Raw genomic sequence first — 126,835 nt, forward strand, 5'->3', positions numbered from 1 at the left:
AATAAAAAAAAAATTGTGGAAACAAATGAATTGCAAAGAAATTAAAGAGAAATAGAAATAAATGGAATTTGTGAAAAATACCATGCGTGTAAATAAACTGTGGAATTAAAAAAAACTTTTGAACTGAAATAAATATATAAAAATTGATCAAAAGTGTGAATAAATACATTGTGAAAGAAATCAGGGGGAAATAAACATATTGTGGAAAAAAAACTCAAACAAACAAACAAACAAACAAATAAATAATGGATTTGTTATTTTCCTTCATTCCCCAACAGTACATTAATTCATTCCTGTATTTAAAAGACGAATCATTTTATTGCTCTATATATTTTTTTTTCAGATGGTGATGATAATGGTATTGATGATAAGAAGAAGAAATAGAGAAGGTGCTGAGATTCACGGTGTAATTGTGAGTCCACACTGCCATCTTGTGGAGATTTGGTGACACGCATTCTCACATCTTTCCCTCTGTTCATTTAAACTGTAAATCTGTGTGTTTTTTTTATCGTCTTCTAGAGTTTGTGGTGTAATTTAGAGAAATGTTAAATAAGTCTTTAGGTCTATCTTTCTTTATCCATTCTCACTTCTTTATCCTATTAGTGTTATGTGGCATTTTATGCTTGTTTACATTTGTTTTTTTTTTATTATTCTGTATATACACATGCATACTGTATATACAACACATCTATCTATCTATCTATCTATCTATCTATCTATCTTCCTGTCTGTCTGTCTTTCTGTCTGTCTGTCTGTCTGTCTTTTTATTTATTTATTTGTCTGTCTGTCTTTTTGTTTATTTATTTATTTATCTGTCTGTCTCTATCTATCGATCTATCTATCTGTCTTTTTTATTTATTTATTTATTTATTTGTCTGTTCATCTTTATATTTATTTATCTGTCTTTCTGTCTGTTTGTCTGTCAGCTGTGCACTAATTGCTGACGATTTGAAGCAAAATTAAATCCCGCCTCCTTCCTTCTCATTGGTCAAATCTATCTGCTTCGCTCTACCATTGGCTGGTAATTTGAGACACTTGGCCGTGATTAGACAGAAACGAACCTTGATCTAAAACACATCACGACGTTTATACACAACACTTTGTTCCAAATTGATCACAGAACCCTGCATTTCAATTCTATCTGTATCTTAAGGATGTATGTTGTGTATCCAGTTAGTTTTCACTAACCAACTAATCAGTCGGCAGTCAAGAGGTGGGATTTGTTCGCTAAAAAACAAGACCAGATGTTGCCAGATCCGTAATAATTAAGTAGGAAGTTTTTCACGACAGAGGAAGGTTATAATATTCTGTTTCTTTGTAACGTGAAACGCTTTGTTTGAGTTCCCATTATACACTATATGTATGTGTGTATCTAAATAAATATCATATATAAATGATAAATATCTAATCAGCCTCATGTTTTTGAATATATATATGTCTGTGTATCTTATTTATTTATTTAATTATTTATATAGATGGATAGATTTAAATCAAATTAAATAAAACAAAATCCTTGATATATCTTTATATATAGATATATATCTTGTTAAAACCTTCAAAAGTTATTTCGTGACATTCTTTGCTCGATTCTTTCTTTTTTTTTTTTACTTGTTTGTATTTTTGTTTATAAGGTTGACTGGGCGTTTTAAACAGACCTGGCAACCGTCACTGACGCTGCTAACAGGAAGTTCACGGCTACATTGTTTACCTAAACTTCTGTCCTTTTATCTCGGAAGGATGTTTGCTGTCCTTCAGTGCCGTAAAGCTCAAAATTCGCCGTCATGGTGTTAATCTTTGTTTGCGGCACAATTACGGAGTCAGAACCAATCCGTCTGAGTAGATATTGAGTTTAAAGCTAGGTGTTTTTGAGAGCTAGCATGAGCGCTAAGAACCCACGAGCCGTGTTTGTTTACAATGAATCAGCTGATTAGGGTTCATTGTTCCTCACGTGAGATTTCACAACGAGCTGCTCGTGCACGGTGTTTAGAATCTTTATCACAGCTGTTTAGCTGAATGTGAGGAAGAAGAAGAGGAGGAAGAAGATGCCGTGCACTTGTGGAAACTGGAGGAGGTGGATCAGACCTCTGGTGGTGCTTCTCTACATCCTGCTCCTGCTGGTGGTTCTTCCTCTGTGCATATGGGAGCTGCAGAAATCAGAGGTCTGATTCATTATTAAAGCACAACAACACCCTTAAACACACACCTGTTTATCCTGAAGTGTCTGACATGTGTTCAGTGATTATGGTGTTCATTTGTTGGTTGGTGTTGTGTTTTTATTGTCACTTGTCGTCGCATGTCTTCAGGGGAAAGAATCAGAATCAGAATTAGGTTTGTTGGCCAGGTGTGTTGATGTTGACTCACACAAGGAAGTTGGTTCTAGCTGTTTGTGACTCTCAAAAATACAGATATAAATAACATTATACTATACAAGACAATACAGACTGTACAAGACGATACAGATTATACAATACAGACTGTACAAGATGATACAGACTATACAATACAGACTGTACAAGACAATACAGACTATTCAAGACTATACAAGACGATACAGACTATACAAGACAATGCAGACTGTAAAATACAATGCAGACTGTACAAGACAATACAGACTATACAAGACGATACAAGACGATACAGACTATACAAGACTGTACAAGACAATGCAGACTGTACAAGACAATACAGACTGTACAAGACAATACAGACTATACAAGACTGTACAAGACAATGCAGACTGTAAAATACAATGCAGACTGTACAAGACAATACAGACTGTACAAGACAATACAGACTATACAAGACTGTACAAGACAATGCAGACTGTACAAGACAATGCAGACTGTACAAGACAATACAGACTATACAAGACGATACAGACTGTACAAGACTGTACAAGACAATGCAGACTGTACAAGACAATACAGACTATACAAGACGATACAGATTATGCAAGACTGTACAAGACAATGCAGACTGCACAAGACAATGCAGACGATACAGACTGTACAAGACGATACAGACTGTACAAGACGATACAGACTGTACAAGACGATACAGACAATACAAGACTATACAAGACAATTCAGACTGTACAAGATGATACTGACTATACAAGACTATACAAGATAATACAGACTTTACAAGACGATATAGTCTATACAAGACAATACAAGATCATACAGACTATACAAGACAAGACAATAAAGACTATACAGACTGTACAAGACGATACAAGACAATTCAGACTATACAAGACAAAATACACTATACTATACAAGACAAGATAATACAGACTGTACAAGACAATACAAGATTATACAGACAATACAAGACAATACAGACAATATGATACAATATAGAGAGTACGAGTATTAAATATGAATACAGAATACTGATTGATCAGTTATGTACATAAAGTGTGAGAAGTGCATGGTGGTGCAAATAACACTATTGTGCAATATTATGCTTTTTGTACAATATACAGCAGCAGTAGTGTGTAACATATACGGATGATGTGATGACTGACAGTTCTGATAATGCAGTACAGAATGTAGTGCAGCCCAATGTTGACTGCTGCACTACAGCAGTCAACTACTCAAATAGACCACAGATGGCATCACAGACTAATATTTCTGATATTGCTAGAATTGTCACCATCGTTAACCTGCCAACGTGTGTTACATGGAGAATTTTTGAACGTATCTAGAAAAACATAATCTATTTCAAATTGTGTAAAGAAAGAAGAAATTGTCTTAAGTCACGGAACAGCAGTGATGATTATTGTTGGGAACAGTGGTGATTATTGACGGGTTGGCAGGAAGAATAGTGATTAGTCATTGTTGAGAACTATGGCGATTGTGGATCGGTTAATGGGAACAGTGATTAGCTTTGTGTTGGTGGGAACAACAGTGATCAGTAATTGTTGGGAACAATGGTTGGTTAGACAGTGTGATCAGTAGTAAGTAGTGATTGGACAGTGGGAACAATGGTGATTAGACAGTGTGATCAGTAGTAAGTAGTGATTGGACAGAGGGAACAATAGTGGTTAGACAGTGTGATCAGTAGTAAGTAGTGATTGGACAGTGGGAACAATGGTGATTAGACAGTGTGATCAGTGGTAAGTAGTGATTGGACAGTGGGAACAATGGTGATTAGACAGTGTGATCAGTGGTAAGTAGTGATTGGACAGAGGGAACAATGGTGGTTAGACAGTGTGATCAGTGGTAAGTAGTGATTGGACAGTAGGAACAATGGTGGTTAGACAGTGTGATCAGTGGTAAGTAGTGATTGGACAGTGGGAATAATGGTGATTAGTGATTGGACACTGGTAACAATGGTGTTTTGTTTTTTGGACCAGTGTTCAGTGATTGGTCTGTGGTGATTAGTGACTGGTGTTTTATTTCTCACTCGCCACTTCACGAGAACTCCGGCATAGAAACAGTGGACACATTTTCACTAATGCAGGACTCGACGTCCCAAAACGAAGTGCAAGTCTATACAAGTCCGGGTCTCATTCTTGACTAGTTAGTAATCTATGAGGTAATGAACACGGTGATGTTGATGATGGTGTTAGCATGAAATGTGAAGCTTCGGAGGCTGATCTGTGAGCGGAGCGTACAGACGACGAGGTGAAAAAGCGGGCAGACTAAAGGATCAAAGCACTGCCGCAGCCCAATGTATGATTAAACAGCTCCCTAATACCACTGCGCTTCTATCGTCGGGTTGAACAAAGTTGTGGATTAAACACAGCTGAAACTCACATACTGATAATAAACCGATAAATATTGGTTATTCTTGATGCTCTCTGATGGTCTGTTCTGATCTTTCTGATTTTTTTTCCAACTCACAGGTTGGCACCCACAACAAAGCCTGGTTCATTGCAGGCATCTTTGTCTTCATGACAATCCCCATATCACTTTGGGGGATACTTCAGCATCTCGTGCACTACACCCAGCCCGAGCTACAGAAACCTATAATCAGGTAAACATCGCATCAGGTGTTGGGGACGAGCCGTTTACCGTTTTTGGTTTAAACGAATTGGGTTAATTGTTTTGGTGGCAAATATATATGTGACCAATATTAAATATTTTCCATATCATTCATTCATTCATTCATTTTCTACCGCTTATCCGAACTACCTCGGGTCACGGGGAGCCTGTGCCTATCTCAGGCGTCATCGGGCATCAAGGCAGGATACACCCTGGACGGAGTGCCAACCCATCGCAGGGCACACACACACACACACACACACTCTCATTCACTCACACAATCACACACTACGGACAATTTTCCAGAGATGCCAATCAACCTACCATGCATGTCTTTGGACCGGGGGAGGAAACCGGAGTACCCGGAGGAAACCCCCGAGGCACGGGGAGAACATGCAAACTCCACACACACAAGGTGGAGGCGGGAATCGAACCCCCAACCCTGGAAGTGTGAGGCGAACGTGCTAACCACTAAGCCACCGTGCCCCCTTTTCCATATCATCCACCTGATAAAGTGGCAAGTAGATGAACGTTAACACAGTTCGTGTTCGTACTGTACATCTGACATGATACAAGTGTGGATTTTCAAATCCCTGAATAAACTCAATCCCCAAGCTCACACCTAAGCTGAGAATCAAACCCGCAGCACTGGTGTTTTGTATCAGGTGTTTTTCACTGTACTATATAAAACTCCTGGATGTTTAACATCAGATTAATGACATTCACAGTTTGTTGAAAATAAAGCTCGCTTAAGCAGCTTTAATTCAATCCCTGTGTCCGTCCTGAATGCCGTTGTCTTAAAGATATCTCGCTCAGTACCGATTAGCGAACGTGATTTAACGGGATCAGGAATGAGTCACTGAGTCAAATCAGCAAATTAGACTCGGTGTCAGCCAAACGAGCCACCAACCCTTGAAACGACGAAACACCGTTAAATGTTAAATATTTATTTTAGTTCATGCTCATGTTTCAATCATCTGTTACACCTTCATGTCTCTTCTGTCTGTTTCTTTCCAGGATATTATGGATGGTTCCGATATATAGCTTGGATAGTGTGAGTGTTATTTTGTTATCCTCTACGAATCCTCGTGTTCGCTTACCGTGCCGTGTTTGAGATGTTTTTTTTTTTGGGGTTTGTTTGCATGTTTTTTCCATTGGCTCTGTGATCCAGGGGTAAACTGTAAACAATAAACCAATGTAAAAACAATCACCGTAACTCTGCTTCACTCCATGTAGAATAACAGCCCCAACATGTGTTATGGTGTTAAAATGTCCAAATGTCTCTTTCTGGCTCTAGTGGATCGCCCTGAAGTACCCGAGCATCGCCATCTACGTGGACACGTGCAGAGAGTGCTATGAAGCCTACGTCATTTACAACTTCATGATCTTCCTAATGAACTACCTGGAGAAGCAGTATCCCAGCCTGGTGCAGATGCTGGAGGTGCAGGACCAGCAGAAACACCTGCCGCCACTGTGCTGCTGCCCGCCCTGGCCCATGGGAGAGTGAGGGCATCTTTATATAGCTTCTGTAGATCATTAAACAATTACATTTATGCCGTTTGGCAGACGCTCTTAATTAGAACAACTTACTTTTTTTATCTCCTTTTATACAACTGAGTGATGGAGGGTTAAGGGCCTTGCTCAGGGGCCCAGCAGTGGCAGCTTGGTGGACCCGGGACTCAAACTCGCAACCTTCCGATCAGCCTTAACCGCTAAGCTATCACATCCCTCATAAACAAAATAACAATCATTTACATTGATCATCCTGATCAAAAGTTTACACCCCCTGGCTCCTAACCTGTATCATGTTGCCTTCATGAGCATCAGTGAACCTTTTGAACCTTAATAGTCGTGTCCTAGTCCCTCAATCATACTCGGTGTGAATCGATGCACCTCATCATCGTAGAGCCAATCGGAATGGAGTCATGTATACAGAAAATTCTAGAAAAGAAGTGCAGGAGCTAGAGGACTTTTTTTGAAAGAACACTGGGCTCTCAGGATAAACTCATAAACATGATATTATTCAAAACATCAAAACAAAGGCTTCTTCTTCTTCATTGAGTGATTTAATCAACTGAAAGAAGAAGATCAGTTATCCTCAGTATTATTACAGTACTTGCTTGTAAGATGGCACCCAGTACTGTATAGAAATAAAACCTTGGATTATTTTCATATCCTTAATAAGTGCTACTCTTGTGAACAGTCATCCGTGTACTTGACCTTCATAACTTATGACCATGTTGCATCTCATCTCTGAACGTTTGCTGGGGGATGTGGTAGCTTAGTGGTTATGGTGTTGGACTACTGATCAGAAGGCTGTGAGTTCAAATCCCAGGCCCTCCAAGCTCCTGCCCCTGAGCCCCTGAGCAAGGCCCCTAATGCTCAGTAATTGGCTCTGGATAAGGGCGTCTGCCAAAATGCTACAAATGAATGAGACTTTTCTTCATGCAACAACCACCATTTATTAGTTTTCTGTAAAAAAAACACACCCTGAATTGTTTTTAATGAGTTGTATGATATCCAGTCTAGGTGGTCATGATGAAGTAGAGGTTGATGTGTGCAGTGTGTGATTGGTGTAACTGTGTGTACAGGGTGATGTTGCTGAGATGTAAGCTGGGTGTTCTGCAGTACACTGTAGTGAGACCCGTCACCACAGTCGTCGCATTGTGAGTGTCCCATTTACCCACTGAATTCTGTCTCTCTCTCACTCTCTCTCTCTGTCTCTCTCTCTGTCTCTCTCTCTGTCTCTCACTCTCTCTCTCTCTGTCTCTCTTTCTCTCTCTCTCTGTTTCTCTCACTCTCTCTCGGTCTCTCTCTCAGTGTCTCTCTCGGTCTCTCTGTCTCCCTCTCTCTCTCTCTCTCTCCCTCTCTCTCTTTCTCTCTCACTCTCTCTCTCTTTCTCTCTCACTCTCTGTCTCGCTCTCTCTCGCTCTCTGTCTCCCTCTCTCTCTCTTTCTCTCTCACTCTCTGTCTTGCTCTCTCGCACTCTCACTCTCTGTCTCTCTCTCGCTCTCTCTCTCTGTCTCTCTCTGTCTTTCTCACTCTCTGTCTCTCTCACTCTCTGTCTCTCTCTCTCTCTCTCGCTCTCTCTGTCTCTCTCACTCTCTCTCTCTCTCGCTCTCTCCCTCTCTTTTCCTTTATATCTCAGTATTACAAATACAAGTGTTCTCATATATAAAAGTAGAGCTCATTTTAGAGCCGTGTCATCATTTCTCCTCTTCAGAAATTCGAGGCTAAAGTTACAGGAACCTCATGATGGACTGTTAGCATGCTTTTTTTCTTTTGTCTTCAGGATCTGTCAGCTTTGTGGGGTTTACGATGAAGGCAACTTCAGCTCCAAAAATGCCTGGACCTATTTAGTGATCATGAACAATCTCTCCCAGCTCGTACGTACCGCTTTATTCATCATCCATCATCCTCTGGGTTTGTCCTCAGTGCAAAGACGCACGAGAATTTAAACTCACAATAAATACATGATTAAGTAAAATATTTTTTAGGTTTATTATCATTATCATCTACAGTTTAGATCAAAATTAGAGAACAACCTACAATTCAAGGTCACTTCTTAGTCCTATTCAAAATGATCTAAACCGGAGTAAAAGAGCAGTTTTTTAAGCATATTTCATGAGTTACATTCATGAGAACACTTTCATATTCCCTCCAGTTACTGGTGTTAATCTGTCACCTGGTGCTAATTTCTTTAATTACCTGACAAACCCTATTTAACTGGCAGCCTAACTTTCCCGTCTTCACTGAATTTTGCAAGATGGTGAGTTGTTTTAAAGTGACTGAAACCCTCCGGCAGCAGGTTGTACAGATGAAGGCCAAAGGGATAGACCCTTTCAGCCATAACAAGAGAAGTTCGTAGTTCCAAATCTATGATTTCTAGAATATTGCATCTTTACAACGTCACAAACTCATTCAAGTCACACAAGAGTCTGTTATAAAGCAAGGCTTGAGGTCTCCATGGCATCTAGGCTGGTTCTTTAAAGCTCCTAAGCAGATAATAAAGTCATTTCTGCTGTTTGAGTAACTCTGTATATTACAGCCTTCACTGTTTTTCCTCAGTTTGCCATGTACTGCTTGGTGCTGTTCTACAAGACGTTAAGAGAAGAACTCAGCCCCATCAAACCAGTGGGCAAATTCCTGTGCGTCAAACTTGTCGTGTTCGTGTCCTTCTGGTAAGAAAAAATGTATTATATCATACATCAAAAATGTGTAGCTTGGAGTGGCAGCTTGGTGGCCCTGGGATTCAAACTCATGACCTTCTGATCAGTAGTCCAACACCTTAACCACTAAGCTACCACATCGCTGCGTTATATAAAACGTTCATGGCTCTGTATATGTGACGATGACAGGGTTCAGGGATGTACAGTGAGAGACGTCAGATTATAAAGAGGGGTTAGTATGAGCAGTGTGAAATGTGCAACAAGATGACGCAGGACTGAGATTACTGTCACCTAGGAAAGTATTTCAAGTGTTATTTCAAGCTCTATAATATACCAGTGAATGAATTTGAGTGCTCGAGAATTTATTTGAAATGTAAATGAAGTTCGAAGGTTTCGTCTTTCACTTCCAGCTTCCTGAACATGTTCACCGTGTAGGCATTGACCTCTCCACTCAATGATTTCTCCACTCTACAAGATGATTATTCTAATTGCAAAGATTCATACAAACATTAACTTTCAGTCATGTGACCTAAATCATTCATTCCTTCATTCATTTTCTACCGCTTATCTGAACTACCTCGGGTCACGGGGAGCCTGTGCCTATCTCAGGCGTCATCGGGCATCAAGGCAGGATACACCCTGGACGGAGTGCCAACCCATCGCAGGGCACACACACACACTCTCATTCACTCACGCAATCACACACTACGGATAATTTTTCCAGAGATGCCAATCAACCTACCATGCATGTCTTTGGACCGGGGGAGGAAACCGGGGAGAACATGCAAACTCCAAACACACAAGGCGGAGGCGGGAATCGAACCCCCAACCCTGGAGGTGTGAGGCGAACGTGCTAACCACTAAGCCACCGTGCCACCCGACCTAAATCATGTGCTGCTAAATAACGATGATGATTATAACGGCGTCAGACACAAATGTGTCGATCTCTCTCCCTGAATTGTTGTTCAAGGAATGTATTGGAAATTAAATATATTTGGCAATGAAACAGTACTGATTTTCCTAAGAAAAGTTCCCAGTTAAAAAACTATATATTTAGTTAAATAACATATTAAAACTGACCAGCATTAATACAGACCAGATCAGATGAGAGTGACACCTGAGATTGTAATTGAGATGGTCAGGATCGTCACAACACTCTCTCTCTCTCTCTCTCTCACACACACACACACACGCACACACACACACACACACACACAGTTTTTCCGATTAGTTTACGGATTAGTTAAAGGACACGACCCTGCTATATCTCTAATGCATCTAGATCTAGATCACAGGTGATCAGTGCAGCCTGTGTGATTGCCTCAAATTGTCTTTGTGTAACTGTGTGTATTAACACACTAATAACTCTTTCTCACACACACACACACAGGCAGGCGGTGCTCATTGCATTGCTCGTGAAGGTTGGAGTGATTTCAGATTCTCACACCTGGGACTGGGACAGCGTGGAGGCTGTGGCCACCGGACTGCAGGTACTATACCACTTACAAATGTTCACTCTCAACTGTTCATCTGTCTCTTTATTCCATCTGCTTAAATAAACCTGCTTGTGCTCTGGTTTGGTTCCAGGACTTTGTCATCTGCGTGGAGATGTTTCTGGCAGCCATTGCTCATCACTTTAGCTTCACCTACAAGCCGTACATTCAGGAAGCAGAGGAAGGCTCGTGCTTCGACTCTTTCCTGGCCATGTGGGACATGTCAGACATCAGGGCCGACTTCTCTGAGCAAGTGCGCAACGTCGGTGAGTCGCTGATGAGCTTCAGGAAGTGTAGGAAAGAAAGAAAGAAAGAGAGACAACGGAAGAACAAATTAAAGACAGAGGGTGGGAGGGAAGGAAGGAAGGAAGGAAGGAAAGATAATGGAAGAACAAAACAAACTGACAGAAAGATGAGGGAGGAAGGAAAGAAAGGAAGAGAGACGAAAGATGAACAAAATAAACTGACAGACAGATGAGGGAGGAAGGAAAGAAAGGAAGAGAGACGAAAGATGAACAAAATAAACTGACAGACAGATGAGGGAGGAAGGAAAGAAAGGAAGAGAGACGAAAGAAGAACAAAATAAACTGACAGACAGATGAGGGAGGAAGGAAAGAAAGGAAGAGAGATGAAAGAAGAACAAAATAAACTGACAGACAGATGAGGGAGGGAGGGAAGTAAGGAGAGAGAGAGAGAGACAAATAGACAGGGAAGGAGAAAGAAAGAAAAAAGAGGGTGGGAGGGAAGGAAAGAATGATGGAGGGAGGGAAGGGACAGACAATGAAAAGACAATTAAAAAAACAAGATGCAGGCAAAAAAGGGAGGGAGGAAAGAAAAAACAAACTTTCCTGCAGCCAAAATAGAGAGAGTGAATAAAACAAAATAAATGACAGGTTATTTTAAAGGTGGGGTCTCCAGTTTTTGAAAGCCAATGTTGACATTTGAAATCACCAAAACAAACACGCCCCTAACCCAAATGGGTCCCACCCCTGTATTGATAGCTCCGCCCACACATACATACGTAACCCAGGCAACTAATGGAAAGAAATGTGTCTTTATCATAGCTGAAGGGAAGAACAATACGATTGTAGATAAACAAACAAGCAAAAATGACACACAAGCATAATCATGTAAAGGACAAAGACATATATTAGTTCTGTGTAACAAAACAAAACCAACGTTACTCACCTATCGAGAAGGAAAAAAGCGCCTCGGCGTCTTAAGTAAAGTTGGTCACATTCACAGATTGGAGTTTCCCGAGTCAATAACTCCTGAGCTAAACGCTGTTACTACACAAAACACGGTTGTAGCTGCCTCTCTACATTACTACGATAGAAAAGAGGTGTTATTTGTGTAGTAACAGCGTTTAGCTCAGGAGTTATTGACTCGGGAAACTCCAATCTGTGAATATGTGACCAACTTCCTGCTCCTTCAGTTCTCTCCAGCGCTGGAAAGCTGATCCTATATTAACACGTCCTACTTCTTACCTTATCGTAAGCCTTTCTTCGCTTTCTTTCTTTGTTTTTATCCTCCATGTCAATGTTAAAACCGCTTTCTGCTAATGTCACACATGCGCACTGAACACTCTCTCCGCACATATCGACAAGACACGCCCCTTTCTTCTCATTGGCTACAGGTTTGTTTTGATTGTGTTGTTTTGTATTCGGCCCGACCCTACCTTTAACAGAGAATTCTGTTCTATTTATTTATTTATATTGTCTGCTTGTTCTCCCGCAGGACGGACGGTTATGGGCCGTCCCAGGAAGAACTACTTCAGCGGTGACGCGGAGCATGATGAACACAGAGGGCTGTTGTCCTCCAGCTCTCAGGACGCCGCTGTCACAGAGGCTTCCTCCACTCCTCCGTCTCCATCAGGACTCTATCAGGGTCTGGGACACACTCGTCCCCCTCACTCACGCTCAGCCCCTGCTGAACTCTGCTCCACACCCTGGGTGGGAGACGTAGACGACGTAGACGACATCACACCCACCGTGCTGTCCGGGGATCCCCAAACCCAGGCGCACACACACTACGCTACGATCACTTAACACACTGTTCATGTTCATCCCAGTTAATCATTCACTGGGAACAGCAGGTTTAAAGGGCACACAGGCGGGAGGGGTTCGTCTGTCTGTTTCACCACCAGGTTTTAATTCATTTTAATAAGAATCCAATACATTTTTTTTTTTGAAGAAGCACATCATTAAAAAACTTTTTTTTTTTTATAAATTGCAAAACATTTGATTGACAGCTGGCCCTTCTGCGGAAACGCATGCGTAACATGTTCCACAGTCACACTGTGTCCTTGTGTCGTTATTGTTAAAATCGCAGTTAATCAGTTAACTGAAATGTCCACACACACAAACACACACACAGAGTGCCAAAGTGCTCAAAACCTGTGGAAAAAGCTGAAGTGTGCTAATGACATTTATGACGAAGGGCACAATATACCCCAAATGCATGAAGCTTTTTTCCTCACTCAGCCTCTAAGCAAAAAATAGTTGCCTCATTTCCTGTCATGCTCTATTTTTAAATTCTAATTCCTTAGAAGGATATACTGTTTCTATTCTTTTATGTTTTTGGTTAATTTATTTAATGTTTCATTTTAAATCACCCCTGAACCGTTTGTACAGGTCCAAAGTGAAAAGGAATTTAATGTTTTTTTTTTGTTTGTTTTTTGTGTCTTTGCTACAAGGCTAATGTTGCTAACAACTAAGCAGAGGTGCCAATATTTACAGTTTAGATGTAGCATTTACAGATTATGTCTCTGTATTAGAGCAGTACATTCAAGGTTAAAGGACGTATAGAGGTCTTTCTCTGCTCGCTAGAATTGGCACCTCTGTGAGAGAAAGGAGCGTATAGCCTCCAGATTAGCACTCGAATCAAACTATGACGAGATTTGGTAGGAAAATGATTAAAAGGATGTTACTGGATCTAAAGATTTTCAGTTTTATCTTGAAAATTAATCACTTCCTGTCTCAGGACATTGTTTGCTATGACGTTAAGCACCAACCTCAGGTTATGGGGTGTGGCCTACAGTTAAAGGCGGAGTTAAAGCGTCAGATTATTTGGAGGCTAAGAACACATGCAGATTTGATTCATCATTTTAATTATATATATATATATATATATATATATATATATAAAAACACTAAACTGTTCATGTCCAAAAGTTATAACTGAATCAAGAATAGCTTCTGAGGCAGGAGGGGGATTATGTGGAGTCATTGTTGGTGACATTAGCTTTGTGGCTCTGGTACAAATAAAAGATCGAAATATTTTGGATGGAGTCTTGGCTGATGGGTGACTTTTTTGGGGGGGGAAATTGAAGAATGGTGATTGAAATGATAACACAAGCTTTAAGAGAGAGAGGAAATTAAGTGGACTGATTTTATACTTGTTTGTTCACCAAGTAACAAATAGGAGAGATTATTTAATCTCTCTTATATATATATACACATATATATAATGTACATTAATGTAAAATCTAATAAAAAAAATAAAAAATCCGGCTTTTCTTTCAAATGTTATTCATGTGACATATCACTTATAGACCATTAAACATAACAGGACTATGGACGAACTGGTCAGTGTGCTGGTTGTTTAATGATCCCACTGGTATTGAGGGTTACAAAACATTCCTAAGTGCAAAAACCCGTCCACACTAAAATTAAAGGGGCGGTCCTTTGAGCATATCGCACGCTCGCTGTGGATCAGACTTGACAGCGTATCTGCAATACCACGCATCGTATGATATGCCCTTGATAAAAAAAATGAACCTGATTAAACAGGACTAAAAGCATTAGTAGATTTAAGCTCTCAGACAGACACTTGCTGTAACCAATCAGCAACAAGCATATGTTTAATAAGGACCGCCCCTTTCCGTTTAGAGATCATGACCGCGGTCACCGGTTTCCCGGCTACGTTTTTAGTTTGTGTTTCATTGCTTTTGCACTTACAGGCCACCGTACCGTTAACATTCATATCAAAGCACGTGATTAATACAGTCTCAGTGTAAAAAAAAAAAAGCCTTTAAAGAAGCAGTCTGTATTTTTATTTTTTTAAAAAAATGATTTAAAGATTGTAATAGTTATATAATTGTAATGTTCCTGGCATGCAGAGAATGTGGCATGCTTCTTCATTTCTCTTCTTTTTCAGGTTTTCCTCAACCTGAATTTAGCCCTGACCCTTTCAGATGGGCAGAAAGGGAAAGTCAGTGTTTATGCATTGCATTCCACATCATGTACATGATTAAGGGCTGTAAAAAGACACAGCGCTCCTTTAAGAGATTCCTTTACAGATTTCATCCTTTACAGAAGTCAATGCCTCTCGAAGGATTACTCCGTTAAGCCTTTTCCCATCCTTTCCCTTAATGTTCTCCAGTCTCCTCCTCTTTCAGCTCTCTGATGGCTGTTATGGAGATGCTGCTCTTGTGAAACTGGACACTCAGCCTGACCCAGTCACCCGTTTTCACCACCAGAGGGCGCTGGAGGATCACGGCTACCTGCTTCCAGTGTGAATCCGACCTGAACGTGCTCACACACGTGTCAGAGTCAAGGTAGACGTGGTACCACAAGGGGATGGCCGTCACCCTGCCTGAGGCGTTCACTCTAACCTGCAGCAGTAACAGGAAGTCCTTATTTGGCAAAGGCACACACACTCACACATCATATCAATATCTAACGTTTGTAAACACTGGCACATCCTGAAGAGAAATCACATTCCTCTCGGTCTACGATGGCAAAAAACGTAAAGAATTTTAAAAGAAAACCCTTTTACCCGGACGTCTCTGCTGGTGTAGTTGTTGACACTGTTCATGAGGTCGAGGACGAACAACTCGGACGGGTCGCTGAGGTGTCTGCACTCCAGTGTGGACAGATCTAAAAACACATGAACAGGCACCTGGGGAGAAAAATAAATAAATAAATCAAACTAACGTTGAATTACTGCTAGTGTGAAGCCTGTGTTTGAAGGTTTGAGGGTGTGGAGGGAAGCTTACAGTGAACTGGTTGATAAAAGGAGCAATGTTGAAGCCCAACGTGGGTTCTGTTCCCTGCACAGCGCTCTCCTGGAGCAGCGTGTCCGATTCCACCAGCATGCCGTGGATCACGATGCGTTCGGGGAAAATGCGGCCACCTTCCTCCAGGAGACACCTTTTATATTATATATATATATATATATGAAAAAAAAACAACCACTGAGTATGAGATATAAACCAAGTCTGTGACAAACCATTATTTCCCCCAACATAAACATGGAGACCAGTTTCAGAGGACTAAAGGTTTCATCAAGCCAAATATGACTGAATTCAATTCATATTCATCTTTATCTAGACAAGATCAATATTCGACTTCTTTATCTGTAGTATTATCTCCAAACATAAGCATGTTATTCTATTCAATACTTTTCCAATGCAAGGCACTAGTTATTAAAAGTGACCTAGCCTGAGGGTTAAATGTCTTCAGAGTTCCCAACACAAACTGTGGCCTGAGTGTTTTTCTGAGTGTTACCTTGCCTGAGCATCACTGTGCTGATGTTTTACAGGAGACATTGACTATCTGTCTATGAGAGTTGCCTACCAAGACCAGGGATTTCTGCATTTTACCCAGACCTGAGTTTCCTGGCAGCAACTTGGCTTTTCTGGGTTTTACCAAGTTAAAACATTAGTTTTCTGGGTTTTCCCCAGCAATGACCGGCGAATTCTGGATTTTACCTTGCTACTGCATGGCTTTTCTGAGTTTTACCCCACCAAGCCATGGCTTTTCTGAGTTTTACCCCACCAAGCCATGGCTTTTCTGAGTTTTACCCCACCAAGCCATGGCTTTTCTGAGTTTTACCCCACCAAGCCATGGCTTTTCTGAGTTTTACCCCACCAATGCCATGCCTTTTCTGTGTTTTACCCACCAAGCCATGGCTTTTCTGAGTTTTACCCCACCAAGCCATGGCTTTTCTGAGTTTTACCCCACCAAGCCATGGCTTTTCTGAGTTTTACCCCACCAAGCCATGGCTTTTCTGAGTTTTACCCCACCAAGCCATGGCTTTTCTGAGTTTTACCCCACCAAGCCATGGCTTTTTCTGAGTTTTACCCCACAAGCCATGGCTTTTCTGTTTTCTGAGTTTTACCCCACCAAGCCATGGCTTTTCTGAGTTTTACCCCACCAAGCCATGGCTTTTCTGAGTTTTACCCCACCAAGCCATGGCTTTTCTGAGTTTTACCCCACCAAGCCATGGCTTTTCTGAGTTTTACCCCACCAAGCCATGGCTTTTCTGAGTTTTACCCCACCAAGCCATGGCTTTTCTGAGTTTTACCCCACCAAGCCATGGCTTTTCTGAGTTTTACCCCACCAAGCCATGGCTTTTCTGAGTTTTACCCCACCAAGCCATGGCTTTTCTGAGTTTTACCCCACCAAGCCATGGCTTTTCTGAGTTTTACCCCACCAAGCCATGGCTTTTCTGAGTTTTACCCCACCAAGCCATGGCTTTTCTGAGTTTTACCCCACCAAGCCATGGCTTTTCTGAGTTTTACCCCACCAAGCCATGGCTTTTCTGAGTTTTACCCCACCAAGCCATGGCTTTTCTGAGTTTTACCCCACCAAGCCATGGCTTTTCTGAGTTTTACCCCACCAAGCCATGGCTTTTCTGAGTTTTACCCCACCAAGCCATGGCTTTTCTGAGTTTTACCCCACCAAGCCATGGCTTTTCTGAGTTTTACCCCACCAAGCCATGGCTTTTCTGAGTTTTACCCCACCAAGCCATGGCTTTTCTGAGTTTTACCCCACCAAGCCATGGCTTTTCTTAGTTTTACCCCACCAAGCCATGGCTTTTCTGAGTTTTACCCCACCAAGCCATGGCTTTTCTGAGTTCTGAGGTTTTTACCTAGCTAAGGTGGCCTTCTCCATGAGGTTTTGTCTGAGCAGGCCACAGATCTCTATGCAGTCCAACACGATGGCGCTCCACAGCTTTTCTGAGTCAGGCTTCTGTAGCACAGCCGAGTCGTCCATCACATGGCCGAGCCAGAACTCCAGAGCGTCCTTGTGCACTCCGTTTTCCCGGGCCAGGAGCTGGAGGAGAGCTCGGTGCTGTTGCTTTTCCACCGAGCTGTAGGCTCGCACCGGACCTAATCGTGCTGCTATCAGCGAGAGCACGGAGAAACCTTCCGACACATCCAGCACGTATAACGGACCTGACGAGGACCAAGATTCCTGTTTGACCTCTGACCTACGTGACTCGAAGAAGGACAAGAGCTTGGCCATTGCTTTCCGGAAGCACTCGTGATAATTGGTGTTGTTGAGAAGAGCGATTTCAGAACACTCCAAGGTAAAGGACGGCGTCGGAACGTCCTGGTGCGTCTGGAGGCCGGCCAGAGCGCTGCAGAGCTCCAGTTCAGGATTTAAAGAAGGAGCTTCAGCAGAGGCAGCTTTATCCATCGTTTGGTTGCTGCTCATTACTCCAGTGCAGGATAACCTCAAATAAGCATCTCTGCAGGAAGCTTCCACCAACAGTTCATCACCTCGCTTCACACCATAGTCTGGAGACAAGAACATAAGAGTTTTATATTATACCACAGCTCTGTTCTCTGACCCGATTGGTCAGAAGGTGTTGAGCGAATGTAGCTGCAAGGCAAATCGCAGGTCTATATTAATTTAGCCGTTTCTATCGCAACGTCACTTCGACAATCACGTTCTTGTATGTTTTTAAAGCACAGATTAGATTTCTAATCAAAACAGATTTGTAATACAAAGTTAGCTTTGCATCGCTGCCATGCACAACTCAAAGCAGTCTTACGAGATAAAACTGGGTAGATGGCCTGCTCCCAGCACGTGTCTTCGTCCGGGCCAGTTGAGATGCTGTTCTCTTGGTCCAGGTGTAGCTCAAACCACAAGGCCAGAGCGTCGACGTCTCCATCCTGGATCACGTGGGCACGCAGCTGAGCAGCATCCCTCAGACTCAGACCCTCCAGCTCCTGCAGCACACGCGATCGTGCACATGATTACAGTTCATGTGAAGGTGAGAAAGTGTTCACTGAAAAGATGAAGGAATCATTCTCGGAGCCTCTGAGGGTGTTTTAATAGCATCGCATTGGTGTGATCCATAAGCCTGGGTCGTCACGTGTTTACCATTTACAGCATTTCGCAGACGCCCTTATATCCAGAGCGACTTACGTTATCTCATTTTTATACAGCTGAGCAATTGAGGGTTAAGGGCCTTGCTCAGGGGCCCAACAGTGGCAGCTTGGTGGACCTGGGATCGAACTCACAACCTTCCAATTGGTAGCCCGACACCTTAACCACTAGGCTAGCACATGCCCAATATGTGTTTCTTAGTTTATTTTTAGAGTACCATAAGCAGTGTTTCACAAACCCCGGACCTGGAGTTTAGTCTTGTCTAAAACTTTGCTTGTGTAAGACAAGAAGAAACATACGGTCTTGTATGGAAGGATTGAACTCAGGCTTGAGGATTATTGATCAGGATTGGAAAAAAAAAAAACAAGGAAGTAAGTACTCAAGTGAGCAAGAACGTACTCTAGTAAACAGGAAAGTAAGCATGACTGTACCCGAGTAAGTATGGAAGTAAGTGAGCGTGTTGTGTCATGTGGAAGCCAGAAGCCTTTGTCACAGATATGTTGGTGAATATAAACATGTGCCAGTCATTACAATATAGTTCACCTAAACTTCATGAAACTTAAACCTGCAATAGCTACATTTTCGAGCAGGTAACCGAGTTGTTTGACGTTTTACGCTCTGGGATTTCTTCCCTCAGCACACTAGCTGGATGTCTGTGGTGTATCTGGGTACCTGTGGGTTGTTGAAGTCTATGTGCATCACTCTACAGGGCTCTGTGAGGGCGGTGAAGCCTCCCGGCAGACGGCTCAGTCTCTCTGTAGTGTACGGCTCGGACGACTCGTCTGCGTCCCCCGAACATCTCACAGGACTTCGGATTTGTCCTGCTGTGGCCAGGTCCAGTCCTCCTACCGTACTCACGCACAGCCTGCACCAACACGCACCATAAGCCCAACAACTCAAACATTAATGTCTATTCATACATACATGACCCTTGACCTCTCACATCTTTGAGTTTTACCCCACCAAGCCATGGTCTTTCTGAGTTTTACCCCACCAAGCCATGGCCTTTCTGAGTTTTACCCCACCAAGCCATGGCTTTTCTGAGTTTTACCTCACCAAGCCATGGCCTTTCTGAGTTTTACCCCACCAAGCCATGGCCTTTCTGAGTTTTACCCCACCAAGCCATGGCTTTTCTGAGTTTTACCTCACCAAGCCATGGCTTTTCTGAGTTTTACCCCACCAAGCCATTGCTTTTCAGAGTTTTACCCCACCAAGCCATGGATTTTCTGAGTTTTACCCCACCAAGCCATGGCTTTTCTGAGTTTTACCCAACCAAGCCATGGCTTTTCTGAGTTTTACCCCACCAAGCCCCTAAACATCTCACAGGACTTCGGATTTGTCCTGCTATGGCCAGGTCCAGTCCTCCTACCGTACTCACACACAGCCTGCACCAACACACACAATAAGCCCAACAACTCAAATATTAATGTCTATTCATACATACATGACCCTTGACCTCTCACCTGTGGTGTCTGCGGATCTCATGACACTCCACGGCCATGCAGTACACGGTGGCGCCGGCGGGTATGACTCGACCCGTTTGGGATGGACTGGACAGTGGAACATCTTCGGCGGTCTTTCGGGAAGTTAGACATTTCAACACTTCTGTTATATCTCACTGATATTAATGACATGATGAATCAATATTTCACTATAAGCAAAAGTGGAACGTATTGTGATGTACAGAAATGACTTCATGGCCCTTTAACGATTACATGATGAGCACATAACGTATTAAAGGTGGATCAGCTTACAGGTGGTGGTAGGAGCAGGTGCTTCCAGGCGTGTATCAAACTCTCCATGATTCCCTCCCCGAGCAGTCCAGCGTCCACCGTTTCTGTCACAACCAAAGACACCCTGATGACAATAAAATTCACAGAATTACACACAACGACTTTTACACACAATTCTCATACTCAAAATTTCAAAATTTTCTTGGCCAACAAAACGAAATGCATTTCAGTTCATCATACATTTTGTGACAATATGTTTTAACCTTAACTGTTATAATAATATACAAATATTTAAGTAGGAAAAATACTAAAATATATAAATACATATATAAATATGACAGTTAAGGTAAAAAAAAAAAATCACAAAATTATATATGATAACAACACACATATTGTTCATATATTATATACATATTAATATTAATAGTATTATTATTATTATTATCAGTATATATATGTATGTATATATTTATTTATTATATATATTATATGTATTTATTTATTTTTTCATTCCTCTAATTTTTTTTTTTTTTTAACATTTTCTGTCCCACCATAAAAATACTGGTTTAAATTTTTTTTTTAATGTCTGTTTTTTTACATTCCTGTAAATTTTTTAAATTTTATCATCTTTTTACTGCCCCGCCATAGCAATAAAACTTTTTTCTTTTTTAACTGTACTAATCATTAAACAATAAATTAGTTAGTTAGTTAGTTAGTTAGTTAGTGTATAGCTCACCTTTTGGGAATGTCTCTCGGGATCTCCATGTCCAGCGATTTCTTGTGTAGGATCTTGATGCTCTCGGCCATGCTGTTGGCCGACACCACCTCGCACGCCAGCTCGTACATGGTCTTAGAAAGCTCGCAGGCGTACACGTCCCTCGCGCCCGCTTTCTTCGCGCACATCCTGAAAATTCACAAAGCGCACGTCTTTTTCCTTGGTTTTCATGCCGGCTGAGAAGCTTCCTCCCAAACCTCCTTAGTTACTGTAGAAACAACACTGTATGGCTTGTAAGTTCTGGCAGAAAGGTCATCATTAGAAGTAAAATGGTTGAACTGTAACCATGACGACAGCAGTTTAACAGTGTAACGTAGTCGTCATTACATGTTTCGTGCTCGCTAGTGATCATCGTTGCGGATACCTAGTCAGAGGAGCTTTTAAAAATGGTTGCCATAGTAACAAACCAAGAGAGGTCATTGTGTGGGTTAAAAGTAAAAAGCTGTGTAGAATTTAAGATATTTAAAGAACCGTATATCATACATTGGCATGAGCGTTACGTTCTTATACGGTTCCCTTATATCTCTGTCGCCGTCGTGTTCAGGTTGATCTGTCCATCTTATCCTATCCGTCTAAATACCGGAAAGAGACACAAAAATGAAGGTGGAACGTAACGGCCATCATAAAACACGGTGATTGAACGTGTCGATGTCCGTGTGACCTATGACACAACGACAGGAAGTGCTGTGAATCCAGCTGAGTACAGCTCATACCCGAGGATGCCCGTGCCTGTTCCTATGTCCAGAACGGTTCCGCAGCCGTCCTGCACCGCCCTCTGTATAGCCAGCTGGTACTTGCGGTTGCGGCCGCTGTCGTTAAGCATCAGGAAGTGCCAGCGCTCCACCAGCCAGTTAGCAACCCTGTAGAAGTTCTCCTTGGCTTCGGGGAAATCCGGCTTCAGTTTCAGGGCTTTGTAGAAATGTGCTGCAGCCTCGTCCCTGAAACCCATCCTGAGTGAGATACGCAAAAGGGACGTTAATGTTCGTTTCTGCCGCTGCACAAAGGAACTACAACTAACCAGAGACCAGGGTACCTGAAAAGATGCTCGCCCATGCTGTTGACGATCACCTCGTCTTTAGGAAACAACTCCAGCGCTTGTTCGTAGCAGTCGAAGAGCTCCTGAACACGACCCACTCCATCCAGCTCATCAGCCCACTTCTGAAGCGTGAACCTGAATGAATCCTGTTGGGGCCAAGAGGTAAAGGAGGTAAAGTAAATGGATATAAATGCTGAAGAAAAGAGATTGGATAATATATTCATTATAACGTTTCCCCAAATGGTGTCTCTCTTATTTCCTTTTATGGAAATCATAACTATCAAAAATATTCATTACTCAGCTGCTTATATTTCTAAACACGGCACACGCGCGTCATTAAATGGTCCAATTACTGTCTGGGTTTGTGTGGGGAAACAATTCCTCAGTAGGTGTAATGGTTATGATAAACTGCCACCTAGGTGTAATTAAGCTTGTGTGTCTGGCTTGTGGTGAACTGGCATCTGATAAAGTGTGTTCCTAAATCCCGCACACACTATTCCTGGCATAACCCCGGATTCTGAGCAGCTGCATCACTGTCTGGTTTGGGAACTGCACCATCTCGGATCGCAAAAGACCCTGCAGCGGACAGTGAGGACAACAGCATTGTGGATGACCCCGCACACCCCTCACACACACTCTTGACCCCGCACACCCCTCACACACACTCTTGACCCCGCACACCCCTCACACACACTCTTGACCCCGCACACCCCTCACACACACTCTTGACCCCGCACACCCCTCACACACACTCTTGACCCCGCACACCCCACACACACACTCTTCACCCCGCACACTCCTCTCACACACACTTCATCCCGCACATCCCCCACACACACTCTTGACCCCACACACCCACTGAAAAAAGTTCAGAAGCATTCGGGCCTCACTACCAGACTGTGTAAGTTTCTTTCCACGAGCCATCAGACTCCTTAATAACTGAACTGTACTTGTCTACAACACACACATCAACTGTATGGACTGCACAGACCTACACCATATACACACACTTCCATCTACCTGTTTACATGCTGTTTTTGCACACACTTTTTGCACACACATGCTGCTTACATTTCAGTCGTTTGCTGTTTTGCACAATCCTTTACATTATCTCAGGGACCTGCTGCTGTAACACTGTGTTCATTCCAGTATTTCTGCACACGTAATATTGTTGAACACACAGTATGTACACTGGTAGCCGCTGTTTCTGTTTATTGTCTTTTGTGTAATGTCTTGTATTTTTTGTTTGCACTGTCTTTTGTCCTGCACTGTCTTTTTGTCTCTTGTCCTGCACTGTCTTCGGTCCTGCACTGTCTTGTCTGTCTTATTTGTCTTTTGTTCTGCACTGTACTGTCTGTCTTGTCCTGCACTGTCTTTGGTCTTGTGTCCTGCACTGTCTTGTGTGTCTTGTGTCCTGCACTGTCTTGTGTGTCTTGTGTCCTGCACTGTCTTGTGTCCTGCACTGTCTTGTGTGTCTTGTGTCCTGCACTGTCTTGTGTCCTGCACTGTCTTGTGTGTCTTGTGTCCTGCACTGTCTTGTGTCCTGCACTGTCTTGTGTGTCTTGTGTCCTGCACTGTCTTGTGTCCTGCACTGTCTTGTGTGTCTTGTGTCCTGCACTGTCTTGTGTCCTGCACTGTCTTGTGTGTCTTGTGTCCTGCACTGTCTTGTGTCCTGCACTGTCTTGTGTGTCTTGTGTCCTGCACTGTCTTGTGTGTCTTGTGTCCTGCACTGTCTTGTGTGTCTTGTGTCCTGCACTGTCTTGTGTGTCTTGTGTCCTGCACTGTCTTGTGTGTCTTGTGTCCTGCACTGTCTTGTGTGTCTTGTGTCCTGCACTGTCTTGTGTGTCTTGTGTCCTGCACTGTCTTGTGTGTCTTGTGTCCTGCACTGTCTTGTGTGTCTTGTGTCCTGCACTGTCTTGTGTCCTGCACTGTCTTGTGTCCTGCACTGTCTTGTGTGTCTTGTGTCCTGCACTGTCTTGTGTCCTGCACTGTCTTGTGTCCTGCACTGTCTTGTGTGTCTTGTGTCCTGCACTGTCTTGTGTGTCTTGTGTCCTGCACTGTCTTGTGTGTCTTGTGTCCTGCACTGTCTTGTGTGTCTTGTGTCCTGCACTGTCTTGTGTCCTGCACTGTCTTGTGTCCTGCACTGTCTTGTGTGTCTTGTGTCCTGCACTGTCTTGTGTGTCTTGTGTCCTGCACTGTCTTGTGTGTCTTGTGTCCTGCACTGTCTTGTGTGTCTTGTGTCCTGCACTGTCTTGTGTCCTGCACTGTCTTGTGTCCTGCACTGTCTTGTGTGTCTTGTGTCCTGCACTGTCTTGTGTCCTGCACTGTCTTGTGTGTCTTGTGTCCTGCACTGTCTTGTGTCCTGCACTGTCTTGTGTCCTGCACTGTCTTGTGTCCTGCACTGTCTTGTGTGTCTTGTGTCCTGCACTGTCTTGTGTCCTGCACTGTCTTGTGTCCTGCACTGTCTTGTGTGTCTTGTGTCCTGCACTGTCTTGTGTCCTGCACTGTCTTGTGTGTCTTGTGTCCTGCACTGTCTTGTGTCCTGCACTGTCTTGTGTGTCTTGTGTCCTGCACTGTCTTGTGTCCTGCACTGTCTTGTGTGTCTTGTGTCCTGCACTGTCTTGTGTCCTGCACTGTCTTGTGTGTCTTGTGTCCTGCACTGTCTTGTGTCCTGCACTGTCTTGTGTCCTGCACTGTCTTGTGTGTCTTGTGTCCTGCACTGTCTTGTGTCCTGCACTGTCTTGTGTCCTGCACTGTCTTGTGTGTCTTGTGTCCTGCACTGTCTTGTGTGTCTTGTGTCCTGCACTGTCTTGTGTGTCTTGTGTCCTGCACTGTCTTGTGTGTCTTGTGTCCTGCACTGTCTTGTGTCCTGCACTGTCTTGTGTCCTGCACTGTCTTGTGTGTCTTGTGTCCTGCACTGTCTTGTGTCCTGCACTGTCTTGTGTGTCTTGTGTCCTGCACTGTCTTGTGTCCTGCACTGTCTTGTGTCCTGCACTGTCTTGTGTGTCTTGTGTCCTGCACTGTCTTGTGTCCTGCACTGTCTTGTGTGTCTTGTGTCCTGCACTGTCTTGTGTCCTGCACTGTCTTGTGTCCTGCACTGTCTTGTGTGTCTTGCGTCCTGCACTGTCTTGTGTGTCTTGTGTCCTGCACTGTCTTGTGTGTCTTGTTCCGCACAGAAGCACTTTATGTATGTAGGACTAACTTACTATGTCCTTATAGCTCTGTCTTTGTGCTATGTAACACTATGATCCTGGAGAAACGTCTCTTTTCACTGTGTACTGTAACAGTTATATATGGTTGAAATGACAATAAAAGCTTCTTGACTTGACTTGGATTCTTCTGGATAAATGAATCCAGACTCTGGTAAACCTGCTGGTGTGAATGTGTAGGAGTTTGACTTCTGGGAAAAGCTCAGATGATGTTTTGGTTTTCAGAGAACTGATCTTACTCTTGCCGGATCTTTCAGAGCTGGAGCGAGGTTTAGCGCCAGGAGGAAGTGGACGAAGGCGGTGCCGTAATCGTGCTGGAGGAGACACTGCTGTGCGCTTTGGAGAGAGTTGGACACCAGCTCGTTTCTAGCCGGATCTTCTCTCGGTGCTCTGCGTCTCCTGCTGCTCCTCTTCGCCTTCACTGCCGCACTGCTACTGTTCGGCATCTCGGAGATGGATCACGACCGAGTGTCACTCTGAAACTCTTCCGGTCAAAAATTACACATGAACACAAACAAAGAAAAAAAAAAAGCTTTCTTTTCTTTCTAACGGTTAGTTAATTAACCTGCACGCTATTAGCATCATCGATAAACCGAACTTTCGAAAGCTGTCTTTAAATGTTCCCTAAACTACAAAAAACACGTCATTTATAAAGAACATTTTCGATGCTAATTTTAAAATACAGTTTCACATTTTCCTTTGCGTCGCGTAAATATTCACGGCTAGAAACGAACTCCACCGATTCATTAGTTCCGCTTGAGGCTAAGCTTTAGCCAAACGCGTTTAAAATGCCGCCATCTTGAATAGGTCAACTTTGTGTTGTATTGTGAGTGCTAAATACGATTTGCTGTTTAACTATCGCTAAAAAATATTTATCGCTACAGCGGATGTAAGAATCTTCAACAGCACTTTAGCAAAGAATAATAAATCACTTCCATGCATGCATTTCAATATAACACACAACGTGTTTGTTTTTTATACATATATTTTTTCGAAAATTCATGTAAGAAATATATATATTATCCTTGTTGATAAAAAATAAAAAAAAATTCTGACCAAAACCCCTTGAACACACACTTCCACACTACCTTGTGGTTCTTAATGTCATTAAATATGTCCTTAAGGGAAGTAACTTGATAAAAGAGCGTTCTGCTTGTGTTAAGTCCAGGACAAGCTAAAAAAATATGTTTGACAGATTACAAAACAAATGAGTGTGTGTGTGTGCCCTGCGATGGGTTGGCACTCCGTCCAGGGTGTATCCTGCCTTGATGCCCGATGACGCCTGAGATAGGCACAGGCTCCCCGTGACCCGAGGTAGTTCGGATAAGCGGTAGAAAATGAATGAGTGAGTGAGAGAGATTACAAAACATACATAAAGTTGGGTCTTTTCACCTTTAAGCAAAAAAAGCATGGGTCCATTTTTAATGTCCTTATTAAGAGCTTCGGGATCTACAAACATTGGCCACGTTCACACTGCAAGTCTTAATGCTCAATTCGGATATTTTGCTCAGATCTGATTTTTTTGTTTGGCTGTTCACATTACCTTTTAAAATGTGGCCTATATCAGATACCAGTGAACTGTTTGCTGTTTCAAACTGACCCGCATGCGCAAACGAACAATAACAATGACCTCACGCACGCCGTTACGCTAAAGTTGGCGAGGTTATGGAGGAAGTAAGCATTTTCGCTTTTTTTTTGTGTGCGTACTCGCCGGCGCATAATTGTGACGAATGTCGATGTAGATTGACGTAAAAGTCGCATCAAATCCGCCTCGGTTGTTCACACCGCGGCCACATTGGAAAAAATCAGATTTGGGTCTGATTCAGGATCACATATGGAAGTGGTCTGAATCTGATTTGAAAAAATCAGATCTGTGCTAGATTTGAGTGTTCACACTACTCCTGAAAAAGTCTGACCTGGTCACTTGACCCCAAAAAAATCAGATTTGGGCCACTTTTACCTGCAGTGTGAACGGGGCTATTGTCTGTTTTCCTAACGGTCACAAACTAACAGGTAACTAGCATGGATTTGCTGCGGTCGTTAACCAAGGACTAAAACAAACTAACATAACAAGAAATATAATTTCCTAACGTTCAGTATCATAAAACACATTCTCCCTTGTGAAATGTAATCCCTTGCTGTCTGGTTTTTAGATTTCTTTCGTTTGAACAACCAAATGCAGCACAGACGTCCGGCATCGTCCATGCATTTGAGGATAAAGGAGCACTGTACAAAGATGGCGGCGGTTTTGACGCAGTTTTAGGACCCCAATGCGACATCTAGTGTATATCTACGCCTCCTAACGTGTACAGTCGGCGCTACGTCATTGCGTTACGTCAGCTCGTACGCACGCCTCCTCTCCTCCTACAAAGGGGAAAGAAAAAACAAAAAAAAAGGAAAGGTCGCGCGTGCAGTGGGAGGATCTTCTCGAGCTGCTCATTCTGTCATTGCGAATGTCTGGACGACGTGGACCTTCAACTCTACACTAACTTTATTTTCTTCTTCTACAAAGTGTTTCATTTTATGCAAACTATAAAGCGAACCAGTTCTAATCCGTATAGACGCGGGTTAGGTTTGTTTGTTTGTTTGTTTGTTTGTTTTCCCCTAGACAAACACTTTATTTAACTTTATTATTTATAGAAAAAGAGTTCATGTAGAAAAAGCTGTTGGACTTTTTTTTGGGGGGGGAAAAAAACTGAAAAAAATAAAGCTGATGTAGAGTTAAACATCCGGATCTTTTTGGGTTATTTGTTTTGTAGCTGGGCGTCTTGTTAATAGACGCCTAAGAGTGAATTCCATCAGAGTTATTTATTAAGAAGGGAATAGAAATCCAATAGAAATGGGTTTGCACCCGTTGGAGTTCAGTGAGTGTTACCTGGACAGCCCGACTTTCAGGGAAAAAATCAAAGCTCATGAAGCAGAGCTGGATAAAACCAACAGGTTTATTAAAGAGCTTTATAAAGACGGGAAAAATCTCATCAACGCCACTAAACGTAAGTTTGCACTCTTTTTTTATTCCCCTTATACTTCCTTTATGAGCCGAATTTATTATATTGCATCTAGAATTCGTGAAACAAACCATATAAACGCTTTGTTACGAGCAAAACGGATCCTGTTTAAGCCAAATGTCTTCAATGTCCATGTTTGTTTAAAGATTTCATCCAAAAACAATACTTTTTTTTTTTATTATTATTATTTGTTTATTTTTTGTTTATTATTATTGGTGAGCTCACCTACATGGATAATCTGGGAAGGGTTGCCATGTCTGTGAAAAAAGGTTTTGGGTTAACTCTTTTTATTTTTCTTGTGATTTCCAGTTAAACAAACAAAAACAAGGTTATTCTTCTTGTTTGTTTGTTTGTTTTTCTTGTTTTTTCTTTTTTTTTTAGGATGATTTTTTAATTTAATCAGGATTTAAGCCGTAAGAGAATTATAAACCATCGTACACCTCCAAGGTTCTGGGAACGATCCTGAGCTCTGGTCACTTCATGGACTTTACTTGCTTTAGATTTCTCCTTCGGGATCAATCAATAGTGATGTTCTAGTTTTTTTTTTTTTTTCTGCCTCTCTTTCATCATGGACTCTATACTGATCTTGAACAGATTTGTTCCCAGTCAGTTTGAGAGACTGGTACGTCTGAATGGCTGTCTCATGGCTGTTTTGTAAAGATTGAGCCAAACAGTGAGCAAAATACAATTCAGAGATTTGTCCTAAAATGTAAGACTTTTATTTTGAAAGCATTTTCCCTTTTTTGTCCCTCCATCTCCTAATAATGATGTTGTTCACTCCATAATCCCTCTTCTCCATTTCCAAATGTAGCTGTCGTTGCCATAACCTGTAACCTATAATTACAGAAATTAATTGAGATTATTTGTTTTAAAACAATAATACAGACTTTCTTCAAACAGTTGCATAAAATCCAAAAACATGGCAACCCCGGTAATGCCTGGCTTCTGTACACTTGCACCTAAAATCTGCTTCTGTCTCATTCTTAACACTTTGCCCTAGAGCATCACCCAGAAGAGAGCAGGTGGCCTCATGATGAGGCCTCATGATGTCTCAGAGGTTTTTCCCTTGACACCCTTGACACTATCACCTCTGGCTTACTCATTAGTCATCGCTCTTAGTTTTCTGCATGCAAGCACTATAAAAGTTTTACCACATTATACCTTTTTATATTCCTTCTTAGCTGGTTATAGATCATATGTAGTGTACAGGTCACACACCGTCTGTATGACGGAAAAAAACGTGAGATGGTTCCCGGGGACCAGTCGGACTTTGTCGTCCATACGCGATTCTTACTGCTTACAAACGGCATGATTTAAACAACTGCCACAGTCATCTACTGTCTCTGATCAAGTTGCAGCTACGGCTAAGCCTTTTGTCTCAGTATTCAACGATTCATTTTCTGTTTGTTTTGTTTTTGTATGAATGAGAATAGCATGTCATTGGATGCTAAATAGACAAAAACAAATAAGCAACCGATTAAATTCACGAAAATCTTAAACTCAGGACACACTTTTAGACCAAGCACATGAATAAAAAGGATCTATTTTGAAGTCCACAAGTTCTCAAACAGACACGTCCATAAGAAAGCCAAGCAGCTGAGTGAGATACTTAGCGTAGGTCACTTCATGTTCAGACCCGGACAAATCCCAATCGCAATAATCCTCTCTAATCGAAGTGTACTAACTTTAAACAGACCAGTCAAAAATCTCTCACTAACGTGCAGGGATCATATGTGGAATATTTAAAAGAAATACAAACCCGATTCCAAAAAAAGTTGGGACATTACAAAGTGTGAGTAAAAAAGAATGCAATAATTTACAAAACATTTTGAAATCTCATGCCAAATATTGGCTCAATTTGGATTTCATGAGACCTACACATTCCAAAAAAGTTGGGACAGGTAGAAGTAAGAGGCCGGAAAAGTCGAATGTACATATAAGGAACAGCCGGAGGACCAATTTGCAACTTATTAGGTCAATTGGCAACATGATTGGGTATGAAAAGAGCCTCTCAGGGTGGCAGTGTCTCAGAAGTCAAGATGGGCAGATCACCAATTCCCCCAAAGCTGCAGCGAAAAATAGTGGAGCAACTTCAGGAAGGAGTTTCTCAGAGAAAAATTGCAAAGAGACGGCACTGCATCACATGCAGGAATGCTACTGTAATGGAAATCACAACATGGGCTCAGGAATACTTCCAGAAAACATTGTCGGTGAACACAATCCACCGTGCCATTCGCCGTTGCCGGCTAAAACTCTATAGGTCAAAAAAGAAGCCATATCTAAACATGATCCAGAAGCGCAGGCATTTTCTCTGGGCCAAGGATCATTTAAAATGGACTGTGGCAAAGTGGAAAACTATTCTGTGGTCACTCACTCACTCACTCTCACTCATCTACCGCTTATCCGAACTACCTCGGGTCACGGGGAGTCTGTGCTCTGTATCTCAGGCGTCATAGGGCATCAAGGCAGGATACACCCTGGACGGAGTGCCAACCCATCGCAGGGCACACACACACACTCTCATTCACTCACGCAATAAAACACTACGGACAATTTTCCAGAGATGCCAATCAACCTACCATGCATGTCTTTGGACCGGGGGAGGAAACCGGAGTACCCGGAGGAAACCCCCGAGGCACGGGGAGAACATGCAAACTCCACACACACAAGGCGGAGGCGGGAATCAAACCCTCAACCCTGGAGGTGTGAGGCGAACGTGCTAACCTGTTCTGTGGTCAGACGGTTCTTTTTGGAAAACTGGGACGCCATGTCATCCGGACTAAACAGGACAAGGACAACCCAAGTTGTTATCAGTGCTCAGTTCAGAAGCCTGCATCTCTGGTATGGGGTTGCATGAGTGCATGTGGCATGGGCAGCTTACACATCTGGAAAGGCACCATCAATGCTGAAAGGTATATCCAAGTTCTAGAACAACAAACGCTCCCATACAGATGTCGTCTCTTTCAGGGAAGACCTTGTATTTTCCAACATGACAATGCCAGACCACATACTGCATCAATTACATCATGGCTGCATAGAAAAAGGATCCGGGTACTGAAACAGCCAGCCTGCAGTCCAGATCTTTCACCCATAGAAAACATTTGGCGCATCATAAAGAGGAAGATGCGACAAAGAAGTCCTAAGACAGTTTAGCAACTAGAAGCCTGTATTAGACAAGAATGTGACATTTCTATTCCTAAACTTGAGCAACTTGTCTCCTCAGTCCCCAGACGTTTGCAGACTGTTATAAAAAGACGACGGGATTCCACACAGTGGTAAACATGGCCTTGTCCCAACTTTTTTGAGATGTGTTGATGCCATGAAATTTAAAATCAACTTATACATTTTCTCAGTTTAAACATTTGATATGTCATCTATGTTTTATTCTGAATAAAATATTGAAATTTGAAACTTCCACATCATTGCATTCTGTTTTTATTCACAATGTGTACAGTGTCCCGACCTTTTTGGAATCGGGTTTGTAAATACATACAGTTATTCCACCTTGTTGTTCCTCCGAGGTTGGGTCCCAGATGACTTCTTGTTTAGTACGCTAGGGAGCGTACAAGCCGTTAATGTACTGTAGTGTGGACCGAATCACCAGAATCCCAAACCCCAGTCAGTACCTTCCCTTCTCAGCTCAGTCTGATAAGAGTTTTGGGCTTGTGTTGATTTCTGCGATCGTTGTTTCTGTCGTGATTCTTGGCCCTGGGGAGAAAATGTTTCTTATCCAGAGGACGATATGAGATCCGCAGGGTTGAGCGATATGACCAATAAAAAAAATCAATCTCATCATCTTTATCTGAGATCCGAGAACATTTTTATATCTTAAATGCAAACTGATTAAATATTATATTGAAACCTATGTATATATATATATATATATATATATATATATATATATATATATATATATATATATATATATATATATATATAAAATATGTGAAATAAACAAAACTCAATTTATACAGTATGTGTGTGTGTGTGTGTGTGTGTATATATATATATATATATATATATATATATATATATATATATATATATATATATATATATATATATATATTGTTTGTTTATTTCACATTTTTTTTTCTTCTAACAAATAAATCTAAAATATATATATTTTTTATTTTTTATATACCTTAAAAATACTTATTATTTACCGATTTATTTTTTATAATATAACCCCACATTTGTTGCTTGTTTGTAAGCAAGCCGACGTTTTATTATTAGTATTTTTTTACCTTTTCAGTGTTAACATATTTATGTATTGTAGCTATTAAAACAAAGCGAAACAAAACATCCAAAATGTTTAAAAAAAAATAAATAAATAGTTTCACTCGTGGATTAAATTAAAACGTTCCTGAAAGATTGAAGGTTATGGTAGTATATTTTTATAGCATTGTTTATTAGTTAAAAATAAAAATGCAAAAATATTATTACAAATTCTTACTGTATGCAGATTAGATGTTAAAATATTTCAGAAGTTTTTCCAGTTTGAAATCATTCATATTTACACAGATTAAACTTAACATGATTAAAAAAAAAAAATCTACAGTGACACTTTTTTATTTTATTGTTATTTTTTTGATATGATATATTTGTCATATTGCTCTATCCTTTGAGGTTTCAGCTGAAAATCACGTAGATTTGATCACACTTTGTGTTGTGTTGTGCTGCCTGACCTGTAATGCAACACAAACCGGACCATTTTTTCAAGCTTGAAACCGAATCCTAGATTCCTCTTGATGTACCTGATAAGATATCCACGGTTATGAGCTGAATAAGTTTCTCTCTGCTTTTTTTTTTTTCCTTCTTGACGCCGTGGCATCACTCCAGTTTTTCTTGTCAACACACGTCAGTTATTAGGTCGCACAAGGTGTGTTGACTCGACAGTGTTGTATTACCAATGTTAATGGATTAAAGTGTAAGCTCTGAAATAGGTGAAGGTTCCTGACTAGATGACCTTCTACTTTATACTGTAAGCACCTTCAGTGTAATTCAGGAATTCTTTAGTGGAAAACTGCAGCAAAGCAGCTCGGCCTTTTTTGGGGTCGTGTTAGAACCTTGTGGGGTGTTTGGAGGAGTGTGTGTGTGTGTGTGTGTGTGTGTGTGTGTGTGTGTGTGTGTGTGTGTGTGTGAAACTGTGTTTTGGTGGTTTAGACCTGCTGAGAATTTCTCTTGCATATTTAAGTCTAATACTGTACAAAGGGCTTTACTGTGTTTTAGAGGAATATTTGAATGAAAAAGAGCAGAGTGTCTCGTCTTGGTAATAAGATATGTTTAAAGTACGATTTAGTTTCATCATCAAAGTCGGCTTCTTCTTTCTTCTTCTTCTTCTTCTTCTTCTTCTTCTTCTTCTTTTTCTTCTTCTTCTTTGTCTCCTTCTCTTTCTTCTTCTGCTGCTGCTACTTCTTCCTCTTCTTTGTCGTCGTCCTCTTCTTCTGCCTCTTCTTCTCTTTCATCGTCTTCTTTTTCTTCTCCTTCATCTTCTTCTTTTTCTTCTTCTCCTTCATCTTCTTCTTTTTCTTCTTCTCCTTCATCTTCTTCTTTTTCTTCTTCTTCTTCTTCTGCCTCTTCTTCTCCTTCTTCTTCTTCTGCCTCTTCTTCTTCTTCTTCTGCCTCTTCTCCATCTTCTGCCTCTTCTTCTCCTTCATCTTCTTCTTCTTCTTCTGCTTCTTCTTCTTCTTCTTGAAGATAATTCATTAGATAACGATATTTTCAGTAGAAGTTGCATGTTGTGTGTGTTTTATTGATCATATCGTGGTCTCTTTCACTCAGCCAGTGTCTTAACTGTAAAGCAGGTGATCACAGATGAAACAGTTGCACATTGTCATGCTTCCTGATTCCTGCAGCGATGTAGTGCATGTGTGTTTTAACCGCGAAGCTTCCTGAGTTACGAGGCAAACGTTCAAAACGTACTGAAAAAGAGACTCTATTAAAGTCACATCAGACGTTCCGCTAAGCAGCGGATCCATTTTAGTGTTGTTTAGCATGATGGCTAAGTTTCTCCAGTTAGACTCCAACACACTGTGTACTGTATATATAGAACATGAAATAAAGTTAAAGATTTGCTTATTATTAATCATGTGAGCGCTACAATGATAACAAGCTACTTATATTTGTACACAACGTTAGCTGAGAGTTTGTCCACCTAATTTTTTTTTAATTCAACGTTCCGGTGTATTGAAAGGACCCTGACTACTGAACCAGGGATCTGATTGAGACGGACCCAAAGTTCATCCTTCATCTTGCGGTTCTTCTATCACATATTAATCAGTGTTTTCAATCTAAGTCTAAATTTCACAACAAGGTTTTGAATGATGGATTAATATCTAATCAGCTGATGTCAGGTTTGTTGTTCGAGCATGAAAAACGTTCAAGACGCGTGTTATGTTGAAATATCTTCATAACGTGCATTGACATTGAATAGAAGTCTTTATTTTGTCACATATATGTACATTACAGTACAATTAAATTTCTTCTTCACATATCCAAGCTTTGGAGGTGGAGGTCAGAGCGCAGGGTCAGCTATGATACAGCACCACGGGAGCAGTGAGGGTTAAGGGCCTTGCTTAAGGGCCCAACAGAGGTAGCTTGGCAGTGCTGGGGCTTGAACCCTGATCTTCAATCAACAGCCTAGAGCCTTAAGCACATGAGCCACAACTGCCCTGAACTGATTCCCTGTTATTAACCTTAGTATTAGGTATGATTTAGTAGTCACAAGATAATGTTGTGATGTTGCCCAAGAGCCCTCGTGTTCATAAAACTTCTCCAAATCGCTCTCTCCTTTAATGAAAAAACATGGCTCTGATTTAATGGATGAACAAGCAGCTTAGAGCAGCGGTGGACTTTATACTGTCCTCCTGTAGATCTTCACATTTCCACAGGTTCTTCCATTTAATTAAACTTGAAGCTTGGGGATTTGAGAGATATTGCCCTTGCCACCCACAGCAGTACTGCGAGGGCTCTTATATAGTAGCTGTGTTTTGACTGTTTTTCTTCCATATGGGATTGAATCCAAAACCGAGCCTGAAGTATACCTAGTGAAATTAAATCTACCTCAAACAGCAGTGTGGAGGAAAAACGAAAGGAAAAGAAAAATACCTGATGTTCACAAAGATTGGGAAAGTTTGGAAGTGCAACATATGCTTTGTTTTGGGTAATACATGAATCAGAGTCTGTAGCTGGAGACAAAGTGGCAGCGTCAAACAAGACAACCTAGAAACAGGAAAGAGGAAAGACATGGTACATGATAAGACTCAGAAACATGGCTTAAAGGTGGGGTCTCCGCTGTTTGAAAGCCAATGTTGACATTTGAAATCACCAAAACAAACACGCCCCTAACCCAAATGGGTCCCACCCCTGTTTTGATAGCTCCGCCCCACACATACACCAGACAAGTATAACCCAAGTATAACCCAGACAAGTATTATAGCGGAACCTGTTGGGGCAGCTGACCGAGGGTATATTTTTATCAATAAATGAACTCAGTGAGGAATACTACGGTAATACAAATGTGTTTTTGTAGTACTGTGTGTTGTACCGTGAAAGGTTTATTTCCGTTTCACGCGGAAGACGTTCAGTTCTCTCCAGCGCTGGAAAGCTGATCCTATATTAACACGTCCTACTTCTTGCCTTATCGTAAGCCTTTCTTCGCTTTCTTTCTTTGTTTTTATCCTCCATGTCAATGTTAAAACCGCTTTCTGCTAATGTCACACATGCACACTGAACACTCTCTCTGCCCATATTGACAAGACATGCCCATTTCTGCTCATTGGCTACACTTTAGTTTTGTTTTTGTTTTGTTTGGTGGCCCAATGCAGTTTTCTGAAGCATTTCTCAAACAACAGAGACCCCACCTTTAAGTCTAAAGGATCAATAAAGGCAAGGGGAAGAATTGGTGAAGATACTCTGACAAGAGGGAATACAGATAAATCAACTAGGAATTAAGAGTGAAACACGATACAGGTGAACACTGTAGGGTTACACAAGCTAACACCTACTGACATTGCAGCAGACCGCACAACCGTACACCAACTGATGGGGTGGGATTTGTGACACAGGTTGTGCTATGTGAATCCTCTAGTATTATTCTAGTATTATTAAAGAACCAAATCAAACAGTTTGTGTTGAGTTTGTATATCTGGCGTCTGTAATTTTGTCACCTTATTTAGTGCTGCACTCATTTCCTAATACTTGCATCGTGCTTGTGTGTCATTCTGAAAACATTGTCCATCACGTGTGCTTATTATTCATCACGTCTCGTAAAATTCTAACTCTGTGGTCCGACATGACATTTACATTTACAGCATTTGGCAGACTCCCTTTTCCAGAGCGACTTTCATTATCTCATTTTTTTATACAGCTGAGCAATTGAGGGTTAAGGGCCTTGCTCAGGGGCCCAACAGTGGCAGCTTGGTGGACCTGGAATCGAACTCACTACCTTCCGATTGATAGCCCAACACCTTAAACACTAGGCTGCAGAAATGAATAGCAAGTGATGATCTGCAAAGTAGTTTTTTGAAGATAAATATTTTACGAAGTGTTCGTGCTCGACACTGTGACTAGGTGGATTATATTCTAGAGACCAGCAGGAACAGGAGGATGGCTCCAATGACAGGGCGTGTTGTCCTGGACGTCATTCTATTCTGTCGCCGATCTAGTTGCACTGTTTGTCTCCCCTCGTTCCCAGCCCCAGTTTGCTGACCATGCAGCTCAGTTAGAAAGCAGTCTGAGGCGTTTAGCTGTAGTTCAACCAGCTCTGTACTGCTTACCTTCTTTCAGGCTGCATCACATCTCTGCTGCTGCCTGCATATTTGCTCAGGATCTGCTGAGTTTTGATAAAAGGACAGATAAGGACTGCTGAGCTCTACAACTCCCTGTATTCTAACTGCAGCAAATTTCACTTTAAGAAGTCAAGCACAAATTTCAGCGGCCTCCGTGTTGTTTACAAGTGAAATTCTTAAGTAAATGTAATGCGAACAGTTTAACAAATGTTTGGTTTAGATGCATCAACAGTTCCCTGATGTTCTCCATCGCTAAAGATGTTTTATCAGGGAATTGTTTTCCAAACCTTTATTAGGATGTCACAGTTTCATGTTTAGTCACAGTGCATGTTAGGACTGTTACGCCTCAACAGTAACATTTTCTAAATATTTATTAACGTTTCCTTTTTATATATATATATATATATATATATATATATATATATATATATATATATATATATATATATATATATATATATATATATATAATGGTGAGGTGAGCATCAGGAAAAGATTCAAATAATAAACTAATAAAAAAAATGTTTAAAATAATGTTATATATATAAAAATATACACATCTCTCTCTCTCTCTCTCTCTCTCTCTCTCTCTCTCTCTCTCTCTGTCTCTCATTATATTATGACATTATATTATGTTTTTTATATATGTAGATAGATAGATAGATAGATAGATAGATAGATGATAGATAGATAGATAGAGAGAGAAGATTTGTATATATTTTTATATATAACATTATTTTAAACATTAGTTTTTTTTTTATTTTTTTTTATTTGAATCTTTTCCTGATGCTCTCCTCACCATTTACAATTTTTAAAATATGTATTTATTTATATATTTACTTATTATTTTTAGAATATTTATAGTACTTATTTTATAGTATTTATAATTATATTTTCAGTTATTTACTTTCTTTCTTTGTGTGTGTGTGTGTGTGTGTGTGTGTGTGTGTGTTATTTATTTATTTATTTTACTTGTTCAACTCCCTAAACATGTCGATTGGATTTCTCAACTTCCTCCATCAGGACACACACTCAATCATATGCTCTGGAATGTTCAACTTTTCACTAGGAAAAAAAAGAAAAACAAAGAAAACCCCGACACAAAAGGCAGGAAGGTCTCCTCATGCCCAAGAGTTCATCAAGTGATGAATCTCCATAAACGCAGTCAGATCATCATGGCTGTTCACAGCGTCCACAGTCAGAAAAGTAGCACATTTTTCTATTTAGTGTATTTTCAAGTGTTTTATTTAGATCAGTTAACATATACACGCTCACTTGTTTAATCTGTAACGTTGACTAGATGTTAGCGGGATAGCTTGCTGCTAATAAAAGTCCATTAAGCACACAAAGGTTGAAAATTATGTAATTCTGGCTTCCTAATTTTTTGGAACCTCTGCGAACTCCACAGACTTTATTTTACACAAAGGCTGACAAATCTGACATTGCTGACCAGAACCTTACCACCATACTGTAAAAACTTTGTACCAGCACACGTCACATTCCTCTGAGTAATGGGAATCTCTCCCGAAAACTCAACTTTATCCAAATGTTTGAGCAAACACGGTTAGTAGACTTACGTTTGTCTCTGTTATAAGCAAATGCACAGAGACGCCACACCCGTCCATCAGCTGTCTACCACAGGTGGTGTGTGTGTGTGAGGGCAATGTTTGCCGTGTGACCTCATGCAATGAAACGCTGATGTTTACAACATTTGGTCAGTGCAATACTGATAACCCAGGAAGCTGCAAGATGCAAGTGAGCTGTAATGAAGTCTAAAGTCATTTAGTTTGTCTAGCTGACAAGTTCCAGATCTGTTTTCTGGTCTGTGATAAACAGATTTGTTCATGTTTTCCTATAAAAAAATATTAGATAGTAGTTATAGCTCCAGGGTGTAAGATGTCAAACCTTTGAGCAAAAGTTTTTGTGCATCTCACCTTCATTACCCATTCGTAGTTCGTACATAAACCAGACTGTTACCACAAATTTGTATGCTATAACAGTTCCGTTTTCATTTCACTGGAACTAAACATGCTCCAGCATGACAATGCCCTTGTGCACAAAGCACAAGCTCCATGAAGACATGCTTGGAGTGGAGGATCTCTGGGCACCAAACCCTGACCTCCACTTTTACTTTACCGCAATATGATCAATTATCAGCACACATGATAGTAGGTAGCTACATGCTAAGGCTAAGGCTTTTTTGTGTTAATGATAAAATAATGTTATGTACTTTTTCGATTACAACCTCCGTTTATACAGATGACATGGAGCTGCACGTACATGTTGGATTCGCCGCGTTTGGATCAATGGGTTTTCTTTATTCTTATTGTTTTCAACATTGTAAATTAATACTGAAGACATTGACCGTTTGACAGAACAAATATGGAATTATGTCAATGCAAACGTAGCCATGTTTTGCTTTGATGACGGCTTTGCGTACTTCTGCTATTCTCTCAGTCAGCCTCATGAGTTTGGGACTAATTTCCAACAATCTTTAAGGAGTTCCCAGAGGTTTTGAGGACCTGTTGGCACCTTTTCATTTGCTCTGTGGTCCAACTCATCCCAAACCATCGCAATTGGATTAGTTTCAGTGCAGGTGATTGTGGAGGAAAGGTTAGCTGATGCAGAGCTCCATCACTCTTCTTTTTTTGACAAATAGCTGTTACATAACCTAGAGGTGTGTTTAGGGTTATTGACCTGATGGGAAAACAAATGATAGCCTTATTAAGTACAAACCAGTTGAGATGGCATATTGTTAGAAAAGGCTTTGGTTACCCTGCTGGTTAAGTTTGCCCTCACTAACAGTGTCTCCAGCGTTCACATTCAGGAACCATCCGTTCACCCTCTCCAAAAATCTCAAATTTGGACTCATCAGACCAAAGGACACTTTTGCACCAATTTAATGTCCATTCCTTGTGTTTCTTGGCCCAAGCAAGTCTCTTATGTGTGTTGCTCTACCGAAGTAATGGTTTCATTTCCACAATTCTGCCAGACTCAAGCAGTCTCCTTTGAACAGCGGATGTTGAAATATGTCTGCCATTTGAAGAAAAGCCTGTATTTGGGCTGTAATCTGAGGTGCTGAGGTAAAGGTAACTTGATCTTCCCCTTTCCTGGGACGGTCCTCATGAGAAATGGTTTCATCACAGCGTTTGATGGTTTTGGCGCCTGCACTCGGGGATACGTTCAAGAGTCTTTTTAGATGATTTCTTTAAGTAATGATGGACTCTCTTTTCTATTCACTTAAGTCTTTTTTGCCATAATATGGGTTTGTACAGTCGTTGTAGTAGCACTAATGGGGCTTTTGACTCTGACTCTGCACAAGACAACTGATGGGCTAAATAAAGCACATGTCCTGGGGATGTGATAGCCTAGTGGTTAAGGTGTTGGGCTACCGATCGGAAGGTTGTGAGTTAGATTCCTACATCCATCAAGCTGCCACTGCTGGGCCCCTGAGCAAGGCCCTTAACCCTTAATTGCTCAGTTGTATAAAAAACAACTGGTCTGGATAAGGGTGTCTGCTAAATGCTGTAAATGTAAATGTCCTTGGTTGTTTGACATTTCACTCTGCTATGATTGGATAAATACAGCTTGCGATTGCTTTAAATAACGACTTGTCTCGCTCTTTCATATCAGTGACAATAAAGGTTCAGGTGTGTTGTTTTTTTACCCGAGGAGTTTTAACGTTGTCGTGTAGTAGATCAGCTGATCGTTGATATTCAACTTCCGCTATGTTGTCAGTGTATTTCCCCACCGTCATGACACACCCTTCAGTCAGCGTTTTGGATTGCATTCATGTTTGGTTGTCTGTTGCTAAGCAACTAGCCCTAACAGTCTAACAGCGAATCATTTCACACTGTACACGTTTGTCACTGTGATGTGGAGTTTACTCTGTAAACAGTGCCGTGCCGATCCTGCAGAGTTTCAGAACCCCGGGGGGAAAAAGCCGAGTTTTATTACCCAGTTTCTGAATTCATGTGTGAAAAGTTTATCTACCCGTTTATCTATTAGAGCAGGGTTTAGAACGACGATAATCCGGGATTTAGCGCAGTATGAAAAGCTCTGTTTTGTCACAGTTGGTACAGTTGGTGGAAGTTTGAACAGTAGCCAATGTGAGCTGGTCATAGTAGGGATTGAACTCTGGCTTCCTGTATTTGGAGCTCCGGGAGGATGTGTGTGGTCACAGAGTCCTTGATTCTGAAGGAAATGGGACAAGGCGGACATGGAGGAGTGCAACACACACGCATACACACACACGCTGCCACAGGGTGAGACCAGAGGCCAGGCAGAAAGGATGCGCTCTGGTTACTTTCCGTTTCCCTTTTCAGTGTAATGCATACTCCTTGTCACACAACCTTTTGTTCATTCACGTATCCTCTGCTCTTTCTCTCTCAGGTCATGAACTTCTCTCATGTTCATCACTCAAGAAATATTACATCATTCTCTCAGGTCTTGTTTATATCCAAAACTAAGAGACACAGGATCATGTAAAAGCGCGGACATGCGTTCGTTCCTCTGCCGTCTCTTCCGACGTCTTAGCAACCCGCAGGCTTCTTTTTGCAGTTTGTAATTTCAGAGAAAGCAAAAGATACGAAGTCTGCCAGCAGACGAGTCGATCTTTCATTAGAATCGCATTAAGTCTTGAACTGAGGTCATACAGGAGGGAGGAAAAGCAGATGTTTGATTAACCGTAATATGAGCTGAGAACGAAAAAAGGTTTCATCCATAAGGAGCAAGATTATATTAAAAAATATGCAGATGAAAAGTCACAATATTGTCCAGATTCGTTTGTACTTTCATGTATACAAATGATGTATTCAGTTCTAAGTTTTTTATTACTACTATTATTATTATTATTATTATTATTATTTTAAACCTTCATGTTTGGGGGTCAAATTGTTGTTTTTTTTTCTTTTTTTTTTTCTCTATCTCCTTTTATTTATTTATTTATTTATTTTTATATATGGGTTATAGCAAGAATCTGTAGTAAATTATTTTCACTCTCGTAAAGCATCTAAACTTTTTACACCACTAAAAGATGGGATTTGTTTTACTCTAAACAACAAACCAAATAGGTCCAAAGAGCACCAAAGAATCGAAAAATATTCCACCCTTCCTTCTCCACCATGGTGCACAGGGCAGTTGTTGTTTGCATTGTAAATGGAGAAATTTTATTACCCGTCTGTGCTCACATATTCCAGCTCTGTGTGCAACCTAATATTTTAGCAGCTCAGCTCACTTGTTACAGAAACCCTGAATTACATTTTGTTTAAAATAAATGAGCGGGGGGCACGGTGGCTTAGTGGTTAGCACGTTCGCCTCACACCTCCAGGGTTGGGGGTTCGATTCCCGCCTCCACCTTGTGTGTGTGGAGTTTGCATGTTCTCCCCGTGCCTCGGGGGTTTCCTCCGGGTACTCCGTTTCCTCCCCCGGTCCAAAGACATGCATGGTAGGTTGATTGGCATCTCTTGAAAAATTTCCGTAGTGTGTGATTGTGTGAGTGAATGAGTGTGTGTGTGTGTGCCCTGCGATGGGTTGTATACACCGTCCAGGGTGTATCCTGCCTTGATGCCTGATGACGCCTGAGATAGGCACAGGCTCCCCGTGACCCGAGGTAGATCGGATAAGCGGTAGAAAATGAGTGAGAGAGTGAGTGAAAATAAATGAGCCGGACTGATGGATTATGTGACTCTAAAGCTGACGTAGTGAGATGTCAAGTTAAAATAACGAGATATTTATATGAATAAATATCTTTATTTTATTTATCTGCATAACGTCCTGAAATGATCTTCTATATAATCTGTATTTGTTTAAATTCACTCAAAATATTTGTATTAAATATGTTTCTTTAAATCAAATATTGTAAATTTCTTAAACAAAAATAACTAAATAAATAATAATGACAAACCGCACAACCTTACACAATCGGTTTGTAAGTTTGAATTATATATTAAAGTTCTAAAAAGTTATTGCTATTAACTGTAGGATGGATAGATAGATAGATGGATAGATAGAGTCATAGATAGATTGAGTGACAGATTGAGTGACAGATTGAGTTATAGATAGATAGATAGATTGATAGATAGATAGATAGATAGATAGATAGATAGATAGATAGATAGATAGATAGATTGATTGATTTATTTCCTCGAGGATCAATATATAGAAACAAAAATTTCAAGTTGCTTTGTAAATTTGGAAAAAAAAAGCCGCAGCACAATCGAGCATCTTCACTGCAATCACAAAAATCTTCCCTGAAATCCAGTTAAGAATTAAAGGATGTTTCAGTCTACAGTCAAGCAGCTAATGCTACACACACAGTAGTTAGTAATAATATTAATAATAAAAAACGTTATTTATTTATTTATTTAATTTAGTATTTATTTACTTTAGCCTTTAAGAATTGATCTTTAGACAGCATTTATTTCCGAATCGTTTAGTTTAGGATTTTGTAAAATACTTCTGTTACTAATAAACGTCCCAAAACAAACACCTTTGTTCTGTCTTGTTACGCAGCAGCACTACAAACGTCCGTCTTGATATAGCATTCATTTTTCTCCTGACGATTTTTGGCCCCTTTTGGCCCCTTTACTCCACTCCGTTAAACACTTGCCCCCAAGCTGCGTACTGATTGTTCAGGAAATAACAAGAGCTTGAAGGTGCTTTTGGAGTTACTTTTGGACCTGATCGTTTGTGAGGAAAAACAAACCGAAGTGCAGCATTTTTCTATGAAATCATCTCATTTATATCCCAGTGAACTCGTACTCATGGACTAAACTTACTAGAATTCTGTGTTCTTTGCCGTGAAAAAGTTTTTGCCCCTCCGATGTCGCGGCTGTTGGTTCTGAACGGTGCACAACCAGTAATAATTGAGGGGTCGGGTTTTGGGAGGTTTTACATCTTCACACAAAAGGTGCTGCAAAAGCCGTCTTCTTTAAAAAGAAATAAATGGATTGTTTATTTTAAAACCTGTATTTTGTGCTTGTTTTTTTTTATTATATTTAGTTTTGCGAGACCGGACAAATATTGAAAATTAGAAGAAATCAAGAATACTTAAAAGAACATTTTATTTATTTATTTATTTGTTTGTTTGTTTATTTATTTAATTTTATTTTTGTGTGTGATCCCAACTCCCTCCCTCCCTTTATATGAAGGTTGTTATACAGCATCTACACTGAGATTTTTGGAGTTAAAAAAAAAAATTCACTCATCCAGGATTCGTCAACTCATGACTCAAAAATATCGCACATATTCTTTCATGATCTTGCACCATTATGATTATTTTTTTTTTTTGGTAATTAATCACAACTCTGATTGACGTGGAAAGACCATCATTGCCTATTAATTTTGCTGCGGTGTGAAACGAGGCCACAGGAGAGGAAAAAAGGGAAAAATGCGAGTGGACTGGAAAAGTAACGTCACTCAAACAGGAAGGATCTGCGAGGGGAAAAGGGATGGATGCCGAATCCTGCTCACGCTCCGGCGTGACCCTCGACGGCTTTAAACGAGACCACGAAGGCGGCGTCTGATTAAAGAGCTACAATAATAATAGCTAAAATAACCTCAGTAACCGTCTTCACACACGTGCCAGAGTACACACTGAGGAGCAGGGTGATGAATGTGTTGAGAGTTTTCATAGAAAACAAAAGGCAGCAAACTAAAAGGAAGTGGAATCAAAGAAGCCTTTATTACCAGAATTAAAAATAAACGTTAGAGAAAAATGTTTTTAAAGGCAGAGAGCCTGAAGTCACTTTCAGCCCATTACTCAGAGGTATGTTTAACACGTTTATCACATGATCAGATCGTTTATCTGGCTGTTTATTCCCTCACTTTCTTCATTTCTCCTCTCATATTTTCTTACTTCTCTTCTCGCTCTCATCTCATCTCGTCTCCTCCTTTTCACTCCAGTCTTCTTCTTTTCTATGTTATTTCTCACCTCAGTGTTGTTCTGCTGACCACACTGAAGCTCCACACACGTGTTGAGTTGAGGTCTGATGAATCACTTGACTCATGAGTCGATTCAATTCGATTCAAGATGTTAGGTTCATGATGTCGATTTGATTCAATTATCAAAATATGTTGGACAACAATTAAATGACTGCTAAGAGAGCCAGGTTTTATTTCTGTATAATAAACAATATAAGCGAAGAAACGCACAATTTTATCTGTATAACATTAAATGACTTAAAAACGTGGTAAACTTGTGTCCTTTTGTGTCCAGTCCCATGTTTTGTCCCATCATGCTTCATCTTGTTTTCACATCTCACATCTCAGGATACGTGTCCCGTCTTCTCATGTCACGTTTTGTTTCATTGTCTTACATCTTGTCCTGGTGTTCCATCATGTCTTGTCTCATCATGTCCCCTTTTGTCCCATCATCGTCATCATCATCATTAGTAACGTTATATCTTTTCATTTCATCACCTGTTTCCGGTCATGTTCTTGTCAGGTTCCATCAGCTGTCTTATCATGTCTCAAGCCATCTGTCTCGTCATGTCCTCTTCCTTCTCTCTCGTTCCCAATTCAGTGGATTTCTCTTTCAGATAAATTTTGAATAGTTTTCACTTAATATTTTCTTCCTGGCATTCCAAATAAATATAATAAACTTAAATATATACTGTACAAATATATACTGTGTGTATATACTAAAGTTTATTTAAATCCCTGCTTGCAAAACATTCTGCATGAACCCTGACTGAAAGTAATGGCACCCTTCACGTCCATGTGAGATGGGGAAGGGGGCTGGGCTTCCGGACACAAACTAAAACGCATACTTAGCCTTCCAGGTTTGCTTGTTGATTGGCTCAGCTGTCATGTTTATTGGGCGGTTGAAAAACATTCCTTTTTTTTTTTTTTTTTTTTTTTTTTTGAGAGAGAATTTTTAATTATAATGTGCAGTGCATGGAAGACCATATTTACTACATGCAGTTCAGTTCAGTTCACTTTATTTATAAAGCACATTTAAAACAGCCACAGGACTGACCAAAGTGCTGTACAATAACAGGTGTTAATAAATAATAATAATAAAAATAAAAATACATAGAAAAATAAGAAAAAAAATGATATTAAGACAGGAGAAATAATAAAAAGCGAAATAGAATTGAACAATGCAAAAATACACACTGAAGCACTAAAACAAGCAATAATAGAACAATTAGAAACAGTAAGAAGAGAATGAAAAGGAAAACTATAGAAATGCCGAGGAAAAGAGATACGTTTTTAAAAGGGACTTAAAGAGGGACAGAGAGGGTGCTAATCTTAATTCTATTGGCAAATCATTCCAAAGCTGTGGCCCAATTACTGAGAAAGCTCGATCCCCTCTACGCTTGAGTCTAGAAACGGGAACAGAGAGGAGGTTCTGGTTGCCTGATCTTACCCTTCTGGAAGGGGAGTACGGATGTAATAACTCAGATAGATAAATAGGAGCTTGATTATGCAGGGCCTTAAAAACAAATAAAAGTATTTTAAAACGAATTCTGTAATCAATAGGCAACCAGTGAAGAGTCCTCAGAAGAGGGGTAATGTGTTCGCTTTTGCGCTTTTTTAGGAGAAATCTGGCAGCAGCATTTTGAACCAATTGTAAACAGTTAATTTGTTTTTTGGCAACACCACAGTATAGAGAGTTACAGTAGTCTAAACGAGATGTGATTAGAGCATGTACTGCCATCTCTATGGTTTTATCAGTTAAAAAGTGCCTGATTTTTGTTAAAATGCGTAGCTGATAAAAACTCGATCCAATGACAGCGGAAACTTGTTTATCAAATTTTAAGGACTCGTCTAAGAGAACACCCATTGTTTGATCACCCATTGAACACCCATACATTGTTTACTTTGCTTAATTATATCACTTTTTTTTTTTTACCTGCATTGTGATTTTGAGTATATTTAGAAATCTCTCGCACCGTGTTACTTAACCTGTTTGTTTTTGGTGCCAAGTTTCCCTCGATGATCATTTTCATTTTCACTTTAAATCACATAACACGACCCCTTAAATCTCAGGTGCTTTCCATGTGGCTCTCAGCCAGCGATCCCTGAATTATACTGGGGATAAACAGGATAGTGTAGTGTTTTGACTCACAATGGGAAGGGTTTTTGGCACTCTGCAGGGAAATCTCGAACACTTTCCCTCGTTTCTTCCTCGGATGCCTTTAAAAGGATTGGAAGCTCAGTGCTGGGAAATGTCTTCGGAGCGGATATTTAATCGGACTCAGCAGAGATCTTTGAAGTCAAATACACAACTTAATCTGGTTTGGTTCTCAGGTGCAGTGGATGGGTTTGTTCAATGTGACGTACCATTTGAGGATAAGATTAAACAAAAGATAAAAAAAAAAAAAAAAGCTCTGTTTCTGTTCATATTGCATTTGTACATAAGCTGGACCGAGCTGATTTAGGGAGTCTGTCGTATACAATGTAAAACACTAAAAATGGAATTTGTTTTAGGACTGAATCGGTTTAGTCTTGGACGCATGTGTCGTCTGGGAGAGAGAAAGAAAGAGAGAGAAGGAAAGAAGGATAGAAATGGAAAATGCTGTGATTGATTAGTCTGCATATTTGTGTTTTTCCTTTTTTCCTCTGGGTGTGGATCTTGGTTTATTCCAGCACAGATAGTCATGAAATGTTTTGGGAAGAAAATAAAATTTTGAAGGAAGGTGCACAGAAATGAAATAAATAAACAAATAAATAGAAAAAAAAAAACACGGATTTATTTGGGTAGTTTTTATTTAGATCACTGACGTGTATTCTGTACATTGGCGAACGCATGTCACCTGTAAATTTCACACCAAAACTGATCTGCATTTTATCTTACATACATGCAACAGCAACAACAACAAAAATAAATAAATAAAATTATATATGTGTATATATATGAAGTCAATTATAAATAATGCTATAGTGTTGCTTGAGGTTAAAATACCACTTTAGTGTGTTGCTCCTAATGGTGGGGGTGTGGCTTATAACCTTAATTTGCATATGGGTCTAACGATCCTTAACCTGATTTCATTGAGTGGTTGTTTCTTGTGTTGGTTTTAAGGCTATGTATAGCTACTGTGTTACCAAAGTATTTCACAAAAAGGTTTTTTTTTTCTGTAAAAGTTTTCATAAACTATATGTTTCTTAGTTAGTTAGGAAATCGGTTAAATATTAATGCCACATTCTGTTATTTCTTACAACCTGGAACTCGAGTGCCTAAAGGTTTTCTTCTTGGTGTATGATTTGCAAAATCATGGTTGGATATTAATTGAAAACAAGAAAGGGTGCATTTTACAGTGTTTAGATTTACACAATTAACTTCAGACCACTTGTGAGAATTAGTGGCAATATAGCAACATTTAAACCAAGTAGAATTGACCTGAAGACATAAAGTTAACTTTGCTTAAAATGAAACACAAATGAAAATGGTATAAAAACGAAAAAGGAAAAAAAAAGTTTGTTTATTTGAATTCAGTTAAATAATTCATACAAGTCCAAAACTATAGCCGGCTTTAATAAACTACATAAAAGCTCTAAACCAGCGATGTCCAATCTTATCCGGAAAGAGCCGGATAAGAATTTCTATTTGTAAATTGTGTTTATTCCGATTAAAAACTCATCAGGATTTGGAACTTATTTGCAACTGATTTGGTCAAAATTTGGAGGTAAACTACAGGATAAACGATTTGACTTTACAATGGGGAAAAAAAACAATTGCGATTATTTCCGTTTCCATTTATTTACTGTCCTTATTTAATGACATTAATGACATCCAGTGTCACCCAAATGAAGATGAGGTTCACTACTGAGCCTGGTTCCTCTCAAGGTTTCTTCCTCATATCCTCTCATGGAGTTTTTCCACACCACCGTCACCTCAGTCTTGATCGTTAAAGATTGATGTTAGAGATAACTTATTAACTTCGTTTAAATCTTTACAGCTTTTATTCTGTTTTATTTAATTCTGTTTTTGAGACATTCATTGCTGTGATCGTCTCTGTAAAATGTTGCTAGCTTGCACACCAATAAGGAACCCAATTAAACTCCAGATTTTTATTTGTATCGGACCCTAAACATCTGTTCCTTCTTCTAACAAGTTCGTAGACTTGTTATACACACTCTTGTAGGACATGAATGTTTTCCAGAACTTCCATCATATCCATCTTGACAAATGAGGCCCAGTATCTCTTCATTCTGAAAAACATATTCATATACGGTTCCATCACTCCTTTAGTACCAGGATTTGTAATCTGTCATGCCGTGCTGCTGAGGCCCATCAGATACAGCTCGAGCCTCTTAGCCGAACCCTCCATATGGCTGCAATCAAAGTACGTCATCGTAAATGACCTCACTGGCTTTTATCCACACGCTCTGTGTATCATACTCTGAACATGACCCAAGAAGGCCATGAATCATAAAAAGGCATTTTGGGGTGTTTTAGGAAAGACTCAAGTAACAGTGCGATGAAAATAGCTGGCTGCTGTTAGATCTGCTGTCTGTTCTGTTTCTGGAACATAAATATAAATAAAAAAAAAACATAAAAACAAAACTACAGATGAAGTGATATTTGGAGTAAATTTAATTTTCAATGCTACAGTTCACATTGACCTCAGCAAGCTTCATGTATACACAAAATAGCTAGTCACGTCCAGTATGTAGAGAACGTATGTAGAGTACATGCTAACTTTCCACCTAGCTAGTTTATCTAATATTATCAATAAAGGAAACTGTAGTTGCTTTATGTTTTGGCAGGCTTGGCATGGCCACTGTTAAATAAATCACTGAGAATTTTAAATTGCTGGTGAAGTCGATACCCTACTGAAGTCGGTAACCATAAATATCCTGTTTTGATATGCTTACAGATTCAGTTTGAGGTTCACAGAGAGAGGGTCACATGTTACCTCATGCCGTGTCTAGTAGCAAAAGAATGAGTGGGTTGAGGTAAGAGGATGGTATGGGGGTATTTCAAACTTGCACATTCATGGATACGGTTAAAACTGTAGAGATTTTCCCCAGGAAAGAAAGAAACGTAGGTTACGATTTTTTTAAAATTAGGTAGGAATGCTTGTAAGGAGTTGTAGGGATTGTATAAAATTTATATTGGAATTTAAATAGGAATTGTAAAAAACATAATTAGGGATGGTATGAAATGTATTTAGTGATTATAGGGGGACTGTATGAATTCTAGCACTATACTGTACAGTAGGTAGGAATGTTAGGCCCTGTAGGGCGAAGTTGTTAGCAGAGATTGTACAAATTGTAGGTACTAATGGTAGGTCTGGGTTTCAAGAAATGTAGGAATTATAGAAATTATTGGTAGGTTTTATGCATAATTACAGGTAGAAATGGTAGGGATTGCTGTTAGGAACAATGTGTTCTATAGGTAAGGATTGTATGAAATGTAGGAATTGTATGTAGGTATTTTACAAAATGTAGATAGGAATTGAAATTATGATAGGTAGGAATTGTAGGTAGGGATGGTTGGCAGGGATTTTACAAATTCTCAGTTGAAATGGTATGAATTGTATGTCGGTATTATACAGTATGTACTGGATGTAAGAATTGTAGTTAGGAATGGTAGAGATTATAGGTAGGAATGGTAGGAATTGTAGGTCGGTATTATACATAATGTAGGATGTAAGTAGGAATTGTAGTTAAGAATGGTAAGGATTGTAGATAGATGTTGTTACAGGGATTGTACAAATTGTAGATAAGAGGTAGGTAGTGATTTCATAAAACTCAAGAGATTTCATGAATTATAGAAATTATAGGTAGATGATCGAAATGTTGTTAGGAATTGTAGTTTGGAATGGTGCAGATTGCAGGTAGGAATGGTACAGATTGCAGGTAGGAATGGTACAGATTGCAGGTAGGAATGGTAGGTAAGAATTGTAGTCGAAAATGTTAGGGAAAAAAGCTAGGGATTGTATCAAATGTTGGAATGATAGGAATTGTAGTTAGGATTGGTAGTAATTGTAGGTACGGACTGATGACTAAGATTTTACAGATTGTAGGTAGGAATGGCAGGAATTCTAGGACTACGCAGGACTCGATTAAGTTTATAATTCTGAAAATAATTTACGATTTTAACAGTAAACAGAATGTTAACAAAAAATCAGCAGCTTCTAATCAGTCAAAATAAAGATAAAACAAAATTCCACACTTTCAGTGATCTTTCAGGGAAGTTTACTGTGACCTAATTTTTCACAATATCGCTATTACAATATATATCAGCCGGCCCTGTGGGGTAGCATCCTCGCAGCAGCTTGCCCTTCTTCATGAAGGCTGCGTCATCCAGGTCCTGCTTATCTCAAGTTAAAGTGTGTGTTGTTTTACAGGTGTCCTTTGAACCTGTATTGGAACGCATTTGCTCGACAGTGCCCTTGTGTCATAACTTAAATTACACGTCTGTTTACACCAAACTGGGCTCCAGTGGCTTTATTTTCCACTCTGGTTTCCTCAGTGCAGTGGCGTGGTTCACATTCACAGAGATTATATTTAGATGGAGGATATAGAGGGAAGGTTCTGATTAGTCCTGGAGGGCCAGAACATAACAGATATTTTCCTGTGTTTTTGAAAAGATGCAACTCATCAAAGCTAGGCGTAATTTGACTTGACGTAATTGTGCTTCGGCTTTGCAGGAGACAAATTTGGAACTCCTGGTTCATGCCAAAATAATGTGCGTAGGGAATAATTTTTCATATTTTACGCTTTGAGAAAACACTCTGCTTAATTGCCCCCTTTTAAATAAAAGTGAGCAGCATTACAATGATCATGCTGTCCTGAAATGATCCCCTAAGCCTAATATTAGCCAAGTCCAAATGGATGTTTTTGAGCATGGTTAAGTAGTCCTAAGTAGTGCTGAAATTACAGAGCACAGGGAGGCATGTCTCTGTAAGGCAATCAGACACTAGGGCTTTGTGTCCTGCCAAGCACAAGTCACCTTAAACAAAGGTGTCTCTTGTGTTTTTATGTTTACTCCATGTCCTCGATACCAGGTACAGGGGGTAAAGGAACAGCTCAAAATTCCAACATGGACAACACCTTCACTCTTCTAGGGTTCTTTGAATATTGAAGGCTTTTATGGCAGCCTAAGTCAATGGATAACAGATGTATGGACATGAAGGAAAGAAGGTGAGGATTAATTGTATCAGTGAAGTGTTTCAATATGATTCATATCAGATTAAGAATAATCATATTTTTAGATTTATATCGGACTAAGACCTGAGTTGCGCCAGCTGAAGGTAAGATAAGTCCTAAGTCAGGATGTAAAGTTATTCTTAAGATACGTCGTGATTGGTAGAGCATTAAAGTGACATTCTGTCATCTGCTGCCAATCAGTAACATGAAACGATATATACAGGCAATACTACATTTACGATCGAGACCCAGGATAGTGGAATAACACACAGTGGTTTAATAGGACAATAATCCACACCAGGGTTGTGACACGTGGCATGATACAAAGCGACGTGGCTCTTTTCCAATAGTCTAAAATGTCCTTTTATACCACAGCTTTTTGTCGATCGCAACATTTTAAAATTTATCAGCGAGCATTTTGTTGCACTTTTATTGTTGCACTTTTTAACCATTTAATGTTGTGGAACTTCCACGTAATTAGTCCCTGCTCTCACTTCCATTACAGCAGATATAAACAGCCGCTGTTGCACCGGCATCTCATTTTTTTTCCTTTTTCTTAAAGGTAATAAGACAGAAGAGAAAAAAAGCTCAACTCTCTGTTCCTAAGAGCTCACACTGGAGACTCCTTCCATAAATGTTGCTTCCATGTCTTCTAACACAGCAGTTCCCAAAGTGGGGGCGGGGGGTCTCGAGATGATTTCCAGAAACTTTATTTATTTTTTTATTTTTATTTATTTATTTTTTATATGTTAAAAAAGCTTGTAATGATGCGAGTATAAATTTAGGATAATGAAAATAAACTGGAAATAAAACGTTGTTTGCTCCGATTAATTACGACAGTTAAGGTCACCATTCAATGTAACCGCGGCAAATCATCTGGCGTCAGATATGGAAGATGCGCTGATAGAACTTTCAACCGATCGAACCCTGAGGACGCCATTTGACGGCAAGACGCTGGATGAGTTCTGGGTTTCTGTCGCACTGGAATATCCACAGTTGTCGAAAGCCGCGTTGGATGTACTCATGCAATTTGGCTCGACGTATTTATGCGAAAAGACATTCTCCGCGCTGACTTACATTAAGAATAAACACAGGTCACGGCTTAACGTGGAAGATGATCTGCGGGTGGCGATCTCCAAAACTGAACCTAGAGTGGACCTGCTTTGCTCCGCGCACAGCGCCCATCTATCACATTAGGCGTTTTTTTTTAATACATTTACAATTACAATACAATTATACATGAAGTTATACAGCGTGTACAGCCTTGGCGCACGTGTCACACGTGTTGCAGGCAGCTTGTTCGTATTCTGTCTGTAACCATTTCACTGTTATGGGATGTATTTGTTTTTGTCCATGATTTGTTAATAAAATAGCCTGGCTTAGAGATTGTGTTCCTTTTTGTTTTAGCTCTGTCAGTCTGTAACCAAATCGCAAATCCTCACAAGCTGTTGGAGGAAAACACAGAGAGAGAGAGAGGGGGGTGGTGGTGTCGTCAGCACTCTAATATTGGGGTCGAGGTCTGAAAAGTTTGGGAACCCCTGTTCTAACAGAAAACTACACCGTATGATCAGATTAGTAGCTTAGAGTTTTATCATTGGTCTTACAGTTGCTTCTGTTTATGTTTAGTTATTTATACATTTTCTATGAAGTTTCTATGTGCAGTGATTATACATCTTGACTACCTACATAAATAAATTCTAACAGACTCGCAGAGGAGTTTTATTTATAGCAACTGATGCCCTTACTACAGTATGGGTGGGTGGTTCTTCAGTTATAACTTAAAACTGAAGTGAATATGATTTAGTAGTTCATAAACCAGGCTACGATTAAACTTCTGTTGTTTTTATTTAAACTATTAATGTTTTCTCATGAGGTCAAATAAGATAGGATTCAAAATAAACACACTAGGCCACACCCTGAGTGACGGCCACAGTGCCGAGATAAGACTTATCTGAATTTAGCTGCTTTATAAGGACTATAAGATCGTATTACCCCTCAGTGGCGAGGGATTTTGTGGCTATACGTGTCTAGCATTCCAGCTAACTATGAGGACAAGCCACCATTTTTAAATACAGGCCTTTATGTTTAAACCAAAATAAAAAACCTGCCATCGTGTGCCAGGGTTCCTGTTTTGACAACATTGCCTCAACCCATTATTTAACATCTCTCTTATTTAACGTTATGCAGATGTTTCTGGATATACGTTCGTGTTTACTACTTCAGTCTTTATAGGTCAGCTTGTTTTTCCGCATTTATTTCCCAAAGATAGGATGCCACTGAGAAGCATTGCATTCAGCTTGCATGTTTTCAGTGGCAACATTAAGAGTAGAGAATTTTCACTCTAATCTCTATTTCAAACTTTAAACTCTGATACGATTGTACTGTGTCACATTATCACACAGTGTTGCATTTAGTTATTAAAAGAATTTAACTTCTATTTTGTAGTTTTAACATAAGAACCTTTGCTGGTTGAAATTTTGGTTCATCTCTAAATTGTGTAAGTTACAGCGTTATAAAACAAAATTAAGAGGTCAAACTCTTGATACGACCATCAGATTTTTTTAAAATTCTTATTTATTTTATTAGAGAGTTTCTTTAGCGTTTCACATTTAATAGTGAGGCCATATTGCATGTAATACAAAGTTGACCTATTTTTTTATTTTTTATTTTTTTGTACTAACTAGGCTATAATGTTATTTCTGTATATAGTATAGTAACTAACTAGCACTCTATAATAAATGCATAGCAGTTGTTATTATTCCAATATGATTTTTATTTTACCATATAGTGTAGTATCTACATTGTAAAACGGTTTGTTCAATATAAAAAGTATTGCACTGTATATTAATAACTGATTATTTATGTTTTATAAGTATACAAAGATGTTATAGTATATATTATATAATGAGTTCTGGTAACTATTGTAACTATAGCACTATACCATTATCTGTAGTAGTGTAATGATCTATAGTACCTATTTGGCTCTGTGTTTGGTTTGTTTTTGGAGTGTAATTACTGTAGTATGTGTGTAACTTTATGTATTAAGTAAGTACAGTCATATTTTATGATTTTATTAGGCAACATAATGTCTGGTTATTTCTAGGTTTATTTGAGTAACTGTATTGACGTAGTAATATACGGTAGCTATATGGTCATTTCTACTATAGTAACTGTAGTGCATATGTAACTGTAATACTGTAGTGCTATATATATTAGCTATATGGATATTTGTAAGTAATGTTGACTGTATTACTGTAGTACATTTGTAGCTGTTGTCCTTCGACTGCTCTGGGTCGCTTCAGGGTCGCTACAGCTTTCTGATTTAGATCTTGGCACAGGTTTTTACGCCTTCCTGACTCAACCCTTCCATTTGGTAAGGGCTTGGGACTTGCACTGTGATTTAACCCCTCAGTGGCAAGCTTAGTTCATCAACAGTAATTGAACGCGTGCCGTGATGGTTAGAACGCGGAATAATTCCACCTGAACAGTAGTAATGTTGTACTATATGATTATTTCTGGGTTGCTATTAGCATAATAATTGTAGTGCACGAGTAGCTGTATTAGTAAAGTCATATATTGTAGATATATGGTTATTTCTGGGTAGCCATGTTTATTTCTTGATTATGTTGAGTACAGTAACTATAGTAGTTGAGTAAATATAGTTGTGCACTACTTTATTGTAGCTATCTGGTTATTATAGTATAACTGTAGTGTAGTCATGGAGGTAATTGTTACTTCTAGTGTAGTAACTGTTGTGCACGAGTAACTGGAGTATTGTAGAAATACATGTTAGTTATACTGTACTACATTAGGGTAGTGCTCTAATCTTAGCGAATTCTGTAGTATTGTGTACCTACTAAAAGTTATGATACTAGCAATAATATTCACTGTTGTAATTAGTAATTACTACCATATTAAAGAGCTTCTAGTAACCAGATGATGTTTTTTACTTTACTGATACAATGCAAACTGCTTAAATTTCACCGTGCAAACTGGTACTTTAACAAGGCATTACTCACCTCAGATAGTTATTTCTGTATATGCAACAATTTCTTAGCCTCCCCATAGTAAATACCACACATTCTGAGTATCTTAATTCCCCGAGTGAGTCATGTGTCAGCTTTTCAGCCACACCTCCTTCTCTGAAGCGTTCCGGATGAACAAGAATGCATGACTTCTTACTCAATGCCGTAAATCGTTTACAGGCCTCGGCTGAAGTGTTTATTTCTCTGCATGATGTGCAGCGCTGTCACTGAAATGCTTGTGCAAAGGAAATCTTTATTTCTTTTCTTTGAGTTCCTCTTCGTACCTCTGTCGGTTAAGCATGAGCATAACCCAAGCCGTAGGTTGTGAAACCCAGCAAACAACCGCACACCAACACCTTGCTGCATGTTGCAGCATGCGCCTAGAGTTTGCAGCTGTGATCTAGCTTAGCGTACGTAAACGGAGACGTTACCTCACGCATGACACAGAAAAAATACACCCCTTCCTCTGCATCTATTTTGAGACCAGTAATGAGGGCCGGAGCACTGTAAACAAAGCATCAGCACTGTTCGTAAGGTTACACGCTGCCCAGGATCTGCTCCAGGGCTGCCAGATACACACAGGTTTATCTGGATTGAGTCTTGAGAGTGCTTTTCTTTTTGAAGGTCACAGCTTTGGAATTATAAGTCTTTTTTCACAGCAAAGTGCAAAGAATAAAAAACGGTAGGCGTCAGGGAAAGATCGCTGAATATGTTGTAAAGGGTGGGAGTTTTTTTTTTTTTAAAGGAATAGTTCAGTGAAAAATGTCATTCCTCAGCCAAGAGCTGCGTAGATGTTTTCCCTATGCTTGTTCTTGCATGTTCTTCCACTACATTCGTTGGCTAGCCTGGAAAGACAACTCTAAACTGTCTTTCCACTATGCTAGAAAAATGAACTTATGATCTCCGGTTGACTGTGTGAATGCTTTTCTATTACCGTCTTCACCGAGATGCTTCGTGAATAAGGCAGAATAGGCTGAATGAGCTGTCACAGGGTCCTCTTCAACACTCACGTTACCCAACGCCAATTTTCTGCACCCTAATCATCAGCATACTAAACTAAATTTGCACTGCTTTTCTGAAGTCTAATATTTAATCCTCACTATTCCTGAATTAAAATCCCCCTAGCTTGGATTCTTTCAAAACTGAAAATAAAAAGTCGGCCTAATCGATGGTTGGTACTGTTTAGATCAGTTTCCTTTCCAGAGCTGTATTGTGACACTGAAATCTCTGCACAGATGAATACCACTCATGACTCTCAACTGAAAATACCCTGTTTGTTTCTCTCATGCACCTCCTCATGGGATGTCCTCGATGAAGGGATTTCCCCTCGGGACTGTAAGAACGGATCGTGTTTCTACAGTGTTAACAGCGCCCTAGCAGATCATACACACACTTTACACAGAGGGGGAAAAAAGCTTAAATTCTTTCCTAAAGGCTTTATTTAACACCACAATTCTATCCAGCTGGGATTTCCCCCAGCTTACCAATATGCTGCAATTCCTAAATATTTGGAAAGCTAAAGCAGTAATCAGTGATCTGGTCTTTCCACATCATATTTAAAGTAGCCAGGGATTAAAACAATCCAGTTTAGTGTTGCTGTAGTGAACTATATTGTTTCAACACAGTGATTAAAGTGCTAATGCTTTAGTTTTCATGAATAAATGAGCTAATAGACCACACCTATTTCTCTGGGACTGACAAACTCAGAGGCCACACCTCCTTCACTGTGACAGACAGACTGAGACCACACCTCCTTCACTGTGACAGACAGACTCAGAGACCACACCTCCTTCACTGTGACTGACAGACTCAGAGACCACACCTCCTTCACTGTGACAGACAGACTCAGAGACCACACCTCCTTCACTGTGACAGACAGACTCAGAGACCACACCTCCTTCACTGTGACTGACAGACTCAGAGACCACACCTCCTTCACTGTGTGAATGCTAGCTCTGAGTCATTGTTTAATATTTGTCTAACATATTTGTTTAAATGCATCCCTAACACATACACACACACACACACGTATACACACACACACACACGTATACACACACACACACACCCTCATACCAATGCAAATCTTACATTTGTATGATTAGACACAAGACCTTTTTTTTTATGCTAGCTCTGAGTCATTGTTTATTATAAACGCAGCTGTTCCAGAATTATTCCCATTTGAAATGTCCCTCCTGATTCCCCCACTGAGGCGTTCCTAATCCGTCTCCGGGTTTTTCTCCTCACCAGTATAGAGACGTGTGTTTATCTACACATAGTTTCGTTTCTATAAGTTCTATGCAGGACTTTCTGCAAGCCTCAGAGATACAGTAGGTTTCCTTTCGGTCCTTCCTCAGGTGATTTGCCTGAATCATGTCTTGGTGCTTTGTTGGTTCCTGAAGTTCTTCTCTATCTTCTTGATTCCTACAGAGCTCTCTCAGGCCCAGCGTAAGTTTGCTCAGTGTCTGAAGGATTTCCAGTTCGAGTACATCGGCGACGCAAAGACTGACGATGAAAAGTGCATCGGTGAGAGCTGTTTAACTTTCTTCCCCCTTGCCAGTGTTCAGGGATCAGGATTCTGTACTGAAGTATAAGTTCATGGCTTCATGCACAATCACTTTTATTTGCTGTTAATTTGTATTTATTTGCTTTTAAATTAAAGTGTTTTGAAAAACCACAAGGTAAAGATCAGGCAGATGGACAGCCAACACCCAGAAGTCACACACTTACATTGTTGCTCAGCGTGACTAATTATTATGTTGGCTTGACAGACAACACTCATCATCATCATCATCATCATCATCATCATTTTTATTTCTTCATCTCCAGGGAATTTCACATAGAGCCATGAAATCCAGCAGATCCCATATAGGAGTAGGAGATCATATACTTTTCAGAAAAAAAAATATTGTTTTGCACCCCATAGTAAGATACTGAATAAGTTTCATTGATCCTTATAGTTTTCTTTTTTTTTTTCTTTCTTTCTTCCTTCACAGAAAGGGTCTTTTAGTATTTCTTTTGTTTTATACCTTTATGTCTCTTAATATTTTTTATCTATCTTTCATCTATTTTTTATTTGTTCTTTCTCTTCTATTTATCTTTTTTGTTTACTTTGCAGTTTACTTTCTTTTTTCTCTTTCTTCGCCCATTTTTCTTTCTTTCTTTCTTTCTTTCTTTCTTTCTTTCTTTCTTTCTTTCTTTCTTTCTTTCTTTCTTCGCCCATTTTTCTTTCTTTCTTTCTTTCTTTCTTTCTTTCTTTCTGTCTGTCTGTCTGTCTGTCTGTCTGTCTCTTTCTTTTTTCTTTCTTTCTTTCTAACTCCCTCCCCCTCTTTCTTTATTTCTTTCTATCTTTTTTCTTTCTGTCTGTCTGTCTCTTTCTTTCTTTCTTTCTTTCTTTCTTTCTTTCTTTCTTTCTTTCTTTCTTTCTTTCTAACTCCCTCCCCTCTTTCTTTCTTTTTTTCTTTCTTTCTTCGCCCATTTTTCTTTCTTTCTTTCTTTCTTTCTTTCTTTCTTTCTTTCTTTCTTTCTGTCTGTCTGTCTGTCTGACTGTCTCTTTCTTTTTTCTTTCTTTCTTTCTAACTCCCTCCCCCTCTTTCTTTCTTTCTTTCTTTCTTTCTTTCTTTCTTTCTTTCTTTCTTTCTTTCTTTCTTTCTTTCTTTCTTTCTTTCTTTTTTCTTTCTGTCTGTCTCTTTCTTTCATTCTTTCTTTCTTTCTTTCTTTCTTTCTTTCTTTCTTTCTTTCTTTCTTTCTTTCTTTCTTTCTTTCTAACTCCCTCCCCTCTTTCTTTCTTTCTTTCTTTCTTTCTTTCTTTCTTTCTTTCTTTCTTTCTTTCTTTCTTTCTTTCTTTCTTTCTTTCTTTCTTTCTTTCTTTCTTTCAATAATTGAAATAATAAAAACATGTGTTTCTGTTTGTGTGTGTGTGTGTGTGTGTGTGTGTGTGTGTGTTGCAGATGAGTCTTTACAGGAGTTTTCCGCCTTTCTCAGAAACTTGGAGGATCAGAGGGAGCTGATGGTAGGTGTTTCAGTCACTGGGTATTTTCACAGAATCTAACAATCCACAGGCTTGTTGTTATTAAAGTTTCTTTTTAATCCAGTTATAAATCTGTATTTAAAAACTAATCTTGAGGGAGGAGCTCGGGCTCGATTTGCGAAAAGAAATGTAAAAACTTTAACACTGAAATGAATGTATAAGCATTAGGGAACGCTTTATACTGGACAGCATTGCCCTCGATACGGACAATGGAAGCAAATGCGGGAGTCACAGGGTGTATTGGAGCATAGTGGCACCGGAAAGCAGATGTAGTCAAAGTAGATCCAAGCGAAGGTGGCGACGAAATCTGGGCATACATCAAAAGTAGATATCCATCAGGAACGACATGGCAACTTTGAAAGACCTAAAGGATTTTATAGCAAACAGTAGAAACCATATTCATCAAACCACAGAATCAAAGATATTCCACATATTCTGAAGAAAGCCAGAAGGTTTTGTGTTCAGATGACACCAAAGTAGGACATCACAAAAACAACACCATCCAATCCCAGCTGTGAAGCGTGGTGGTGGGAGCATAATGTTCTCGGGATGTTTCTCATCTGCAGTACTGGGGAACCTGAGGGAAAGACAGATATAGGTCAGGTAGAAGATCATGATGGCTAGGAGAAAGATAGATAGATGTTCTGACATGGTCTAATCATAGCGGTTGCTTTTCAACTGTGAAAATTGACTAAGCTCTCATGGCTTGAACAGTGGAGGAACTGGGGATCACGTTTGCCATCCTTGTAAAGTATAGCGACTGCCAGTGGTGTCTCTACTAATTATTGCTCAAGTCTCATTTAAATCTATGAAGTTTACAGAACCTGACAGAACATAGTGTAAAAACACCATAGAGTAGCCGAAATAATTTGGGGAGCGACTCATTCAGGATATATTTCGGTTCTTATTATTTCTGGGACAGACCGCAGATCTACCAGGACCCTGACCAGGAGAAAGTGCTTAGTGAAGATCTGTGAAGCTGGGGATGTTTATACAGTAAATTTTATAGTGAGGCTCCTCTTCAGGCTTCAGAACATTTACTTGGCTGCTTTGTTACTCTATAGGCCTGCCACACACACACACACACACACACACACACACACACACACACATTCACACACTTGCATGTTAGTGGGCACTCCGAGTTTTCCACAGGAAGTGGGATGTTTTGCTGTTGGTTATTTGCTGCAAGCTGGAGTGATTCTCTACTGAATGCAGGCTTGCAGAAAGAGTGAGTCAGTGTTAGCGTTAGCAACAAATCCCATCTCCTCTGTGCTGATCCCTGTGTTTATCTTTGTTTGTTTTTCATTTTGCAAAAATGCTGTTTTAATGTTTTTTTTAATGCTTTATTATGCTTTGTAATGCTGAGTATTGTTTTGGGGCAGATACATACATATAAGAATGATAATAATAATAATAAGAAGAAGAAGAAGAAGAAGAAGAAGAAGAAGAAGAAGAAGAAGGAAAAAAATAAAAATAAAAATAAAAATAATAATAATAATAACAACAATAAAAATAACAGCAATAATAAAAAATATTATTGTTGTTATAATTATTAAAATTATTATTACCATTCACAAATCTAAAATCAAATTTCTTGCTTTTTTTTTTTTTTTACATCTTTCTCGTGTTTTTTCTTGCTTTTTATTACGAGTATCAGATTGTTTTAGTTATACTGATGCCATCTTGGCAGTCACTTGTGTAGTGGCTCTGGCTTATACAGAAATGCAAAGCTTTATGGCTTTATTTCTTTATAAACCTCATTAAGTCTTTGTGTGTGTTCTGGATTTATATTGTTGTGTTGGATTTGCATTAGATTTGGGATTGGCTGACTTCGTTACAGTATCCTCGTGGCCTCAATGTGTCATTTTGGTGTTCAGTAAACAGAGAAAAGCCAGTGCTGGCCCTGCCCAAACCTAAACTCGCACCAGCTAGCTTGTTGTGAAGACAGATCCGGGCCTCCACCCAATCACAACACGGCAGAGAGGTGATGTCATGCAGCAGAGCTCAGGCAGGGTGCGCCAACTCGGACATGCTGAGGCAGAGAGAGGCAGAAAACGAAATTGGATCAGGGTTGAAAACGATGACTAAAATGTTATACTTAATTATGGCATTACCATAAATCAATTTAGGTCAACATTTGGGAAAAGTTTGGGAAAAGACCTAATAATCATTAATGCTGCTTTGCTTCCTAATTATGGTAATGCTGGTCTTGTGAGCACAGAGTATACACTGTATCTTTACTGTACATGTTTATGTCCTGGATAATGGACTATGTATAATGATTATAAGTATAGTTCTACACTTGCTCGGATAAGAGAGATGTAAGCTGAGATGCAGTTGAGTGATTTGTCATGCGCTGTGTGAAAACCTCTTACAGCTACAAACACATTTTCTAGTATTGAAATCATCTAGATTAATAGCAAGGTATCAATTTGTGATTCGTAGTACCATTGTGCCAACTGCCGGGGTATTAAAACTAAAGACCAGTTTGCCTCTGCCAGGAGGTTTACTCTTGGGTAAAGGTCAGGGTTTCCCGCAGCACTTTGCAGTTCGGGCGGCCCGCCTAAGCTGGGAAACCCTATTGCCTTAACTAGGTCGTCCAAAAAAAAAAACATTTCGCTGCACAAAAGGCCGTCGAGTGCATCTCGGAGAATAGTGCGGACGCGCTTCACACCGCGCGCCACACGGCCGAAATGAGAGAAAGACGCGGTCCGTCACTGTCTGGAGGATAACTAGCCAGTTAATAAAACGTGTGTCCGTGAGAACTGTAAGTAGACTTATGTTTTGGGTTTATTTAAGCCTGTTATTGTATTAGTCTATAGTTCTTGCAAATTTAAAGTAAGTTAGCTGGTGATTTTGTAGTTCTTCACCTGCTAGCTAGGTTGCAATAATTTTTTTAATTTTTTGCAATCCTGTTTTTAATAATTGTTAAACGTAGTACAGAGTCTGTGGTCTATCTCACAAAGAAGCCCCGGGCCCCGCCCCCCATGCCCAAACCTACCGCCTTAACTAACAAATTTTTTGCGGGAAACCCTGGAAGGTGGATTTGAAACCTGTTGGTAGGGAAATTACTTGTTTATATTTTGAACGGTAAAACCAAGTACTCGATATTGTGGGTCAGTGGAGTAAGTAAGTGGTCAGACAACTGCGCTGGTGAATGGGATTGATCAAGAGAAACTGCAGCAAGGGTTCAATCAAAAGTCTGCAGGAGAAAGGGGATTTGTCAATAATGTCTGCAGGAGCAGATAGGATTGGTAAAGAGAGTCTGCAGGCACTGATGGGATTCGTCAAGAGTGTCTTTAGGAGCAGGTCGGAATAATGAAGAGTGTCTGTAGTTGTGGACAGGATTGATCAAGACAATCTACAGGACAGTCGGAGCATGCGGGACTTGCCAAGAGTATCTGTCGGAGGAAGTGAGATTAGTCAAGAGTATATGCATGCGTGGACAGAATCGATCAAGAGAGTCTTAAGGAACAAATGTGAGTGGTCAGAAATGTTCTTCAGGAGTGGGGGGGTGGTCAAGAGTGTCTACAAAAGCATGAGGGATTGGTCAGGATTGTCTGCAAGAAGGGAAAGGATTGGTCGAGTGTCTGCAGGAGCATATGTAACCGGTCAAGGGTTCTGGCAGTAACAGATGGAATTTATTCAGTGCCTGTGGAAGTGGAAAGGATTGGTCAAGAGTGTCCGCAAGAGAGGAATGGATTGGTCGAATGGCTGCAGGAGCAGAAGGAATTGGTTGAGTATCTGCAAGAGCATGCAAGGTTTGTCGAGTATGTCTGCAGGAGGGGACAGAATTGGACAAGAGTGTCGGTCGGAGTAGATAGACTCGATCGAGCGTAACCGGGAGAGTGGACCAGGTCGGTCAAGAGTGTTTGCAAGAGCCAGCAGAATTGGTCAGATGTGTCTGCAGGAGCATGCAGGATTGGATGAGAGTGTCTGTGGGAGAGGACAGTATTGGCCTTGAGTGAGTTGGATTTGTTAGAACTTCTATAGGACCTGGTAGGATGTGGGATTTAAAAAAATCTTGTGGCTAAAATCAGCATTACATTAACAGGCCAGAATGTAATCGTACACAGATACATCTTATATCTTCAGTGTAATCTGACAGCTTTGACATTTCCTATAATTACCTGCTGTATTGTTTGTATCTGCAAGACAGGCTTGATCTATACTTTAACCTACATAGGAATAGAATAGCTTACAGAGACGCCACTCCTTTGACAACTCCCTATCATAACCTTTCATTGGGTTTTAAATAAACTTCTGGAAGTGTGCTAAAAACACTCAATTCCCACAGGATATGAGACGTATGAAAGGACAGTACCTTTTGTTATTGCTTTTAATTGTGCTTAATGGAGTTTACCCATGTCAGTCCCTGTGGACAGAGAGCAGATTAAAAGTACTGATTAAAAATACAGATTTGTTACTATTTATTTAAACGTATTATTTTCTTGTTCGGAGGAACTTCTGTTTCACTTAAATCCACTCACGAGAACACCTTTTAATACAGTCTATAAAACACTGATTCAGTCTACACGATAAACTCGTGTCGACTCCAGAAAGTACGGCATCAAAGATGTAATACATTTTGTCTTCTACAGATGACGAACATTACAGAGACACTGATGAAGCCTCTAGAGAAGTTTCGGAAGGAGCAGCTCGGTTCAGCCAAAGTACTTCTTTTAATTCTCTTTTTTTCCCATTTGACATCAGCAGCATTTCCAACAACACTGTTTCCATCACGGTGTTAAAAATAACCATTTTCTTTTTATTGGTCTGTTTTTAGACAGAGAGGAAGAAATACGAGAAGGAAACTGAGAAGTATTACACGTCATTGGAGAAGCTCTTAAACATGTCGGCGAAGAAGAAGGAACCACAGTTGCAAGAGGTACTTTTCACTAAGAGCCCACATGTCCATATAAAGACTTCTCTGGATCTTCTGACAAGCAGAAGATCCAGTTTTCTTCTAGTCATTTTTTTTTTGACACCCATGTAGCCTGTGTGATGCAAACACTTAAAGGTGGAGTCTCCGATGTTTGAGAAATGCTTCAGAAAACTGAGTCGGGCTGAAAAATAAACAAAAAACAAAACAAACGTGTAGCCAATGAGCAGAAAGGGGCGGGTCTTGTGTGACATTAGCAGAAAGCGGTTTTAACATCGACATGGAGGATAAAAACAAAGAAAGAAAGCGAAGAAAGGCTTACGATAAGGTAAGAAGTAGGACGTGTTAATATAGGATCAGCTTTCCAGCGCTGGAGAGAACTGAAGGAGCAGGAAGTTGGTCACATATTCACAGATTGGAGTTTCCCGAGTCAATAACTCCTGAGCTAAACGCTGTTACTACACAAATAACACCTCTTTTCTATCGTAGTAATGTAGAGACGCAGCTACAACCGTGTTTTGTGTAGTAACAGTGTTTAGCTCAGGAGTTATTGACTCGGGAAACTCCAATCTGTGAATGTGACCAACTTTACTTAAGACACCAAGGCGCTTTTTTCCTTCTCGATAGGTGAGTAACGTTGGTTTTGTTTTGTTACACAGAACTAATATATGCCTTTGTCCTTTACATGATTATGCTTGTGTGTCATTTTTGCTTGTTTGTTTATCTACAATCGTATTGTTCTTCCCTTCAGCTATGATAAAGACACATTCCTTTCCATTAGTTGCCTGGGTTACGTGTGTGTGTGGGCGGAGCTATAAATACGGGGTGGGACCCATTTGGGTTAGGGGCGGGTTTTGTTTTGGTGATTTTATATGTCAACATTGGCTTTCAAACAACGGAGACCCCACCTTTAAAAGCACTTTTTGTAGCAGGGATCATGAGAGACTGGGAGTTTACCAGATGGTCCTTTAGATCTGCTTTGGGGACACTAGGGCTGTAATCTGTGTACCTGTGGGTTGACTGAGATGTAAATGAAAGCTCTTAACTGCAATTGGTTCACGCGTCACGGTTTATGTCCTTGTTAAAAAAAGCGTGACTTGGTGTAATTGTGTTTATATCTGATGTACAATGGTGTTGGTGAGTAATGTGTCACAGACTTTTAGCAAATCGTCCGTACAGAAACAGGCATCAGCATGCAGGTTGAACAAAAGTGCAGTGCAACACCTGTACACTCATTTTTACTGTGTTCACCTCCTACACACTTGTGACCTTCACCAGCTCCATCTTTTTTCTGTCTTGTTTTTGAAGCAATGTATTCAACCTCTTTGTTTCTCTCTCTCTCTTACACACACACACACACACACACACACACACACACACACATTTGTCACTCACTCTGAGTCAACTCAAACTGACTGTTTCTCTGTCTCCCTGTCATGCTCAGTCTTTCATGCTGTCTCTCTCTTTTATCTCTGTCTCTGTTTCTGTAATTCACACCTTCTGCATCTGTCTACTGTCTCTCTTTCTGATTGTCTGTTTCTTTCTTTCTCTTGTGGTTTACACTTTGACTATTTTTTATGTTTCGCACACTCTGACTCTCCCTCACGCACACTCACTCACTCACTCACTCACTCACTCACTCTCTCACGCTTGCTTATTCACTCACTCACTCTCTCACTCTTGCTAACTCACTCTCGCTCACTCACTCACGCTCACTCAGTCACTCACTCTCGCTCACTCACTCACGCTCACTCAGTCACTCTCGCTCGCTCACTCTCTCACGCTCACTCACTCACTTACACTCGCTCACTCGCTCACTCTCACTCACTCTCTCACTCTCGCTTACTCACTCACTCTCGCTCACTCACTCACACTCTCTCGCTTGCTTGCTCACTCGCTCACTCACTGACTCTCTCGAGCTTATTCACTCGCTCACTCACTCACTCACTCACTCAGAAGAAAAGGCCTGATATTAGCATTAATAACGAGTTATCATCTGTGGTTTAAAATAATCTCTCTCTCAGGCAGATGGAGCAGTGGAGACGATGAGGCTGCACTTTCAGGAGGAGTCTTTGGAGTATGTGTGCAAGCTGCAGGAAATCCAGGAGAGGAAGAAGTTTGAGTGTGTCGAGCCTGTGAGCGCACGCCTCTACTCACCTCACCTCAATGCATATAGACATGTTAGCTAATGAAGTTTTACATTCAGAACTATTTACGTTTTAAGAATGACATGCTGTTGCCATGGCGGTTCACATCCAATGAAAGAAGAGTATTAGTGAAGTTATTCTTTATGGCAGCTGTTATTGTACATTATACTGTACCATGATCAGAATAATTCTGCAATCTGATTGGTCAGGAGTCTAAGTTATTTCATAGAGCGAAATTCATGCACATATTCCACTGTGTTATAGTTTCTATAATAACAGCATCCTATAGGCATATTCTATAGGCAGCACACCTGAGAGTGGTTATTCCACACATAACCGGTGTGCTAGCACGCATAACCGATTGGCTAGAAGAAATACAAAATGACTCAGACGCTCGTGCTAACGAGTCGTGTTCTACAATCTGGTAAATCTCAAGGATTCTTCCTCATTAGGAATCAAATTAAACCCATATCTGGATTTGTATAATGCTCCCTTCTGGCTGTTGTTAATTAATACAGTTAAATAATACAATCCAAAAGTTTTAATAATGCTCCAAGTAACTATGTCATCACGTTGGAAAGTATCCAGAACACAGTGTAGAAACGATGGTTAAGACAAATAGAGTTGAGATGGATTATGAGGAAGGACTTGCACAGATTAGAACGGCTTGGTGAGAAATAATGTGCCAATGTATGACATCAGAGCTTCTGGTTTCTCAGATATATATTTATATATCTTCTTCTTCTTGTACCTTTGGCTTTTCCTGTTAATGGTCGCCATAGCGATTCATACAGAAGTATTCATACCCACCGAACTTTTTTCACATTTTGTCACATCAAATTTTTTTTCACATTTACGTCAAAAAACGTATTTTATTTGGATTTTATGTCATAGACCAACAGAACACAAATAAACATCTGAAAAGTGTGCTGTGGCTGAAGAGCCACTCCTGACCTCTCTAAGCAAAATTCTGCTAAGGGGCCCTCCTACATTTCGTGCACGATTGCACGCGCATATGAACCCATGTTCACGCGCGGTTATCGAGCTCCCGTTTATAAACACCGTTGCCCTTGGGCGTTTATTCACGCGAATGTTCACGCAATAAATCGTTGTGTGACAGACAGGCCAAGAGAGGCACTTATTTAAATATATAATTAAAACAGTAAACACTACCAGAAACAATAAGGGTGTGAAACTAGCAGTAATGGAACCCAGAGCCGAACCTGACCTCCCTGGGGCCCTAAGCAAAATTCTGCTAAGGGGCCCTCGTACCTGACCCGTGAGCCATGTAAACCATTTGCCACACATTCACACTTGCACTAGCAGCACTGCACAGCTAATGGAGCTAGTCAGATAGAGACTAGAGACAGAATCACATCAACTTAACTTTACTGTTATTTGCTCTTGCTGACATCAAACCTGAAGAAAACACAAGTTTACCTGATTGCTGTTCTCGCATTTCACTCTCATTTTGTTTCTTTTTTCTCTTTTCATGGCCAGATGGATAGCTCGGCTTCATATTGTCATCTACACAGCAAACATTAACACGCACTGTAAAATGAGGCAGGGGAGGCGGGGCCTTGAGTAATTTGCGGGGCCCTGCGCAACCTGTGTGGTGAGCGTATAGGGCCGATCGGCTCTGTGTGGATTTGTATTCAGCCCACCAGTGTCAGCACTTTGTAGAACCACCTTTCACCACAATTACAGCTTTAAGTCTTTTGGGGTGTGTCTCTACCAGCTGTGCACATCCAGAGAGTGAAATTTTTGCCCATTCTTCTTTGCAGATTGGATGGAGAGCGTCTGTGAACAGCAATTTTTAAGTCTCAGTAAAGCCTTTATTTTATTACAGCACAGTCATTTTTTTTTCACATATCCCAGCTTTGGATGTTGGTATCAGAGCACAGGGTCAGCTATGATACAGCACCATTGGAGCAGTGAGGGTTAAGGGCCTTGCTTAAGGGCCCAACAGTGGCAACAACTGATAAACAACTCAGGGCCTTAACCGCTTCAGCAACCACTGCCCCATAAGTTGGCGTTACTGTGAACACCCTGGAAGTTTTCCCGTAACGCTATGCACTGAGGGCTTTATTCCTTTAAAAGCACCAAACTGTTCTTCATTTATTCATTCATTTTCTACTGCTTATCCGAACTACCTCGGGTCACGGGGAGCCTGTGCCTATCTCAGGCGTCATCGGGCATCAAGGCAGGATACACCCTGGACGGAGTGCCAACCCATCGCAGGGTACACACACACTCTCATTCACTCACGCAATCACACACTACGGACAATTTTCCAGAGATGCCAATCAACCTACCATGCATGTCTTTGGACCGGGGGAGGAAACCGGAGTACCCGGAGGAAACCCCCGAGGCACGGGGAGAACATGCAAACTCCACACACACAAGGCGGAGGCGGGAATCGAACCCCCAACCCTGGAGGTGTGAGGCGAACGTGCTAACCACTAAGCCACCGTGCCCCCCACCAAACTGTTCTTAACAAGGACATGATTAAGGACATTATCTCTAATGATTAAGTTTTTATCTCTTTAATATTGTGGATTAAATGAAGGTCTGTGAACAGGATCACTCACGTTATAGGTGCTATAACCAATCTCACTAACCTCTCTGAATAAGATCTGCAGCTAGTTATTAAACCCCTGACGCTTCTCCACTGACGGTGACGAAACACTGATGTATTACAGACTCCATTCGTAGCGTTAAATAAACGTGTCCTCTTAGAGGTCGTGAAAGAGGTTGTGGATTGTGGAAAGTTCACCATACAAGTTCCCGTGGTTGAGTTGTTGCTATAGAAACCACAACGTATTCTGTTTGACTTTGTAGCTGAGCACAGCTTCTATAGAAAATACAACACTTCCTGACCAATCAGAATCGAGAATTTAAAAAAGAATAAAACAAACAACAAAAAAAAAACAACTTAGCACAGTTTTGTAACTTTTGGATGTAAACATTTTTGATCTTGTGCCAAATAAGAATTAGATGAACTCTCTCTCTCTCTCTCTCTCTCTCTCTCTCTCTCTCGCTCTCTCTCTCTCTCTTCACCACAGATGCTGGCTTTCTTTCAGACCATGTTCACTTTCTACCATCAGGGATACGAGTTGGCCAAAGACTTTGATCATTACAAACGAGCCCTGCAGATCAATATTCAGAATGTAAGCAGCTCCTTACAGTTTATTTGAGTAAATTTTAAGCTGGTAAATATCACCTTAATCTTTGTTGCGTAACCATGGTGACGTTTCCCAGCCACACGGTTGCGGCGTCATGAATGTCACATGGCCGCCAGAGGTCAAAAACGTACTCTGCTTGGTTAATAAATGCACATACGAGGCTTCGTATGTGGTGTGTTGTGCTGTCACGCTTGTTTATGGCAGTGCAGGAAGGAACCCAGTGAAACAGGAAGTGAAACAATTTTAGAGATGCATTGGAGTTTCCAGGAGAAAGCTTGAAGGCTTTGTTTTTACTGGCCTTCCATTGTGTGTGTTCAACATACAGGTGGAAGATTGAGGGTTGTGTGTGTGTGTGTGTGTAAGGGTGGGATTGGAGAGTTGGTGTGTATGTGGAGGGGTGTGTGTGTGTGTGTGTGTGGAGGGGAGTGATTGGAGAGTTGGTGTGTATGTGGAGGGGTGTTTGTGTGGAGGGGTGTGATTGGAGAGTTGGTGTGTATGTGGAGGGGTGTGATTGGAGTGTGTGTGTGTGTGTGTGTGTGTCTCTGGTGTTCCAAAGATTGTTACAGACTTGTGAACACACACACACACACACACACACCTATACATACTGATTGTATGTATATGTTTGTGTGTTTAAATGTCCATGTGGAGGGGTGTGTTTAGAGAATCTGAGAACATGCGTGCACACACACCAATTCTCCAGTGTTCCAATGATTCTTACAGATTTATTGTGTGTGTTTGTTTACCTATATGTGGCTGTTTGTGTCTCTACATACTGTATGTATGTGCATCTGTGTTTACATATGTGTCTTTGCGTGTGTGTGTGCGTGTGTGTGTGTGTGTAGACACGGAGCCGTTTCGAGGGCACTCGTTCTGAAGTGTTTGAACTGATGAAGAAGATAAAGGAGGCTCCACAGGACTACAGACAGACCAGCCGCATCAGCAGCGAGGGCTATCTCTACGTACAAGAGAAACGTACACACACACACACACACACACACACACACACACTCTCAGTGGAAAAAAAATAAGAGGTGCACTGGCATTTCTAGTTCTTTCCATCCTGGAATGAAAACAATACCAGACAGGACCTGTTCCCTGTTCCCAGTTCAACACTGTTCCTTTACTACAAGAACATTTTAAATCCCCCACTTTTATTTTAATGAATTTTTACATTTTTTTATTTTATTTATTTCCCCGAACTTCAGATTATGTTCTTGCTCTGGCTAATCAATTATAATTCATAGATTTATGAGTGGGGGGCACGGTGGCTTAGTGGTTAGCACGTTCGCCTCACACCTCCAGGGTTGGGGGTTCGATTCCCGCCTCCACCTTGTGTGTGTGGAGTTTGCATGTTCTCCCCGTGCCTCGGGGGTTTCCTCCGTGTACTCCGGTTTCCTCCCCCGGTCCAAAGACATGCATGGTAGGTTGATTGGCATCTCTGGAAAATTGTCCGTAGTGTGTGATTGCGTGAGTGAATGAGAGTGTGTGTGTGTGTGTGTGCCCTGTGATGGGTTGGCACTCCAACCCTGTGATGAGATTTATAAGTGTGGAAAATATGAGACAAGCAAGAACATGAATGGAGATAAATGTTTTTCTACAGAATTCTGCAGTTTCTAAATAAAATTAAATTTATAATAAAAAAAAGCTTCTCTGTACGTCTTAATTGTGGCTCTGAACCCGTCCCGTGCTCCTGCTCAGGTCCTCCTCCTTTCGGCTCCAGCTGGGTGAAGAGGTACTGCACCTTCGTCAAGGAACAGAAAATCCTCCACATGATCACGTACGACCCCAAATCCGGCGGCAAGTGTGTGAGTGACGGTCATTTAAAGACTTTTCGGATCACACGCTAACGGTGTCCTGTTTCAGTTAATCTCATGTGTTCATCCTTTCAGGGTGAAAACGAGTCTGTTACACTGAAATCCTGCGTGAGGAAAACTACAGACACACTGGACCGCCGATTCTGTCTGGATATAGAGATTACAGACCGGTAGGCACAAACTCACAGATCCTCACACTATTTCTCCTCCCATGCGGCTCTTCGTTCGGGTTCTCAGCAGATGTGTTTGTGCTTCTGCATCGTTTTTGTGCTTAATAATCGGGTTTATATCATACATTTTCTATATAAATCTAATTATATAATATTAGAACTAATATGTTTGTTTTATAGAGTAGTAGAGTATTTATTTTGTCGTCTGTCTATCTGTCTGTCTATCTATCTGTCTGTCTATCTGTCTGTCTGTCTATCTATCTATCTATCTATCTATCTATCTATCTATCTGACAAATTCTGTCACAATACACTTTTGTGATTTCTTCACTTTATGATTAATAATAACGGTTTTATTTTATATAATTATATAAACATTGAAAATAGATTATTTATTTTTTTGTTTATTTATTTTATTACTTTTCTGAGATATTGATATTTAACGATGCACCAATCCGATATTTTGGATCGGTATCGACGCCGATCCAAGCATTTTGAGTGGATCGGGTATCGGTGGTGCGTGACCGATCCAAATCCGATACCCGTTGTCATGGGCGTCGGAACCATTACATGTGGGTGGGATAGGACACACCCACTTTTTATTTGCTTCTGACGCCCATGCCCGTGGTGGTTGATTACTGAACAGCAAACATCATAGACTATAGCTTGAACTGATAAGAAAAATACACTTATATGTTAAATTACATTAATGAAAATAAATATAATAAATTTTATGGGAAATATGTTGCACAACTGCCTGTGACAGACAGGCAAGTTTAGCAGGCAGCCTTTCCATTGACCTCAGCGCGTTAAACATGTCGCTCATTTGGGTGCAAGGTTTACTGTTTAATACATTTTGCATTGTGTTTCAAGAGTTCTGATTTAAGATTCACTTTAAAATATTGCCTTTATATATGGTTTAGATTGTTATACCACTAACTGTTAAAATTACTGTTCGCTACTGCATTAATACTTTTTTTTAAGGTTTCTTGTGTTTTCATTTTTCATCCAGTAATAAGGGCATTTTTGTATTTCTTTACCAGAAACAAATAAATCTTAATAACTAAGTGAGTTGTACACATTCTTTAGTTTTAAAGGTAGAAAAGATCACAGATATCGGATCGGTATCGGCCGATACCGGCAAACGCCGGTATCGTAATCGGCTCGGAATAGAAAAAGTGGTATCGGTACATCCCTATTGATATTGTGTTTATTCTGTTAATTCTGTTTAAATTGCAACTAGTTTATTGAGATATTGTCGATATTATTATTTTTTTAATGTTTATTTATTTATTTATTTATTTATTTATTTATTTATTTATTTATTTTTAATAACCCGCAGCTGGTGAGTCGTTTACGTTAAGATTTATTTACCGTTAGATTTTTTTTTTCTATTGTAAAATATCCATTTCTTCTTTTACATTTTTCAAACGTTCTTGACGTCAGCAAATGTTTTAATTAACTGAAAGCTTCGAATCATTCGCTCGATGACAGCCGAGTCAAAACATCCCATCATTTTGTGCTTCGAGGGTTGGGATTGTGTGTGTGTGTAGCTCTTGTGTTTGAGGTGTTGTATCTGACATGTTATTTACCCCGTGGGGTTTTTAGCCCCGCCATCGTGCTCACAGTCCAGGCACTTTCTGAAGATGACCATAGATTTTGGATGCAGGCGATGGGAGGCAAAGAGCCGGTGAGCGAACCACAGAATTCTATTCCACTGAGTTCAGTGACTTTAATCAGCTGTCTTAGTTTGTCCATATGCAGGTTCTGTATAATAATATAATCTGGTTCTGTATGAAAACTAAAGCATTCATTAAAAAATAAATAAATAAATAATCTGTTCTGTTTCTCATTACTTACAGGATCACCATCTTGGGAAAATATATTCAAAAGAAAGCGGAAGTAAGTTTCTGTTCATGAGGTTTTTTTCGAGGTTAAATCGCCGGGTGCGAAAGTTTGCATCCCCTCTTGGTCAAAATAAAATAAAAAGTGAAATAATAATAAAAAGAATGCAAAGGTCTTGCATTTTAGCAACAACACAACAATCCAAACCCATGAAGAAAAAAGAAAATTTTGTATTTTCATTATTAATATTTTATATACAATATTTAGTCTTTTTTTTTTGTTTTTTTTATTTACGTTACTTTTAATGCAAAAAAAAAAAAAAGGCTGGAAATCATACACCAGTCTTTCAGATTGCAGGTTTAGTTAGAAGTCTTGTTCATTTGATGCGGCTCGGAGTTCCTTAGCAAGATCAAATTATGTGTATATAATTTATTTATTTATTTTTTATTTCTGATGTTTTATCCTTTAAGATTTTTATTGGAATCCTGTTGAGATTTATCGTGCTGTGGTCAGCAGTGTGCCGACAAGCGAACTGAATGTAAGTTTTCTTTTTGTTATGCAGTCGACGCGCAGCTGGACGACGTGGGTGTGAGTTTTGTGAGGAATTCCATCAACGCTATTGAGGCCAGAGGTAAAGCTGTGAACACATTACTGCTGTAATGTCTGTGGACTTCACTTTTTTATCCTAATGATAGGATTATCACGAAAACCACAGTGAGTCAGTGCTCTACTTCCTCAATACAGGAAAATAACGTGTGTGTGTGTGTGTGTGTGTGTGTGTGTGTCTGTGGCGAGGGGATTGATGTAGGAGGAAATGAACTTCTTTATAGTATTTATATTTTGGAAGAAAAGTTCAAAGCAACATGAGTGTCTCATTTAGCAAGGAAAAGCCTGAAAAAAACATGCAAGAGACTTAATACTAATATTTATTCTTCCACAAATAATAAAGAATTTGCAGGAAAAATGCAGACGTCTTTTACACCCAGTTGGAACACTGGCTTCAGTGTGTTATAGGTAGGGACGCAGTGGCTCGGTGGTTAAGTTGTTGGACAACTGATTTTAAGGTTGCGATTTAAAATCCCTGGGCCACTAATCTGCCACTGCTGGGCCCTTGAGCAAGGCCCTTAACCCTTACCTCAATTGCTTAGTATGAATATATAAAATAAGATAAATACACGTGGCTCTGGATAAAAGCTGTAAAAATTTAAATAGTAAATTAAACCTGTATTTTATATATATATATATATATATATATATATATATATATATATATATATATATATATATATATATATATATTTATATAATACAGGTTTAATTTACTATTTAAATTAAATTATGTGTGTGTGTGTATATATATATATATATATATATATATATATATATATATATATATATATATATATATATATATATATATATATATACGATTATGTAAATATATATATATATTTTTTAATCTACATGTCTTTTAGAGAGATAATATGATCTATTTTTACCAAATAAAACATTATTAGCTCCAGTTGTTGTTTGGAGTTTTAAAAAAAAATGCTAATTTATGTAAATACTACGGAAGCGTATTGCATTCACTTGAGTAAAAAAAAATCTACTCTGTTTTTCTGAATTAACGACTTAATATTTCAGGAAAAAAAAATTTTTGCTCTGTTTTTCTGAATTAACGACTTAATGTGGATTGCGTGGAAGTAAACATGTCCCGCCTTTCAAGTTTAATCCGGTTTTATTTTACTTTGGGTTTGAGACATTGGGAGATACTGCTGTCTTTAATTAATATAAATGGTGTTGTTATTAGTGCATCAACTTTGCGCAGACACCTCAAGACTTTGCGCCTGTTCAGACGAAAAGAACATTCTGATCTGCTTGACGTTGCTGTGTTTCTATATCAGTTGAACCGATATGGTATGCTTCACGGTAGCCGTATCACCATTCGTGAAAACCCGTCGATTGCACCATTCATGCAGATCCCATATGGTTTGAGTTTATCATATGAATCAACATGCCATAAAAAGTTCGGGCCTGGATTATGATACAAACGTCGCCGAAGACGATTCCGGCGCCTCAGTTGCACTCCATGGAGATCCAGTATTTTCAACAATTGCCTGATTGTCTCTTGTGTCACCACATAGCCAGCCTGAATGCATTTCAGATGCATCATCTTATATCCGTGAAGCATACCATATCGGTTCAACTGATTAAACTTGAAAGGCGGGACATGTTTACTTCCATGCAATCCACATTAAGTCGTTAATTCAGAAAAACAGAGCAAAAAAATTTTTTTCCTGAAAAATTATCTCATAATTTTGAGATAATTAAGTCGTTAATTCAGAAAAACAGAGCAAAGTTTTTTTTTCCTGAAAAATTATCTTATAATTTTGAGATATGTAAGTCGTTAATTCAGAAAAACAGAGCAAAAAAATTTTTTTCCTGAAAAATTATCTCATAATTTTGAGATAAGTAAGTCGTTAATTCAGAAAAACAGAGCAAAATTTTTTTTTTCCTGAAAAATTATCTTATAATTTTGAGATAAGTAAGTCGTTAATTCAGAAAAACAGAGCAAAAAAATGTTTTTCCTGAAAAATTAAGTCGTTAATTCAGAAAAACAGAGTAGATTTTTTTTTACTCAAGTGAATGCAATACGCTTCCGTAAAATACCACTTAAAAATATTCATGCTAAAAAAAGGCAGACTCAGTAAATTCAGTACACACAGACTGAAGTAGTTTAAGACTTTTGCACTTTTAATTGTGATGATTTTGACTCACATTTAACGAAAACATTTAGAATACTTAATAAGACCCATAAAAAACCTTTTTAGTGAATTGTTGGCCTTCTGGAAAGTTTGTTCATTTACTGTATATGTACTCAATACTTGGTTGGGGCTCCTTTTGCTTTAATTACTGCCTCAATTCAGCGTGGCATGGAGGTGATCAGTCTGTGGCACTGCTGAGATGGTTTGAAAGCCCAGGTTTCTTTGACAGTGGCCTTCAGCTCATCTGCATTTTTTTGGTCTCTTGTTTCTCACTTTCCTTTTGACAACACACCATAGATTCTCTATGGGGTTCAGGTCTGGTAAGTTTGCGTCAAGCTCACCAACACCATGGTCATTTAATCAACTTTTGGTGCTTTTGGCAGTGTGGGCACGTGCCAAATCCTGCTGGAAAATATAATCAGCATCTTTAAAAAGCTGGTCAGCAGAAGGAAGCATGAAGTGCTCTAAAATTTCTTGGTAAACGAGTGCGTTGGTTTTCAAAAAACACAGTGGACCGACACCAGCAGATGACATTTCACCCCAATTCATCACAGACTGTGGAAAATTAACACTGGACTTCAAGCAACTTGGGCTGTGAGCTTCTTCACCCTTCCTCCATGCTCTAGGACATTGGTTTCCAAATGAAATACAAAACTTTCTCTCATCTGATAAGAGGACTTTGGACCACGGGGCAACAGTCCAGTTCTTCTTCTGCATATCCTAGCTAATACACCTCCGACATTGTCTGTGGTTCAGGAGTGGCTTAACAAGAGGAATACAACAAATGCCTTGACACATCTGTGTGTGGTGGCTCTTAATGCCTTTAACCTAGCCTCAGTCCATTCCTTGTGACGTTCACCCAAATTCTTGAGTCGATTTTGCTTGACAAGCCTCTCAAGGCTGTGGTTTTCTTCCACACTTTTTCCTTCCACTCAGCTTTCTGTTAACATGCTTGGATACATCACTGGTTGTCTTCTGCACAACTGTCAGATCCGTAGTCTTCCCTATGATTGTGTAGCCTAGTGAACCAAACTGAGAGACCACTTTGATGGCTTATGAAACTGATTGGCATGTCAGAATATTCTTATTTTTTTTAAATAATGAATCGGTGGGTTTTTCTTAAATGTGAGCCAAAATCATCACAAATAAAAGTACTAAAGACTTAAACTACTTCAGTCTGTGTGCACTGCATTTATATTTTACACAAGTTTCAATATTTGAGTTGAATTACTGAAATAGTTTAACTTTTTCACGACATTCTAATTTATTGAGATGCACCTGTATAATACACTCGACTGAGTCCGGCATCAGTGTGAGCCTCCACTGTGATCTGCACTTGTGTGTTTGAACACTAGAGGGCAGACCGAGCTCACGGTTTCCTCTGGTAGGGCTGCTCACCCACCTGTCAGAGTGAAACTCTCACTCTGCTGAGCCGCTGCTGGGAAACGGACAGCTCTTAATGTTTCCTCCAGGGAGTGTGTTAGTCAGAGCTGAGTGCTGATCAGTGTGTTGTGATGGATGTGTGCAGGGATCAATGACCAGGGCTTGTACCGAGTGGTTGGGGTCAGCTCCAAGGTGCAGAAACTTCTCAGTCTGATGATCGGTAAGATAACACACTTACACTTGCTTCATTTAACAACATATTCAGTTTAGGAAGCTTGTGTACATTACACAAACATCCAGTGCACAAACATCCAGCACACAAACATCCAGTACATCCAGCACACAAACCCAATACTCAAACATCCAATACTCAAACATCCAGTACATCCAGCGCACAAACACCCAGCGCACAAACATCCAGTACATCCAGCGCACAAACATCCAGCGCACAAACATCCAGCGCACAAACATCCAGCGCACAAACATCCAGCGCACAAACATCCAGCGCACAAACATCCAGCGCACAAACATCCAGCGCACAAACATCCAGCGCACAAACATCCAAGGGCACAAACATCCAAGGGCACAAACATCCAAGGGCACAAACATCCAAGGGCACAAACATCCAAGGGCACAAACATCCAAGGGCACAAACATCCAAGGGCACAAACATCCAAGGGCACAAACATCCAAGGGCACAAACATCCAAGGGCACAAACATCCAAGGGCACAAACATCCAAGGGCACAAACATCCAAGGGCACAAACATCCAAGGGCACAAACATCCAAGGGCACAAACATCCAAGGGCACAAACATCCAAGGGCACAAACATCCAAGGGCACAAACATCCAGCGCACAAACATCCAGCGCACAAACATCCAGTGCATCCACTCAAACATTCAATACTCAAACATTCAATACTCAAACATCTAGTACATCCAGTACTCAAACATCAGTACTCAAACATCCGAGAGGACAGTTTCTCCTAGTGACGCAATTCTAAGAAAATTCTTAGAAATGTGTCTTAAAGAGAAGATCCTAGTAAAGATAAAAATTATTCATAAAGCATCTTAACACTTAAAAGAGCTCTTAAGGTCAAAAAGTGTTAGGAGTAGTGATGAGGACTTTTAAGAGGCTGAAGAGCTTCTTTATCAGAGGAGAAAATGGCTGTAAGGTGAAGAGGGAGAAGAAATATATTGTGTACAATATTTAATAATGATAGTGAGTTAATAAAATGATACAGATTCGATCGTGTAGAGATTATTTTTGTGATGGATTATATTAGAGATAGCATCTCAGACACACCACAGAAATGCCATGTACATATATTTCTAGAGATTTATAGACACTCTAATATTTCTGAAACAGAGCTGCAATGCCATAGCGGCAGAAATGATGTAATTTGTGTCGGAGATGTTTACATTTACATGTACATTTATAACATACAGATGTTAGAACATCTCTAATATGATCGGTCACAAACGTAATCCCTACATGATGTAGTCTCTAAAATATTATCATAGAGAAAAGGGAAGGTTTATAATAGACCAGATTTTAAAAGCGCTCCTATTTATTCTTTTTTTTATTGGACAACCAATCACAGTCTTCAAAAGAACGTGTCACCTAGTAACAGGGTTTAGTCCCGCCTCCTCTCTAAGATAAAAGTTGTTCAGAGATTGGTCCTGAATCACTCTTACGGTAAGATTCCTAGTTTGAAGCTCCATTAGAAGCTCTCTGAGATCATTCTTAGAATCTTTATGAATACGGGCTCTGATCTGTATGGATGTGTCCATATAGTCCTGCTATTACTTACATTGAAGCAGCAATAAACCATCCTTCCATCACCGGGTTCTTCTGTTCTCTTTCTTTCATTTTACATAGTACCAAAAAACCCTAAAAAAAACTTGCTGATCTAAGTAACGAATGGACGCCTTCTACACGAGCAGATTAAGAATTGGAGTGCAGTGTAACTGAAAATACGCAAATACGGAGCGACACGCTGCTTCTCCTTCATCCAGTACGATACGATGCAGTTATTCACTGCACTATTTATACACAAACACCAAATCTCCCTCCTTATTGTTTTAATTTACCTGCAAGAAAAAACGATTTGATGTGGAACAGAACTCTATTTGTGCCACCCAATGAGAAACCTTATTACCATGGCAACCGGAAGCAGGAACGCCTCCTGGCGACTTCATAGCATAAGAGTGTATACTCCTGTACGTTTCACCCCAGACTCTGCTTAAGAACTCTGACTTGGAAAAGTTTTGGGCCTGAAGCCAAAATTTAATCTCCGTCTCATTGGCATTCAGACGACTCTCTCGTCTGGGCCGTGTCTTTCTCCTTCTTTGTCTCTGTGCCTCTGTCCCACTGTCCTGTCCTTGTCGGTGACACTTGGCTCTGTTGCTGCAGGCTAGCAATCAGATTTCCACCTGCACTCTGCTGGTTTCCATTCGTTTTCTTATTTCTCCGCTATCCTGCAGTCACTTTCTCTTTTCAGCTCAGAGCCATCCCTCTTGCTCTGCACATCCCTCTTGCTCTGCACATCCCTGTCTTTGTAGTCTCCACATTCCTTTCAAACTTTTCAGCTTTTTTTTCCTTCAACACCCCTTTAACCTTACTCTCTCCCTCTCTTTCCTTCATTCTCTTTCTTGCTTGCCTCTTCACTTTCTCCTGCAGACGTTGCCCCAGCCAGTGCCCCTGTGCTCTGAATTCTAATCGGTGGCTTGAATCGGCACGCTTCGCAGGTTCCTGCTGTGACCTGAACCCACCCACCCTTGAGTTTAACAGTCATCATCACCATCCTGACCACACCACCAGCTATTTTACTATTCTGTGATTGACTCTGGCATGCGATACGGTGTCAACCCTGTCTTTCATGTCCATATAAAAACTTAGACCCGTCGATCACATCAGGGCAATCGACGGCTGTTTTTCGATTCGGTTTAGTTTAATGGTCACAAGTCTTTTATCCATTCTGAGCACTCGTACTAAACTGTCCAGTGTTTTTCAGAACAATCCTAAAAGTCCTGCTTTTTCAGCATCTTCTGTATATGAGTATGAGATCCATCTTTTCACACTGAGGACAACTAAGTGACTCAATCATGACTTGCCTTCTCGTTCACTGATGCTCGAGAAGGCAACTCCATGCGTTAACCATTAAGTTCTAGGGGGGATGCAAACTTTTGAACAGGATGATCGGCGTATATTGTGAATACTTCGTTATGTGGGAAACTTGTATATATCTTATGTAGCTTCTGAAGGACAGTATTAAATGGGGGAAAAAAAGATCTTTCCACATAATAATGACACACTAAACACACACACACACACACACACACACACACACACACTGTTGCCTTCTTGAGCATCAGTGAACGTTTGCACCTTTTGTCCAGGTCCTTCAGCGTTAAGTGATGGATCTCAACATCATCATATATCAATAGATACTTGAACAGGGGTCAAATATACAGAAGTGTTAAGTGCTCGGGATAAACAAGGGACTCATGAACATCAAACTAAACTAAACATTACAAAACAATTTTAATTGGTTCTTTTGTGCAAATCCAGTTTTTCTTCCACTTTGTGGACTTCATGGAATTGTCCCTTATGTTAAATAGCTTATTCAGTACAAAACAGTGGGGGACACGGTGGCTTAGTGGTTAGCATGTTTGCCTCACACTTCCAGGGTTGGGGTTCAATTCGTGCCTCCACCTTGTGTGTGTGTGGAGTTTGTATGTTCTCCCCGTGCCTCGGGGGTTTCCTCCGGGTACTCCGGTTTCCTCCCCCGGTCCAAAGACATGCATGGTAGGTTGATTGGCATCTCTGGAAAAATTGTCCGTAGTGTGTGATTGCGTGAGTGAATGAGAGTGTGTGTGTGCCCTGTGATGGGTTGGCACTCCGTCCAGGGTGTATCCTACCTTGATGCCCGATGACGCCTGAGATAGTCACAGGCTCCCCGTGACCCGAGGTAGTTCTGATAAGCGGTAGAAGATGAGTGAGTGAGTGAGTGAGTGAGTGAGTGAGTGAGTGAGTGAGTGAGTGAGTATAAAACAGTACTGTAATAAATCAAACCAAATAAAAAAATGCTGACCCAGCTTATTATATTTTAAACTATTAACATGTAATAAAAGCGGTCTCACAGTCACATCCACGGTGTTTAAGGACACGTCTGCGCTCACTGATCACTGTTGTTTTTTTCGGCTGCTTCCTGTTCGGGATCGCCACAGTAGGTCATCTCGTCCACATATTTGATTTGCCGCAGATTTTACGCCCTACCTGATGCGACCCTCCCCTTTTTTTTCCAAGCTTAGACGTTGAGAGTTAGCTTGGGTCAGATCCATGCCCAGTAATCAACCAGGATCTCAATACTGCTGGGATTTAAAATTTTTTTTGGATCCAAGGTAACATCCCTGACTCCTAGCGCAGAGATAAAGATGTCAGTTTAACACGACTGACACTATTCATGACCATCAACCTCAATCACACAGTATGTCACTATTCCATTCAGCGTAGTTCATTCCATACTCTGTTCATCTGTTGTAGCGCCTCAGGACTTTTTTTTTTTTATTATTTAACTCTTTATCCTGACATAAGGAGCAAAACACTCCTAACATTTCATTTGCACGTGTTAGACACTTTCTGTTGTACCGAGAAACCAAAGGCACTTAACCGAACTTGCTCGGAAGTTAGAAACGATATGACACGTCTGTTTCACCCCAGAAAGTGCATTTTCACACGTTTACACCTGAAGCGTTTTCTTTCCTGCACTTTCTTTTTAATTACTGAAGTGAAGTTTATTCGTCTGTGCGCTTCACCTCTATGATACAGTATAGAAACATGTCTGAAGTTATTGAGACTTTTATCTAACGAGAATAAAAGCTTCACCTCAGTGTAACGCTTCATATCTGAGGAGGGGAAAAAATGTAGACTGAAATGTGTTGTATGTATGTATGTATTGTGTTAGTTAATACGTTGTCTTTTTTAAATTTTTTTTATTTATTCATTTTTTTAATTTTCAAGATTCATTTTAAGACTTAGGGGCACGGTGGCTTAGTGGTTAGCACGTTCGCCTCACACCTCCAGGGTTGGGGGTTCGATTCCCGCCACCGCCTTGTGTGTGTGGAGTTTGCATGTTCTCCCCGTGCCTCGGGGGTTTCCTCCGGTTACTCCGGTTTCCTCCCCCAGTCCAAAGACATGCATGGTAGGTTGATTGGCATCTCTGGAAAAATTGTCCGTAGTGTGTGATTGTGTGAGTGAATGAGAGTGTGTGTGTGTCCTGCGATGGGTTGGCACTCCGTCCAGGGTGTATCCTGCCTTGATGCCCGATGACGCCTGAGATAGGCACAGGCTCCCCGTGACCCGAGAAGTTCTGATAAGCGGTAGAAAATGAATGAATGAATGAATTTTAAGACCTGAAGCAAGCACTTTTGCCCCTTTTCCACCAAAAAGAACCGGGTGCTGGTTCAGAGCTAGCACTGGTTCTGGTTCAAAGTTGGTTCCACTGGTGAACCTTCTAAGAACCGGTTTGCCTTTCCATCGGCTAGAGAGCATCACAGAGCCGAGTCTGACGTCACTGTGTACGTGTCACTTTTTCCCAGCAACATTAGCGCAGCAGCAGCAAACACAAACACAACATCAACAACGGCGGATGTTACTTTACTGTTAATGCTCATGACTTTTGAACCTACACGGAGGTTTATCTGTAGGTTTATCATTAACACAGGAAAAAGTTGGCCTTAGCATGTAGCTAACTACTATCATGTGTGCTGATAATTGATCATATTGCAGTAAAGTAAACGTGTATTAAACATTAGTATACTTAAGGTACATTATCAAATGCGCTAACAGTAGCCCCGCCCACAGCACCGCCCACAGCCCCTGACATAAGCGGTTCTTAAGTCTAGACCAGCATCGTTTTGGTGCTACTTAAGAACCACTTTTCCTGGTTCAGAGCCAGTACTTTGGCTGTCGAAAAAGAAAGAACTTGTTCTAAATTAGGCTCCAAACCAGCACTCAAACTGCCTCAGTGGAAAAGGGGCATTAGTGTTCATGTTGCTTGCCAGAGAAAGTGAGTTTTCTAGCTGATTATACCTGCGTTTTTGTTCATCGCTGTCTTTACCGTTTCCGTCTCTCTCTCTTTATCACACTTCCTGATGTTTTAATTTTTTAGTTCTTTTTTGCATTAACACTTACACCTACCTCGTTCTCCGTTTACGTCTTTCAGTTGCTGCTGAGCCTGGTTCGGGTGTTGGTACTGTACTTTTTAACTTTTTTTTTTTTTTTTTTTAATTAATTTCTCAACATGTTTGAGGTGAATGGAGGAGTGAATTTCATAACTTCACCAGACCTCAAGCTTCTGATAGGAAATCACAACAAACCTGAAAATGAAAAAATAAATAAATAAATAGTGAGAGAAATAAAAATCTGTAAAATACATATTTAATTATCCTTTTTTTACGTAGACTTTTCAGAGATTAGTGAAGGTGAGATTTATGAAGCATGAGCGCAGTCTAATTACTGTTAGTATTGTCACTGTTATTTCATGTGGCATTCATGGTTCTCTTTGTTTTATTTTAATCCAGAAGAAAAGAATACTGAAATAGACTTGACCACGTGTGAAGACTGGGATGTCAAGACCATCACTAGCGCTCTGAAACAGTTCCTGAGGTAGGAGGACTGGCACGATTCACCATCTTACTGTCTTTAGATGTTTGCTGGAGTGTTTTTCATATAGATTACATTTCTGTAAACGTGAACACATTGTGCGAATGGCAGTGATGTTAAATATTACGGTGGCTTTTTGTTTTTAAAGCTACATTTATTTCATGATGACACATTTGGATGAAAATGAAACACTTACGTCTTGATGACGTTTATTTTATAATTATTTTATTATGAACATTTTGATTGAGACTTTTATTTCATGTCACATTTACTTCATGATGAAACATTTGTTTTATAAGGAGATGTTTACATCATAATGACACATTCACGTCATATTGGCATTGACATTTATGTCATAATACATTTTCAGAATTCATAGTAAAACATGTTTACTTCACAATGACACATTTATAATATAATGACATGTTTACTTCACAATGACACATTTATAATATAATGACATGTTTACTTCACAATGACACATTTATAATATAATGACATGTTTACTTCACAATGACACATTTATAATATAATGACATGTTTACTTCACAATGACACATTTATAATATAATGACATGTTTACTTCACAATGACATATTTATAATATAATGACATGTTTACTTCACAATGACACATTTATAATATAATGACATGTTTACTTCACAATGACACATTTATAATATAATGACATATTTACTTCACAATGACACATTTATAATATAATGACATGTTTACTTCACAATGACACATTTATAATATAATGACATGTTTACTTCACAATGACATATTTATAATATAATGACATGTTTACTTCACAATGACACATTTATAATATAATGACATGTTTACTTCACAATGACACATTTATAATATAATGACATATTTACTTCACAATGACACATTTATAATATAATGATATGCTTACTTCATAATGACACATTTATAATATAATGACATTTTTATTTCATAATGACGTGTTTACTTCATAATGACAGGTTTATAATATAATTACGTTTACTTCATAATGAAACATTTATAATATAATGATATGCTTACTTCATAATGACACATTTATAATATAATGACGTGTTTCCTTCATAATGACACATTTACAGTATAATATAATGACGTGTTTCCTTCATAATGACACATTTATAATATAATGATATGCTTACTTCATAATGACACATTTATAATATAATGACATTTTTATTTCATAATGACGTGTTTACTTCATAATGACAGGTTTATAATATAATTACGTTTACTTCATAATGAAACATTTATAATATAATGATATGCTTACTTCATAATGACACATTTATAATATAATGACGTGTTTCCTTCATAATGACACATTTACAGTATAATATAATGACGTGTTTCCTTCATAATGACACATTTATAATATAATGATATGCTTACTTCATAATGACACATTTATAATATAATGACATTTTTACTTCATAATGACACATTTATAATATAATGACATTTTTATTTCATAATGACACATTTATAATATAATGACATTTTTATTTCATAATGACACATTTACTACCACAACTCAGTTATGCATACGACTCAGTTTGTACTACGTTTTGGGTGACAGACCTCTATTATTTAGCTATAAAAGGCATAAACACCTACAATTTTCAGTCAGCGGTAGATAATCTGTTGTGTTTTTTTGGATTATGATTATTTTTTTATATTCAATTTAAACAAGAAAATTCAACCATAAGTCTCAATCATTAATCATGTCTCTGAGAAGTTCCAGTTAAGTCTATGGTATGCGACAATAGAAACGTCAGAAACCTTGTTTACGTTTACTCGGTTTAGTTTAGTCAGCTTGTCGTAGAGAGATCTGGACCAGAATCACACGACCAGGCTCAGTCCGCTCAGACTTCTACATGTGACTTCACACAGGAAGTGCTTTGATACTGAGGTCCTTGGGTCATGAGATACAAAACTCTTTCCCTTCAGCTGTTCCTCATGAAATGTTTCCAGTTGGGTGATGTATGTTTTCATTCTGTTTTCTCCTGCTTCATGGAAGAATATCGCGGCGCTGTATTCTGCATATATAATGCTGACATTTTATGTTATAATATGAGACATTGTGCAATACAACAGTTATACACTGTGCTTCATGGGCAAGTGCATCCTGTTAGATATGCAATTACAGCTAGTTCCCGAGTTACGAAGGAGAAGCGTTTCGATGACCCCATCATAACTATCAGAACCATGACCTAGCCTACCCAGGAGTCTTAAAGAATGGTGATCAGTATGGGGTAGTATAATGTAAACTGTTAATAACTTAACAAATTACAGTACATTTGTCTAACGGAATCTAATAGAAACTTTGTTCAGTAAATAATCCTATCTGCTATAAAAACTTTAACAATGTAGGTGAAATTTAGTAAAATAAAATCGCCAAATCTACGTATCATACACGCGTTCAAGCATCGTATCGTATCGTATTCACCAAAATACTCCTCGACGTCTGCATACTTGAACGACGTTAGGTTGTTGATGGCTGAATTAACTTGCGTTAGCCATCGGTAGATAAGGATGGCGATGATAAAGGCGCAAAAAAAAAAAAAAAACACAGGGAAAAAATGTGTTCTCACACTGAGACAACTGACCCTAGGGAGACTGAGGCGAGGCATCTCACAAGGCAGCAAGCCGAGTCGCCACATACCACATACCCTGCTACGATTGCCTGCCGTGCAATGGTTAAATATTTATACAAGTTTTATCAAGAACTACCTTAACTCAGAGAGTATCTGTATTTAATTTAGCTGCACTGTGCAACACAGGGTTAAAGAGAGCATGCAAGTCATGTGATCTCCTTTTTTTTTTTTTTTTTTTTTTTTTTTACACAATGATCTTCAGAGTGCAACAGCCAACGCACATTATACATGATACGGTAGACAACCACATTATAACTGTTTACAAAGAACTCCTCAGTAGCAGTACCAACACCATTTTAGTCGACTTCGGAGGTTTGTTTCTGCTGTGGAGCTCATGATGTTTCAGTCCATCGTTTAGTCGCTCAAGTCCTCAGCTCATACACTTTAATGATTGGGGTCTGTTCAGTCAGACGTTTTCATCACTGAAATTATATTCAGAATATCCCGAGAATTGAATCAGTGTCATGAATTGATACATAATACATCATAATACATAACTCCTCTCATATTGTTCATCTCACTCACACTTTCTTTCCCTTTCTAGAAGACTTCCCGAGCCGTTAATGACGTACGCCCTGTATAAGGAGTTCATTGTCCTTGCGAGTAAGTGTCTTTACCTATTCATTGTGGTTTGGCCTTTTTTGTTACCCGTGAAATCAGGGTTGACGTGTGGTTGAAAGGGTTTAAAAGTAAAATGCTCATATCAAATTTTATCAAAATGTTTGTCTTTAATGTTTTGCTGTTAGAAGATAAAAATCCTAAAATAAAAAAATGGCTAAAAAGTATTTTTTTTACATTCAATTTTATTTATTTATTTATTTATTTATTCATTCATTCATTCATTCATTCATTCATTCTGAATTATTGATTCACAGTCATGCAGAGAGAACATTGTGAACTTTTATTATCCTGGTGCTTTAATCTAGGAGGTTTTTACCCCGTTATACAATATATTCAACATATATATTTAAAAATAAATAATGAAATAAATATTGTCAATATTTGATGATAATCAGTAATAGACAACACTCCTGGAATTTATGATTTAAAAAAAATCTCTTGGATTTTTAAGCCTTTTATCCACCATATTTTCTAATTTACTGTTTAATTTAATCACATTATTTGAATTTTTTTTAAGTTGATTTTTTATTTAATGGAGTTTACTGTGCTACACTTTGCTTGGTATCTTACAATCTAAGTTTTAAAAAGTGCTAGAAATAAAAGTATTGTAAGTAAGTCTTTTCTTCTCTATTTGTTCTTTAAAAAATATATTTTAAAATAAAAAAAATGCTTAAAAACAACAACTTGATATATTATATGACTGGTTAACTTGCTGATGGCAAGGTGCACATATTTGCCCCTTCACATGAAAACCAGGGACAGTTGCTATAGCATAAGTGATAGCAGGTTTGATTTATTTGTTTGTTTGTTTGTTTGTTTCTTTTTAGGAGTAACAACATTAATTGCAAAAGTAAAAAATGGAAAAAAAAAACATGATGTGTTGTTCATTAATTAATTCAAATTCATGGTACACTTCCTGCTATCCTGGTATATAAAAATAACCCACATATAACTGCCATGTGAATCACTTTATTATGTAAGATTTATTCTTATGAATTTGATGGTCTTGACACTAAGTTGTGTGTGATGACAAGCAGGAACACACTAATTACATGGGGAATGAATTGATGATGTGCGTGATACACGATGAAGAATTAAATACATCGCCTTCCGTGTTGTGAACAGAGTGTGCGAGTCCGGAGTCCCGCGTTCAGGCTATCCACTGTTTGGTGCACAGGCTGCCGGAGAGGAACCGAGAGGTGTTGAGTTTAGTCACCAAACATCTTGCAAAGTGAGTGTTTCCGTGTGTGTGTATGTATGTGTGTATGTATGTGTGTATGTGTGTGTGTGTGTGTGTGTTTGTGTGTGTTTGTGTGTGTGTGTGTGTGTGTGCATGTGTGTGTGTGTGTGTGTGCATGTGTGTATGTATGTGTGTGTGTATGTATATGTGTGTGTGTTTCACACTCAGAGTAAAAAGGCCATCCCTCGTCGCCATGCAGTCATTAACCCTAAGGTCTTTTCTTTCATACTTAGTCTTCATTACATTCTGGGTTTTTTTCTACACAGACACACACACACACACACACACACTCTATAGCACAGGGACCTCTGGCTTTCACTAGCCTTACCTCAGTCGCCAAGGCAACAGCACACACACACACACACACACACACACACACACACACACACACACACACACACGCAAAAAGCTCAGAGAAGAGCAAAGTGAAACCACACAAATACACACACACACACGAACACAAACATCACAAATTTATATATTGGGAAATAAAACCATAATAAATAAGCAGTGCTCTAGATTAATACTGTAGCTGCATATTATTCACAGGATTGCCCCACCCACACATTTGGAAAATAGTCTGGTTGTTACGTAGACGCTTCTGACTGACTGATGAAACAAGATATTTCCAAATGTTAGCAAGCTGTTCAAACGATTCCCACCTTTTTAGTGTCCTACATTTTAATATAGTGTAAATAGCAGGAAATTGATGATAAGTACATAAGCTCTATTGCTCCTGGTTACTGTGCAGCCTCATCTTTATTTATATACACATATATATATATATGTATAAAAATGTTATATATATATATATATATATATATATATATATATATATATATATATATATATATATATATATATATATATATATATATACAATTTTTTTTTTTTTTTTTTTTGTTTTAATTTTTTTTTTTTTTAAAGCAGGACTCGGAGCTAGCAGATACGCAACTGGAAATAAAATTCGGTTGATCCGCTCTTAAATTCTTCCCCTTAGTCACAGAAGAAGAAGCGCTGGCTCTGAAACAAGCCGGTTATAGAACCAGAGAGAAAGAGCCGAGATTTCTGCCGTTCTGTCTGAAATTGGATTTGAACAATGATTAATTGGCAGTGTCACTGATTTATTTTATTTATTTATTTTTAAACTATTAAAAGGTTAACTCTTGAACTCAATTCAGAAATGTGTATCAGACATCTGAGCATGAAGGCTTTATAAACAGAAAGTCTTTATAACTTGTCACCCGTTTAACACACCGCCTTTACGTTCGCAGCACAACCAGTAAGGCGACATATAAGAAGGTAGAAAATCTTAAACCCATAGGAGCTTGAGCCTAAATATACCCCAGAGATCCAGGATGCAACAGTTCTTTACTATGAGAGACTAACACAGAATCTGTTAATTGTGCACTTAGAGATTTTTTTTTAAAAGCCTGAGTGCTATAAAGTGTAGGAACAGGATTTATTTATTTATTTATTTATTTATTTATAAATTCAGCTCTACAAAGACCATGAAGTTCAATAGTAATCACATTCCCAATCCTGCTCCATCAGAGCAAGACAAAAGAACAAAAGCAGCGCTAGAACTTAAAAGATTTTTCTCTTCTTAAGTTGACATGGAACTTAAAGAGAGAGATAAATGCCCCAGAGCTGAAACTCTTAGCCTGGTTTTAATACTAAATGCGCATCAGGGAGCCCCACAGAATCTTTATAAGTCAAGATGAGACGATATGAGATAAGTGGTGAGGATCATATGAAACGTTGATATGAAATACCATGAGATAAGGCGATAGGATTGCAAGAGAGGAACATCATAAATGAGATGGGGCGATGAGATAAAATGGGACGTGGTAGCCTAGTGGTTAAGGTGTAGGACTATGTGAGTTTGAATCCCAGGTCCACCAAGCTGCGACTGCTGGGCCCCTGAGAAAGGCCTTTAAACCTCAATTGCTTAGTTATATATAAAAATGAGATAAACTGTAAGTCGATCTGGATAATAGGGTCTGCCAAATGCTGTAAATGTAAATAAAATGAGATGCAATGTGATGATGAGATGAGCTTAGATGAGACGATTGGTGAAATGAGATAAGAGAAGGAAATAAGGTGAGATATGAGGAGCTGGGAGGATTAGATCAAAGGAGAAGATGGCATGAGGAGGGAAAATGAGACAAGATGATCTGAGATAAAAAGAGATAAGAAAAGAAAGGGAGCTGGGGTGAGATTAGATGAGATGAGACAAAATGAATTAAGATGAGATGCAAAATAAGAGATGAGTTAAGATGGGAGTTGAGATGTGGTAGAATAGTGGTTAAGGTGTTGGGCTACCAATCAGAAGGTTGTGAGTTTGATTGCTACGTCCACTAAGCTGCCACTGCTGGGCCCCTGAGCAAGGCCCTGAACCCTCAATTGCTCAGTTGTATAAAAATGAGCTAAAAAAAAGTAAGTTGCTCTGGATAAGGGCGTCTGCTAAATGCTGTAAATGGAATATAAATGTAAACATGAGAGAAGATGAGACAAAATGAGAGATAATGAGGTAAAAAATGATAAAAGATGAGATACAAAATGAGATACAAGATAAGAGATACAAAATGAGATAAGAAAATGAGATGAGATGATGTTAAGATGAAATGAGATGAGATCAAGAGAAGTGATAAAACGAGACGATGAAATAAATTGCGACTCGAATATGAGAGGAGACGAGATTACATTACAATAACATCAGCTGTGATAATTTGATTAGAAAAGATAAAGTAAACTATGTTGATCCTGAAGGACGTTTTTTTGCTCGCTTGTGCAATACAAGCAACAGTGAATGAAAACAATGAACTGATTTGAACTTAGAAATGTAACTCTATAGTAGGTAATAATAACTAGGAATATATTTGTTAGGCCCCAAAGCCTCTCTTTCACCAGATGTAATTTATTTATTAATTTTTTTGTAGGTTGGCGGTTCCATCAGAGCCAGTCGGCCCTATACGCTCACTACGCAAGTTACGTAGGGCCCTGCAAATTACGCAAATGTTAATGTTTACTGTGTAGATGACAATATGAAGCCGAGCTATCCATCTGGCCATGAAAAGAGAAAAAAAAAAAAAAAATGAGAGTGAAATGCGAGAACAGCAATCAGGTAAACTTGTGTTCTCTTCAGGTTTGATGTCAGCAAGAGCAAATAACAGTAAAGTTAAGTTGATGTGATTCTGTCTCTAGTCTCTATCTGACTAGCTCCATTAGCTGTGCAGTGCTGCTAGTGCAAGTGTGAATGTGTGGCAAATGGTTTACATGGCTCACGGGTCAGGTACGAGGGCCCCTTAGCAGAATTTTGCTTAGGGCCCCAGGGAGGTCAGGTTCGGCTCTGGGTTCCATTACTGCTAGTTTCACACCCTTATTGTTTCTGGTCGTGTTTACTGTATTAATTATATATTTAAATAAGTAAGTACGAATGAACTGTGCAATAATTAAAATCCTGTCTGGAAATAATTTAATAAATAATGTCAAATATTAACATACTATATTTAACATGGATTAACAACAAAAATGTGAGAATTAAAATTATATCCACTTTAACGAGGAAGTAATAGTAATAATAATTTAAAATGAAATCTTTGAGCATTGCAGCACGTCCCTCTGTTCAAATGTCAGTTGTTCTATAATTCTACGTATAACCCTGAAATTGATCTCTGTCGAAAAGCACAAACAGTTTCAATTAGAGTTTAGCTTCCTCTATTAGGTTTGCGAAACCTCTTTAACCGTTTGAAAGACACTTGAAGAACTCATTTCTAGAAATACACACAGACTGGAATCAACCTTGTTTTCTGCTGAGTGAATTACAGTTAAAAGTTTTAAAGCGCTGACAAAGTGTCCAATTCAATTCTCTATTCTGGGTAATCTGGGGGCGGAGCTAATCCCTAATTAGGTATTTAATTAAAATGATGTGCTCATCTTTTCATACAGTGTAGTAGAATATACACAACTATGTTAAATATTTCTGTATAAATTTTACTATATTCTATTTTATCTTCGTTACATTTCGTTATTTTAAAATATGTCTATGATGTTTTATTCTAAGTCAGATTTTTTTTTTTTTTTTGCTTTACGTTAACACTCAGGGTTACACCTGTTTTACATTTATCTAATTTATACAACTGAGACAATGAGGGTCAAGGGCCTTGATCAGGGGCCCATATTGGGTTCTGGCACCTTAACCACTAGGCTGCCACATTCCCCTTGTATTATATGCATGTCCTCTGTTGTGCTGTAACTCAGGCACATCATTTCATTCCATTACATCATATGTGAGTAATATATATGTGACATAAAAAGGCACCTTGAACCGTTGTGAGGAAATATTTGCAAAGTGAGATTGATTGCATGTTTTGAATGAAATGATAGCTGTATATGTAGATTCAGAAACATCAACCTGTTTAACAGTTCAGCTCAATTAAACGTCTGAGTGAGATCATGTTCTCTTAATAAATCTCATCTCATGAAGTAGAAGATTAATGTTATTCGTGATGATGAAGATGATGGGTTGTATCTCTCTCTCTCTCTCTCTCTCTTTCTCTCAGTGTGGCAGACCACAGCAAGCAGAACCTGATGACGGTAGCGAACCTGGGCGTGGTGTTCGGTCCTACCCTCATGCGGCCTCAGGAGGAGACCGTGGCGGCCATTATGGACCTCAAGTTCCAAAACATCGTGGTGGAGATTTTCATAGAGCAGCATGACAAGGTGACACTTTCCCCTCCTCAACACAGCCGGAGTCAGGAGTGACGATTGAGCGATTAGAATTATTCTGTATCTCATTATCACTGGCTGATCACAGGTAAAAGGGTGTCAGAATTAAGTTCACGGATTACAGACGATAAAATACCGCTGCACTCGAAAATGAGAAGGAAATAGCAGCTTTTTGGAATGTGGCTGTGAGGCAAAAAGTCAGCACAGAGGATCGTCCCATTTGGTTGTGGGATGCTTTTATCGTGGGCTCATGAACACTAGGTGGAGCTCTGTATGTTCATGCGGTGTTTAAACACACGGCTGCAAACACATATCTGGGTTTTGGCTCTGTTTCGAGGAAAACGTTGATTTAAACTTCTGTAACCTCCACAATCCTTAACAGTGTTGTTAATTCACAGCATGGGCTTGAGATTAATTTGGCATTGATTTGTCTGACTTTATAGAAATGGAGAGTTATAAAGGTTTTATTTTAGGGCTTGAGGGATTCCTATGTATCTGATTGACATGTATTTGATTCAGGCAGGCTTCTCATTCACAGACAAGCTCAAACCTCAGTGATGGTTTAATGTAAACGTTCATCTTGACTTAGCATCTTCCTTCCTTTAAAAAGCATACAGATTTAAATGTATGTATTTATTATTTTATTTTTAGAGTAATGTTTTCATTATTTTTGACATTTAAAATAGGATCCTTTTTAGCATACTAACAAAATATCTGAAATAAAAGTGCAATATGATAAATGTTCAATAAAATGTAGTTCTATTAATCAAGAAACTTGTTCAACATAGAAAATAAACCAAAAAAACATCAGTGCTAAATTTAATTCCACTTATAGTGTATAGTTATAGTATTTCTCTCTGTTTTTCCCTCCCTCCCTCCCTCCCTCCCTCCCTCCCTCCCTCCCTCCCTGTCTGTCTGTCTGTCTGTCTCTTTCTTTCTATTTCTCTTCCTCCCTCCCTCTCTATCTGTCTGTCTGTCTATCTGTCTGTTTGTCTGTCTGTCTGTCTGTCTCTCTCTCTCTCTCTCGCTCTCTCTCTCTGTCTCTTTCTCTTTTTCTCTTTCTCTCTCTCTCTCTCTCTCTCTCTCTCTCTCTCTCTCTCTCTCTCTCTCTCTCTCCTTCTCCCTCCATCTCTCTCTCTTTCTCTCTTTCTCCTCTCTCTCTCTCTCTCTTTCTTCCTTCCTTTTTCTCTCTCGCTCTCTCCCTCCATATCTCTCCCCCCTCTCTCTTTCTCTCTCTCTTCCTCCCGCCATCTCTCTCTCTCTTTCTCTCTCTCCTTCTCCCTCCACCACTCTCTCTTTCTCTCTTTCTCCCCCCCTCTGTTTCTCTCTCTCTCTCTCTCTGTTCCCCATCTCTCTCTCTCTCTCTCTCTCTCTCTCTCTCTCTCTCTCTCTCTCTCTCTCTCTCTCTCTCTCTCTGTTCCCCATCTCTCTCTCTCTCCCCCCTCCCACCTGACTGGCCTCTGGCTTTTAAATATTATGAATAATGTTGTTTGACGTATCACGTGTGTGTTAAATGCCCACAAAATTCGACCCAAATGTCCTATAATTACAGGACCATCAGGAGCGACTCACAGCTTCATAGGAATGTCATATTTTAATGAATATTTTACTCAATAATCTGGATTTTTCTTTAACATACTAAATCCCCTTGGACAGTGGTCCAGCGAAGTACTTTTTAAGGTACTGAATTACGTGGAACATAAATACCAAACTTACAGAGATGATACCTTGAAGGGTCAAGTGACAAATATCTCGTACCTTTTACGAGATATTTAGGTACTTTTGTTTTTTATAACAGTCAGACAGAATAGGTAATAGAAAAAAAGTAAATATGCAAAATTCCTCCCTGAGGTTTACACACTTGAACTTGATTGGCTGTTCTTTTTTTATGACATAACAGCCCCGACCTAACTGTCCAATGCTTACTGAGATTTTCAGGAAAAGTGGTGCAGTGGTAAATTTCACGCTGAAATTCAAGCAGCCCTCAAATCAATTATTCATTCCAAAAAGTACAATTTATATAAGTTTAGAGCGAGCTGAATATTTAAATTTCACCTCGGCTGTACGGGGTATTTTTAGTCGTTCATCAATCAACACTCGGGAGCAGCAGAATCTCCAATAAAGTACACAGCACATCACCTATAGATGATTACTGTGGAGTTTGTGCTTCAGATTTTTTATTTTTATTTTTTTAAAGTTGGAGCGAGTGTGGTGTTGAGGCAGCGACTACACATGCGAGCAGATATGCAATGCTCTCTCAGGCTACATCTTGCCAGACTGCTGATGGCCCCAGATGCTCTGAGCAGACAGTATTTTGCATTCATGTCCATCTGTAGTGAAGCAGAGAGAGGAGTGAAGAGTGTGTCTGGGGATTGGAGGAGCTGTGAGAGAAAGAGCGCAGAAAGAGAAGTCTCTAACTGACATCTCCTGCATGGGAGAGAAAGGAGCATGGATAGAGGGTGATAAGGAAGGAAGGAAAGAAGGACAGAAGGGAGGCAGCCTGGGAAAATGGTTCAGGGGATGTAGAGGGCGATGAGAAAGGAGCTCTGAAAGGAGGCATGCTGTTGTCTGAAGTTCTCTGGTATCAGATTGCAATCCCTTTCTCGATCCCTTCCATCACTGCTGTGATTTCTCGCTTAGTTCCGACGGAAGCTTCCAGACTTCGGCTAATTTAAGTCTTTTTAATTCTACTTCCGAAGATCTCCTCGATTCAGACATTCCTCAGACTTGTAACAGCCAGTCTGCGGTTTCAGTCTGATTCTGGTCTTCAGCAGTTCAACATGTCACACGACTTCACTATAAATACATCTGTGACCAGAACATGGGTTTTAAATGTGGTGCAAACAAACAAAACACATCCAGGACAAAAGTTCTGGAAAAGAACAAATCAGGATTCGGTCATTCAAAAAAATGTCCCAAACTTCCTGTGAAGCAGAATTAATGTTAAAATGTAAAAGTCTTATTGAAGGAAAAAAAAAAAAAAAAAAAAAGAATATGACGTAATCAGAATTCTAAAAGCGTTCTGTTGACTATTTTGCGTAGATTTTTTTTAAAGGATAGTTTTGGTTTATTTCAGTTACAGCTTGTAACACTACAAAATGTGGAAAAATTTAAAGGGGGTGAATACTTTCTTAACTATGAGAGTACACACACACACACACACACACACACACACAGTACACACACATACACACTGTTCTGAGAAAGTTTGCTTATACTTTTCCTTCACCCTCACAAGGTCTAACCCATTTTTGCTTCTTTTTCTTGTTTAAGATATTTGGAGATGCTCCGAGCGATTGTCCGTCTTCATCTCTCTCTCTGCTCACCGCTCCAACGCGTCAGTCTAAGAAGCAGGCACGCCAGGGCCGCCCGCTGGCTGTGTACAACCCTCTGGACATCCACACAGGTAGGACAGGCTGAACATTCATCCATGGAAAGCAGGAATGAGTGAGCTACACAAATAATTCATCACTGCTTGACATTCGATTGTGGTGCTCTTTAACCCAGAGGCTTGGAGATGCAAAGTTTATGTCTGGTGCATAGCTGATGCTAAAAACTTGCACAAGAACTAGTGACCAGTTGGTCACAACTAAGTGGTATCCGGAAAATTTCACCTTGGGAAAATCTCATTAAGTAACTTGTTTAGTTAGCAAGGTGTTTGTAAGTTAAGCTGCTAGGATGGTACGTTAGTAAGATTGGTTTTGAAGGTAAATGTATTTAGTAAGGAAGGTTACTAGGATGATTTAGTGGGGGTGGGGGTGGGGGGTTGGGGGTCCATGTTATTTTAGTATGTTAAGAAATGCCAATTAGCTTAGTTAGTAGGATACGTTTGGAAGGAAGTTTAGTTTAGTAAGTTTGTAAGTTTGTAAGTAAGATGAATTAAGTCAGTAAGTTAACATACTAGGGTTAATTAAAAAGGTAAGTTATCACAGTAAATTGTTAGGGTAAGTTAGTCAGGCGAATTAAGTTTCTACAGTAAAATAAGTTAGTCAACTAAGATAAAGTATGGTAATGTTAATAAAGTAAGTATGTTAATGGTTTTTATTATGAAAAAAAAAGTCTGGTGAGGCATTTCAGTAAGTTAAGTGAAATCAAGTTAACTTTCTAAATTAAGTCTGGTACGGTAAATAAGTAAGTTACGTTAATAAGAATAGCTTGTAAAGCATGCTATTAAGAAAATTTAGCAAGGTGTTGTAAATAAAATAAGCCATTTAACAGTAAGATCGTTTTGTAGGCTAGATTAGTAAGTACTATGATAAGTTATTGTGGTAAGTTAGTAAATAAATTAACTGACTAAGGGACAAAGGTAAAATAATAGTATTGTTAAAAAATTTATTTACTAAGATAAGTAATTAATTTGTAAGAAATTTGGTATTTATCCTCTCCACTCATTTTCGTTAATGCTATATATTAGCAACTTAACTTACTAACATACTTTAGGTTAGAACTTTTGTTGAAATAAATGAATTGAATTGAATGTGTAAGATATATATAAATAATGTACTTAGGTATGATATGTTAGCTAGTAAGTTAGTATGGTTAAGTGAAGAATGTTAAGTAGTAAGTTACTGTAGTTATTTACAGTATGTATGTTAGTTATGCTGTTCAGAATCTCATGGACCAGTAGTTTTGTTTTCCTGCTGTGTTGTTATCTGCTTAAAAACCCACACTGAGGTGGAAAATATAGCAAAGTTAGAGACAAACAGTGAACATATGAAAGCACCGTAAACCACACGTAGCACAAAACCACACTATTTAACTAATACTCTGGCCTAGGAAGAATGATAGTGTGATTTTTGTGAAGATTAGGTCCAGGTGAGTACGTAAGCTGTCCGTCTCTGTCACAAGTTTCCGCCAAGAGAGTTTTAAAAGCGTTCTTCCATCAGAAAGTAAGCCAAATCCACACAGCAGATCCCCTTTAAATCCTGAGACATGAATCTTCCAAGAGAGTGTGTCTTAAAGACATGGTCCTCACCGCTACTGTCTACAACTACAGTGAAATACTGTATACTGTCATGACTTCCTAGTCTTTCACCGCATCGACCTCTGACCAAGTGTGAGCTCTCCAATGGTTCTTAGCCGCACCTAATTCTTTTAGTAATCCTTATTATCATATAAAAAAAAAAAAAAAAAAAATCATATTCACTTTCTGAATTCTGAACAGTTCAGTACAGTAGAAATACAATCCTACAATCCTTGCCACAGAAAAGAGAAAGATGCATGAAGATACTTATGGTTTTTATTAGTTAAATATCAAAACCGCAACATCTGTCCTTTTTGTTTTTCCAAAGCTTTTTCCAGGCTGCCTCTTCAATTTCTTGCAGGCTAAAACAGGTTTTGACATTTTATAATCCCTTTGATTATTTAGTTGGCTTCTCTCTAGATTCTGGATTTGTTTCAGCCATCGTTTTAGGTCTAGAATACAGCTAGCAGGCATCGCTGGGGGAAGAAATAGCAATTACACAAGCTTATTTATAATGACCGGTTTGTGTTTGTCTAATGTGGATTCACAAAGTCGCTGCTTAACACCTCCAGGTTAATCTCGTACAGGACAAGCTGCATGTTGTGTTGTGTGGCAAATATAAATGGACAACTACTGTATAGAAGGAGAAAAAGAAGATGTCAGAAAATACAGCGTTAAATATTTCCACAAGCCTTGGACCGAATTTTTGAAGTAGAGCTCAAAATCCAAATATCTTTACACATCTGTAATTGTTTACAAAAGGGACTAGAGCTAAAGTTAAAAAAAAAAAAAAAAAAAGGAATCTTCTTAGAAAATATATGAATTTCAAAAGGATTAGACAATTAATGTGTGGGTTTCAATTATTTTAGATATAAAAATTCTGTCAGTAATATATTAGGTTCGTATAGTAGGGACAGTAAGCTGAGGTAATAAAATAAGTTTTTAAATTAGCTTAGCAGAGAAAGTTAGTAAGGTAAAGGAAATTACCTTAAGATTATTTTATTAAGTTAGAAAGGATTTGCAGTTTTTTTTTCTTGTTTGTTTGTTTGTTTTTTGTTTTTACACTAAAACTGTGTTAAGAAAAAAAGAGACTAGTATAAAGATACTAAAAATAATTTAGTAAGTTCATTCAGTTCATTTTAATGTATTTGTATAGCGCTTTTAATGATACAAATCGTCTTAAAGCAGATTTAAAGAAGTATGAAAACGTACAATTTTTGTTTTAAACTTCAAATTTTAAGTGTTACTTATGTTGGTTTGTAAAATAGGAACGTAAGCTAAGTTAAGATACGTTATGTCTATCTGAAATGTTCAGACCACCCTGAATTTGGGTAGGAAAAATAAAGCAAGTCTGGAATTTCCCCAGTGTTGCAATGAGACTTTTCAGATGAAAGCAGATAAAATTCTCGGAGTATCACCTGCAAGCCGTGGATTAGCTCCAGGTTTCAGTACGGTTACAGGGCATTCACATTTACAAGAGTCTTTTGATATTTTGCTCAGATCAGATCTGTCTGTCTAGCCATTTTTAAATAAACAAACAGGTAACGCTTTACATACATAACCGCAAACGCCTCATGTTTGGCTTTAATATGAACTTCCCGTTCTCACAAAATGCCACAAATACAATTTAATTAACAGTTTACAAAGTTTCATTCGGTTTAAAAAGTAAGTTATTATTTATCTCTGATATTTATCTCTAATGATCAAGACTGAGGAAAGTCTCCCTGAGAGGATATGAGGAAGAAACCTTGAGAGGAACCAGACTCTGAAGTGAACCTCATCCTCATTTGGGTGACAGGAAATAATGTCAATGTAAATAATGTCATTTCTGCAACGGTAAAGTTTCTGTAAGTTGCTTTCTGCATTGCTCAGTTCTGTTCCTCACATACGCTCACTGCTGACACTGTCCTCCATTTTTGGCTAGCTGTGTTGTTGACATGAGCCAGTGTGCTAAAGTTGGAAAAAGAAAAAAAAAAATTATGTGACTCCTATCTGACTGATCTGAGAAGTCACATGACCACATATCAGATTTTATGTATCTAGGACACTATCCACATGCAAAAAATTCTTCAAAACGGAAAGTTCTGTCTTCTTATTATCACGAGTTGTTTTGCGAGCGGCAGTTTGAAAATGCTCCGCGACTGGAATCACACACTTCGGAGGAAGCGATGCGCCGATCTCGATTTTCCTAAAAGCATCAGAGGTGATAACGTATGATGTGGCTGAGACGTGCGAGAATAAAAATCAGCTGAAATCGGGACTGAGAAATGAATAATGATTTTGGGGAAACCAACAGGGATAAATCTCAAATGTGAAAAGCACACACACACACACACACTCTCACACTCACACACTCACACTCACAGCTAGAGCTTTACAGCTGAGCTCAAAGTGCAGCTGGATGATGGTTATGTCATACTTCAGAGATGTTTCTGCACTCTTTGAGCTCAAACGAGCCCAGCCATGCAAGCAAGCAAAAAAGCAAGGAAAGGAAAAAGAACGCTCTTAGTTCCGTACTGTCTTTTAATCACGCACACACCCTTGCCTCACCTTGCAGTTGAGCTAATCTTTAATCGCCTCATATCGTATTTATTAATGTCATAACTAAACCAAAGCCTTTCTCTGTCACTCTATCTCCTGCGCAGTGTCTCCGTCCTCTGAGAACGTCTCTCCGACCCCCGATGAAGCCTCTCTGAGCAGTAACGAGTCCGTATCCTCGCATTCCTCCACGGGGTCAACCTCAGAAACCCCTCCGGAGAAAACCAAGAATCCCCATGGCAACACCGCGGCCAACCCCCAGAACTCTGGGTAAGCGACTGAAGTCCTGATGGTTTCTCAAACATCTGTATCTCAATGACACCAACGGTCACTTTGTATGATGTTTTATTTTAAGAAATAAATTCGGTTGATTGTATTCAGCCATATATTTGACCATTTGTCGCTATGGTTACTTGCCTTTTTTTTGTACCTCATACATCAGGGCAAGATCAACGATTGGTAAATCAACAGCTGGGTAATAGAAAGGATGGTAAAATGTTCTGTATTTATTGACGCATCCGATCAGTCCGTCCTAACAGAGCAGCTTGTCTCTACATTGGTTTTAGTCATTTGTAATCAACACCGTTTGTACAGGGTACTGGTGAGTTTTGGGACATGTCTCACACTCTCACATCTCACACTCCTTCTCACCCTTTATGAATAATGAAGTTGTTTTCATTCCCTTGTCCAGTTAGTTCAGGGCTTGAGTAATTCACAGTATGGCTGTTTTTGTTTGCTAGGAATTTTTTAAGTTTCTCAAGTTCTCAGCTTCTCTGTCCGTCTTTCTGTCTGTCTGGAGTGGCTCTGTGCTCGGGGCAGCTGGCCAGATCTGAATGCTGATGTAGAAAGTAACAATATCAGGTTATGCTGGTAAATTCAGCTCTCTGCCTTATCTGGATTTCTTTTTCCTTCACACTTTTTCAGTATCCTCCTTTCATGTATTATTCTAAAACCCCAAATCCCCCAGTCCACCAATCCCACCCACCCACAACAACCCCCCCCCACCCCCCCTCTTAAGTGATCAAGATGGGTTCCATTAAATATGCTTTAGATGGACAAATAAAAAAAAAATTGATTAACAGCAGTTACCTGATACCGTTCTGCCCTCTGATTGGTCAGATGCATTAAAAGGTTAGTCAACAACAATCGCGTTGGAAAAAAATTTGGCTTACGATTGGTCAGATAAAGAAACATTCATTCATTCATTTTCTACCGCTTATCCGAACTACCTCGGGTCACGGGGAGCCTGTGATCTCAGGCGTCAAGGCAGGATACACCCTGGACGGAGAGCCAACCCATCGCAGGGCACACACACACATTCACTCACGCACTACAGACAATTTTCCAGAGATGCCAATCAACCTACCATGCATGTCTTTGGACCGGGGGAGGAAACCGGAGTTCCCGGAGGAAACCCCCGAGGCACGGGGAGAACATGCAAACTCCACACACACAAGGTGGAGGCGGGAATCGAACCCCCAACCCTGGAGGTGTGAGGCGAACGTGCTAACCACTAAGCCACCGTGCCCCCGATAAAGAAACAATATTAGTCAAAATTGTAAACAAGTGATGGTGATCAAGTGTGGTCCAGCATTATTATACTGGCTTCTGATTGGTCAGATACAAAGATATTGAAATCAAAAGCAGGCACATGATAATATACTGGTGTTTGAAATAGTCAGAAGCTAATACATTATCATCTATTGGTGTCTGATTGGTTAGAGAGAACATGGTGGTCAGGAAAGGTTGCATGATATACTGGCCTCTGACTGGACAAATAAATAAATAAAGGGAGCAAAATACATTTACATGATAATATATTGCTCTCTGATTGATCAATAGCCCAATCAATTGACCAATAGCAGTCACATGATATTATACTGGTGTCTGAGTTAGTCAAGCAGTAATATTATACTGTACTGGCCTCGGATTGGTCAAGAAAAATAGAATGGTAGCCAAAATCAGTCACATGATGGATATACTGGTCTCTTATTGGTCAGATTTAAAAGAAGGTTTAGTCAAAATATGTAATGATATACTGCTAATATACTGAGCTCTGATTGGTCAGATGCATTAAATTGATGGTCAGAATTAGTAATATGGTCATAATCATAATGTATAATTATATTATAACATCATAATTTACTGACCTCTGATTGGACCTAAAATAGATATGCTCACTTATAGAGAAAGAGATAAAGGAAATAGATTGCCCTCTTCCCTCTGATTGGTCGGATAAACCGAACGTATTACACGGTTATATACTGGAACGTATACACACAGAACGTATTACACAGTTATATACTGGACTCTGATTGGTCAGCTGAAGACAGTAGTCCCGAGAGTTTGAGAATGTTGAGCACTGGATTATTGTAGATAATTTCTCCAACCACAGCAGGAGATCTTCTGCTGTCAGCAGTTCATCCTTTCTGCTTAGACCACGAGCGGTGCCATTCAGTGGGTTTGAGCTGACGATGGTTTCAGAAATCACAGATTTAATTCCGTCCATTGTGATTTACATGCCAGAAAACACTCCTGCAGCTGGAAGTCTAGGACACTGAAGCAGTAAATCTGTCTCTACTTCACCTGTGTCCTTCAGCTTCACGTGTGAAAGGTCAGAATTCTGATTAGCACAGCTTTGACATAGCAAGCGAAGAATCTCACGTGTCTCTCCGGGGTGGTAACCATAGTGACAGCGACGTAACAGACACATGTCCAGAGAGGATTTTGAAAATATTTTAAACCCACTGATGACATGGATGATTTTATTTATAAGCCTTATTATTATTATTATTATTATTATTATTATTATTATTATTAATACAGACACAATAATATAACATATATAATAATAATAATAATAATAATAATAATAATAATAATAATAATAATACAGACTGGATACAGTATCTATGCTGTGGCGTTGTGGAAAATTGTGATTAGTGCCTCACCCAATGACACGCCAGTCCTTCAGTTTCGCCCACTCGTTCATTTACTCACTTCTTCACTCTCTCACTCCTCAGCGATCACACACTCATGCTCCAGTCTGTCACTGACTCACTCTCTCCGTCCCTCTGTCCCCAAACAACAACATTCCAGTCTGCATACAGGCGTCTGTCTTCCTATTTCCAGCCCCTGTCCTCCTCTCTCTTTCTGTCTTTCTCTCTCCCTCTAACTCCCTAACTCTTCTTTGTCTCTTGTTCATTTTCTCTCTTTCTCTGTGCGTCATTTGTCACTTGGCCTGGAGTCATGATCACAGACGGGGCTTTGCTTATGTAACACTGCAAACCCCCCCCCCCCCCCCCCCACACACACACCCCTTCGTTGTGTCTTTCTTTTTTTTCTCTCTTTCTCTATCTTTCTGCCCCCCATCTTGCTCTGTCTTTTTCACCCCTTCACTTCTGCAATACTCTTCCTATTCTCTCTCTCTCTCTCTCTCTCTCTCTCTTTCTGTTTGTCTCTTTCATTTTTATATCTTGTTCTCTCCTTCTGTTCCCCCCATCTTGCTCTGTCTCAATCTCTTTCTGCAGTTTTCTCTCTCTCTCTCTCTCTCTCTCTCTCTCTCTCTCTCTCTCACACACACTCTCTTGCTCTCTCTCTCTCTCTCTCTCTCTCTCTCTAATCTAGTGCAGGAAATGGTGCACTGTAACATGGTAAATCCTGCTTGTGTGTGTGTGTGTGTGTGTGTGTGTGTGTGAGAGAGAGAGAGAGAGAGAGAGACAGGTGGCCACACTCCTCTGACTGTAAACACGGCTCGTGCAGCGAGGACATTGGGCTTATTTACTCGTCTAACGACCTCCCCGCTGCTGTCCACTGACTCACTGTAACACGCCGCCTGTGCATCACTATGCATTTCTATATACAGCACCATGCAAATGTTTACACCCCTGCGGGAAAACTAGACAAATCTAATTCATAACAACAACAACACGGTGTCAGAGATTCTCCTTATCATCACGTCAAACAGATAAGCATTCACCCTGTCGCCAGGAGACGGCAAGATTGAATCCCGATTATGCCACAGCCATCTGTAGCCGAGATCCTACAGAGCAAAATTGGCTGTGATCTTAGAGTGGGAGGGGCCTACAATGTCTCCCCTGTCAATCACACAGACACTAGCCAATCATGGGCCACTCTGAGCATGTGCAAATCAGCTCTCTCCAGCACTCCAAACCACCATCTAAACTCGATTTCTGTCTTGTTTTGTCAACTTGTCTTGTCTCATATTGTCTTATCTTGTCTCATCCCGTCTTGTCTTACTTTATTATATATATATATATATATATGATCTTATGCTGTCTTCTCTTATCTAGTCCCATCATAAGAGTAGGAGTCTTGTCCTACCTGACCTTGACCTTTCCTTATCTTGGTTTATCTTCTCTGATTTGCCTTGCCATGTCTTATCTTTTTCTGTCTTATTTTTCCCAGTCCTTTCTTGACTTGCCTTATTTGGCCCTATTTAGTCTTGTCCTACCTTGTTGTGCTTTTATCTCATCTTGTCTTGTTTTATCTTGTCTGATCTTCTGTCTAATTTTCTTTCTTGCCATGTCTTGTCTTGTTTTGTGTTGTTTTATCTAGTCTTGTCTTATCCTAATTCATCTGATCTTCTGTTGTCTCTTCTCATCTTGCGTTATATTCTCTTATCTTGTCTTATCTTATCCTTTCGTTTTGTTTTATCTTGTCTTGTCTTATCCTTTCGTTTTGTTTTATCTTGTCTTGTCTTATCCTTTCGTTTTGTTTTATCTTGTCTTATCTTATCCTTTCATTTTGTTTTATCTTTTCTTATCTTATCCTGTTCTATTATTTAGTTTTGTCTTATCCTTTCATTGTGTCTTATCTTGTTTAACTTGTCAATTAATTTAGTTTTATCTTATATTATCCTTTCATTTTGTTTTTATCTTGCCTTTTCCTCTCATTTTGATAGATCTTGTCTTATCTTATCCTTTCATTTTGTTTTGTCTTGTCTTATCTTACCTCATAACAAATTGCTAACATCCAAAATTCCTCTGACAAAAAACTCCATTATCAGCAATTACGTACATTATTAGTTTAAGTCCTACTCTTACTATAGAAATGATATAGAACGTATTACAGCTACAGTAATATAAGACCTCTGTTTTGCAAAAAAAGCCGAATCAAGCCGCTGTCATAGAAAATAAAACAAACCCCTTCCAACCAATCAGAAGAGCTGCGGCTCTTTATCTGAATCTTATGTATCCCATTATAACACTTATATCCCATTTCCTGTGTGCTTCCTCCAAAACAGAGGAACAGCAGCTTTGTGTTTTTCGCCTCTGTCTTTTATTTAAGTCTCGATTCTCTTTTATAATCCGGCCTCAAATTGGGCTCATGGTTAAGGATCGCCGTAATAAGGCCTCGTGTATGCGCTTCCAGCACGGCTGCTATTTTTACAGCCTCGAAATGAGAGCAATTTCCCTCACTTTGGCCTAGTCGTAATTGTAAAAGCAATTTAAAAAGAAAAAAAAAATTTGTTCTGCCGGTTGCCACAGCAACCGTATCGGGATTTTCATTTTTTGCACTTTTTGTTTTAAGTCGAGGTCGAGGCACTGCGAGGCTCTAATTCACAGCTGGAGCAGCTGGGTGTTTCCATAAATGTTGTACAGAAGTTTTAATGCTGTGTGTGTGGGTGTGTGTGTGTGTGTGTGTGTGTGTGTGTGTGTGTGTGTGTGGTCAGTGTGTCCACTGTTTTTTCCCAAACTTGATAATGTGTGTACATGTACAGACAATTAGAGTGTGTGTGTGTGTGTGTGTGTGTGTGAGGTTAATGAGTGGATTTGGTGCACTGCAGCGCCGTTGAAGCTTCATGCTGATGTGCAGCAGCTGAGGACTCAAACACCCTGCTGCAGAGCAATAAATCACCCCCCTCTCGCTCTCTCTCACACACACACACACACACACACACACACACACACACGCACACACTCTTTCCCTCTCTCGTTGTTATCTCTCTTTTTCACTGTCTGACTTTTCTGTGTCTTCATTTCAGACTTTCTCTGTAAACTTTATACACCTCCATGTTTTTTTTACACTTCTCTCTATCGCTCTCCCCCCCCTCTCCTCTGGTCTCTCTCTCTCTCTCTCTCTCTCTCTCTCTCTCTCTCTCTCTCTCTCTTACTCAGTCTCTCTCTCTTTCTCTCACTCACTCACTCTCTCTCTCTCTCTCTCTCTCTCTCTTACTCAGTCTCTCTCTCTCTTTCACTCTTGTGCAGAAACGAGTGATTTTTTTTTAGTCCAAAAAAATCACTAACTTTAATTAAAAAGAAAACGCTCAGATTGTAATATTGGGATTCTGCCATTTAATGTTTTGCTTCCAAATCCCTGGACTGAAGTGAGTTATATTTCTTGAATCCTCGGCACTTCCTGGAAGGTGAACAGTAGATGTATGTTCTGTATGTTGACGCTTAGTGTGGATGTGTCGTTACCTGCGATATGATTGGCACCTCAAATACGAGTGTGTCAAATAAAAACTATTTATTTATTTGTTTGTTTGTTTATTTGTTTGTTTGTTTATGGAAGTATACCGTTTGTCTCTATAATCCCCTCTAGAAATAATCCTCTGGGTTGCGAGTGCAGACACCGACTTTAAGGTTTTTCAGGAATCTGGAAGAAAATAAATATATATATATATTTTTTATACCGGATATTTTTCTCTACAAACTGATTTTATTAATAGTCGTTTTAACAAAAAATTCTAACATTCTTACATTTTTATAAAGTAAATATCAATCAAGGAACATTTACAATGCAATTAAAGGGAATATATTACATTTTTTTATTTATCGAATGAAAAGTCAGAAAGAGGGATCGATGGACAGATTAGACGATTAAAATTTATCACATTAAAAAATTGTTTGTGTTGTGTGTGTGAGAGAGAAAAAACTGTGTGTGTGTGTGTGTGTGTGTGTGAGAGGGAGAGAACGTGTGTAAATGAGAGAGAGAGAGAGAGAGAGAGAGAGAACTTGTGTGTTTGAGAGAGAGAGAGTGTGTGTGTATGTGTGTGTGTATTTTACATGGTCAGGGCTATGATGCTGCACAGCCTTAAAGTTTTTACACACACTCGGTTTCTAACTCCCTCTGATCCACACACACACAGAAAAATGATTGTTAAGAAACAGAGTGAGTGTGATTGTGTTAGAGACAGAGAGCGAGAGACAGAGAGCGAGAGAGAGAGTGTGTTTGAGAGAGAGAGAGTGTGTGTGTATGTGTGTGTGTATTTTACATGGTCAGGGCTATGATGCTGCACAGCCTTAAAGTTTTTACACACACTCTGTTTCTAACTCCCTTTGAGCCACTCACACACACACACACACACACACACACACACACACACACACACACATAAAAATGATTGTTAAGAAACCGAGTGAGTGTGATTGTGTTAGAGAGAGAGAGAGAGAGAGAGAGTGTGTGTATGTGTGTGTGTATTTTACATGGTCAGGGCTATGATGCTGCACAGCCTTAAAGTTTTTACACACACACTCTGTTTCTAACTCCCTTTGAACCACACACACACACACACACACACACACACAGAAAAATGATTGTTAAGAAACAGAGTGAGTGTGATTGTGTTAGAGAGAGAGAGAGAGAGAGAGAGAGAGAGGTAGTTCTGTTGCTTTTTTCCTGTCTGACCTTGTGTGGCTGTTACATAATTGTAGAATGTGTGGTTGTGTGTGTTGTGTTGTGTGTGTGTGTGTGTTGTGTGTGTGTTGTGTGTGTGTGTTGGATTAGAAAACTAGAAGTAGGTTATTGTGGCCCGGTTCAGCGCTCGTCCTATTTTCAGCTCCAGCCGGACGAGCTTCATTTTCCAGTCAGTGTGTGTGTAAGGAAACAAACTCCACTCTAACAGCTGTGTGCTGTGATGTGATGTAGCTGATGGAGCCTGAAGCTGCCTGAAGCTGCCTGGATTCATCACGTTGTTCTTCTACACTAACTGATCCACAACAATATTGTACTGTACATGATTCCTGATGGACAGAGAGGTTCAACAACCGACGGAAAATAGTCACCTTGTGATTCAGCATGTGACAGAAAAATAGGAACACATACAAATGATAATCTAACAGGAAAGTCAGCTTCACAAAACATGACAAGAACATGGGGGAAATGGGACAGATCTGAATCCTAACACAACATGTAACAGGAAAACAGAAAAGAAGCGTGATCTTATAACAGGCAGCTTATATCTCATTAAATTCCAGCTGTTATGAGATAATGGACTGATCAGTGTTGCCATAGTGACAATAATTGTGACAATAATTGTCAATATACTCCTTTGTATAAACTTCAGCTTTATACGACAGAACTGTCATGTGTTCACATCTCTGTACTTTGTACTTTTACTCTCTCGCTCTCTCTCTCTCTCTCTGTCTCGCTCTCTCTCTCTGTCTCTCTCTCTCTCTGTGTGTGTCTGTCTCTCACTCTCTCTCTCTCTGTCTCTCTCTCTCTCTCTCTGTCTCTCTCTCTCTCTGTCTCTCTGTCTCTCTCTCTGTCTCTCTCTCTCTGTCTCTCTGTCTCTCTGTGTGTGTCTGTCTCTCACTGTCACTCTCTCTCTCTGTCTCTCTCTCTCTCTGTCTCTCTCTCTCTCTGTCTCTCTGTCTCTCTCTCTCTCTGTCTGTCTCTCTCTCTCTGTCTCGCTGTCTCTCTGTCTCTCTGTGTGTGTCTGTCTCTCACTCTCTCTGTCTCTCTCTCTCTGTCTCGCTGTCTCTCTGTCTCTCTGTGTGTGTCTGTCTCTCACTCTCTCTGTCTCTCTCTCTGTCTCTCTGTGTGTGTCTGTCTCTCACTCTCTCTGTCTCTCTCTCTCTGTCTCTCTGTCTGTCTGTCTCTCTGTGTGTGTCTGTCTCTCACTCTCTCTCTCTCTCTGTCTCTCTCTCTCTCTCTCTCTCTCTCTCTCTCTCTCTCTCTCTGTCTGTCTGTCTGTCTCTCTCTCTCTCTCTCTCTCTCTCTCTCTCTCTCTCTCTGTCTCTCTCTCTCTCTCTCTCTCTGTCTGTCTGTCTGTCTGTCTCTCTCTCTCTCTCTCTCTCTCTCTCTCTCTCTCTGTCTCTCTCTCTCTGTCTGTCTGTCTCTCTCTCTCTCTCTCTCTCTCTCTCTCTCTCTCTCTCTCTCTCTCTCTCTCTCTCTGTCTGTCTGTCTCTCTCTCTCTCTCTCTCTCTCTCTCTCTCTCTGAGTGTGTAAGTCTGTGTGTTTTTCCACAGAGGGGGCTCAGGTATGGCATCGTGGATGATCTCTACTCCTACTTGTTTAACACCTCAGACTGAAGCTGCAGACACAGAAGCAGCAGCAGCCGGAGCACAGACGGATAAATGTGCAGAAAGGTACAACAGACATATATATATATATATTTTATATATTTTTGTTATTTGTCTCACTTGTTTCATGCTTAATTTCTTACACACACACACACACACACACACACACACACACACACACACACACACACACACACACACAGACATACACACACACCCACACACACATACATACATACACACATATACATACACACACACACAAATACATACAAACACATATACATACACACATATGATACTTCTCCAGTAGTAAAGCTGAAATAACGTTCTTGACTGATGCTGAACAACAGCTGGACAAATTTCATTCAGTTTATAATCCTTTAATGCGATCCTGCACACACACACTTTCTCACACACACACACACACACTTTCTCACACCAAATAAAATACAAAAGATAAGTCATTGAAAAAAAATCTTAAAAAAAAAAAAAAAAAAAAAAAGCTCTCCTTCAGGTCCATGGAAAACTGTGTGTGTGTGTGTGTGTGTGCGTGCGTGCTCAGTGTTTTGACTGCAGCCCTGTCTAAAACACACCGTTGTTGCTCCGAGGCCATGTGTGAAATATTTATCCAGTTGCCAGGTGCATAACGCTCAGCGCCGCGCTCTGCTTTTCTCTCAGCAGGAGAAACACAAACACAATCCGGGGTTTAGTCTGGAAGGAAAAATGAATAAAGAGGCTGGAACGGACAAGTCAGAGTTCACACCTCGATCCTTTCTCGTGCTTTTAAAATAATCCTCAAACATCAAGAGAGTGAAGCAAATTACACTAGAGATGTGAGAGCAGTGCTGAGCTTAAAGTGATGAATATCTTCAGAAAGAATTTTATTCCATTGTTAATTATTAGGTAAATGTATTAGCCATGTGAGAATACCATGATTTAAAAAAACCAAAACATTATTTTGTAAAATGACGTACAATATAAAAATAAAATACAATATTCAAGGATATAAAACTTTTAAATCTACACAGTTTATTTACACAGGCTGATATCAGACATCGAATACATTTTATACAATTTTATGAAAATGACTGGGTGTGTGTCCAGACTTGCAGTTCATGGATATAACAAAATGAATAAATAAATAAAAATAATAATAATAATTAAAATAAAAATCTACACACCTCTGTTTATTGTACAACTTTATAAAATAGTTTAAAAATATACTTTTTTTTTAATAGTTAAACATATATACATTTTATTTTCATTTTACAATATTGGAAGATTCAAGCAATATAACTAAACTAATAAAACCAAAGGAAGGTCTTTTTTTTTTTTTACTGTAAAATGCCATTTAAAAAAAATCTAATTTCAGGAAAAAGAACGTACACCACCACAAGTACTTAAAATGGATAAAATGACCAAAAGGTGTAAATTATTAGAACATTGTTCCATTGTTCCAGGGCAGTCGTGGCCTAATGGTTAGAGAGTCTGATTCGTAACCCGAAGGTTGTGGGTTCGAGTCTCGGGCCGGCCACGACTGAGGTGCCCTTGAGCAAGGCACCGAACCCCCCCAACTGCTCCCCGGGCGCCGCAGCATAAATGGCTGCCCACTGCTCCGGGTGTGGTAGGTAGAGGGAAGGATGGATGGATAGATAGGTGGATGGTGGTGTAGGTAGATTGAATGAAAGACAGACGGACAAATAATATAGTTATAATACTATAATGTTACAAAATAGTGCTTTTTTTTGTAGGGGGTTGGTGGTTGTGTGGGTAGGTGTAGTGGTTTGGGTGGGTAGGTGTAGTGGTTTGGCTGGGTAGGTTGGGGGAGTGGCTGCCCACTGCTCCGGGTGTGTGTTCACGGTGTGTGTGTGTTCACTGCTGTGTGTGTGCACTTTGGATGGGTTAAATGCAGAGAACGAATTCTGAGTATGGGTCACCGTACTTAGCCGTATGTCACGTCACATTTTTTCACTCAAAGCATTTTGCAAGAGGATCGTCTTATTTAATCCTCAGATACAGTATGTCGTTTGGTTTGCTCTTAATTGTTGAAGTGAAAGATTTCACCATGGTGAGTTCTAAAGAGCTTTCTGAGGCCTTCAGAAAGAAGATTGTTGATGCTTATTAGTCTTGTAAGAGTCTAAGTGATCTCAAAATAATTTGTAATCAGCCATTATACTGTATGAAAATCATTTACCAGTGTAGAACATTTAAAACAACTACCAACATGACCAGGTCAGGACATACAAGAAGTCTCCAAAACCCTAAAATATCATCATGGGACCTACAGCAAGCTCAGGATCTACAGTTGATGTTAAAGTGCATGAATCTACAATCAGAAAGAGACTGAAGAACTTTAATTATCATGGGAGGTGAGCAAGGGAGAAAGCTTTGCTGTCTAAGACATCACACATGAGGACAAGACTGAAGTTTGTGAAAGAACACAGAGACAAAGGACAAGACCTCTGGAATAAATGTGCTTTACAGATGAGCCTAAAAGTGAATTATTTGGAGACCGTAACAGAGGGCATGTTCACAAAGAATCAAGTGTGAAACCTGGAGGTGGAAGTGTTATGGTTTGGAGATGCTTTGCTGCAGCAGGACCCGGTCGGCTCACCATCGTAGAATCCGCTACGAATTCTACATTGTATCAGGAGGTGCTTGAGGAACATGTGAGACCATCTGTCAAAAAATTGAAGCTGAAGTGGAACTGGATCTTAAAACATGACAAAAACACACAAGTAAATCCGCCGAGCACTCGCTGAAAAGTAAAAATCTGAGAATTGTCGAATGGTCAAGTCAAAGCGCAGATCTAAATCCTATTGAGATCCTGTGTGGGATTTTGAAATGTCTGTGCATATGAGAAACCCAAAAAACATCACACAGCCGAGAGAATTTTAGAGAAAACTTTAGAGTGAAAAACTTTCTTCCAGTTGATGTCAGAAACCAGTAGATGGCTACAATAAACATCTCATTGATCATTGAGCACAGGGTGTCTTAACTTTATCCTCAGTTAAAATATTAATTTTGTTGAATTTTTTTTTGTTTAATAAGTGAAAAGTGAAATTTTTTCACATGGCTGTAATCTTGTAATTTCTGGCATCAAAACAGTCTTAAAATATCAACAGATGTCCGAAACAGCTGTAAACATGCAGCAAGACTAGTTTTAGTTTTAACACTCAAAAACTAAACATTTTCACCCGGAAAGAATTTCACTGTAAAGCAGTTTGTAGCTGTATTCACCCCTTCGTCATTGTCATCATCATCATCATCATCATCATCATCATCGTCATCACCATCATCGTCATCACGTTTTTCATGCGGTGTTTCTTATTGGTGTGTCCAGTTGAGTACAAAATTGTGGTGGTGATTTTTTTAGTTTTTTTTTTTTTTGTTTTTTACTTTTTTAGTTGTATTTTTTTATTTAGAACAAATGATTAAAGTGTTAGGGGGGCACGGTGGCTCGATTCGATTCCCGCCTCCGCCTTGTGTGTGTGGAGTTTGCATGTTCTCCCCGTGCCTCGGGGGTTTCCTCCGGGTACTCCGGTTTCCTCCCCCGGTCCAAAGACATGCATGGTAGGTTGATTGGCATCTCTGGAAAATTGTCCGTAGTGTGTGATTGCGTGAGTGAATGAGTATGTGTGTGTGTGCCCTGCGATGGGTTGGCACTCCGTCCAGGGTGTATCCTGCCTTGATGCCCAATGACGCCTGAGATAGGCACAGGCTCCCCGTGACCCGAAGTAGTTTGGATAAGCGGTAGAAAATGAATGAATGATTAAAGTGTTTGTTTATATGGTGACTTTCAAAAACATTTAATTATTGCAAAGTTTAAAAAAAAAAAATTCCGGTTTTTGTCTGAACCAGAAATACGTTTCTATCATTTTAAATCGTTTTACTTCCAAAAATTTAGAAATTTGAAAGAAAAAATGTTGTTTTATGTGCAAGAAAAGAAACAAACTGTGTTTACAGAAACCAGCACTTTCCTTCAAGTGACTTATTCCACTTTGTAGCATCATGGCCACGCCCTTTTTTCTGTCTGAACCCTGTCTGAGCGGTTGCCAGATTGAAAAGTCTTGCCCTAATCCCCATCCATTTTTTTCTTTCTTTTTTTCCCCTGATGTACCGAGAAGGGTGCTAACTGATTGCCTCCATTTTTCAGTGTCACTCTCATGAAAGCCAAGGCTGTGTACCCCTGTGAAGCCGAGCACGATTCCGAACTCTCCTTCCAGGTCGGGGCAATCTTCCATGCTGGTAAGTGGGAGTGTTATCAGCCGTCCCGGTCATTCACCCGAAACTGCTGGGATATTGGATTCGGCAGGACCCAAAATCTGATCTCATATCGTCACGGAAACAGGGGGAGGGGATGGATAAAGAGAGAGAGAGAGAGAGAGAGAGAGAGAGAGAGAGAGAGAGAGTCCTGCTGAATCAGTCCACAGAGGACAAGGCAAAGTTATAATCATGCAGAGAGGAAATGAGGTCTCTGGCTAGCAGATCTATTGTTTTTACAGGCTTTATCACAGCAGCTCAAACTTCCCTCAAATTTCTGAGCTCACACTAAGAAAACACTGCTGCTGCTGCTGCTACTGCACACCTCCAGTGTAACTTCGGACACTTTTAATTCCCGCCGTTAATATTCCGTTACCGAAGTGATGGCTGATAAGCCGCTGGCTCTGGTTGAAGAAGCCGTGAAGCCATCCCACATGAAAACCGTCTAAAACACCAATTTCACATAACTCAAGGTTCCTGCACTGAGTTGTGATTAAACCTATCCTCAGAATAGACATGTGGCTTAAATTCTGCTATTTCATCAACTCTTTAAATCTCTCTCTCTTAAAAAAAAAAAGAGGGTATAAAGCTTTTCTTTTCCGACAACATTCACCTTCCTTCAGCTCGTTTCCGAAATCACTTTGTGCTGCTTTTCAGTAGAGATTTCAGGAAACCTTCAGCATTACCATTATGTCTCTCTATCTCTCGGTCTATCTATCTTTCTCTTTTACTCTGTGTGTGTGATAGATAGATAGATAGATAGATAGATAGATAGATAGATAGATAGATAGATAGATAGATAGATAGATAGAGTAGGGGGTTGGGTGGGTAGGTTGGGAGGGTAGGTGTAGGGGGTTGGTTGGGAGGGTAGGTTGGGTGGGTAATTGTAGGAGGTTGAGTGGGTAGGGGGAGGGGGTTGGGTGGGTAGATGTAGGGTTTTGGGTGGGTAGGTGTAGGGGGTTGGGTGGGTAGGTTGGGTGGTAGGTGAGGGGGGTGTTGGAGGGTAGGTGTAGGGGGTTGGTTGGAGGTAGGTTGTTGGGTGGTAGGGGTTGGTGGGTAGGGGAGGTAAGTTGGTGGTAGGTAGGGTTTGGGTGAGTATGTGGGGGAGGTGGTTGGGTAGTGGTAGGGGGGGGGTATGGTAGAGTTGGGTGAATTGTAGGTTAGGGGTAGGGTGAGGTTGGGGGGTAATGTAGGTTTGGGGTAGGTGGTTGGGTAGGTTGGTAGTTAGGGGTTGGTTGGAGTAGGTGGTGGTAGTGTAGGGGGGGGGTAGGAGGGTATGTTGGGTGGGTAGATGTAGGGTTTTGGGTGGGTAGTTTGGGGGAGGGTAGGTTGGGTGGGTAGGTGTAGGGGGTCAGATGGGGGACCCAGGGTACCATGGACAGTTATTACTTTTTAACCCTCTGTTACACAGCAATGATGATCTTCATTCTCCTGTAACGTGTTCTGTGTGACTTCCTCTGTGCCTCTCGCAGTGACTCCATCTCGGGAACCTGGCTGGTTGGAAGGTGAGCTGGAGGGCAAACGAGGCCTCATCCCTCAGAACTACGTGGAAATACTACAACAAACGGACTAAGCTAAATCATATCTACATACATACATACATACATAGATACACGGGAATTTAATATACATGGTATCCATGGTGTGCCCTTGACCTCTTCCCCAGCTTACTTACACGATCTGCTGACACATCCAGGATGTTTCTAGGAGTCGACTTGCTCCTCCAACCGTTTGTGTCGTTTTAATAGCAGAAGCCGCGTCACAAGTTAAAAACTGTACATATTAAATGTGTTTGAAGGGTGTTTTTTTTTCTGCATGTTTTTTAACTAGCTTGGCTTTAATGCATGGGTGTATAAAACTATTTTATGTTATTTAACTGAAGCAGTTCCTTTCATTCAAGTGTGTTTGTTCAAAGTGAATATTCGTATATATTCGTGTGTACATTATAGAAATGTTCAAGCACTCCCACACGCCAGCGTCCACCTCAAGTGTTTGTCCTGATGATTGGTTTTTCTCGCCATGTTTTATTCTCCTGAGGCTTTTTTTTTTTTCTTCTTTTTTTTTGGTGCTTTGACGCCGTCCAAGAATCTGGACAGAATTTGTGTGTTTTTTTTTTTTTTTTTACAGTGTGTACAGTACACGATGAAAAGATTTAATACTATGAACCCAAACCATTTCAAGATGCCTGTAAATGCAGCATTGCCAAGTCTTGTACACACATTTATGCATCCTTATTATTATTATTATTATTATTCCCTAAACACCGTTAAAGCTCAAGTGCCTCCAGAGTCCTTACGGACGTTCACAGTTTCTCACGCAGCACCGTTTTAATTTCTTTCTTTATTTCGTTTTGTTTTATTGTCTAACAGTGTTTTCTTCATACGGTTTATATTTGTGACTGAGCTCCGTGGCGCTTGTGTAAGACAGTGATTTATGGCTCGGCACCGCTCTGATTTTCGTCTTGTTGGAAAAGCTGTCGATCGATGTTAAACAAATAAACGCTTTTTAGTCCTCCATCGTGTGTTTAGTTTCATTTGCTTTGTACGCTGAAACGAAGCGCTTCTAACTAAACATGCCTAAATTAAACTTGAGCTGTTTATGAAGCTGTTATTGATGGAATAAAAAGCAGGAGGAAACGAAATATCGGAAATATTATTACAAGTCATTTTTATATAGATTTTATAGGTTATAAGTGACATATCCAGCTGTTAAACCAGTGAACATGATGTTACCTAGAATTTTAAGGTTCTCTTAATAACCTCCATGTGTTCCTTAAAACTTTTTCCACACAGGCCAAAACAAAATGGAGTTTCCTCCTGTTTTGTTGTGTCCATGATGATCACTGAACGTCTTTGTCATGTCACACTCCACAGTGGTGGTTAATATGAAGCTCATATGAAAGTAGACTTTAAGAACTTTATAGAGTTTCACTTCTACTAAGGGCAATCAATATTCAGAGAAAAGTTCTCGTTTTCTGTCACAGAAATATTTATATCTTCAAAGTAAATGTTGATATCAAACCCATTTCTGCTCTCTGAGACACCACAAGTGTTTGTTCTTTATCGTCTAAAATTGAAGGTGTTCATCTTCATCCACTAAAATTCTGTGTAGAGCGATCAGCAGAGGGAAAAACCACACGTCTCATACTGGAAGACTTGTTGTGGATCAGACTCACAGGCAGAAAATCATTCATTTGTTTATACTGATTAAAAATGTCTAATAAGTCAATTTTTGGAAAACCAGTGTACTGTTAAAAAGGATGAAAAAGTTAAAAAAAAACAAAACAATTTTTTAAGATTTCCTTCCATTTTTTTGACACTTACACCTACAAAAATATTTTGAATTGTTTTGTACCTTATAAGGGGGGCACGGTGGCTTAGTGGTTAGCACGTTCGCCTCACACCTCCTCCTTGTGTGTGTGGAGTTTGCATGTTCTCCCCGTGCCTCGGGGGTTTCCTCCGGGTACTCCGGTTTCCTCCCCTGGTCCAAAGACATGCATGGTAGGTTGATTGGCATCTCTGGAAAATTGTCCGTAGTGTGTGAGTGAATGTGTGTGTGTGCCCTGCGATGTGTTGGCACTCCGTCCAGGGTGTATCCTGCCTTGATGCCCGATGACGCCTGAGATAGGCACAGGCTCCCCGTGACCCGAGGTAGTTCGGATAAGCGGTAGAAAATGAATGAATGAATGTTCCTTATAAATGTGAATGATTTCCTCGCCGGTCTGAACCATGTCGCGCTTCTTGATGCATTTAACCTGAGCATGGCTTCAAAAGAGATTTCCCTGTGATGGATCTTTCTTCAATTCAATTTAATTCAATTCAATTTAGTTTAATTCAATTTATTTGTAACGCTTTTCACAATTCACATTGTCTCAAAGCAGCTTTACAGAAGTGAAAAATGTAATGTTTAAAATTAAGTTATTATTTATCTCTAACATTCATCCCTAATTGTTCAAGACTGAGGTGACGGTGGTGAGGGAAAACTCCCTGAGATGATATGATGAAGAAACCTGGAGAGGAACCAGACTCTGAAGTGAACCTCATCCTCATTTGAGTGAACAGAAAATAATGTCAATGTAAATAACGTTCTTTTTACAACAGTTTGTAGTCGAGTGGAATCGTGTAACCAAGAGCTCCTGAGAAACTTAACAGGTCAGAGTCATTTCTGAGTTTATTACAGACTTAACACTGATTCCTTCCTGCTGACGTCTTCAGTTCATTGATAATGACCCGAGCACAAAGTTGACTGATGCGGCAGTAGCTAAAATTTTCCAGACAACTCCATCCACAAAATCCCATGAGTCACAGGCTGTCTATGCAGATCGATCCCCAGCAGATTCTCTCGTGTCTCTTGTTTCCTGTATTTGTAAATTATTCCTGTTGCAGTTTGAAAGTCAGCATTTGCAGTTTTCTAGGCATACGTGACCTGCGTAAACCTGCTGTGTTCCTGTGAAGTCTTTCTTTACAGCTGCTTCATTACGTTTGCGGTGTTACTATCACCTCCGCAGAATCCTGCCATGCTACGTATTACACATCCTGCCATTTTCCAGGTTGTTTTTACTTCGCTGTACACAATTTGTTAGATCCAGTCTGCATCAAATTTCAAAATTGACCAAAAGTAGTTTTATTGTAACGGTGTGACGTTTGATGGATTATACAGGAAGTCGATCAAAATATTCAGACGCCACGTATTATTTCATGTATTTCCAGGCAGTGTATAAATTTGAAATATATTGTATATACACACACAATTAGACATTTTGTCTATAAGTTTGAACAAACATGATATGATTCATAAACATGAATGTAACTTAAAACATTTTAAAGCTTCCCTCAGAATCATGCAGAAATAAATCGATTAAGCTAAGAATAAAAAATAAAAACAATAATCCATAAATACACTTCTTGGATCTAATGCATGGGTGTATTAATATTTATGGTTATTTATTTGAATCGGTTTCTTTAACTGTATACGGGTATACATTAAAGAACGCTTAAATCATATATTAAGGTTTCATAAAAAATACTAAGAATCAAACTATAAATATGGGGGAAATCTTGAGCAAATTCAATTCAGTTTTATTTAAAATTTATTTTGAACGCTTTTTCACCACAGGGGGAAATTTTGTTATGTCTATGTGGATCTTTGAATGTCTTGGTCATGTCTCACTATACAGTGGTGGTTAATATGGAGCTCATATGAAAGGAAAAAAGAGCAGCCATAGCCACAGAGAAGCACGGTGGTGGAAGTATCATGATATAGGGCATTAAACAGTCCAGGGACATTACAGAACATGACAAGAGTGATGTACAGGATCTGACCAATCAAAATACAGAATTCTATTTTTCATCACACTCATACTGTACATGCTTGCTAACATCATCATGGATACGAGTTCAACGTTGACATCAAAGGCCGTTATGGTATAAGTGACGTCCCCATCAGCATGTTGTGTCAGAAATCATTTGACCATGTGGCTACAGAGACAATACACAACAAACATAATTTCCGCTAGCTAGCTAGCGACGTTTTTAAGTCTTTCGAATCAGGAGCTCCTTTCAGTAATATATATACATATATATATAAATAAATAACTTTTTTTTGTCAGTTTCCTTCATTTTTTTTTTAGCTATATTGAAGCTAAATCCATATTGTGTCTCTAAAGGATTAGAAAAGAATCCTTGCTTCTAGTGTGCATGTTCCTCCAGCAAGTTGCTAGTGCAGCAAACAAAACAAATACGCAATTTCACCTGGATTTATTGCTTGTTATTATTAGTTTTACTGACTCTCTGGTGAACTGTCTAACTCTGTTTCTCCCCTTAGACAAAATGTTATTCCAAGTCCATTTTTTCTATTTTATTTATTTATTTTTTGTTTTCCTTACGGAGCAATTCCGCAAATAGCTTAGCAACGTCACCTCCAGCTGTTTTCAGCTTCGGTATGCATACAGAAGCTCGAATTATGTTGTTACATTACACCATACTATATATAAGTCACTCTCCTTCACCCACATACCCCCCCATCACCTTGTCGCCCTGTAGCGCTAGTGTATTTTTTTTTTCTTTCTTTTTTCCTTATATGCGTGTTATGTATAGTATTGTAGTATTGTGTCCCACAGGATTGCAGCTGCCTCAGTGATGTGAGAAAATGGTGTGCTGAGAGTCTTGTCCAGAACGGCTCTACATTGGTACCTATTAGACAGAGAAAGCCTGGACTGTGGAGTGAGACAGCTAGAGCACAGGCTTTTATCTAAATACACTTTCATTCAAAAAGTCAGAGTTTATAGTAGAAACCTTATGGCCAGCTTTGAAAAAAATAGATAATATATATATATATGAATATCTTTTGTTCATTTGTAGATGGGGGGCATGATGGCTTAGTGGTTAGCACGTTCGCCTCACACCTCCAGGGTTGGGGGTTTGATTACCGCCTCTGCCTTGTGTGTGTGGAGTTTGCATGTTCTCCCCGTGCCTCGGGGGTTTCCTCCGGGTACTCTGGTTTCCTCCCCTGGTCCAAAGACATGCATGGTAGGTTGATTGGCATCTCTGGAAAATTGTCCGTAGTGTGTGATTGTGTGAGTGAATGAGAGTGTGTGTGTGCCCTGCGATGGGTTGGCACTCCGTCCAGGGTGTATCCTGCCTTGATGCCCGATGACGCCTGAGTCCCCGTGACCCGAGGTAGTTCGGATAAAGCGGTAGAAAATGAATGAATCATTTGTAGATGTCACTATACATTTAGTTTATAGATTATAGGATATTCACTGCCAGTCTACAGTTGAATTATATAGTCTAGTCTGAGGCATTATTAGTGATTAATAAAGGAATACATACTCGTGGCTGTGGTGTTATAGCTACATCATCAGTGATCAGCAGTGAGTGTTGTGATACAGACAGATTTAATGTTAGCTCCCTGACATCTATTATCTCTCATTGAACTCGAATCCTGCTTTACAGCCTCTGTTACTCTCTTACTGACTAAAGACGAAATAAACTCAACTCTCTTTACTCTAATGACATCTAATATACTCTGGCTTTATTGTATTCTACACTACACTACACTATTTACTCCCCTTCTTTACTCTACTGCCCTTCACTAATCTACTTCACTACTCTACTTTACTCATTCTACTCTATACTACTTTACTCCCCTCTCTACTCTATTCTATACTTTCTACTCTACTCTACTCTACTTTAGTCACTCTATACTACTCTGCTCCCCTTCTTTACTCTACGCTTTCTACTCTACTTCCCTTCTCTACTCTACTCTATACTTTCTACTCTACTCTACTCACTGTAAACTACTCTATACTTTCTACTCTACTCCCCTTCTCTACTCTACTCTACTCTACTCTACTCTACTCTATACTTTCTACTCTACTCTACTCTACTCACTGTAAACTACTCTACTCTATACTTTCTACTCTACTCCCCTTCTCTACTCTACTCTACTCAACTCTACTCTACTCTATACTTTCTACTCTACTCCCTTCTCTACTCCCTTCTCTACTCTACTCTACTCTACTCTACTCTACTCTACTCTACTCTACACTCCACTCCACTCCACTCCACTCCACTCCACTCCACACTTTTCTACCCCCCTTCTCTACTCTACAATACAGTTTATTTCTATTTACAATATAAAATGAATTGGAGGAAATAAATGATAGTTAGCTAGTAGGTTAGTTGAAAGTTAGAAGAAAGTTAGAAGAAAAGGTGGTGTGGCCAGGAAACAGAATATTGTAGCATCTTACATGACAGATTTCTGAAGAGTCTAATGCAAGGCCAGGGAGCCTAGAACCTCAACATCACAAGATTTTCACACCTACACCTACATCTACACCTTGCTTCAAAAAAGTCTGTTGTTTCAGTTGCTTCCTCCTCCACAATCCACAATTTAATTCATGCAGCAATGAATGGAAATGAACTGACAAAAATGTCTAAATGAAACTGTGGCCAGGTGAAAGATTATAGTACACAAACTGAAGGAATTTTGAGTCCCTTTGTCTTTCTTTCACCACAGTAATTCTGTTGCTGTAGCGAATGTAATGAGACCCTGTGAGAAGTTATTTCCTGGAAGCAAAAACTTGGACGTGTGAAAAGCAGACAGTTTCTAGCTTTTTGGATTGTTTTTCTTCTTGTTCAAAAAACTAGCAAAACATTTCTTCTACTTCTTCATGTGACATGTGTCTGTCTCTGAGTAATTAGTGCCCAATCACTCACAGACTTCTCTCTGACTATGTGTGTGTGTGTGTCTATGTGTGTGTGTGTGTGTGTGTGTGAATGCTATCACATTTTGTTGCACTGTTCATATCATTAGCATTTGGAATTCATGGAGGTTGCTGTGAAAGTGTGTGTGTGTGTGTGTGTTGTGTTATTACATAATTATGGTGATGTAGTAAAGTCTGAAAGAACTAATAGGGCTGATGATGGTGGAAGCCAAAAATAGGCGACGTGCCAGGGCACCAGGCGCTTACATAATCAAACGAGCTGAGCTAATGTGGCATCTCTCTCTCTCTCACACACACACACACACACACACACACACACACACACACACACTTTCACTCACTCACCCTTCACTCCACCCTCTATCCATCTCTCCATCTCACTATCCCCCTCCTACTCCCCACCCGCTTCATCTGCTGGGGTTCGAACCTCATCTTGTCATTTCTCTCTTTCGCTCTTGCTCTTTTTGCACACTCTCTCTCTCTCTCTCTCTCTCTCTCTCTCTTGCTCGCTCGCTCGCTTGCTCTATCGCTCTTGGCTTTCTTGTCCTGATTTTTATGATGTAACCTCTACAGTGCCTCATCTGTCCATCTGCATGCCTGCCTGCTTGACTAGTGAGCCTTTATCCTCTCAGCGCCTGAGTTGGAACCGAGTCATTATTTTCATCACCAGCATCTCTCTCTCTCTCTCTCTCTCTCTCTCACTCTCTCTCTCTGTTTCATTTTCTCCCATTCTCATATCTGTCTATCTGTCTGAAGCTTCTCTGACCGAGCATGTACTTTACACCGCTGAAGGACAGTATTCACATTTGTTAGAAACATGTTTTGGGACCCGGCTTTAAGATTTAGTAGCAGGATGTAGCAGTTTTCATTGCCGCTACATTCATCACAATTTTATTTTAAATTTGTACATTTTTCAGCATCACGTGATCACACTGCAGGAACATTAACACAATATCTGCTCTGAGGAGAAACTCTGTAGGTGATTGTGTTGAGACAAATGATACAGACCACCGAGAGCCAATCAATCAGTGACAGCCAATCACTCTGTCTCTCTGTCTCTCTGTCTCTCTGTCTGTCTGTTTGTCTGTTTGTCTGTTTGTCTGTATTGTTGCCTGCCTGCCCACATTCCTTCCTTCCTTCCTTCCTTCCTCCCTTCATTCCTTTCTTTCTTTCTTTCTTTCTTTCTTTCTTTCTTTCTTCCTTCCTTTCTTCCCTCATTTCTTTCTTTCTTTCTTTCTTTCTTTCTTTCTTTCTTTCTTTCTTTCTTTCTTTCTTTCTTTCTTTCTTTCTTTCTTTCTTCCTTCCTTTCTTCCCTCCTTTCTTTCTATCTTTCTTTCTTTCTTTCTTTCTTTCTTTCTTTCTTTCTTTCTTTCTTTCTTTCTTTCTTTCTTTCTTCCTTCGTCCCTCCTTTCTTTCTTTCTTTCTTTCTTTCTTTCTTTCTTTCTTTCTTTCTTTCTTTCTTTCTTTCTTCCCTCCTTTCTTTCTTTCTTTCTTTCTTTCTTTCTTTCTTTCTTTCTTTTCTTTTCTTTTTTCCTGCTGGAAACAGAATTAGTCGTTCTCATGTGTCTTTGTTCCTTGAAAGGACTAAAAGAGTCACATTAATATATTTTAATACAAACCCTTCTGGACCTTTTTTCCACACGTGATCCGAAGAAACTTTCTTCAGATGAATTTAATGAATTTTTATTAAAGATGACAAATGATGTCGTCTGTGTCCATGTTGTGCGTGTTGTGTTTTCCCGGCTTTTTTTCTTTCTCCTCCTTCTGTGATAGTGTGTGAAAGCTCAGTCTGTGTCTGTTTCCCCATCGTGCTATTCTTTTCATCGGCAGTCTCACCCTTTCTCGCTGTCTCACTCTTCTCTCTCATTCTCTTATCATGTTATCTCAATATCTCACTGTATCTCACTCGATCTCACCACCTCATTCTATCTTTGTCTGTCTCACTCTGTCTCCCTCTATCTCACACTCTCACTCTATCTCACAACCTCTTTCTTTCTGACTCTTTCTTACACTGTATCACGCTATCATACCTCTTCTTTATATCTCACTCTGTCTCCCTTCATCTTACCATCTCACACTCTCACCATCTTACTCTCTCACCACCTCATTCTCTCTCACTCAGCCTCACTCTGTCTCCCTCTATCTTACACTGTATCATTCTATCTCACAAAATCTTTCTATCTCACTTTATATCGCTCTCTCACCTCTTTCTATGTCACTCTGTCTCTCACTCTCTCCCTATCTTACTCTGTCTCACCACCTCACTTTATCTCATTACCTTGTAATGTCTCTCTCTATCGTACACTGTATCACTCTAATAACTTCTTTCTATCTCACTCTATCTCCCTGTGATTCACCATCTCACTCTATCTCACATCTTACTCTATCTCACTCTGTCTCAACCAGTCTCACTCTATCACAATACCTCATTCTATTTAACTCACTATCTTACAACTTCACTCCATCTCACCATTTCCCTCTGCTTCACTCTGTCTTACTCCATCTCACTCCATCTCACTCCATCTCACCATTTCCCTCTGCTTCACTCTGTCTTACTCCATCTCAACATCTCACTCCATCTCACCATTTCCCTCTGCTTCACTCTGTCTTACTCCATCTCAACATCTCACTCCATCTCACCATTTCACTCTGCTTCACTCTGTCTTACTCCATCTCAACATCTCACTCCATCTCACTCCATCTCACCATTTCCCTCTGCTTCACTCTGTCTTACTCCATCTCAACATCTCACTCCATCTCACCATTTCACTCTGCTTCACTCTGTCTTACTCCATCTCAACATCTCACTCCATCTCACCATTTCACTCTGCTTCACTCTGTCTTACTCCATCTCACCATCTCACTCCATCTCACCATCTTACTCTGTCTCACCATCTTACTCTGTCTCACCACCTCAATTTATCTCATTTAATTA

At 39.7% G+C, this 126,835-nt stretch overlaps 3 protein-coding genes across 3 annotated transcripts; 2 read left to right on the forward strand and 1 right to left on the reverse strand.

Moving 5' to 3' along the window:
- Positions 1-1,685: 1,685 nt before the first annotated feature.
- On the forward strand, positions 1,686-13,809 carry tmem184c (transmembrane protein 184C). The gene is made up of 10 exons (XM_060873131.1): positions 1,686-2,159; positions 4,853-4,983; positions 6,009-6,045; positions 6,289-6,494; positions 7,583-7,657; positions 8,284-8,377; positions 9,060-9,172; positions 10,551-10,650; positions 10,748-10,919; positions 12,391-13,809. The coding sequence occupies exons 1-10, from the start codon at positions 2,043-2,045 to the stop codon at positions 12,699-12,701; spliced, it is 1,356 nt and encodes a 451-aa protein (XP_060729114.1). The 5' UTR covers positions 1,686-2,042; the 3' UTR covers positions 12,702-13,809.
- Positions 13,810-14,240: 431 nt separating this feature from the next.
- Positions 14,241-26,227, reverse strand: prmt9 (protein arginine methyltransferase 9). The gene is made up of 12 exons (XM_060873130.1): positions 25,769-26,227; positions 22,318-22,466; positions 21,998-22,234; positions 21,246-21,413; positions 20,531-20,633; positions 20,240-20,352; positions 19,449-19,641; positions 18,439-18,616; positions 17,530-18,181; positions 15,653-15,806; positions 15,433-15,555; positions 14,241-15,268 (listed from the first exon to the last, which is right to left on the reverse strand). Exons 1-12 carry the CDS (start codon positions 25,973-25,975, stop codon positions 15,023-15,025), a joined length of 2,523 nt encoding a protein of 840 aa, XP_060729113.1. The 5' UTR covers positions 25,976-26,227; the 3' UTR covers positions 14,241-15,022.
- A 1,696-nt stretch (positions 26,228-27,923) lies between these two features.
- Positions 27,924-118,187, forward strand: arhgap10 (Rho GTPase activating protein 10). Its single transcript, XM_060873133.1, has 23 exons — positions 27,924-28,522; positions 58,890-58,985; positions 60,410-60,471; positions 65,094-65,165; positions 65,279-65,380; positions 67,399-67,509; positions 70,587-70,691; positions 71,552-71,681; positions 72,408-72,514; positions 72,599-72,693; positions 74,301-74,382; positions 74,555-74,594; positions 75,100-75,168; positions 78,831-78,905; positions 85,274-85,358; positions 88,590-88,648; positions 89,792-89,897; positions 94,472-94,631; positions 97,911-98,043; positions 102,246-102,408; positions 111,354-111,473; positions 115,567-115,658; positions 117,146-118,187. The coding sequence occupies exons 1-23, from the start codon at positions 28,369-28,371 to the stop codon at positions 117,244-117,246; spliced, it is 2,319 nt and encodes a 772-aa protein (XP_060729116.1). The 5' UTR covers positions 27,924-28,368; the 3' UTR covers positions 117,247-118,187.
- Positions 118,188-126,835: the final 8,648 nt, after the last annotated feature.

The sequence above is a fragment of the Tachysurus vachellii genome, chromosome 6 (genome assembly GCF_030014155.1).
Source record: "Tachysurus vachellii isolate PV-2020 chromosome 6, HZAU_Pvac_v1, whole genome shotgun sequence".
NCBI classification, from domain to species: Eukaryota; Metazoa; Chordata; class Actinopteri; order Siluriformes; family Bagridae; genus Tachysurus; species Tachysurus vachellii.

What these genes read in the sequence shown, in the direction of transcription:
- arhgap10 (XM_060873133.1), top strand. Translation starts at nt 28,369, where the DNA reads ATGGGTTTGCACCCGTTGGAGTTCAGTGAGTGTTACCTGGACAGCCCG. An exon ending in GCTCTGAAACAGTTCCTGAG is followed by an intron (nt 85,359 to 88,589) that starts GTAGGAGGACTG and finishes TTCCCTTTCTAG; the next exon opens with AAGACTTCCCGAGCCGTTAA. An exon ending in GCCAACCCCCAGAACTCTGG is followed by an intron (nt 102,409 to 111,353) that starts GTAAGCGACTGA and finishes GTTTTTCCACAG; the next exon opens with AGGGGGCTCAGGTATGGCAT.
- prmt9 (XM_060873130.1), bottom strand. Translation starts at nt 25,975, where the DNA reads ATGCCGAACAGTAGCAGTGCGGCAGTGAAGGCGAAGAGGAGCAGCAGG. An exon ending in CTCTGAAAGATCCGGCAAGA is followed by an intron (nt 22,467 to 25,768) that starts GTAAGATCAGTT and finishes TGGCCCCAACAG; the next exon opens with GATTCATTCAGGTTCACGCT. An exon ending in ACAGGCACGGGCATCCTCGG is followed by an intron (nt 21,414 to 21,997) that starts GTATGAGCTGTA and finishes GTGAATTTTCAG; the next exon opens with GATGTGCGCGAAGAAAGCGG.
- tmem184c (XM_060873131.1), top strand. Translation starts at nt 2,043, where the DNA reads ATGCCGTGCACTTGTGGAAACTGGAGGAGGTGGATCAGACCTCTGGTG. An exon ending in CGATATATAGCTTGGATAGT is followed by an intron (nt 6,046 to 6,288) that starts GTGAGTGTTATT and finishes TTCTGGCTCTAG; the next exon opens with TGGATCGCCCTGAAGTACCC. An exon ending in CCGCCCTGGCCCATGGGAGA is followed by an intron (nt 6,495 to 7,582) that starts GTGAGGGCATCT and finishes CTGTGTGTACAG; the next exon opens with GGTGATGTTGCTGAGATGTA.